The following is a 144,179-nucleotide window of genomic DNA, read 5'->3' as shown; positions in this document are numbered from 1 at the left end:
AAACCGGAGTACCCGGAGGAAACCCCTGAGGCACGGGAGAACATGCAAACTCCGCACACACACGGCGGAGGCGGGAAGGTTAGGCGAACGTGGCTTTGTAGAAGCCAACATTCTGATTTACGTTATAAGCTTATTATTATTATTATTATTATTATTATTATTATTATTATTATTATTATTATTATTATTATTATTATTGACGTCACGTGAAAATTAAAAATTTGCACAATATGGACATGTGACATATCAAAACACTCAGCACAATGAGGGGAACTGCTTCACGGGTATTCTGGTCACGTCACGTGAGGTCACGTGAGGTCACGTGACATCACATGAAAATTAAAAATTTGCACAACATGGACAAGTGACATATCAAAACACTCAGCACAATGTTGGATGTCAGAAGTCGGATGTCACGTGCTGATGTCCGCTCACCTCCAAAAGTATTGGAACCCTAGCGGTCCAGTAGCTTTCACATTCTTTCTGTCCACTCGCCTCCAAAAAGCACCAGCCTTTGCGAATACTTGCACCGTCAAAGCCAACATCAAAGTTTGTCGCGACTAACTTTACAAATCTAGTTATTATTAAGTTGGCTTTGTAGAAGCCATCATTCTGATTTCCATTATAAGCTTATTATTATTATTATTATTATTATTATTATTATTATTATTATTATTATTATTATTATTATTATTATTATTATTATTATTATTATTATTATGTTGTTGTTGTTGTTGTCTTTGTAGAAGCCAACATTCTGATTTCCGTTATAAGCTTATTATTGTTATTATTATTATTATTATTATTATTATTATTATTATTATTATTATTATTATTATTATTATTATTATTATTATTAATGTGCTTGCTAAAGCACATTCTTATTCTCTTGCATACTTCTTCTTCTTCTTCTTCTTCTTCTTCCTCCACTTTTTCGGCGCGTAACTTGTCCCGCAGCTTTTGTCCTAGACCCATAAATGAGGTGTCAAATCGACCGGCTCATTGAGGAGAGGTGTGCTATCTATTTTGTAAGCGATCAGAATTCCAGAATTCCCAGTATGGAAGTTCAAAGGGGTGTTTTTTTCCCCATAGACTTGAATGGGGAATCTCTCTGTAGATGTGCTAACATCCAAAAGAGGGCAGCAGACACCAGTGAATCTGTCAGATCACACAACGTTGGAACTAGGACGGAAGTACAGTTTTCGGTCAGAAACGCGTTTTGGATTAAAGCGTTTTGGATTAAAAGGTTTACATATTCCATTTCCTTAAGACTCTTGGGGATTTTTACAAGCATTTGTTTTGGAAAATAAAGTGAGAGCCGAAAACAAAGGACGGAAGTGGATTGTTGTTTACACATTTCGGCCAGAAACAGGTTTTGGATTAAAGCGTTTTGGATTAAAAGGCTTACATATTCCAGTTCCTTAGACTCTTGGGGATTTTTTACAAGCATTTGAAGAAAGGTAAGTGCCGCCAATTTCCGGTGACTATCAACTTGGATTAAATTAGTATGATGGCTATAAATCATATTATGCTTTGTGTGTGGGCTTAATAAAATCCCGGGAGTCTAAGCTTTCAAACACTATAACATTTAATCGTGTATTTAATGCTTAAACCTAGTACTGGGGTGCTTTGGACAGCACGGCGGTCACATATGTTGTTGTTTCTGCCATTTGTATATCGTTTTGTTGTTTTCAACTATCAGTGTAGTTTTTATAATTTTTTTTATTTCACTTTAAACTAATGTCCTTTTAAGAGCAGCAACGGCTCTTTTAAGAGCCACCCATTAATTAAAATTAAGCGCATTTTTTCTTTGTCTCCTCACATTACATTTTTTTTTTTTGACATGATATGACACGTATATCACAAAAAATGATAAGAATGACTTTAATATAATAAAGCTTGTGTACTATTAGACGCACCATTCTTCACATTAACTTCACAAGCTTTCTCGTGTTCCTAGATGGTGTAGTGGATAGTGAATCCGTTTAGCATGCAGAGATTCGGTGTTCGAATCCACTGTTGGACAGTTTTTTTTTTCTAAAACTTTATAATAAAGGTTCATTAGTTGACATTAGTTACCACATTACTTAACATGAACTAATAATGAACTGCACTTCTACAGCATTTATTCATTTTGTTCATGTTAATTTCAACATTTACTAATACATTATTAACACCGTGTTAACATTACTTAATATACTGTGAACTAACATGAACAAAGAATAAACTTTATTTGAACAAAGATTACTAAATACAATAATTTATTACTCATGGTCAGTAAATGTTAGTTAATACATTACATTTGAACTAATGATCCTTATTGTAATGTGATTATATTTTTTCCCAGTAAAATCACTGATTGATGCTTTAGTTCAAGATCTTCATGGCGCTTGTTTCAGGAAAAGATAAATGGATTTTCAGGTGTGCTCTTTTGTTGCAGGTGAGAAACTAGTCTGCAAATATAACCATAGTAACTGTGCAGCCATACCCTAGCAACCATGTAGTGCACCTTACGAACCATATTGCAATATAAAGAAGCCATATCTCAGTTACACAACATAAAACACTCAGCACGATGAGGGGAACTGACGTCACGTGCAATAATTCTAGTTATTATTATTATTATTCTTAGACAAAAATTTATTTTAAAAAATGCGGCCTAGGGCGTTCGAGCCACATGCACCAAATTCGGATATGTCATAGACCCTGGTCTGAAGTTTGTTGCATGTATTTTTCTAAGCGATCGGAATTCCGGCATTCCCGGTACAGAAGCTCAAAGTGGCCTTTTTTCCCATAGACTTCCATTATAAACTTTTGAGGTTTGTAACTCGGCAAGTTGTCGAGCGATTTACACGGAACTCGGACAGGTTCTTTAGGACCTTACTCCGGACGAAGTTTTTATTTCGGCGTTCCGACGTAATTTTCGGTTTTCCCGTAGTCGACGATCGAACATCCCATAGACTTGAATAGGGAATTCCGAAAAGTCCTCTAAGCTCTCACACACACAATACATCCAACATTAAGAATTGCATGTACTGTTCTATGCAGTATAATAAGTAGAATCCCATAATGACTGCAGTATTGACATGAAATGTCCAACCCTCAGTAGCCACTTTTTGCCAAAAGTATTGGCACCCCACCGGGTATTCTGGTGATGTCACTCGACATTTGACATATCAAAACACTCAGCACAATGAGAGGAACTGCCCCATGGGTATTATAGTCACGTCACGTGACGTCACATGTAGCCCCGCCCCCAAAACCAGCGAAATCAGAAATTTGCACAACATGGACATGTGACATATCAAAACACTCAGCACATTGAGGGGAACTGCCCCACGGGTTTTCTGGTCACTTCACGTGATGGCCCGTGACGGCACGTGACGTCACGTGAAAATTAAAAATTTGCACAACATGCACATGTGACATATCAAAACACTCAGCACATTGAGGGGAACTGCCCCACGGGTATTATGGTCACGTCACGTGATGTCACGTGAGGTCACGTGATGTCATGTGAGGTCACGTGAAAATTAAAAATTTGCACAACAGGGATATGTGACATATTCTGGTCACGTCACATGACATCACGTGTAGCCCCGCCCCAAAAAACAACATGGACATGTGACATATCAAAACACTCAGCACAATGAGGGGAACTGCCCCACCGGTATTATGGTCACGTCACGTGAATTCACGTGATGTCACATGTAGCCCCGCCCCAAAACCAAGCAAAATTAAAAATTTCCACAACATGGACATGTGACATATCAAAACACTCAGCACAATGAGGGGAACTTCCCCACGGGTATTCGGATCATGTCACATGCTCATGGCCGATCACCTCCAAAAGTTTTGGCACCCTAGCGGTCTATTAGCTTTCACAATCTTTCTGTCCACTCGCCTCCAAAATGCACCGGCCTTTGCAAATACTTGCACCGTCAAAGCCAACATCAAAGTTTGTCGCGACAAACTTTACAAATCTAGTTATTATTATTATTCTTAGACAAAAATTTATTAAAAACATTGCGGCCTAGGGCGTTCGAGCCACATGCACCAAATTCGGATATGTTGTAGACCCTGGTCTGAAGTTTGTTGCTTCTATTTTTCTAAGCGATCGGAATTCCGGCATTCCTGGTACAGAAGCTCAAATTGGCCTTTTTTCCCATAGACTTCCATTATAAACTTTTGAAGTTTATAACTCGGCAAGTTTTTGTTTTTTACATTGAACTCGGACAGGTTCTTTAGGACCTTACTCCAGACGAAATTTTTATTCCGGACTTCCAACGGAATTTTCGGTTTTCCCGTAGTCGACGATCGAACATCCCATAGACTTGAATAGGGAATTCCGAAAAAATCCTCAAAGCTCTCACACACACAATAGATCCAACATTAAGAATAGCATGTACTGTTCTATGCAGTATAATAAGTAGAATCCCATAATGACTGCAGTATTGACATGAAATGTCCAAACCCTCAGTAGCCACTTTTTGCCAAAAGTATTGGCACTCCACCGGGTATTCTGGTGACGTCACTCGACACCACATGACGTCACGGGTAGCCCCGCCCCCAAAACAAGCGAAATCAAAAATTTGCACAACATGGACATGTGACATATCAAAACACTCAGCACAATTAGGGGAACTGCCCCACGGCTATTGTGGTCACGTCACGTGACGTCACGTGTAGCCCCGCCCCCAAAACAAGCGAAATCAAAAATTTACACAACATGGACATGTGACATATCAAAACACTCAGCCCAATGAGGGGAACTGCCCCATGGGTATTCTGGTCACGTCACGTGACGTCACGTGTAGCCCGCCCCCAAAACAAGCGAAATCTATCAAAACACAGCACAATGAGGGGAACTGCCCCACGGGTATTATGGTCACGTCATGTGACGTCACGTGATGTCACATGTAGCCCCGCCCCAAAAACAAGCAAAGTTAATTTGCACAACATGGACATGTGACATATCAAAACACTCAGCACAAAGAGGGGAACTGCCCCACGGGTATTATGGTCATGTCACGTGACGTCACGTGATGTCACATGTAGCCCCGCCCCAAAATCAAGCAAAATTAAAAATTTGCACAACATGGACATGTGACATATCAAAACACTCAGCACAATGAGGGGAACTGCCCCACGGTATTCTAGCCTCGTCACGTGACGTCACTTGAGGTCATTGAGGAGAGGTGTGCTATGACTTTTATAAGCGATCGGAATTCCGGAATTCACGGTACAGAAGCTCAAAAGGACTTTTTTTCCCCCATAGACTTGAATGGGGAATTCTTAAAACTTGTTTGTTCTCTGTGTAGATGTAAAGGACATTCTCAATACATTTAACTATCAACTCCACACTATCAATCCAATGATTCCACATGTATTGTCCCCAGTAAGTACACTTTTGTCCAAAAGTATTGGCACCCCACTGGGTATTCACGTGACGTCATGTGTAGCCCTGCCCCAAAAAACTGTTCTATGCAGTATAATAATGAGTAGAATTCCATAATGACTGCAGTTTTGACATGAAATGTCAAAACACTTAGTAGTCACTTTTGTGCAAAAGTATTTTTATCCAAAAGCACCCCACCAGGTATTCACGTGACGTCACGTGTAGCCCCGCCACCAAAATAAGCGAAATCATAAATTTTGCACAACATGGACATGTCATATATCAAAACACTCAGTCCAATGAGGGGAAGTGCCTCACACGTGTTTTGGTCACGTCACGTGACGTCCCGTGTAGCCCCGCCCCCAAAATAAGCAAAATCAAAAAGTTAGCAAAACATGGACATGTCATATATCAAAACACTCATCACGGTGAGGGGAACATGCCACGTGCAAGCACCATTCACATTTTCTTCAGGAAATGTACCGTTCTAGTTATTATTATTATTATTATCATTATATTTTCTTCTTAGCCAAAGATTTATCAAGAGTAACTCCTCCTAGGGCTTTCGAGCCACATGCACCAAATTCGGATATGTCGTAGACCCTGGTCTGAAGTTTGTTGCGTCTACTTTTCTAAGCGATCAGAATTCCGGCATTCCGTCATGTGAAGTCACGTGACGTCATGTGAAAATTAAAAATTTGCACAACACGGACATGTGACATATCAAAACACTCAGCACAATGAGGGGAACTGCCCCACGGGTATTCTGGTCACGTCATATCATTAACTCCTTGTTATCTTTAGGTTACGTACCGAAGTCTTTTAAGTTGGCAGTCATTAGGCCACTCATCAAAAAACCTAACTTAGACCCAAATGAACTATCAAATTACAGGCCTATCTCACACCTTCCATTTATGTCTAAAATACTTGAAAAGGTTGTGTCTGTCCAACTGAGCTCCTTCTTACAGGAGAACAATATCTTTGAAGAGTTTCAGTCAGGTTTCAGGCCCCATCATAGCACAGAAACTGCACTTGTTAAAGTTACAAATGACTTGTTCTTAGCTTCGGACCAAGACTGTATGTCCTTATTAGTTCTACTTAACCTTAGTGCTGCATTTGACACTATAGACCACAACATTCTTTTAGACCACTTACAAAAGTACACATGTATTCATGGACAGGCTTTAAGTTGGTTTAGATCCTACTTGTCAGACCGATAGATACCATTTTGTAGAATTAAATGGTGAATCCTCCAGTTTATTACCAGTTAACTATGGGGTCCCTCAAGGATCAGTTCTAGGACCTCTGCTTTTCTCGATATACATGCTTCCATTAGGGAACATTATTAGAAGACATGGGATTAGTTTCCATTGTTATGCTGACGACACACAGTTATATATCTCATCAAAACCAGATGAAATAGCCACAGTGTCCAAATTAACTCAATGCCTTAGAGAGATAAAAGTCTGGATGAGCTGCAATTTTCTGTTGTTAAACTCTGATAAGACAGAAATACTACTTATAGGTCCAAAAACCAGTGCACAGAAACTCTCACAACTTAACTTCCATTTAGAGGGATGTACTATTACTAATAGCTCGACAGTGAAAGACCTTGGTGTTATATTAGACAGCAACTTGTCTTTTACAAACATATCGCCCATACTACCAAAACAGCCTTCTTCCACCTTAGAAATATTGCCAAGCTGAGAAACATCCTGTCTGTATCTGATGCTGAGAAGCTAGTTCATGCATTCATGACCTCTAGACTGGACTATTGTAATGCATTACTAGGTGGTTGTCCTGCATCTTTAATAAATAGGTTACAGTTAGTCCAAAATGCAGCTGCCAGAGTTCTCACTAGGACAAGAAAGTATGACCATATAACCCCAATTTTATCTCTACACTGGCTACCTGTTGCGTTTAGAATTGATTACAAACTGCTGCTACTTATGTACAAGGCTCTTAATGGTTTTGCTCCCATGTATCTAACTAGTCTTCTAACATGTTACAATCCTTCCACACTCTCTGAGATCACAAAACTCAGGACTTCTGGTAGTTCCCAGAATATCTAAGTCTACTAAAGGTGGTAGAGCGTTTTCTTATCTAGCTCCCAAACTTTGGAATAGTCTTCCTGATAGTGTTCGGGGCTCAGACACACTTTCCCAGATTAAATGTAGATTAAAAACTCATCTCTTTAGTCAGGCATACACAAAATACATCCTATAGTATCACTAGTGCACTAGTACATCAGATCTGCACAGTTTTTTGAACAGCAGATATGTTAATCCCTTTCCACTGCTTCTCTATTTGTACCCATCCTGAGGCATCCAGACATTGTACTAGCTCCCAACGTCCTCTGTGGGACGAAGCCTTTGGACGTCCACTGAGCCGAGGCCGACTCTAAGAATCCTGAGACATCTCCAGTTAGACTCTGTGATACTAAGGAGATCCAAAGTCCATGATCCTTACACCAATACAACATTTATCTGACTGTATATTACAATCACATCCCCAGTGTCATATGAGGATGGGTCCCCCTTGAGTCCGGTTCCTCTCAAGGTTTCTTCCTTTACCAATTTAAGGGAGTTTTTCCTTGCCACTGCTGCCTGAGTCACCTCAGACTTGCTCATAGGGGGATAAATACATACAGATTGTGAACTATTTATATCTAATAATAATCTAGAATTTTTTATTCTGTCAATTCTTTTACTTTTATTATTCGTTATTTCCTTTATCATTAATTATGTTTACCTTCTGCTCTATGTTTATGCTCTACAGAGCTGCTTTGAGACAATGTCTATTGTAAAAAGCACTATACAAATAAACTTGAATTGAATTGAATTGAACGTCACGTGACGTCACGTGCAAATTAAAAATTTGAACAACATGGACATGTGACATATCAAAACACTCAGCACAATGAGGGGAATTACCTACCAGGTATTCGGATCACGTCACATGCTTATGTCCGCTTGCCTCCAAAAGTATTGGCACCCTAGCCGTCCAGTAGCTTTCACAATTTTTCTGTCCACTTCCCTCCAAAAGTAACACTGACTCTTATGTTCACTCACCTCCAAAAAGCACCGGCCTTTGCGAATACTTGCACCGTCAAAGCCAACATCAAAGTTTGTCGTGACGAACTTTACAAATCTAGTTATTATATTTTTTTCTTAGCCGGCTTTCTATGAAAAACAATGCGGCCTAGGGCGTTTGAGCCACATGCACCAAATTCGGATATGTCATAGACCCTGGTCTGTAGCATTCCCGGTACGGAAGCTCAAAGTGGCCTTTTTTCTGTGTTCCATGCAGTATAATAATAAGTAGAATCCCATAATGACTGCAGTATTGACATGAAATGTCCAAACCCTCAGTAGCCACTTTCGCCAAAAGTATTGGCACCCAACCGGGTTGCCCCGCCCCCAAAATAAGCAAAATCAAATATTAGCACAACATGGACATGTCATATATCAAAACACTCAGCCCAATGAGGGGAAGTGTCTCACATGTATTCTGGTCACGTCAAGTGACATCATGTGACGTCACTTGAAAATTAAACATCTGCACAACATGGACATGTGACATCAGACATCAGAACACTCAGCACAATGAGGAGAACTGTCTCACGTTTATTTTGGTCACGTCACGTGACGTCACGTGATGTCACGTGATATCACGTGATATCACGTGAAAATTACAAATTTGCACAACATGGACATGTGACATATCAAAACACTCAGCACAATGAGGGGAACTGCCTCACGGATATTCGGATCACGTCACATGCTCATGTGTGCTCGCCTCCAAAAGTATTAGCACCCTAGCGGTCCAGTGGCTTTCACAATCTTTCTGTCCACTCGCTTCCAAAAAGCACCGGCCTTTGCGAATACTTGCACCGTCAAAGCCAACTTCAAAGTTTGTCATGACGAAGTTTACAAATCTAGTTATATTTATTTTCATTAATGCAATTTAATATATGTATTTTTCTTATACGTTTAAGCAATAGTCTATGATGTTTGCTGTTCGGAAGCAAATAAAAAGTGGGCATGTCCTGTCCCACCCATATATAATATAATCCCACCCAATATAATGCTTCCGACACCCATGGATGTCAGGAAGCAGGAGCATGGTCAATGCTGTAGGTAAAACACGGAATGGAGATTAATTTATTCCTCAAGCAGTGAATAGAGACGTGGTTGGGTGCAATAATATTGGTCTTAAAAAGTGAGTGGGTCCTGACCACGAGTATCGGATTTGGATCGGGCAAGCACCACCGATACCTGATCCACTCAAAATGCTTGGATCGGCGTATATACCGATCCAAAATATCGGACCCGTACATCCCTACTCAGGACAAGGTCTGTTTTACTGAAATGACATCAAGCCCTTCATCTGATTATAACCAAATATCAGTTTATTTCTACAATGAAAAATAATTATGTAATTCCTAATCTTCTTATTGTACTTGTCACTAGTAAAATCTTTCAGTAACCTGTTTTGACCTGGTCTAGGTCAGACCGTAACATACAGGTAAAAATAAAAACACAACACAGTTTAGCTTCTTGTTTTAATTCTGTTTTAGGTGGTGACGGCTTCAGAAGTTGGCAAGGCCAAAATAACAAATAAAACTCCCTCTAACTCAACTTTAAGGGAGGGTGTGTTACGCCTTAGTATGCTTAGATTTTTACTTACTATTTTATGTCTTTGTATTTGACTGGACGATCCTCATATTACACGACATGCCCCGCCTCTTCCCCATGCTATTGGCTGGATGGGAATTTCTTGTGGACATTTAAACTTTGTCAGCCGGGTTTGAAAGGTTGTGTGCTGTAATTTGCGTGCCGTGTTACCTCATTGTATGAACTGCCGTTTGTTAAAGAGCTTGTGGTTACCTAGCCATTTTGTGTTTCCTGCTCTGTTGTATGTGCTTCCATGTAGATATTGTAAATACACCCTGTTTGGTGGTTTGTAGGAAGTCCGTGTCAGTTTTGATTATTCTGTTTATTATTGTTTTTGGCTATAAAGGGAGTGAGGGAAGGACATGTATTTTCCTTTCTATTCTTTGTGTCAGGTTAACTGAGTTGTACTTGTTGAGTTAGAGGGAGTTTTGTTTGTTATTTTGGCCTTGCCGACTTCTGAAGCCATCACCACCTAAAACAGAATAAAACCAAGAAGCTAAACTGTGTCATGCCACGTTTCGTTTGTTTTCTCTTCCTATTTTTATAGCTATTTTTATACTTACCTGTATGTTACAGTCTGACATAGACCAGGGCGTAACAAACATATAAACTTTGAGAGAGAGGAGAGATAAAGAATACAGCTTGATAGGTTTCTAATCATGAACACTGTAAAAATGTTTTATCAAGTAAATAAAAATATTGTTGTCTATCTATAGTTTTAATTTATAATAGTTTATTTCCAGATTTAAACTGATATGTTCTGTCAAATAAATTTGATTAAAGCAAATTTTCTAGATATTTGATCTAATATCTTCTGCAATTTGAGCAAGTGTAATCTTCCCATTAAAAACATGCTCCATAATGTTATATTTGTTTTAGTATAATTTATCATTAGAAATATTAGGTACATTTGACTGTGATAAGATGAAAAATGTATTAATTTGCAGTGTAACAGAATTTTACACAAAACAAAGACAGTTCAATTACAGTACATTCACCAGCTAATTTAATAACATTTGCTCATACATGCAATTATCAAAGAAGCACACAGTTTAACTGCTCATTTTCTGGGCCATTATATTCTTTGATTCAAGTTATTGAATGACAGGAATGAGATCTGATGAGGTCATGCATTCTGATATGCTTTTATGCTTACTGTGTTGACCAGCCAAAGACCAAGATTAGTTTACATTTACAGCATATGGCAGACACCTTTTTTAAACTATCTACAGTAATGGTATTGAAGTCTCTATCAGTTAAAACATAGATACTGGTTCACTAGGACTAAGACTATTATTTTATTATTAGTCTTAGCTCTGTTGGGAGGCAAAAGGCCTGCAAATCAGAAGCCAGCTTGGTGAAATGTTTTAAAGAAAGAAGGTGTTTTTGCTCGAACAGTAGCTTTGGAAGCCACCGCACATACAGGGAAGGCAGAAGTAAATCTCAGCAGAAGTCCACCAAAAGTGACAAGTTAGATCGGGAGTCACTCAGCAGATCGGCTCAGGCTGTTATTACATGATAATAAAAGCCTTATTCCTCTGGCAACAAAACCCAAGTCTTCGTGTGATTCCTCAATACTGCGTGTTCTGTATTTTTTGTTAAGAGGGCCTTGATGGATAGCAGTACATAAAAGGAAGATGATCACTGTATTGTTCTGTATTTGTTGGCCTTGATGGATATCATCAAAACTAAAGGAGACCAATACAGCAAGTGTGCATAATTAGCATCCTGCTTTTGTGTAAGAGACCGCAGCGGTTAATATAGATATCGTTTTATGTGAGTATACCACTAGGATTCAGGGCAATGTGTTGCTGCTGGTGGTATGAAGAAAAGGTTTATTGTAACTGAATACTTTGACAATAGATATAATTTTATGAGAGAATACCACTGGCATTCAGGGCAATGTGTTGCTGCTGGTGGTATGAAGAAAAAGTTTATTGTAACTGAATACATGACATTAGATATTGTTTTTTTATGAGAAATTATCACCTGCATTTCAGGGCATGTGAAATTGCTGCAGGTGGTATTTAATAAAAGGTTTTATGTGTGTACCTTTGTACGTGTAGGTTGCTGTGTTGAGGAAGTGCACAAGCTGTGAGTGTTCGTGTAAACATTTGAGAATGTGAGTGCATGAAAGCTCTATGACTGTGTGTGTGAGTGTATATGAACCCTGTACATAATGAAACAGTGTAGTGTTGTACCTTAATAGATATAATCGTTAAAACCCTGTATTTTTATGGTAGTAGAAATTTGGTTGTTACATGTTTGAGAAAGGATTATCTATTATATAATTAATTTGGGTTGTTGGCGAGTAATATAAGAAGGTATGAGATATTAAGAAAGTGGCTAACATTGTTGGCAGTGGATAAAGGTGGAGTTATATGATAGCATAAGACTATAAGTTGCATTAAATAGGCATAATAATAATTAGCTAAATAAGTATAAACAAATAAAATAAGTTAAGGTTGTGGTTTTAGAGATTACAGGTCATAATAGCAGCCTCCCCTGTGGACACATTAGTGTTGAAACATCTGTTTTGTAAAGACCTTTTAAGTAAGATCTCAAGCAAATGGCAGAAAAGAACTAAAAGTATGAGTATGAAATGGCCAAAGGAAGGGACATTTGATGTAGCTGTCAGCGTATTCCTCCAGAGTTCCAGTTTGGGCCGCTTATTGGTGACGTCACCTCCGGGTCGCCAGACTTTTCATCTCGGCAGCGCTATTTAAGCACGTCTTTCGTGCATGATTTTTGCCAGATGATCTCTCTCCAGCTACGTCGTGATCTGTTAGTCATCCCGCCATCCTCCTGTTCTAGTTATTTCTTGTAGTCTCGCTGCTGTTGGCCCGAGTGGACTTCTTGCCAGGATGGAATTACTTTTTCCCTTTTGTGTCGCCCCTTTTTTGTGGTCTTCAGTTGTGTTCTTTGCTAGCCTGCGCCCTTTTTTGTTTGTTTCATTTTGTTTTTGGGATTTTGTTGCTATTTGTGCTCTCCCATTTTTCCCCATGGATTATTGCACGTGTGTGGATTATTTCCCGTGAGTGGATTATTTCCTGTTTATGGATTGTAACCTTCATGGATTTAAAACCAGCACCTGTGGATTATTATACTCGTACTTTGGCTACCTGTTTCTACTATGCTTCTGTTATGAGGTTTGTGCTGTGACTTTGCCCTGCTTATGCCTCTGACTCTTCATTTCTTTTGCATCCTGTGTTGATTCACACCTGAACTGTGTACTATGGTTGGATCATTATTGTTATTATTATTATTATTATTATTATTATTATTATTATTATTATTAAACTCTCTTCATTGGATTTTGTCTTGCGTCTGGGTTCCTCCCTAGCACCTTCACACTGCTTACTGATAGTAGCAGTGTGTGAGAAAATGGAAACTCTGAAAAAAAACTTCAAGACTACAGCTAGCAACAAGAAGAGTATGCAGAGAGAAGTAAAAAAGGGGTTGGCTACAACACCCACATATGTGCCCCTTGAAGGTCAATTCAGTACTCAAGGGAAAGGTGGAGGTTTTAGGAGAGATGCAGATGGAAGGGCACTTTGATTTAGATGATTATAGGCAGCTGTTTAATCAATTATATAGTAGAGGAGTCATCATTCACTGTAGGAATTTGGAAACGAGGGGTTGAAGTTTCGGCAGCCATTTCAGGGTCCAGCCCAAGGCCCAGTGAACCCATGGGGAAGTCCAAACCATGATTATTAAGGATGCCCAGAGAATCCTATAGGGGAGAGTCAGTTACCAATTTTAACAACTAATGATGAATAAGAACCCATTCTCTCTCAACACTGAATACAGCCATGCTCTGCTCAGTTGGCAGAACTAAAAGCACTCACAGTTGCATTCCAATTAGCAATAGGACAGATAGCAAATATATTCACTGACTCAGCCTATGCTCAAGGTGTATGTCATTTGTTTAGAGCAGTATGGAAACAGAGAGGGTTTAAAAAGAGCAATGGAACCCCCATCCAACATGCCAAACAGATAGGTCAATTAATGTCTGCTATGATGTTAATAAACCGACTAGCGGTCGTTAAATGTCAGGCACATAAAAGGTGGAATGACTATGTCATTAAAGGAAACAACATAGCAGATTCAAAAGCAAAAAAGGCTTCAGGATGTCAAACAGCAGTGTTAGCTCCAGTGGTTCTTATAGAGCCACAGCCTCAGTTTGTTGGATATCAACATACATACACTCTATGTGGCACCAGAGAGGAGGTCAGAAAGATCAGAAGGGACAGTTATCAAATTCCTCACAAGTAAAGTGATACCTAGATTTGGCATTCCATCAGAGATTAGTTCAGATAATGGTTTGGCATTCATTCAGAAAACTGTAAAGCAAGTATTGCAACATCTGAGAATGAAGCAAAGTTGTGTCTACAATCCACATCAGAAGGTATGGTAGAAAGAATAAGTGGACCCTCAAGGCCAAACTTAACAAAATCTGTAAAAGTACTAAACTTAACTGGATTAATGCTTTACCCCTTGCACTAATGAGCTATGGCATGCAAACTAACAGAAGCACGCACCTAACCCTGCATGAAATGCTTACGGGTCGACCCATGCTTGTGCCATATTGCAGAGATCCCTATAAAGGACCTCCACTAGAGCAATTGCAATTGGAACTTAGGTCTTATATGAAAAAACTAACTGCAATACATAAAGCTATCTATGTGCAGGAGAAAAGCAAGGATGCACTCATCATGTGAGCGATATAAATGTAAAGGATAACGATTCAGATCCTTTATGGGAAACAGCAGAAAATAATGAATGATACAATGGGCAGCATTCACAGCAAGAGAGGCAGATATGGATAACTGCCTTTTATTCTCCAAATCACCCTTATACAAAGTAACAATAGTTCCAGCTCCACATGATTATAAAAATGTTCTGCATTTCATAGGATCTTCTGTCATGTAGACAAGTCATTAACCTAATTGTTTTGCTGAATTCTTAGTGTTTTAAAAACTTTGATAGACCCCATTTGGGGGATTGGTGCCCACACTGGGATATGTATAAAAACATATACAAGTACAAAAGGGAAGCGTGGACATTCCAAAATGGTATAGCATAGATTATGCCGAGGAATACGAGTGATTTACCAAACCAGAAGGAACTTATGATGTGGCAGACCACAGGAAACTGTGCCACTACTTGGTATCTAGATAAAACTACTGCCTATCAAGCAGATACGTCCAAGGGTTAAAGAAAGGAATGAACATTACCGTAGAAAACTGTGTGAACCAAACTATGACACCACCTTCAATAGAAATATACAAGGATCAGATAATAGTAGTAGCAGATTTTATTTTTGGGTTTGTGGAAAATAACGCCTTCTAGCCTCTTTACCATTGGGATGGAAAACTAATATGCACAAGGATAAGATTAATTCAGGAGGTTAATATTATACATTAATTAATTAATTCATTCATTCATTCATTTTCTACCGCTTATCCGAACTTCTCGGGTCACGGGAGCCTGTGCCTATCTCAGGCATCGTCGGGCATAGAGGCAGGATACACCATGGACGGAGTGCCAACCCATCACAGGGCACACACACAATCATTCACTCACACACTCACACACTATGGACAATTTTCCAGAGATGCCAATCAACCTACCATGCATGTCTTTGGACCAGGGGAGGAAACCGGCGTACCCAGAGGAAACCACTCTCTCACTCACTCACTCAGTTTCTACCGCTTATCCGAACTACCACAGGTCACGGGGAGCCTGTGCCTATCCCAGGCAACATCGGGCATCAAGGCAGGATACACCCTGGACGGAGTGCCAACCCATCGCAGGGCACACACACACTCTCATTCACTCACGCAATCACACACTACAGACAATTTTCCAGAGATGCCAATCAACCTACCATGCATGTCTTTGGACCAGGGGAGGGAAACCGGCATACCCGGAGGAAACCAGTTGGATGAAAATAAAAAGCAAGATAAAAGAGCCTACCAACCTGATCCTAAGGTTTTTTTACTCAATTGGTCAACCCACGGGTATTCCATATGAATTTAAAGCAAGGGATGAAATTAAATCAGAATTTGAAGCAATATTGATCTGGATTACACCAAATAAAAATACTGAGTGGATCAATTATATTTACTATAAATCAACAAAGGTGTATTAATTATACGGATGATGCTTTAACTGCACTCGGTGAACAGCTAGATTCAACAAGTACAACAACATGACAAAATAGACAGGCACCTGAATGGTTATTGGCAGTTAAAGGAGGGGCATATGTATTGTTTGGTGATGTATTCATGGGGATCCCTGATGTCCTGCTGCCGCTCCCATATTTATAATTGAATCAAGTTTATACGTTTAGAGTCCTAACCGTACTACCTTATGATACTTAAACCTTTTTAGGAATGAGCTCTTTTAGATGTGTACCTTGGAGTGGAATTTGGGTGCAATTTCTGTAATTTCTTACGGTCCCCCCTTTGATGCTTTTGGCCCTGAAGCATCACATCACTTCCTTAATACAGATCACACCTCCCATTTTTGGGCCGGTGCCCAGTGTCGGTGAAGCCCTGTCTTAGGTTGTTCCCCTTCGGCCCTCAGAGAATCTTACCCGTCATCGGAACTTCACCTCACACACACTGGTTTTAGCTCCATTCCATAAGGCAAACTTATCACAGGTTTTCTTCTTAAAATTTGGTTCTATGTAAAATATTACTTGGGTTTGGAGCAGAGACATTCGGAAACCATCACAGCCAACAGGAACGTCCCACATTGATCATTGAATCATCTGCAATCTGCAGTTTCAATATGGTACACATACAGCATAACATAATGCATTGACAGAGAATGAGAAAGATGCATACAACAACAGCAGTTTTGAAAGTTACATCCCAAATCAGATCAGAATAGGCAATAACCAAATCACCACCATCCATTTGTTTCATCAAAACATTATCTTTTCCAACAAGACCTTGTTGAGCTTTGACAATATGGTCATCTTTTCTTTGCATTATGACATAATGACATTAACATATTATATAATAACATATCATTATATATTTTGGTAACTCAAAATCAAATTGTGGTACATCTTCCTCAAAGACGAATTGTCTGCTGGATTCAATGACATTGTCTGTAGAGTATGGAATTAACATATGGAAAGTAATATTTTCCTATGAACCAAGCTGTCTCTGGAATCATACAAAGTAAAGTAACCTTAATTGGACAAAGTGTTATCATGTGGTTATCATTAACAAAGATAGAAAAGTGATCATGAGTTGTGGTGACATGTTTTCCTGTTTGAAACTATTACTCTTGTAGAATTATTGTGGACATGTGTTAGATCGATTTCACAAGCCTCATAATTAGTGTGGGGTGCCCCACATAATGGTTGTTTTTCAAACTTGCAATGGTAACTGTGTGATAAACCTAAAAGTCCTTAAAGTCCATTCTTTAATACATTCTTCTGTAATATTTCCAAATTGTCCATGCTTAGAATCCTTTCAAACAATTTTTCAAATCCTTTCCAATCCTTGAGATTATTTACTTGAAGATGTTCTCTGAGGAGGTGATGAACTGGTTGCAACATCACTGTGATACCTCAGGAATGCTGTTGTCAAGAAGACCTTATACATTCCTGTTACACTGTTCATCTGGGTCTGGAGATCATGCTGTAAGGTTCACCAAGACTGGAACCTGGATCCATTGTAGATAAGCACTTTGGGACAGCGTTGGGCACTGCTGTCACGAGAGCTGCCTTCCTAGTCCATCCCCCACATCTATTTCTTTTTGACCTGAAAAACACTTGAAATCATGAATTTATACCCCCCCCCCTTTAAACACAGCACACAAAAAACATTACAAACACATACAACATAAAAACACTTGAAAAACATAATGAATTTATACCCCCCCCCCTTTTTTTAACACAGCACACACATAAAACATTACAAACACATACAACATAAACTTGCCTATTTACATGGCCCTGATGACTGCCATCAGCTTTTTATGATATTAATGGACCTATGTGGAATGATCTCTTACCAGGTTGATGGTTTTTAGTTTTGTGATGTGATTCTCTGCATGGTCTCTCCCGGTGAGCAGACCATGGGCCCTCATTTTGGTAATTCTTTACCACAAGGTCATCAAATTTGTGATGGTGCACATTCTGACCAGAATGCATTTTGTTTTTCTGACTTTGCCAAATTTGTTGAGTAGTTTGGTGAAAAATACCAGGCAAGGAGTTACACAGATTTTTGAGCTCCTTTCTCAGTCTGTTTACTGTAGCCTGTAACTGGTGTAAATCTGTTTTGGGGCTTGATCTCTTAAGGGAAAATTTGCATTCCCTTGAAATATGTCCCTCTTTGCCACATGAATAACACACCAGGGGGTTGTCAGGGTTACGAGAGGGTAGTCTTTCCTTTCTATCTGCAGTAGTGTAGTTTTTAATACTAATAATAATTTTTCCAGGAAACCTGGATTTTTAACACCTACTGTTGAAACAGGATGGGACCTCTTTGAGTTAGCATTGTTGTTGAAAAACTGTGTCATTTTAGTAATGATGTCGTTATAATCAGAAAGATGGGTTAGAAACATTGACACAGCAGAACGGGTGAGTGAGTCACATTTGTTAATCAAAGCAGATTTAAAACTGACATCATTCGGTGTGATGTCAGGATTGCCACTGAAAGTTTTAAATGTCTCCAATAATCGTTCTGAAAATGCCATGGGCTGCTCCCCTCTCCTCATGTGCACATCAGATATTTTATCCCAGTCAACTGACATTACACGTAGGACTTCAAGCAGTGCTTGTTTCCTCTCTAACTTATTGGCAGTTCTAGTTTTGACTTTCTCATTTAACGCTCCAGACAAAGTGTCAGGCAAACAAACAGTTAACAACACACACGCATCACCATCTGTGAAGTTGTAAATGTCAGCATATAGCTCGAAAACCTTTAGAAAGTCTAATGGATCTTGTTTGGCAGGATCAAATTTACCAATACTTTTCATCACAGCTTCTAGCTCATTGGGTTTAAACCCTCTGACCATAGTAGAGGTCACTGGTTCCTCCGCTCTTTCACTAGCATGCATAGTTGTAGTCAAGTGAACTGGAGCCATGGGGAACATAACTGTACAGTCAGAGTGTTGACTGCTGACTGACTGTGAATCTCTTTCTGAGTTCTCATCACTGTCTAACATTTCAGGAACCTGATCACTCCACATGCCACATACAGATGTCTTACTGCTGCTAGTTTCAGATGTGCCATTTTTTATCAGGAATTGACAAGCAGACTTTGCTTCCTCTAAATCTTTGAACAATGTTTCCACAGATGAACTAAGCATGCTGTTGTTAGTTTTAAGGCGTGCAATATCACTCTGCATCCTAATCTTTTCTTCTTTCCAGAGTATTTCACTCATCTGGTAATCTCTTTTAGAGATTATCCCATCATCTAGTCTAGATTGCAGTTGCTCATTTTCAGCCTTTAATTCATTTAAAGTCTTTCTAGTGACTTTGTACGATGCAAGAACTGCTTGCAGTGCATTGGCAATCTGCCCTTTTTTGTTCTTGGGCATTTTAGGGTCATTTTCAAACTTAAGCACTATTCGGACGGGACTAGTTTTACGTGGGGACGTGGGGGTAAAGTAATTATTACCAGAGCTTCTCGGTGATTTTAGTCCCGTCCGAATGTGCCATCTCGGTAATCATTACGGACAATGTCAGTAAAGATTACGGCGACTTTTACCTTCTGTAAAAAGGTCCGGAAAAATTACCTCAGGTAATACTAATCCCTTCCGAAAAGACCCGCTGTAAATATGTATGGTAAAATTCCGTCATTTCCTGTTTAAAAGTAGTTTTTGGCGCGTTTTGCAAGCATTGAGGCACTTGAAACATGAAGCAACGTCATATGCACATGACGACAAGGAGGTTACTGTGGTGCGTAAAGCGAGTTACCCCTCCCACTTCTGCTAGTTTTACTGAGATGTCTTGTCCCGTGCGAATTGGCCAATTAATATTACAGATGTCCTGAGGTAAAATTGCATTACTCCATGTCCCCATGTAAAAGTCCCGTCTGAATAGTGCTTTAGAAATAGCCCACTCATACGGTTTATCAACCATGTTCTCTATTCCATCAAACATTCCCTGAGAACCGTGTTTAGCAATGTACTTAACAATCAGCTGTTCCATTTTTACAAACTCACAGCTTTCCTTAAATCTTAGTCTTTAAATTTTACACAATTTCTGTGACTACAGGCTGTCTAGTTAACCGTTAGTCTATCTATTCACAGCTCCAGTACTTCGGACACAAAACAGCCACAATACGACGGGCTTTTAAACTCAAAAGTCTTACTGCTTCGGACACAGACACACTCCGTCTGGCCTCGAGGTCAACTACAGTAACACTTAACACTCACAACGCTCACAAACTCACAAACAGTTTGAAATGTAACACAGTCAAAGTACGTCGGACAAAACCACAATACGTCGGGTTTTTGTTATATTTTAAAACATTCTTCTTAGCCACAGCACTTTTGGACTTAAAACATTAGATTAACACTGTCACAGTACGTCGGACAAAACCACAGTACGTCGGGTTTCTTTGCATTAAGCCTAACCGTTTTCTTAACCACAGTACATGGACTTAAAACGTAAGTTTAAAACACTGTTACAGTCCGTCAGACAACACCACACTACCTCGGGTTATTGCTTCTACATCTACAGAGCTGCGGTGCGACAGTCTCTTTACACTATCACTGTTTCAGTTACTTTAGAAACACCTTTGGCTATAATTCAACTGCCACACTGCGTCGGGCTGATTCAGATACTTTAGAATCTTAACAGAATTATAACAAACACACAGTTTCAGTTACTTTACAAACTTATCAGCTTAAGCACTTTGCTTCAGTTACTTTAGCAACAACGATTCACATACAACTCTGTCACCACACTGCGTCGGGTTAATTCAGTTTCGTTAGAATCTTAAACAGAAATGTACAGAATAGGCTTAACAATAACTCCTCCTGCTTATGATCAGTAAACTATACTCTATGTTCTATTCTACACTCAAACATTTCTTTTCTAGGTTTTTTAAACGAAAGGGATTCCCTGAATAAAAAAACAGAGTAAAAGAAGAAAACACCACTTTTCTTACCTTTCCCCACTTTTTTTTTTTGGAATCCGTCGCTGGGTGGCTCGCCAATGTAAGGAAAAAATGCGTTGTGTAAAAATAAGACGATGATGTTGAAGATCTTAATAAAGAACAAGAAGTTTATTCCAGCATAGCAGTGACAAAATACATGGCGTACTTTGGGTTCGTCGGAGTCGGTAGGAACACGAACTCAGAGCAAATCCTGCTCACGCATTTTATACTGTTTTCCTCTTTGTGGTTTAAATGAGATTCTACTTTGAATGTGTATTGAGCGTTAGATCTGATTGTCTCCCAAATGGATGGGTCACACCTTGTTATTTAGCCAGATGTCTTTAAATGTTAATCACGGTCACGTACACCTTGTCTAGTTAATGTGCTTGCAAAGCACATTCTTATTCTCTTGCATACTTATTATTAATGTGCTTGCAAAGCACATTCTTATTCTCTTGCATATTTATTATTATTATTATTATTATTATTATTATTATTATTATTATTATTATTATTATTGTTATTAATGTACTTGCAAAGCACATTCTTATTCTCTTGCATACTTATTATTATTATTATTATTATTATTATTATTATTATTAATGTGCTTGCTAAAGCACATTCTTATTCTCTTGCATACTTATTAATGTGCTTGCTAAAGCACATTCTTATTCTCTTGCATACTTATTATTATTATTATTATTATTATTATTATTATTATTATTATTATGTTGGCTTTGTAGAAGCCAACATTCTGATTTCCGTTATAAGCTTATTATTATTATTATTATTATTATTATTATTATTATTATTATTATTATTAATGTGCTTGCAAAGCACATTCTTATTCTCTTGCATACTTATTATTATTATTATTAATGTGCTTGCTAAAGCACATTCTTATTCTCTTGCATTCTTCTTCTTCTTCTTCTTCTTCCTCTTCTTCTTCTTCCGGACACGTTTTCGGCGTGTAACTTGTCCCGCAGCTTTTGTCCTAGACCCATAAATGAGGTGTCAAATCGACCGGGTTTAATAAAATCGGGTGGGCTTAATAAAATCCCGAGAGTCTAAGCTTTCAAACAATATAACATTTAACCGTGTATTTAGAGGTTTAATGCTTAAAACGAGTCGTGGCATTCCTTGGACAGCACGGTGGTCACATATGTTGTTGTTTCTGCCATTTGTATAACTTTTTGTTGTTTTCAACTATCAGTGTAGTTTTTATAATTTTTTAGTTCACTTTAAACTAATATCCTTTTAAGAACAGCAACGGCTCTTTTAAGAGCCACCCATTAATTAAAATTAAGCGCTTTTTTTTTTTTGTCTCCTCACATTACATAATTTTTTTTTAAACATATGACACATATATCACAAAGAATGATAAGAATGACTGTAATATAATAAAGCTTGGGTACTGATGGACGCACCATTCTTCACATTAGTGAATTAATACATAAAACCGCAAAGGCTTCCTTGTGTTCCAGGATGGCTGAGTGGATAGCGAATCCGTTTAGCATGCAGAGATTCGGGTTCGAATCCACTGTTGGACAGTTTTTTTTTCCTAAAACTTTATAATAAAGGTTCACTAGTTGACATTAGTTACCACATTACTTAACATGAACTAATAATGAACTGCACTTCTACAGCATTTATTCATTTTGTTCATGTTAATTTCAACATTTACTAATACATTATTAACACCGTGTTAACATTACTTAATATACTGTGAACTAACATGAACAAAGAATAAACTTTATTTTAACAAAGATTACTAAATACAATAATTTATTGCTCATGGTTAGTAAATGTTAGTTAATACATTACATTTGAACTAATGATCCTTATTGTAACGTGATTATATTTTTTCCCAGTAAAATCACTGATTGATGCTTTAGTTCAAGATCTTCATGGCGCTTGTTTCAGGAAAAGATAAATGGATTGATTTTCAGGTGTGCTCTTTTGTTGCAGGTGAGAAACTAGTCTGCAAATATAACCATAGTAACTGTGCAGCCATACCCTAGCAACCATGTAGTGCACCTTACGAACCATATTGCAATATAAAGAAGCCATATCTCAGTTACACAACATAAAACACTCAGCACGATGAGGGGAACTGACGTCACGTGTAGCCCTGGCCCCAAAATAAGCGAAATCAAAAATTTAGCACAACATGGACATGTCATATATCAAAACACTCAGCACGATGAGGGGAACTGACGTCACGTACAAGCACATTCACATTTTCTTTAGGAAATGTACCGTTCTAGCTCTTCTTCTTCTTCTTCCGTACACTTTTTCGGCGCATAACTTGTCCCGCAGCTTTTGTCCTAGACCCATGGATGAGGTGTCAAATCGACCGACTCATTGAGGAGAGGTGTGCTATGGTTTTTATAAGTGATCCGACCAACGATGTTCGCACAGCGGACGAAAAAGCGGCCAAAAAAAGTCCCATAGAAATGAATGGGAAATTCCTAAAATTCATGCTAAATCAAAAAAATTTTGCACAACATGGACATGTCATATATCAAAACACTCAGCAAGATGAGGGGAACTGACATCACGTGTAGCCTCGACCCCAAAATTAGCGAAATCAAAAATTTTGCACAACATGGACATGTGACATATCAAAACACTCAGCACAATGAGGGGAACTTGCCACATGCAAGCACATTCACATTTTCTTTAGGAAATGTACCGTTCTAGTTATTGTTACAATTGTTATCAGTCAAATGGTCACTTTAAATGGTAATCGTTGTCACGTAAACCCTTTGTTCGTGGTGATCCCTGATGTCTTGCTGCCGCTCCCATATTTATAATTGAATCAAGTTTATACGTTTAGAGTCCTAACCATATTACCTTATGATACTTAAACCTTTTTAGGAATGAGCTCTTTTAGATGTGTACCTTGGAGTGGAATTTGGGTGCAATTTCTATAATTTCTTACAGTAGTATGGTTTGCAGTTTGCATAGACCAGGACAGGACTGGGAGCCAGGGTGGTGCCACGGGTCGAGCAAAGGACCATAACGTTCCCCCGACTCAGTCATTTCGTTCGTTCCGGCCGGTTCCGTCGGTTCCGTCGACTTGGTCGGTTTGTCAGGTTCCGTCAACCTGGTCGGTGCGTCAGGTTCCGTCGACCCGGTCGGTTCGGCAGGTTCCGTCGACCTGGTCGGTTCGGCAGGTTCCGTCGACCCGGTCGGTTCGGCAGGTTCCGTCGGTTCGGCAGGTTCCGTCGACCCGGTCGGTTCGGCAGGTTCCGTCGACCCCGTCGGTTCGGCAGGTTCCGTCGACCCGGTCGCTTCGACAGGTTCCGTCGACCCGGTCAGTCCGGCTCGTTCCTCGTCTCGGTTGGTTCCGGCGACCCAGCCGGTTCGGCTGGTGGGGTCTACGGCTTAGGGTTGCCGGCCGCCCCAGCTGACCTCATCGGGGTATCCGCCAGCTTGGAGACCAGCCAGTTCGCACGGGCCTCAGCCGAGCTTGCCGGTACGGTAGCCATGAGAACTGGCTCGGTCACAGGTGTGCACGGGACTGGGCTGGAGGGAGGCACTGTAGGGCATTCGGGCGTCCGTGGCTGGTTTCGCTCTGTAGCCCACGGACCCCGATGCTTGCTCCCCCCCCAAAATATTTACGGCCGGCTTCCATCTCTGCACTGCTCAAGGTTAATGCTGATCCACCCAGGAGCAACGCCAAGAATGACTCTATCTCTCGGCTAGACGGCATTAAATCTCGCAGAATGTCCTTTAGTCCGTACTTAAAAATGTCCTTGAGAGCCTTCTCCCCAAAGTTGACCTGGTTGCACAGGTCCATGAATACCTCCGCATATTCCTTGACTGGGGAATCCTCCTGACGTAGACAAAACAGGATTTCTGCTGGATCCATTTGGTGAGTCGTTCTGTCACGATGAGTCACAGGCGATTGCAGATCCAAATGCAGTTAAATCCTTTTAATAGACAAAAACAGGAAACAGAAAACAAGAAACAAACAAGCAGGCAAAAACAGGGAAATGAAAAAACAGAGTGGATATAGGAAACAAGAACCAATCACAAGACTTTTAGACTCAGACTAAGACAAAACACCTGGGGAAGAGAATGAGTGCAGTTAATGTAACAAATAGGTGGGCGGGGTCAACAATTAACAGCATGGAGTGACAGCAGACAGAAACGAGGGAAAACACAGACAGACTCGTTACAACCACCCTTTGCCTTCAAAACAACACCAATTCTGCTAGGTACACTTGCACACAGTTTTTGAAGGAACTCGGCTGGTAGGTTGTTGCAAACATCTTGGAGAACTAACCACAGATCTTCTGTGGATGTAAGTTTTCTCACATCCTTTTCTCTTCATGTAATCCCAAACACACTCAATGATGTTTACAGCATTTTTTTCACACCTGCCTAAAACTTTTGCACAGTACTGTATATTTGACGCTGCTCGGATATATTGAATTTAATTTGGTTCTTTTCCTCAAACTCCACCGCAAAGTCTGCTCCAACCCCTTAAGCCCAATCAAGTTATGCAAAGAAAGTGTAATGCTGAAGATGTGACAGATACATAAGATAAGTCTGCTATGAACATTCTGAATCCATCAAGTTACATATTGGGAAATGCAAACATGAACCTTTAAAATGTGGTGCAGAGGTAAAATTATATTGCGGAACTCTTTACTTCCCTCCAGAGAAATTCCATTGTTTGATGGAGATCTGCTGAACTTTTGTTCCTTTATACAAAGCCATGGCATAGAAAAAACACTAATAATAATATAGCTGCAAGCAGTGATGGCGGGCCCTCGCACGTTTTTTTTATCGCTATACGGTGCCTCCGCGAAAACAATGCACGGTGGGCAAGTGCATCATGTGGGTAAATATCAGTGGACTATTTGACGTTGTTACTGAACCATTTGGGGACTGTGGGTAAATGAAACCCCACATTTTAGACACACGGGGGCGCTACTGAGCCACTTAAGAGACACACCTTTGTCTGACCTTTTTGTCCACACATAACCGCCGACAAATGTGATGTATGTGTAAAATTTCAAGTTAATCGAAGCACGCCAAAATCCTTAAATATGCCTGAAATAAAAGTAAAATTTGACACGATGCCATGGCAACGGTGCTTGAGATATCAAAAATCCGTTCGCAATTTCACATCTCTAATATCTCTGCGTCATGGTGGCAAAGTCTGGTATCAATTGCATGAATTCCCTAGGAGGAGCATTTAAAAGTTTACCGCATGCAGCTGTCAAAAAATCCACCTTTGTGACTGACACACTTCCTGGGACCTGTTGGTGGCGCTATACCCGGGACTCACGATAAGTACATCGATGCAATCGGAATCCTTGGCCGAACATACACACCGCTTGTCATCACAATAAGACATTTTTTGCCTTTTATAGAAGACACTTCCTGTTTCTCTGAATGCGCCATAAATTAGTCGCCTCGCCATGGCAGCACCGTTCGAGAAATCAAAAATCCCTTCGCAATTTATCATCTCCAATGTCTCGGCATCATGTTGACCACTTTTTTTGTCAATCGCATGAATGTCCTAGGAGGAGTATTTAAAAGTTCACCACATGCAACTGTTGTGACTGACACACTTCCTGGCGCCTGTTGGTGGCGCTATGTCCGAGATTCACAATAGGCACATCGATGCGATCGGAATCCTTGGCCGAACATACACACCGCATGTCATCACAATAAGACATTTTTTGCTTTAGATATTAGACATTTCCTGTTTCTCTGAATTCACCATAACTTAGTCGCCTCGCCATGGCAGCATCGTCGAGATATCAAAAATCCCTTCGCAATTTAGCAAGTGCAATGTCTCTGCATCATGTTCACCACGTTTGATGTCAATCGCATGAATTCCCTAAGAAGAGCATTTAAAAGTTTACCGCATGCAGCTGTCAAAAAATCCACCTTTGTGACTGATACACTTCCTGGGGCCTGTTGGTGGCGCTATGTCCGAGATTCACAAAAAGCACATCGCTGCGATCGGAATCCTTGGCCGAACATACACACCGTGTGTCATCCCAATAAAACATTTTTTGCCTTAGATAGAAGACATTTCCTGTTTCTCTGAATTCGCCATAATTTAGTCACTTCGCCATGGCAGCACTGTTCGAGATATCAAAAATCCCTTAGCAACTTAGCAAGTGCAATGTCTCGGCATCATGTTCACCGTATCATACAACTCTTACGTGTGTGCCAAATTTCAAGAGTTTTCAAGCATGTTAAGGGACCCCAATTGGCCAATATGTGCAAAAATAAATAAATAAAAAATTTAAAAATAATAATAATAATAAACCCGAGCAAAAACAATAGGGCTTCGCACCATCGGTACTCGGGCCCATGCACACAAGGAGGCTTCTGTGGTGCGTAAAGCGAGTTACCCCTCCCACTTCTGCTAGTTTTACTGAGATGTCTTGTCTCATGCGAATTGGCCAATTAATATTACACACGTCCTGAGGTAAAATTGCATTAATCTACGTCCCCACGTAAAACCCGTCCGAATAGGGCTTAAGGGACCCCAATTGGCCAATGTGTGCAAAAAATAAATAAATGAATAAATAAAAAAATAATAATAATAAACCTGAGCAAAAACAATAGGGCTTTGCACCATCGGTGCTCGAGCCCTAATAATAATAATAATAAACCCGAGCAAAAACAATAGGGCTTCGCACCATCGGTGCTCGGGCCCTAATAATAAACCCGAACAAAAACAATAGGGCTTCGCACCAGTCGGTGCTCAGGCCCTAATTATGGCTAGGCTTCACTATCTGGAACAATATACATCATGCCAGTCAAAAAAGCTGGTTTGAAGCTGTCACATATGGATGCTATAAGGTGTAAGCCAAGAAGCTCCTGAAACTTCATTTTGTGCCTATATTGAGAGAGCTTTGAGTTGTAATAATATCAAATCTGATGACGGAAAAGGTCTTAATGCTTATGCCCTTTCCATGAGAAGCTGCTTCAATGCTGCTGAAAACCTCCCTAAAATCTCTGATCTTGATTTACTTTCAAATATTAAGTTGAAAACACAGAAGCAGCAGACATTTTCCAAAATTAAAAAAACAACTTCAAGAGGGGGCTCAAACCAAAACAATAAACATAACCCATGTAACTAATTTAGGAAGAAACTTAAGCTACACACAAACAAAAATAAATCAAAGTTACAACAAAATACACTAACTCCCATACAAAAACAAACAGGAGAAAACAAGATCAAAAAGAAATGGCACCCCCTCTCTACCAACCCCTTTCCAACTTACCAATAAATCTCAAACACAATGAATGAAAAATAGGTGTTACAAATATTAACTTACAATCAGAAGGGAAAAAAACCTTGTGTTCGATGGGTAAATTCCAACAACAAAAAAGTCTAACAATGCTCCATCAACAAAGTACAATCAGTAAATAATAAAACACTTCTGAGCTAGATTTGAAAAACACACACATAACCTATGTACGTGCAAGGAGAGGGAGAGGGAGCAATAAACCAAACAGTGTCATTCTCAAAAAATAGGCATATGTGAAGAAATAGAATAGGTTTAAAGCAAGAATTATTTAAAAAATATATAAAAATGTTAATTTAAAAAAATTACAAATAAATTATCAATATACCAAATGCAAAATAAGCAAAAAGAAGAGAATCTAAATTAAGCAGTTTCAATATGTGCTGTTTACGGTATTCTGAAGAAGCACAAAGAAACAAGGACCGTAGTTGGTGGTTGGCTAAGAAATATTAATGCAGCAAATGAATGACACATTCTTATTTTTCTGTAACATCACAAGATTTACAGCAATGCATATAATACATTATCTACAACCATGTATTTGTAAGATTATTCTATGCAACTGTAATGTGTGGATGACCGGACGTCATATCCCCATGGTAGTCTGTATCACCCACGAGCAGGAATCAAACCCAGATATATGGGTGTAGGGAAACATGGCTTTAATAAACACACTAGACTATAACAGAACTTAAACCAAACAAGCGACACATACAGCATGTTTAACCTGACATAACAAAACATGGAAAAGTGAAAACCTGAGATCCAACCATGACACATGAACGTGAAACAATAACTGACAATCAAGGACACAACAGGGCTATATATAGGGAAGAACATTAGGACTAAATGAGGAACATGTGACATGACGGGAACGTGGAACAATAGGGAAAGGCAATACACGAGTCACATGGGGAGTACAAAGGAAAAAAAAATCAACTGCGATGAACTGCCTGCCAGCACCCCCCAGTGGTCTGGCCAGAAACTGTCCCAGTAGCTCCTAACAGCAACTCTCTTCTATAATTTAATAAATATTTCAAAAACGATTAATCTTTTATTCATTCATCCAATCATTCAGAGATGGTTTACTGATTGATTCCCACAGTCATGCAAGTCTCATGGAGCTCATCAGTCCCCTGTTACAATTTTTCATGCATTTCAAGCCCATATAATTCAACAAAACTTCAAAAAAAAAAAAAAGACAGTAATAACTAAAGCATACTTTATCACAGTTTGCTGTGGTTATTTGAATTCCATATGTTATATTGCTGGTTTCTGCACTCTTTTTCAACAGGAACAACCAAGTTGATGCTGGAGCACCAGGTTATGTCCAGTTCTGTATCATTCTCCCTTGTCTGTCTTGTATAGGAGATAAAAGTTGCATGTACAGGAATAAAGTTGTCTACTTTGTTTCAGTGCAATTTATTCACTAGGTTGTCTTGAAGGACTAGTTTTATATGGGGGTTTTTACACCTGGTCACTTCATGCGTTTTCTGTGATCGGATAGCTATCCGATCGTAAAAAGACCAGGTGTAAATGCCCCCCGAAACGGTTTCGAGACGGATATAAATCCGATCGCTCAAACCACTTCAGGAGGTGGTCTGGGACGCATTTCAGATTAAACTGAACAGGTGTAAATGAATGTGGTTGTTCAAGCCACATACGTCAGCGCTATACTCCTCCCAAACAGAAGTACGTCACTCGCAGGTGACTCGTGAGTCGTGCATCGCGCCAGAAACAAATATGTTTTCCCACCAGCACTGGCTCTGATCTTTCACCCAGGTGTCTCGTTGGGTCTTAAAATGCACTGCTGCCGCCAGCGAAAATGCAGCAAACAGTAAATGCTGTTTTTTGTAGCAACCGCATACACCAAAGCGTGTTCCATTTCAATTACCCCGGAAATGAGGTAAAATATATTTGCATATTGGGCGGGAGTAGAAAGATCAGATTGATATCCGATTCGCCAAGACGGATTTATGTGGCCTAATGTAAATGGAACAGTTTTAACAAATCAGATAGCTATCGGATCAGACAAAAACACATGAAGTGACCAGGTGTAAAAAGGCCCTAAATTGTTAACAAATCACAGGATCTGATTTTTTTTCACATACCATTCTATTTTGATTTTTATTAATTTTATTTGTAAGGGCATGTTTTCTGTACATTGTGAGGACTAAGACAAGTCATATCTACTTACCTTTGTCATAAGGAGTTTTATTGGCACTCTACTAAAAAAAAATATTGAATCTTATTTACTGAAGTTATTTTTGTATGTTTGATCATAAATTTATACACCTCTTCTAAAATTGCAAGCTTTTGTGGCATCATGATGTTATGGTACTGCATTTCTTCAGCTGGTACTGGGGCACTAATCAATTTTGCCAAGGTAAATCCTTACCTAAAAAGACATTATATAACAAAGATGCCTTAACAAAGTATTACTTAAGTTGTGTGCACAATTATTCAAAATTTAGATTTTTTTTTTACTTTTATTGCATATTACTAATTACTATATCACATTAAAGATTAAATTAAAGAATTACATTTATTTTGGTTTAATTTTTTATCAACAATACATTTCAATACCAACAAGAGCTTAAATGCATAAAGAGAATAGCTAAAATGTAACTTTTCCTGGTAACACTGTAGAAAGCTGTCTCTCCTGATTACAGTTATAAACCTCAGTGTTCATTGAGCAATAACCAGTGGTGTGGGATTATTACATTTTTACATTACAACTACAATTACACATTAGCATATTAGCAAATCTTTTCTGTTATCATTAGTTTTGGAACATGCTGTGAAATCGTGCAAACGTAAACAAATAAACCAACATGGATGTTTTAGGACCTTAAAGGTCTTTGGTATGGTGCCACAGTTTTTTCCATTTGAATGTTGTTTGAAATGTTGAACCTGAGAAATGTAGGAATCTCCTACCTAAGTAGCACTTTGAGTAAGCCTAATGCCAATAAAACATTCTTCATGCCATTACACCATCTAAATTTGCATGGATAACTGCATAACTATTATGTTTTGTTTATGTATTATTTGTCATTATCTTTACAGTATTAAGCAGATACCAGAAAAAACACATTACCATTGAGATCATTTTGTGAAAAACAGTAGTTTAGTATTGTCATTAATTAATTAATATAAAACATTTTTATATTTGACATTATTTTCAATGGTAATGTATTTTTTTGTATTCTCAATAAAGTAAAATCAAATGTGAGGTTCTTTCAAGGTTCAACATGGGCATTCTAAAACCACAATTGTTCCTGATTTACCATAGCTGTTCCTGTCAGCTCAAACAAGCCATTCTCTTGCTCATCATCGTGGCACTTCTGTCCATATTCTGATGTTTTACATATACTGATAACTGATGTGAAAATTACCCATATATTACCAAAGTACCCTGTATTAACAAAATTGTCTATAAACATAAATGCATAAATAAGGTACAGCTGTTCCTAATGTGTATGTATGTATGATTCTTAAAAATGAATACAAATCAAACTGGATAAATGTGACAAATGTGTTTTAATATGCAATTTTTAAAGTGACACCAACTGATAACCTAGATAGCATTGCATGAGAATGAATAATGATTGTAGAAACCAGTAGATGCAATTTATAGTGCAGTTAATTCTAGTATAGCTTTAAGTGACCTGTTACTCTGTCCACAAGATCTGCAGGCCCTGGTCCAACACCGAGAACCGTTCTTGAGCCTGGAGCGATTTGTGTTCTTCCGGCATCTTGAATAAGACTGACTGGCAGGCCAAATTCCTTAGCGTTGCACAAAAGTTCCAGCAGTGTGTCCTCATTTGGAACCTTCACAACCACTTTGGGTTGCCCATAGTATTCCCATTGTTTTAAAAGATCAGGGTTTCTACGCTGCACCTGCTTGTAGGCAGACACTGCTGCGTGAGAACACTGCGCCGCTACTTTGCCTTTCCCCATTTTCAGGTCTGTGCGAACAATTAGGATCATCTTGAATTCACCGCTCTCTCCCATAACGCTCGTTTGAGTGCCATTTTCAGCCTCTCCACAGGTTGACATGACTCCCTGGAGAGGTTTTATGAGTCGCCCTCGTAGATGCCACCCGAAGCAGAAACCGCAGCCCACGCCGGCTAGAACACCCAACACCATCGGGCCACAATTCAAATCCATCCTGAAATGCAGCAGCATGCAAAGAAATCACGAAGATATACAATTCAGAAAATTTATGGACCGCGTGTATACATACCTTGTAAACTAAAAATATGTACATTTTCAAATGCTTTATACTTCTTGTTGTCGTTAGTTAGCCAGGCACTTATCAAGTGGTTTAATATTGATTAACTGCTGGCACGCGCCCTCGTAAAGCTGAACAGTAATTTCGTTATTGTTATTTATGGTTTGGTTTAAGAATCGACACTTGTTTCGTAAATGAAATGGAATGATGATTCAAGATCTTTCTCACCAAGCCATGATTTTTCCAACACGCACTGGCGTTTAAGAACATGTTTGGGTTTCCCCCTACTGGACTGGAGTACGGAAATAATTGGAACACACTTTGAATGCGGAAATGACGCTTTTCGCGGGGCAACCGGCAGTTCCAGCACTGAGCCCCATTCGTTACTTACATATTCTTAAAAAAATTAATATCCCAGTTTCTACACAAGAATATAGCATTGTATTTGATGCAATTCCTGTAGGTTTTCTGAGATTATTGCAGAGTAATATGGAATCTGATAAGAAACTAACATTTAAAAAAGAAATCTTTCTGAATGGTATCAATATTAAAGACAATATGTAATAATACACTTTTTAGGGAGTTACTTCAATGTCCTGCAGTATTGCGAAGTAAACAATACTGGGACAGACTCTTTGAGAATATTAATTGGAAATTGGTTTGGACTTATAATAACAAATATTGCATTAACAATAAATTAGTGAAGTAAACTTTAAAATTATACACCTAAATTATCCATCCGACCAATTGTTACAAAAAATTTTAAAATGATATACCTATATTAATAGTATACCTAATTTCTATGAATAGTAGCTAGTGGATATAGCTAACACATATACCTTGTATCTACAAATCTGGCACGGGCAATAAGATCAGCAACATAAATGCATGTGTATTATTACCTTCGTGGTGGTAAGATTTATTGCAGGACTGGTACTGTTATGACTCAGCCTGGACTTTGGCCACGTGCAGTTGTTTTGTTTACGTTTCTCATCACGTGTCTGCCCCGCCTTCGTCTGCTCCTCAGATGAAACTGGACAGGTGTAAATGCATGTGGTTGTTCAAGCCACATATGTCGGCGCTAAACTCCTCCTAAATGTAAGTACGTCACTTGCAGGTGACTCACAAGTCGTGCATTGTGCCAGAAATAAATTACATGGACAACACGCATGGACGTTTCCAACAAAAGCTTTGTAAAACACGTAGAAACAAAAATATATTTAAGTATATGCGCCAAAGTATGTTCCATTTTAATTACCCCGGAAATGAGGTAAAATATATTTGCATTTTGGGCGGGAGTAGAAAGATCGGATTGATACTCGATTCGCCAAGACGCATTTATGTGGCCTAATGCAAATGGAACAGTTTTAACAAATCAGATAGCTATCGGATCAGAGAAAACACATGAAGTGACCAGGTGTAAAAAGCCCTATGTTTTGTGTTCCTGTTTTAGTTAATAAATCCTGTCTAATTTAGCTGTCCTGCATTTGGGTCCGTTTTTATCCCCCCGCTCGTGACAGTTTTGAATTTCTCTTGTGTTGGTTTTACATACCAAACATAAAACTTTGGAACTTTTTCAGTTTAAAGTTTGTCATTGGTTTAGTCTTAACATCAGTAACCATTATTTCAGTTGAACAACACTAAGTTGTCACTTTACCATCACTGAGTGCTGATCAAATGAAATGATACCTTACATCAACATGTTTATATCTTTGTTGACACACCCTACATCTTTTTTTTATATAGCAATAGCACCTTGATTATCCTCAAAGGTCATTTTCCATGGTGTTCAACAACTGTACAAGATACATGCTTTCCTGAGCAGTTGCAGTCATATACTTTACTTCGCATGTGGTTCCATATACTCTACTTCACATGTAGACAGAGCAACTGTATGTTGTTTCTTTGACTTCCAGGAAATCAGAGGATCATTTTTAGTAAAACTAAAAAAGTATTCTGTTGTATTCTGCCGGTCGTTTGAATCAGAAGCCCAATCAGTATCACTATATGCGACAAGTCTAAGCTTTTCCTCTTTTCCTGTAACATAGTTCATGATCAATTGTCCCTTTCAAATACCTCATTACATGTTTAACTGTAGACCAATGTTTTTCTTTTGGATCAGACTGTACTTTTTGGAAGTACTGAAATAGCTTACTGACAATCCAACTTCAGGTCTAGTACATGCTGTCTGATAGATCAAACTACCTACTGCTTCACTGGCAGCAATAATCAGATCATCTAATCAAATTATTACTATTTCACACTCTTTTTCAGTTTGCTTAATGTACACACAATTGTCAGCTGAATTTCCATCTGGTGGACATCAAGATCATATTGAACTGCCATTTGCATCAAGGCTCTTATTGAAGTGAGATTTGTCATTGGGGAGAAAGACTCTTTGCAATCTGTACCAGGGCTCTCAAGTTTTGAAGACAGGCAAGCGTGAAATCCCCCAATTACTGACCACAATTTCTGACCACAATTTAACATAATAGGAAATTAAAAAATACTTTGTATTATGTTAAATTGTGGTCAGAAATTGTTTGTGTTAAAGAGAGAGGGGGGGGGAGATTATGACTGGTGGTGTTTATTGTAAGTGTTTGTTGCCTTTTTGAACACCTTTACCATTTGTAATGTTGCTCCCATTTAAGACAGTTCAGCTCAAGCCCAGACATTTTTAGGGTCATGATTGAGGACATTGTCCCGTCCAGGGACAAGCTGTTTCGTGTTGAGGTTTTGTTCAAACCGACCATCGAATATACCGACCATCCAAAATGTTTTTTTCATTGGTTGTTGCATTAAATTTTAGATAGTGCTATTTTCTGATTGGCTATTGTGTAGCCGTTTTTTTTGATTGGCTGATAAGTGTCAGGCTCGACTAAGAACTCCAGGGGAGACGCGCTTGATTACTGTCCGGTTCCATAGAGACAGCGGTGCGGACTGATACATTTTGGGCGCTGCGGCATATTAAATATATGATAAATAGTCAAAAAGTTTGCGTGAGAAATACGATGTGTGGCGGGAGAGAGTGAGAAAAGACTGAAATGCGTGACTGTCACTCTCAATGCGTGACACTTGACAGCCCTGCTGTACCCTTTATTTGACTATAACCTTTAGCAACATATCTGGTCTTGTATGTCTCGATTTCATCTGCATTATTTTTGATTACATAGACCCATCTACCCCATTGCATGTTTACCCTCTAGTAATGTAGAGTAAATGTGTCATTCTCCTTAAGGGAGTCCATTTCCTCTTCCATGGACTTAGTCCTCTTCTGTGACTCGGTTGAACTCAATGCTTCCTTTCAGATAGCTACAACGGTAGTCAATATTAGTTAGAATATGGTCTTCACACTTAACATCAGAGACATAATCTGTTAAGAACTGGGGAGCTCTCCTATTTCTTTAAGGGGAATGTGTACACAGATTTCTTCCCACTGTCTGAAGACGACTCTCATTTTTAATCTGTTTGAGGTCCATGGGACTCTTCTAATGTCTGGTCAGACACATCTGCCTTTGGCTGCATGGGAGCATACGTCTCGGTAAAATCATCACTTGACAATGAAATGTCAGGCTGTGTTTGGTGTTCAGTATTAAACTTTGTTACAAATTTCAGAAGTCTGTGCTTAAGAACCTTCTCTTGGTCTGGGTAATAGACTAGGTATGCAGGGCTGTTTTTATCGTATCCCACAACGATTCATTTTTCACATCGTGCATCCAAATTGTTTTTGTCTTGTTTGTACACATAACATTCTTAAACATGTCCATGTTTAAATTTTGAAGCTACATTTGTTTGGTGCTGCTTTAACAGAAATATGTTCGTGGGTGTGACCACCGTCACATGACTTCAACGTCACTATCGCTAAGACTCTGACAACTATTTCAATCTTTGTTTATATCGCACGTTTACCGATGGTGTAAACAAACGTTATAGCTGTGTTTTAGGTCTTATTCCTGCAACAGGTATAAGATCGAAACAGGTTTGAGATAAGGACTTTTTTAAGTACCCTTTTCACTTTGTCAATAGCAAGCAACGCAAAAAAATTGAATGGGAATTTGTCTATAATGTTTTGTCTGACGCTGCGATTCAGAGTTCTGGAAGGTGGCGATAATGCGCTCGAATTCATGGTAGCCAGTCTAACGAAGAAGAGACCTCGAGGTCTTTGTGGATCTCTTTCTTAGATAACTTCGTCAGTTATTGTTAAATTTCAGGTAAGGTCAAGTTGCATCAGACAAGTGAAACACTTCAGAAAGAAACGCATTATTTTGTTATGCTAGTAATCAGGCTAGTAGATAGCTGCAGAGCTAAGGGCGCTGCTCGTTTTCTAGCTAGATAGCTAACGGTAGCGCGTTAGCACCCCGTTGCAGCTATCTGAAAATTGTTCTAATATTGTTTTAGGTAGTTCTGCCCTTACTGGCCAAGTTAAGAAGTTTACGTACCAGTACTGTGAACAATTTGTAAGCCAGAAAGTACCATAGGCAGCTAAATATTACCGAATGCTTTTTACCTTTAGCTAGGTTCGCAAGTTTGTACATTTTGCACAAAAACAGCGCCAATTTTATTTGCATATCGCTTTTAATAACGGACTATGTTAGAAAGCAGCTTTACAGAAACACATAAATTTAGGATGTACAACTCAAATGTATTAAAGTATCCCTACATTTATTTTTAAGCAAACTTTACATATATTACCAGGTAATGCGTTATGATGTAACATTAAACACGATATAAACAGCAATGTATACATTATAAACTAAATGCATTAAGTTAAATCTGACTTTCTACACAACAGAATGACAGACAGTGCAGGGCTGCACTTTGTGAGCTCTTATGCATTTGAGGCCATTCAAAAGGTGGATGTGATGCGGCTGGCAGCGCTAAGTGATCATGAACTGAGGCTTTTGCTGCCGTGCTTGGTGAGGATGGCGCTCTGTGCTCCTGCTGATCAAAGCAATGCTTGGGCCCAGGACAAGAAGCAAATCTTGCGCCTGCTCTCTGGTGTGGAGGCAGTGAACTCTATAGTGGCACTGCTTTCCGTGGACTTCCATGCTCTGGAACAAGATGCTAGGAAAGAGCAACAACTTCGGTACAACGGAGGGGGCTCATAATTGTTTCAACATTTCAATCAACATTTGTTTACAATCAACATTTGTTTACAGATGTATAGTGATAATTGAATGTCAGCATCAACCTGTTACTGGATTTGATTCATTTCTAAATCTGTTTAACAATATAATAATGTTCATATGTTCCATATTACCAGATTGGTTGTGTCATGAAGTAGCTGAATTTTTAAATATTGCTGTCATAGCCCAAATGACTTGTTTTTCATTGTCTAAAGGCATAAGGCAGGTGGCTCAAACAATGAGAGTATCCTGGTCTCTCAGTTACAACATGGTCTAGCCCTGGAGTTTGAACACAGTGACCCTCTTAGAAGACTTAGACTGGTCCTTAGTGAGCTTCTAGCCATCATGAACAAGGTGGCTATATTTCTTTGTGTCTCTTTCTTCTTTTTATTTATATATGTCTTTCAAGTGTGTGTGTGTTTGTTTTTTTTTTGTTTTTTTTTTTAGTATTAAGCCTGTTATACTTTTTTTGTACAGGTAGCTGACCCCAACAAGGAATTTTTCCTGAAGTCCTCTGAGCTATTTGAAAGTCAAGTCTACTTGGAAGAGGTTGCAGATGTTCTTTGCATCCTTCAAGCAGGTGATTGCAGCTACATGTCTGAAACAACATGTCTGATCTAAAGTGATTACAAAAAGGGTTGCTACCAAATGTTTAATATGTCTGGGCATTTTGTACAGGTAAAATGCCTTTTTTTTTTTTTTTTTTTTACAAAAATACACTGATAGCAAACAAAGCAGATTATATATATATATATATATATATATACACACACACACACACACACGAAATATATTTAGTAACTGAATATTCAAATCTGCTTTTTTTGCCATCTTTTCTAAAAAGTATATAAAAATGACATTTAATCTGTACTATATATATATATATATATATATATATATATATATATATATATATATATATATATATATATATATAATTTAAACAACAGCACAGCATTAAAGATTGCAATCAGCAGGCCCTGCAATGTACAAGAGAACAAAAAATACATGTTTTCAGAAGTGTTCACATGCTTTTGCAAAGTGGTAGTTTATGACAAAGAAATCTCTTTCAGCAATTTCTTTCAGCATATTTCAGTAACTTTATTTTAAAGATACATACAACAAAGACACAATACATACCTTTTGGATTAAGGATATTAACTAAATTGACACTGAATTTCTGTTGAAGATTGTGCTCAGTTTTAAAACTGGTTAAAGGTTATTAATTCTCAAACTATTATCATAATATCAAAATTACACATTGTGATATCTACATTTACGGCATTTTAGCAGACACCCTTATGCAGAGTGACTTACATTTATCTCATTTATACAGCTGAGCAATTGAGGGTTAAGGGCTTTGCCCAGGAGTGGCAGCTTGGTAGCCCGGGGATTTGAACTGACAACCTTACAATCAGTAGTCCAACACCTTAAAGGTAGGGTCACCGATGTTTGAGAAATGCTCCAGAAAACTGCGTTGGGTCGACAAACTAAACAAAAATCAAAACAAACGTGTAGCCATTGAGCAGAAAGGGCCGTGTCTTGTCAATATGGGCGGAGAGAGTGTTCAGTGCACATGTGTGACATTAGCAGAAAGTGGTTTTAACATTGACACGGAGGATAAAAACAAAGAAAGAAAGCGAAGAAAGGCTGGAGAGAACTGAAGGAGCAGGAAGTTCGCCGCATATTCACAGATTCGAGTTTCCCAAGTCAATAACTCCTGAGATAAACGCTGTTACTACACAAATAACACCTCTTTTCTATCGTAGTAATGTAGAGGCAGCTACAACCGCATTTTGCTAGTAACAGCGTTTAGCTCAGGAGTTATTGACTTGGGAAACCCCAATCTGTGGATATGCGGCCAACTTTACTTAAGACGCAGAGGTCGCTTTTTTCCTTCTCGATAGGTGAGTAACGTTGGTTTTGCTTTGTTTCACAGAACTAATATATGCTGTCCTTTGCATGATTATGCTTGTGTGTCATTTTTGCTTGTTTGTTTATCTGCAATCAAATTGTTCTTATCTTCAGCTATGATAGACACAGTTCTTTCCATTAGTTGCCTGGGTTACGTATGTATGTGTGGGTGGATCTATCAATACAGGGGTGGGACCCATTTGGGTTAGGGGCGTGTTTGTTTTGGTGATTTTATGTCAACATTGGCTTTCAAACATCGGAGACCCTACCTTTAACCTCTATCAGTCTCTATTCGCTAGTAACATTTCCATTGAAAAAACTTATTTCTAAAAACTATTTTAAACTGCTTTTCCCTTGCAGAACTGCCATCTTTATTGCCTGTCATAGATGTTGCTGAGGCCTTACTGCATGTGCGAAATGGAGTGTGGTTTCTTTGCCTTCTTGTCGCCAATGTCCCAGACAGCTTCAACGAAGGTATTAATTAGAAAATTATTACTATTTGGATGCATTATCTGTTTGTATCCATTTCTGTCTCCATTATACAAAATGTGCCTTTGTGCATATATAGCTTTTAGTCACATGGAATGTCAATGAGAACTCAGTTTCTCACATTATCAAGTGAAAAAAAGAAATTGAGTGTGTGTGTGTGTGTGTGTGTGTGTGTGTAGTTATTGATATAGGCTTAAAAAGCAAACTTGAAATTCAGATGATAATGAAAAAATACTTATTCAAATGCATATTTGTTTGTTGTGTTTCCTGTATAATTTATAATACTTAAAATGTACATTTCTAAGTAATTTAAAATTGGAAAACACTGTGCATTGTTTGTTAAAATGCAAAGTCTGTCTGAATTTTCTTTTGCATATTTTAAAAGATATTAGTATGCCATTTTTTCAGCCAATTCTGCTTGCATTTGCTTTATTATTGTCAACATTGTGCATATAAGTCTGGAACAGGTGAAAAGCACTCAATCAAATTCTGATCCTGATGAGACTGTAATTATCAGTGGTTTAGAAGCAAAATGATTTGTGCTCTCTGGATAGATGGGGCACACTTACCAGTTGTGGATTTGCATGAACTCATGTGTGAGGAAGAGGGTATTTAACTTTTTATTTTGTTCCGTGTTCTAGCAGTTTTGCACAAAATTAAATTGTCTAACTTCACATGTTTTTAAGAAAGTCTGTTCAGAAGGTAACCTTCTGTTACCTTCAGTGTGTTAACCAGTCTCTGTAGTTGGTAGCTTGTAGTTGCAAAATTGGTTTAACCTTGTAACAGATGATGTGTCCAAATTTTGCCTCTCCTGACACATGTGAAAGAGAAAGCTGTGAAAACAGTGACTTGATCAAAATAAGAAAAGGAAATCTCTCATCTATCATGTGTTTTATCACATTTTTATAGTATTTATAGTTCCAGTGTGCTTGCAATTCTTTGCTTGCAGTAGTCTTTCACATATTCAGCAAGCAGTGTAGGGCTGAAATGATTCCTTGAATAACTTGAGTAATTCGAATACAAAAAATCATCAGAGCTTCTTTTAGTCCATTTACTGTCCATTTACTGAACTACACATGGAGCACTGCATTTCCATACGTACCATTGTTACTTGCGGACAAACCGCAAAACACTGGACATGTGATGTAAACACAGACGCTGCAAAATGAAAAACGGAGGAAAGTTCCCAATGTTTGTGATAATTTCAAACTATAATAAAATGAAAACTCTGTTTTCTGTAAAATTTAACTGGCATATAACAATTGTACAAGTTTGATGCTTATTATGAAATATGGTGGCTTATGATGTCCCCAAATTAGCCCCTCAAGTTTTGTGAAAGCCTAAGTGCCAGTTATGTTCATAGTCTATCTCTCACACACAGACTCAGCCTGACTATGCCCCTTGAAGATAGAGACACAGCTGCAAATATTTGTTTTTTAATGGTTATGATTTGAATTATTTGGTTTATGCGCATTCAAAATTGTGCATTACTTTTACATTTTTAAACGATACTATAAGTACACTCGGTTGTTCAGTTTATTCAGCTTATACTTGAACTAGCAGTGAAAATGATACTTTGAGTAAATTAGGAAATGTAGTGGTGCTTGAAAGTTTGGGTTTTTATGAATTGTTTGTGAAATCAGTTTTTATAGAACCCATTTAAACAAATGGAACTATTTTTTTTATTGAAGAAAATGATCCAATATTTCATCAGAGTGGCAAAAGTCACTGCGTTTCTTATGCTAGAATGCACTGCGGTTCTGTTTCGGGTTCATCTGCACACATTTTTCCAATAGCCCTCTGTCTTGGCCATGTGATCTTGCAATGTGATCTTAAGTGAAAGGCAAATAGACTGCAGTGTTCTTTTTGGAATGCAGTGTCTTTCCCCCTGCAACCCTGCCATGCACACCATTGTGGTTGTGGGTCTCCGGACAGTGGACTTGTGAACATTAACATTAACCACGGTGAAAGGAGCCTTTAGTTGCTTAGAAGGCATGCTGGGTTCCTGGTCTGTCAGAATATACATTGGTGGTCTCCAAACTATTGAGACATGTTTGTAACCTTTTCCAGCCTGATGAACATCAACACCACCTCTTCCTCCATTTTTTTATGCTATTGTGTATATATGTATTGTGGAGATTAGGAAATATATGTCCCTGCTCTCTCAATAAATAAGGCTACACAATCACACCTAATCATAATCCCATTGATTGAATACCTTGCATTAATTTCACCTCCAATTTAATTGTTAATCCTAGAGGTTTACATACTTTTTCCACTCACTGATAATTGTAGGTGCCTGAGGAGAAGACCACAATAACAATATGCATTTCTTTGCCAGGTACACCAAATTTAAAAACAGTTGCCTTGTGTGGAAGTCAAACACAGTCTCAATTCCACTATACAGCAGATACAATTCCAAAGAGAAACAAAATTTCAACTTAAGGAGCCTTGATGTACTTTAGTCCAAAAAGAAAAGATTTTGTCACAATACCAGAAGCAGTAAAGGAATGTTCCTTTGTGTTTCTTGCAATTAAAACAGAGATCGAAGGAGTCTTTGTAAATCTTTCTTAGACGTTAAGGTGTAAGGTAAACTCTGTTAAAAATCTGTAGTTGAGTTTGTGAATCCCCAAAGAAGTACATTTAGGGAACACATTGTTACATATGGTGGACCAGTCCATATCGGTAATTCCGTGGCCTAGGTCTTTTTCCCACACTTTTTTCAAGCTCTCTAAGGAGGAAGTACACGAATCAACCAAGGCATTATATATTTTAGATATTAACCCCTTAGAGAGATTGTTTTTTATTATAACTTGTTCTATGTCAGTAAGATCATCTCAGCTTACCATTATCAGACAGAGGTTTTATGAAATGATGCAGCTGAAGGTATTTGAAGAAATGGGACTGTGGTGTACTATATTGGTGCGATATTTCTTGGAAGGATTTTAAAGCCTCGCCTGAAAAGAGACAAGATAATTGCGAGATCCCTAACTTAGACCAGACTGAAAGGCTGATATTTTGCAGAGACATTAAAAGCAGTAGGTTAGAAAAGTGTGAGTTCAGCTGGAATCTTAAGATACAGTTTAACGTCTCTCCATATCCAAAGGGTGTTCGAAATGGTGAAACTTGTTGAGGCACATTTAAGCTTTTTGGTATTTGCAATAAAAGGCAGAAATTTTATTCGAAGAGGAGTACAAGCCCTTGCTTCCAGATTAAGCCATCTAGAGTCGGTCCTTTCAGTGTACCAACTAACCATATGCTTCACCTGTGCTGACCAGTAGTACAGACGGAAGTTCGGTAAGGCGACTCCTCCCTTATCCTTTGGTTTCATTAATTTGTTAAAACTAATTCGAGGCAATTTGTGGTTCCAGATGAATTTAGAAAAGTGCTTATTGATGTCTTTAAAGAAAACATTTGGTAAATGACAAGGTAGGGATTGAAATAAATATAGAAACTTGGGTAGAATATTCATTCTGATCACGTTAATCCTGCCCAGAAAGGAAATAGGGAGTGTCCGCCAGGTGTTAAGGTCTTTTTTAATGGAATCCAGAAGAAGGGCATAATTTGTTCTAAATAAATCTGTAAATAGTGGTGTGACGAATATGCTGAGATATTTAAAACCAACAGTAGTTATTTTGAAGGGTGAGAGATGCAAGATCATTTGTAGCAGAAACAGCAGACAGATTAATTTTATATCCAGATAAGGCACTATATTCTGAAATACACTTTAATATTGCTGGAACGGACTTCTCTGGATCAGAAATATACAGCAGTGCGTCATCTGCATATAAAGAAATCCGACGTTCCTCATCTCCCATCGTTATACCAGAAAGGTGTTGGCACTGCCTTATTGATTCAGCCAGTGGTTCGATTACGAGAGCGAAAAGCGGGGGAGAAAGAGGACACCTCTGCCTCATACCTCTTTCTATGACAAAGGGTTTTGAGATCAGACCATTCTTAGTGACTGTAGCTCGTGGATGAGTATAAAGCAATTTTATCAAATCGAAGAATTTAGGACCTAAATTCAATTTCTTGAGGGTGGCAAAAAGAAATTCCCATTCGACTCTATCGAAGGCTTTTTCTGCATCCAGGGAGATAATAATAAGGGCTGGGAGTTTACGTGCTTGTATTGAATCTATGATGTTCAAGAGTCAGTGAATATTATCTGTGCCAAAACGTGATTTTATGAATCCCGTCTGGTCCGGCTTAATGATATATGGCAATACTGTTTCGAGCCTGCGAACAAGGACCTTAGCAAGTATTTTATAATCGGTATTTAAGAGACTTGTTGGCCTGTAAGAGGCACATTCTTGAAGGTCTTTTCCTTTTTTTGGAATTAAACAAATTGATGCCGTTTTGCACGACTCAGGGGCCACTCCATGGTCTAGTAAATCTTGGACGGCGGTCATTAAGATAGGAGAGAGTTCTGGCCAAAACTTTTTGTAAAACTCACAGGGGAATCCGTCAGGGCCTATAGATTTGTTGGCAGGCATAGATTGGATTGCACTGAAGATTTCTTCCGATGACTGGGGTGAATCCAAAAATACTCTATCATCTTCAGAAAAAGTCATAAGAGGGATTCCGTCTAAAAATTTGGTAATATCAAATTGTTTAGCCGTGACTTGCGATTTATATAACGTTTTGTAGAAATCTCTAAATAAATCATTAATCGAAGTAGCATTGTATGTGATTGAGCCATCCGGGGACTTCATTGACTTAATTTTCACTTTGTGTTTTTTTATTTGGTGGGCCAGTAATCTGTTAGGTTTATTTGCATATTCATAATATTTTTGTTTAGAAAGGAATATAAGCTTTTTAATATGATTTGTGTGATCCAGATCAAGTTCAGCTCTGACTCGACATAGTTGGGCCCAATTTGTCTGAGTAGGGACTGTACTGTGTAGACACTCCAATCTTTTTACTTCTCTTTCAAGGTTCTGTCTTTTTTTGGTCTTTTTTTGTCTTTTTTTTTTGTCTGTGTGCCGAATTATAAGATATAATATGCCCTCTAATTGTAGCCTTCGCAGCATCCCAAATAGTTGCAGATGATACAGGTGAGTTCTCATTATCTGTCCAATAGTTTTTTAATCCATCCCTAACTAATTCACAAAATGCCAAATCGTTCAGTGTGGAGGAATTTAATCTCCAGACCTTTGTAGTCCTGTGTTCGCTTAGCATCATATCCAGCTGGACTGGAGCATGATCGGACAGAACATTTGGACCAATTTGTCAGGCAGACATTGCGTGAAGATATTGGGTATGAATCAGAATGTAGTCTAATCTTGAATAGGATCCGTGGGGGTTAGAGTAAAAAGTGTATTCTTTACTCCCCCTGTTAAATTCTCGCCAGACATCGATAATGCCAGACTCATTGCAAAGTTCTCTAAGGACCAGGGATGATCTAAGATTAGTGGCTGAGTTTAAGGTAGACTTATCCATTTTTTGGTCCATAACACAGTTAAAATCACTGGCGCAAACTCCCAAGCCCTTACAGTGCTGTTTAAACAAAAGTATGGTTTTAGACATGAATTCAGGTGAGTCTTCATTCGGAGCGTAAACATTCGGTATGACAATAGGTTGACCATACGCTGTACCTGTAATTAAAACGTATCTTCCGTCCGGGTCGTTAATATGTTGATCTAAAATAAAGGGGAAGTGTTTGCTAATTAAAATTATTGTGCCCCTCTTCCTGGAATTTGCCTTACAGGATGAAAAAAATATCTGTCCTACCCAATCTTGTTTTAGTTTAAAATGTTCTGAATCAGATAAATGTGTCTCTTGAAGCATAGCAATTGTAGTTTTCTGCTTTTTAAGATAGGTTAGTATCTTTCTCCTCTTAATCACATGTCCTAACCCTTTAACATTCCATGTGACAAACCTGGCTGTATTGTGCGTAGTCATATAATAACCAAAAGTAATAAAAACTGAACACTTAAGACTGTATTAAATCTGAAATGTGTAGAACCGACCAAGGAAGTTTTTGCATTTCAACACACAAAACAGAACATACAGAACCCAAAACCGCTCCCCCCCGCCCTCCAGCCTCGTCCCCAAACGACAAGGCACAGCTATAGAAATGAAACTGTACCCGACTGGTACCGAGCATAGGATAATAATACCCCATACCCAGTATTGATACAGAGTGGTGCCCATAGGGGGCGCACGGGCGCTAAAGACCAGTTCCCTTCTCCAAAGTTCAATGTCCGAGACGTGAGCATTTAACTAATAGTGCGTGACCTCACCAAAAGCGATTTTCTTGTAGTTATTATAAAATAAAGATGTCAGTAAGATAAAGAAATAAAGTCCTGATAACATAATAACTTATAAAATAACTTCAAAATAAGTGATCCTTGGGTTACTAAAAGTCAATACAATAAGATACTCGAGTGTGCTGAGAAACAAGTTTCAGCTTAAAAAACTTGTGCCTATGTTGCAGTATCCTCTAAAGTCTTCAGAAACTCAGTGACGTATGCTGGGGAGGAAAAAAGATGCATTTGTGTTCCGTGAAGGCAGCGAAGTTTAGCAGGATAAGCGAATCCTCTGAACATATCACGGGCGGACACGTTCTTCTAACATCGTCAAACTCCCGACGTTTCCTCAGCACCTCAGCAGATACATCCGCTGCTTGCAGTATCATCTCCTTATCCGCGTAATGTAAGAAGCGAACCGGAACACTTCGTGGAGCGCGGTTTACTCCCGAGGCAGAGCCGAGAGGTCTATGAGCTCTTTCGATCTCAAATTGTGGATCGGCTGTGAGGTCTAGCCACTTCGGCAACATCCTGGTAAGAAACTGCGCGATAGGTTCAGAGCCCTCAGCCTTCTCAGGGAGGCCGACGACTCTCAAGTTTTTGCGCCTGCCTCGGTTCTCCAGGTCGTCTACTTTAGCTCGGAGTAATGCTAATTCTTTGTCTTGAGATGTGATTTTTCTCTTATGTGTTAGCATACTCTCCTCAGCGGCGGAGATTCTCGATTCAGCCTCGGTTAAACGCGACTCGTTTGACGCCACCCTGCCGGATAAATTACAAAAGGCTTCCTGCATTGAGGTAACTGAGGTAGAAATATTGTCCAAACGGTTGTCAATTGTACTTAGTCTACCGTAAATATTGCCCAAACTGGTTCCCAGCGAGCGGATTTCGGCCAACATTTCATCCATTGGGTCTGACGAGGCCTCCTCCTGCTCAGCTGGTTTTTCTTAACACTTCTGGAGGGCCGGGAGGAAGTGAAAAGTGGAAAATCACGTGTTTCTTCGTTCCTTGACATTAATGTTCGATGTTGGTACAACACACTTCGAGCATAAAATGGATTAACCAAAGATAAATAAAAAAGAAAAGGGAACCAGCACAGAGCTACCGAAGCTACCGAAAAAGCGGCCATCTTCAGCGAGGTCCCAATAGCGCCCCATAATTTTATATTTTAATCAGGTTTTGTTTGATTAATTTTACCACTAAAATCTGAGAATAATGTTGGTCATTATTATCTGTATATATAATTTTAAATGGTTCACAAATTGTTACCACTGATTTAAAGAATACACACAGTTAGCTAACTAACTGTCTTAATTATACATGGGCAACTTTTCAGTAAGCACATGCTCTAGCATAGATAGCTAGTTTCTTGATATAGCTTTTAGAAGAGCCATGCTATATGAGCAATCATTAGTGGACACCTGACCATTGCACCCACATGTGGGCCTTCCCTGAACTTTTGCCAGACAGTTGCAATCACATAATTGTCTAGAATGAATTTGTATGCTGTAGCCCTACCATTTCTTTGACCATTTTCTTAGAACTAAGGGGTCTAGCTCAAATGTGTTCCAGTATGACCATATCCTTGTGCATAAAGGTCCATGAAGACATCGGTTGCCAAGTTTGCTGTGGAAGAGGCATGTGCACAGAAGTCACCAAAGAGCTGCAGAACTCCAAACTTTGTGTGGCCTTCAGATTTGCTCAAGAATGATGCGTAAAGAGCTTCATGGAATGGGTTTAGATTGGCTGAGCACACTGCCACTTGACTCTAGAAAAGTGGAGTCTTGTTTACCGGAGTGAGGAATCATGTTTCTCTGTCTGATAGACGAGTATGGGTTTGGCGGTTGCCAGGAGAATGATACTTGCCTGTCTGCATTGCCTTCCATGGGTAAACTCTGGCTAGAGCTTTCCCTCACATCAGCCGTGGTGAGACAGAGCACCTGGTCATAGGGGTGGTCATCCTCCCTGCCACATTTTTCAATTTTTAATAGTAATTAGAAACAAGCACAGAGTTCGAGCACCAATCCATGTTGATGTAAAAACCCAAGCCCACCACCACCAGCCTTAGCAAACAGAGTTGCATTTCTGTTGGTATAAAATGAAGTGTACCCATGTAGCTTAGTGGCCGCATCTGGATCAAACAAAAATTGGAAAGTAGGATGGAGGAGAGAGCCTCATGGCTAGGGTTTGTTTTTATCCTAGCAGGAACATCCATCCTTCTGCCACCTTCTCTTCTCCTCTACTTTCTCACACTTACACTGCTTTTGAGGACCCCTTTTCTAGCCACCGGCATCGGATGATGCTGAGGACTTAGATTGAGATTATCAGGCAGGTTGACTAAAGTTGTGGATTAAATGGTATTTAAATTTTTTGACACACATGAAGGAAAAAATCTAGCCACCGTAACTTGATAAATGCCTTCTCTATCCCGTGCTACTAAAGTTGTGGATTAAAGATAATGATGCTGTTTTTTAATTAAATTTGCACAATTACTTTTCCAAAGTTCATTCTAATAGATTAAACACGTTACAGTAGAAAACACGTTACAGTAGAAAAAAACCCTTGAAATTGTAATCAATGCAATTACTTTATAAAGAAATAAAATTTAGTTATTTTGGTCTACATTGCCCAGCTACGTATCTTGTATTTAAGAGTAAAATTTTGAGCTTTTTAAAGCTGTTTAAGAAACAAAATCTTGCATGTCTGATATACATTTATTTTTATTGTCATGTTTTCTGACTCTTCTATGAATTTCTATTGTTATGGTACTTTTTAGGTCTACTTGGTAAAATCAAGGAATTAATGCAAATCAATAAATACTTTTTTCTGTTTTATTTATTTTTTTTCACCTCCACTGTTGTTTGCTAATGGCTATTGTTTTCAAGGTTCCTACAAAACAGCAGTTTAAAAACTTTCATGTACCCTTATGTATTATGTAAATATCATAATCACAGTGGCAATAAAAAACAGCCACCATGTATTTTCAGCAGATAATAAAAAATGAATGTAATTGAGCACTAAAATGTATGTCCAATCTCTTAGTATGTCGGGGTCTTATAAAGAGTGGTGAACGCCAAGATGAGGAGAATGTCGCCGGGAGACACAGGACTGAGGCATTAAGGCAGCTGTGCCAAATGAACCCATCTCAAGCCTTTAACATCAGAGCCATGGTGGTGAGAATTATATTTTAAATTATATATTAAATGCAGCTTATATTTAGGACTCCCATAAATCAAGGTTTATAAACCCAGCTACACAAATCATTGTTATTGAATATTATTAATTATCCTGTCTCATTCTTCCCAGGTAGAGGAATGTCACCTACCAGGCTTAGGGGTTGCTCTGACTTTAGATTATAAGCCAAGCAGTGCAGACAAAGCTGTTAGTCCTTTAGTGTCTTATGTCAGTGGTCTGCTCCTGGGCACAAACAGCAAAGTGCGCACATGGTTTGGTATGTTCATTCGCAATGGGCAACAGGTGAGAGGTTGCATTCTTTTGTGTAAACATGGGCATCCACAAAATACTCAAAAAAAAAAAAGTGTGATTTCTGTGACTTGACCTTGTTTGAATTTTACACCATTTTGTATAAAAAACAATGGACTACTGTATGTGAAATTCATGCATGTGTATTTGTACATGCAAATGTAGAATATCTGCCAAATTCCAATAGCAAAGTAAAGTCCATTGTGGGTTCCATGATGTCATATACAGTGTTGTGAAAAAGTGTTTGCCCCCTTCCTGATTTTTTTATTTCTTGCACATTTGTTTCATACATCAAAAAATTTTAATATTAGTCAAAGATAATGCAAGTAATACAACATGCACTTTCTATTATTAAGGGGAAACCCCCCCCCCCACCCCACCCAAAAAAAAAAAAAAAAAAAAAACCTAACTTATTTATCACAACGGAGTTAAATTTCTCTAGCCACACTCAGGCCTGATTACTGCCACACCAGTTTGCAATCAAGAAATCACTTAAATAAGACCTGACTGACAAAGTGAAGTAGACCTAAAGATCCCCAAAAGCTACACATCATGCCGAGATCCAAAGAAATTCAGAAACAAATGAGAGAAAGTAATTGAGATCTATCAGCCTGGAAAAGGTTATAAAGCCATTTCTAAACCTTTGGGACTCCAGCGAACCACAGTGAGAGCCATTATCCACAAATGGAACCGTGGCGAACCTTTTCAGGAGTGGCCGGCTGACCAAAATTAACCCAAGAGCGCAGCGACGACTCATCGAAGATGTCACAAAAGACACCACAACAACATCCAAAGAACTGCAGACCTCACTTGCCTCAGTTAAGGTCAGTGTTCATGACTCTACTATTAAAAAGAGACTAGGCAAAAATGGACTTCATGGGAGAGTTCCAAGAAGAAAACCACTGCTGAGCAAAAAGAACATAAAGGCTCGGAAACAGAAAACATATCGATGATCCCCGAGACTTTATTTTCCCCAAGGGAAAATATTCTGTGGACTGACACACCAGCAAGTCCACCTCTGAATAGCTGAAGAAAAACAAAATGAAGACTATGGAGTGGCCTAGTCAAAGTCTCAAGTCTGACCTGAATCCTATTCATGTTGGCATGACCTTAAAAAAGTGGTTCATGCTTGAAAACCCTCCAGTGTGGCTGAATTACAACAATTCTGCAAAGATGAGTGGACCAAAATTCATCCACACCGTCTACAGACTCACTGCAAGTTAACACCAACGCTTGATTACAGTTCCTGCTGCTAAGGGTGGTCCAACCAGTTGTTAGGTTTAGGGTCAAGCACATTTTTACACAGTGCCATGTAGGTTTGGATTTTGTTTTCCCTTAATAATAAAAACTGCATGTTGTGTTTACTTATTATCTTTGACTAATATTCAACATTTTTTATGATCTGAAGCATTAAAATGTGACAAAAGTGCAAAAAATACAAAATCAGGAAGGGGCAAACACTTTTACACACCACTGTATACCCGGCCATATCATTTACGTTGTTAGACTTCCTCTGGGTCGTGTATGGAAACTGACAGAATTTAAGTGGAATTACAATTGCCAGTCCATTTGCATGTACCTGTACACGATGTGTGTTTGTATTTGGAAGTGATATTAGTTACAGTTGATGACGAGAAATATTTAGCAAAATTGAATTGCAATTTTATATATAATATAAATATATATACAAACACGATTCCAAAAAAGTTGGGACACTGTACAAATTGTGAATAAATACAGAATGCAATAATGTGGAAGTTTCAAATTTCAATATTTTATTCAGAATAGATGACACATCAAATGTTTAAACTGAGAAAATGTATAATTTTAAGGGAAAAATAAGTTGATTTTAAATTTCATGGCATCAACACATCTCAAAAAATTTGGGACAAGGCCATGCTTACCACTGTGTGGCATCCCCTCTTCTTTTTATAACAGTCTGCAAACGTCTGGGAACTGAGGAGACAAGTTGCTCAAGTTTCAGAATAGGCTTCTAGTTGTCTTAGGTCTTCTTTGTCGCATCTTCCTCTTTATGATGCGCCAAATGTTTTCTATGAGTGAAAGATCTGGACTGCAGGCTGCCCATTTCAGTACCCGGATCCTCCTTCTACACAGCCATGATGTTGTAATTGATGCTGTATCTGGTCTACATGGTCCATGTTGGAAAATGCAAGGTCTTCCCTGAAAGAGACGACATCTGAATAGGAGCATATGTTGTTCTAGAACTTAGATATACCTTTCAGTATTGATGGTGCCATTCCAGGTGTGTAATCTGCCCATGCCACACGCACTCATGCAACCCCATACCATCAGAGATGCAAGCTTCTGAACTGAGCGCTGATAACAACTTGGGTTGTCCTTGTCCTCTTTAGTATAGATTACATGGCATCCATATTGTATTTTTATTACAGTACCATTCCTGTATGTGATGCAGTGCCGTCTAAGGGCCCGAAGATTACGGGCATCCAGTATGGTTTTCTTGCCTTGACCCTTACGCACAGAGATTGTTCCAGATTTGGATGATCTTATTCACTGTAGATGATGATAACTTCAAACTCTGCAATTTTTCTCTGAGAAACTCCTTTCTGATATTGCTCCATTATTTTTTGCCACAGCATTGGGGGAATTGGTGATCCTCTGCCATTTGACCTAATAATTTGCAAATTGGTCCTCCAGCTGTTCATTATACAGTATGTACATTTAACTTTTCCAGCCTCTTATTGCTACCTGTCCCCTTTTTTGGAATGTGTACCTCTCATGAAATCCAAAATGAATAAAATCCAATATTTGGCATGACATGTTATCTATATTCTATTGTGAATAAAATATAAGTTTGAGATTTGTAAATTATTGCATTCCTTTTTTTTTTCACAATTTGAACCGTGTCCCAACTTTTTTGGAATCGGGTTTGTATAATAGTTATATTTACAGTGTATGTGTTTTGTTGTCTAAAATTATGATGGCTCTTTTTGTTGCCCCCTTCTACATCTGTTTTTCTCTGTTTTTCTTCCTTTTCGATTTGGCATTAGAGAAAGAGTCACAGTAGTTCAGTTTTATGGCAAATGCGGAGACAGCTGCTGTTGGAACTGGTAGCCATCTTGCCTTGCTCACACATTAGACGTTTGCCTAACGACGCACTGCTCAGTCCTGAAACAGAGGGCTGCTCAGCGTACTCAAGCCTGAGAGAGGAGCATGTGGTCAAAGCCAGTTCATTACTCAGGCTTTACTGTGCTCTCATGGGCATTGCTGGCCTCAGGTATTACCGATTACAGCCAGTCAGTATGGCTATTTTGTTTAAATATCAGGCAACAATATAACACATGTATTTATACATACAGTACATTGAAAAGTATTTGTCCCCTCCTCATTTCCTTATGCAAACTTATAAAAGAAGGCAAACATAAGGAAACACAAAATCTTTGCTTGTGAACAAAAAATTGCTTGTGAAAAAAGTTTAGCAGCAGTAACTGAATCCCTAAACTTCCAATGCTTTTAGCAAATATACAAAAAGCTTTATGATCCTTTTGAGTGGCAGTGGTTTTTGCTTTTCCTCATTATTATTTTTGCACTCCTTTTTATGCTTCTGCTCACCATTCTCAAAATTAAAGATCTCAATGTAAATTGTATATATACAGTGGCATGTGAAAGTTTTGCACCCTATGTGAAAATTCCTGTTTATGTGAACAGTTAAGCAAGTGGAAGATGAAATGATCTCCAAAAGTCATAAAGTTAAACATGTAACAGACTTTTCTGTTTTTTTAGCAATATCAGTGTATTGTTTGTTTTCTACAATTTTAGAGTGAAAAAGGGAAAGCGGCACCCAGCAAAAAATGGGAAGTCCAGGAGACATAAGCTTTCAGATAACTTTGATCAAGGCATCAGACCTTAATTAGCCTGTTAGGGTCATGGCTTGTTCAGTCATTGTTAGGAAAGGCCAGGGGATGCAAATTTCAAAGCTTTATAAATACCCAGACTCCTATAACATTTTACAAATAATCGGCAGCCGTGGGTTCTTCTAAGCTGTTGCCTAGCACTCTGAAAATGATTCGTGCCCACAAAGCAGGAGATGGCTATAAGAAGATGGCAAAGTGTTTTCAGGTACTAATTTCCTCAGTTTGGAAAGTAATTGAGAAATTGCAGTTAAGAAAAACAGTGGAGGTCATGATAAGGTCTGGAAGACCAAAAAAAATATCAGAGAGAAATGCTCGTAGGATTGCAAGAAAAGCAAGTCAGAACCCCCGTTTGACTGCAAAAGACCTCCTGGAAGACTGAAACACCTGCATAAATACACCTACGACAGCGCTTTCCAGTTCCTGCCAATTGAAGAGGAGTGAACCAGTATTCCACAGGCCACAATCAATAACCTGATCAACTCTATACTGACTGGTTTTCGAATCCACCGTACCCCCAGTACAATAAAACAGCATTTTAGAGTGGCCTTTTATTGTGGCTATGTATACATAAGATCAAGTAGCAAAGACTTTTCATGGCACTGTATAAATTCAGTTTTAAAACATTTGTTAGTTTGTAATGCAGACCCTGCATCTTATTGTAAAAGGCTGCTGATTGAAGCTGTGAATGTTCATCGCATAAGGCATTTTATAGTGCTGTATTTGGGTCCTCTCTTCTAGACCCACAGATGAGGAGGCTGAGCAGCTGCTCCAGCTGATGACCAGCCGCCCTCCTGCTACACCTTCTGGGGTCCGTTTTGTCTCCCTGTCATTTTGCAAGTTACTTGCCTTCCCCACACTTGTCAGGTACTCCTCATGTTCTGTCTGCTATTTAAGTGAATTACTTTTATTTTTGTTTTATAATTTTTATGGTTTTTGTAGATAAGCCATGTTTGTGTATTTCTCTCCACCAATGTTTACCTTCTTTGCTTTTGCTTGACTCTGTACTTTGCTTTGGTGGAAGAATACAGACATAGTAACAGTGGTATGATGGTTAAAAACCGCTGTTATTATTTTAAGGACTTTTTCTTAAGGAGTCATTTTATTGGCATAGGACACCTTTATGAAAGAATCCACTATATTAGTCATAATACATAGTGTTATTACACAAAAAAATATTCTGTGTGTCTTCTCTTTGTGGTTTCTCATTGCATGTGACAATGAACACACAACATGAGGATGCTAAGTACATTTCACTCATCAAATACCAAACTGTAATCTTTTTTAATCAGGTAAATGACAAAAAATGACAAAATATATTTGAAACATATTGAATGTAGTTTGGGACTCGACTGCACTGAATCAACACTTAACTATAAATGCTACTTCCAGATCACTTAAATACTCACTTAGGGTCAATTAGTTGTATACTAATATTCACAAAGCACAAACATTTGTATTTTTGAAAAGCCCAGAGTTCAAGTAGCCAAGTCAAAGGAGTTTAAATTGACATTTTTCTGTATAGCTTGTATACTTTGGAATATCATTTCTAGAAGAGTGAATGTGAAAAGTAAGAGGGGTCATCCACAATGCTGGTGGCCTTTATAAATTCAGTGGTTGTTAAAAGAGCTGTTGATGGTGGGTAGAGCGGTTCTGATAATCCTTGCAGCGGTAGGGCCTTAGAGCTCCAATACAAAGGTTTTTTCCTGTTTATTGTTGTTCCCAATTGAAGGTGATGAGGATCTGAATGGCAAGCTTCGTGTTGGGCATAGCACTTATTACTTCTTACTACTTATAAAACAACGGTCGCATTTTCTTTCCATCTCCTCCCCCTTACTTTCCCTGCTTTGCTCCTCTCGTCTCGTCTCATTATTGTCTTATACTTTGAGAGACTCTCTCCGCACTGCTCTCCAAACTAAAAAATCTGAATATCATGGATTTGATCAACGCAATTGACACCATCTTCTCGACGAGAAGCTTGGGTTTGTGCGCAGCTGGCTATACAATGGATGCGTGGGAGAGGTGGCAGGTCGTGTGTCTGGCGGCTCTTTCCGTGGAGCACATTGAAGATATCTACCTATTCGGAACTATAACAGGTTTCCTGCTGATCGGATACTGTTCATAACCTCACAAGGCTGCCCGTCATGATTGATGCAGTGGGCAGAGCGGTCAGCACTGAAACTGGGACTATTAACCGCAATATGGATAACATCACGGAGAAGCTCACGGCTTTGGAAAGGCAAATGGATCAATTCGGAGACCAGAATGGACTCGGAGTAGTCGTATATATTGGAATGCATCTATCACCCCAAGACCAAACAATCCCAATCTAATCTGCTTTTGGCTCCCCTCAACCAGCACTGGCCTCAGTGTTCCTCCCCCCCACGTCCACAGACACCTGCTGATTGTTGACTCTGTCTGGGACCTGATCAAGGCTGTCTCCATTGCAAATTTCTATGTATTGCTATGACAATCTTGCGGACTGAGGCACCTAGATTTGATGCCGGGAGCAGCGACTCTCCAGGCATTTACACGCACATATATAAAGATATCCATTCAACACACCCCTCCCCTGTTGCAAGTCGTGTGTTTTTCATGGTGTACTAATTATGTGCTTATGTTCCTGTTTTTTTTTTCTTCTCCCCTCCCTCATGTTATGCTGTATTTCTTCTTCAATTACCTGTCTCCCTGTCCTGTCCCCCCTTGTCATATTGTATGTATTGTATGTATGGACAGGTTGATGGCTAATTTCGCTGGTACCTGTGACCAGTGACAATAGAGACAACTACTACTAATTTAATATGGATCTGGATGCAAGATTTTTATTACAGATTATCGTGTACATCATTCATTTGCCTGTTTTATGCATTGTATGTTTATATGAGGTTCACTGCAGTTGTAAAATTAGTGAGAAGAATAATTTTTATTAGAGTAAATGCATTGTGTATTGCACTTTTCCATTAATCCTGTAAACATCACAAAAGAGATACAACTACTCCAACCTGTCTAATGTATGTCTCTCTTTTCTTAACCAACTTTTTCTCTAGTACACCAGAACAGGAGCAGCTGATGGTGATGTGGCTTAGCTGGATGATTAAGGAGGAAGAGTACTTTGAAAGGTAAATTTAAATCACTTTCAGCAATATGAATTACTTGTTCTAACAAACTTTATTTTGTGTTCTGCTTAGGGTATTATTGTTGTTGTTGTTATTATTATTGTACAGTTTATTTAAAATGCATTTCCATCTTTTTTCCACATACCATGACAATTCTTTTTCCTCCAGTCATTTTGGATTAAAATGGAGGTGTGGTAATGAAATTATTAAAAAACTAATTTATTTTTTAGTTTTGTTTTGAAATTTTGATGTACATGCACACATCTGGAAAGAGTTAGCTGTATTTTCTCAGTGTAAAATGTATATACCCATTTGATGATATTCACAACATACAGTATAACACTTGAGTAAAATGCAAATGTAATCATTAGGCTTTATATGTAATCACATATAATGCAAATGTAATCACAGTCTTTATATGTTACCATCCATACCAATTGAATTGCAAATTTTAGGCAATTGTTGCAGGGGCCATCTTGAGAAGAGAAGCACACAGAGAATCAGGATAGACAAGGCAGGACCAGAAGGCAGGCATCTCATTAGGGAGTAGGTGTATAACTTTACAGAGAGAGGGAGCTAGAGAGAACACAATATTGAGTTTTTAATTTAATATTTAATCCTATTTTAAGTCTTACTTTTCTATTCCTCCAAAACTTGGTTGGAAAGTAGGCATCCCAACCAATTTAGTTTTATGATGAGCGATGAAGAAAAACCCTAGTACATCATGTGACCTACAGGCCAATGTTTTGACAAATGTGGGTTAAAGCACAATCAGCAAAAGACTGTATAAGTATGGCTATATTGGACCGGTGACTAGGATTAAACTCTTTCCCTCTAAATAGACAAAATCAGGCGAATTGGATGTGAACAAAACTCAAAAGTTCTCAAAAGCACACAAGCAAATCAACATCTGAATGGCTAAAGAAGAAACTGCCAAGTGCACTTGCTGTTTAATTATAGAGTGTATTTATTTTTTTTACTAACCTGCTTTCTGATTGTTGATATTTTTGTTGAAAACATTTTGAAATTTGCCTCTTGGGATTGTTAGTCTATCTGTTGAATCACTGTATTGTCAGAATAAAAACAAAAAATCGTGGACCTCCAGATGCCTTCATAAAGGGCTAAGTAAAGGGACTGAATGAATAATAAATATATATTTAATTTTAAACCTTGTATTTTTTTCTATATTTTTATATTTCTATGAATCTGCTTTGCAACAGTGTCCATTGAGTACTATACAAATAAATATTAATTAGATACTTATTTATTTTAGCTTTAAAATGTATATTCATTACAAATCTTTGTGAGACATGTTTGTGTGTTTGAGTATTTTTGCATATGTAAAGTAATGGGATCTGTATACTAAATAAAATTGTGATCTTTTTCTTGGTTGTACAATGTGTCAGGAATAAACAAAGCCTTGCTTCAGTCTGTCCCTCTCCCTCTTCTCATACAGTGCTGCTGGTGTTTCTGCTTCTTTTGGAGAGATGTTATTGCTTGTTGCTATGTATTTCCATACAAACCAGCTCAGTGCCATTATTGAGCTAGTCTGCTCCACATTAGGAATGAAGGTGAGACTTTAAAATCAGTGTCATTGAGTTTAGGCTAGCTAAAAACTCTACAAACACATATTAACTGCAGGATGTTAAGGTATGTTTTACTGTAAATGCATTTTATAACCTTGCATTCTTCATTTGGTCTCCTGACTTTTTTTACCCTTGAGTCTTTGATCACTCATGTACTGTAGTTTTGAAAGATCTTCTGAAAGATTGATTTTTTTTTCATCAGAACTCTTGATTAAGTTTATGTAAATCTAATAGTGAGATAATTTTATTCTAATTTGCTGCTTTAAGTTGTAAGGAAAAGGACTATCCAATACCTGAATGAATTGCTGATTGACTTGATCAAAATAGAACAATGACTGTACATGTATTACTGATTTTCTTTAGAGTGTTTGTCTAGGATGTAGATGTGAATGTATTTATTTACATTGTACAATCCGTTTATCAGTTTTGACAATGACACAAATAGTAATTTTATGTTTAGTTATGAAAAGTATTGTCATTAATTGCAAAGTCCTTCTTTGCTATAAAAAAAATTTACTACATTTCAGCCCTGTTACAAAAGGACCAGTTGACATCAAGTCAGTGATTCTCTTGTTGTGAGAGTGTTGATGAGGACAAGTCTAGAGATCACTCTGTAATGCTGATTAGGTTAGAATAACAGACTGGAAGGGATTCACAGGCAAAGATATTGCTGCTAGAAAGTTTGCACCTAAATTAACCATTTATCGGATCATCAAGAACTTCAAAGAGAGAGCTTTAATTGTTGTGAAGGAGGCAACAATTGCAAGTGCCAAAACCACCATCTAAAGTTGATGCATCATTAGGAACGGAGCACAAACAGTGCAGAGCTTGCTCAGGAATGACAGCAGGCAGGTGTGAGTGTATCTGCACACAGTGAGTTGAAGAGATTGGAGAATAGCCTTGAGCCAAGATGGGCAGGAAAATAGCCACTTCTCTCCAGGAAAAACTTCAGGGACAGACTGATATTATGCAAAAGGTAAAGGGATTGGATTGTTGAGGTTTGGGGTAAAGTAATTTTCTCTGATGAATCCCCTTTCCTGATTATTTGGGGCATCTGGAAAAAACCTTGTCGGGAGAAGAAAAGGTGAGCACTACCATCAGTCCTGTGTCACGCCAACAGTAAAGTATCCTGAGACCATTCATGTGTGGGGTTGCTTCTCAGCCTAGGGAGTGTGCTCACTCATAATTTTGCCTATGAAAAATAATAAGAAAAAAACATCCTCAGAGTTCTCCCAACGACCCAGGAACACTTTGGTGACAGTGCCTTCTTCAGCTTGATGGAGAACCTTGCCAAAAGTGAAAAAAAGAATGTTTCATTAGGCAGAAGTCATAACTATGTGGCTCTGGTAACAAAACATAGACATTTTTGGTCCATGGACCAGGAACTCTGCAGACCTTAATCCCATTGAGAACTTGTGGTCAATCCCCAAAAGGCAGGTTGACAAATTCTGAAAAACTCCAAGCCTTGATTATGCAAGAATAGGCTACCATCAGTCAGGATGTTGATTGACAGCACGTCAGGCTGAATATCAGAGGTCTTGAAAAAGAAGGGATGCAAATATTGAGTCTTTGCATAAACTTAATGTATTGTCTGACCATTCTGAAATGCTTGTAATTATACTTCAGTATATTATAGTAAGATCTGTCAAAAAGATCTAAAAACACTAAAACAGCAGACTTTGTGAAAATTAATTTGTCATTTTCAAAACCTTTGGCCACGGCTATACTGAACAGTTAGCCTACACAGGTGTTCTATTCATGTTCAGCACCTTCTTATTTGTAATTTTAGTATCTTGTGTTTTCAACAGTGATTTTTATATTTACTGAGACTGAGTTGAAATATTTTTTTATTTATTATATTGCTGCACAGATTGCCATTAAGCCCAGTTCTCTAAACAAAATGAAGACCATATTTACCCATGAGATCTTCACTGAGCAGGTACAGTACAAACTATGAAATTAGTTTTTTTTTTCTTAATAATGTATGTACTTTGTTGTAAATGTGATTAAGATTGACTGTCAGCACATCATGACTCTTACGTATTACCTTTGTAAGATTTGATTTAATATGAATCCAGTAACAGTTTTATGGATTATTAAATCACAATTAAATGACAGAATTTGTGAACTCTTATTTTGTAGGTGGTTACTGCGCATGCGGTGAGAGTGGCTGTTACCAATAACCTGAGTGCCAATATTACTGGCTTCTTACCCATCCACTGTATCCACCAGCTTCTTAAAAGCAGGGCCTTCACCAAGCACAAAGTCTCTATCAAGGTAAAGAGGGGTATTTTTTTTTCTAACTTGCAGCACAGCTATACTTAATTCTGTTACACATTCCACTCTCATCCTTTTGATTCATACCCACTGAACTTTTTCACATTTTGACACGTTACAACCACAAAGAAAAATGTATTTTATTGGGATTTTATGAAATATACCGAAAGTGGCACATAATTGTGAAGTGGAATGAAAATTATAAATGGTGTCCAAATTTTTTTTTTACAAATAAATATCTGAAAAGTGTGGTGTGCATTTGTGTTCAGCCCCACTGAGTCAATACTTTGTTGAACCACCTTTCACTGCAATTACAGTGAAATTCTTCTTTGCAAAATAGCTCAAGCTCTGTCAGATTGGATGGCGAGCGTCTGTGAACAGCATAAAATACTAATACAATACATTTTTTTGTGTTTGTAACTTGTCAAAATGTGGAAAAAGTTCAGTGGGTATGAATACAGTACCTTTGTGAGTCACTGTACCACCCCAGGGTACAATCTCTTTGGCTCTCAATGAAGGCAGTCGCATTTTCTCTCCCTCTCCTCCCTCTTACTTTCCCTGCTTTGCTCCTCTCGTCTCATCTCGTCTATTGTCTTATACTTTGATAGACTCTCTGTGCACTGCTCTCCAAACTAAAAAAATCTGAATAACATGAATTTGATAAACTGGTGTCTCTGCTTACTGCAAGACTCCCTGCTTGCAGTAACTGCATTAAGCCTGCTACTCATTGACCTCACCACGCCCAATGGCAATGCCTCTAATTGATGCTCTTTCCCCAAATTAAAATTTGCTTGCAATTTCTCTCATAGATAGTTCTCTGATGTTAATGCAGTTTATACAGGTGAAACTGAAGGCTAAATCCAAGAGCTGCTGTACTAGAGTTCAGGTTTTTATTGTTTTAATCAAAGCATCATGTATTTGCTAAAAATGGGTTGTCTAATACAAAATATGCTATCACCTATATGTAAAATCAGAGAGAAAAGCTGAAATTCTGAACTTTCTTTTCATATTAATCCTTTTATCTAAAACCCAAATGTCTTTAGTCTGAAACAGAAGCAAATTAATATTTGGCCTTACTGAACCAACTGTTTCAGAGGGGACTTAATTTTGCCCTGTTCACTGCATGTGGTGTTGGTAGGCTATATGGAGTGGCAGCTCTATTAATAAATCACAGATGTGTGTTTGCATAATTATGTTGTACATGTAAAGGACACTGTCAATACATGTAACTATCAACTCCACACTATCAATCCAATGATTCCACAAGTATTGGCACCCCACCGGGTATTCACGTGAATTCCATAATGACTGCAGTTTTGACTTGAAATGTCAAAACACTTAGTAGTCACTTTTGTCCAAAAGTATTGGCACTCCACCGGGTATTCACGTGTAGCCCCGTCCCCCAAATAAGCGAAAACATAAATTTTGCACAACATGGAGGTGTCATATATCAAACCACTCAGCCCAATGAGGGGAAGGGCCTCACGTGTGTTTTGGTGGCACGTGTAGCCCCGCCCCCAAAATAAGCGAAATCAGAAATTTTGCACAACATGGACGTGTCATATATCAAACCACTCAGCCCGATGAGGGAAACTGCCTCATACGTGTTTTTGTCACGTCACGTGTAGCCCCGTCTCCAAAGTAAGCGGAATCAAAAGGTTAGCACAACATGGACATGTCATATATCAAAACACTCAGCACGATGAGGGGAACTTGCCACGTGCAAGCACCATTCACATTTTCTTCAGGAAATGGTGCTTGCAAAGCATCATTAATGTGCTTGCAAAGCACATTCTTATTCTCTTGAATACTTATTATTATTAATGTGCTTGCAAAGCACATTCTTATTCTCTTGCATACTTATTATTAATGTGCTTGCAAAGCACATTCTTATTCTCTTGCATACTTATTATTATTATTATTCTGCTTCTTCTTCCGGACACCTTTTCGGCGCGTAACTTGTCCCGCAGCTTTTGTCTAGACCCATAAATGAGGTGTCAAATCGACCGGCTCATTGAGGAGATGTGTGCTATGGATTTTATAAGCGATCAGAATTCCAGAATTCCCAGTATGGAAGCTCAAAGGGGTGTTTTTTCCCCATAGACTTGAATGGGGAATTCTTAAAATCTCTCTGTAGATGTGCTAACATCCAAAAGAGGGCAGCAGACACCAGTGAATCTGTCAGATCATACAACGTTGGAAGAAAAAGATCAAGGAGGAAGTAGAGTTTTCGGTCAAAAACGCGTTTTGGATTAAAAGGCTTACATATTCCAGTTCCTTAGACTCTTGGGGATTTTTTACAAGCATTTGTTTTGGAAAATATTACCCCAGTGAAGAAAGGTAAGCGCCGCCTATTTCCGGTGACTATCACCTTGGATTAAATTAGTATGATGGCTATAAATCATATTATGCTTTGTGTGTGGGCTTAATAAAATCCAGAGAGTCTAAGCTTTCAAACAATATAACATTTAACCGTGTATTTAATGCTTAAAACTAGTGGTCGCGTGCCTTGGACAGCATGGCGGTCACATATGTTGTTGTTTCTGCTATTTGTATAACTTTTTGTTGTTTTCAACTATCAGTGTAGTTTTTATAATTTTTTATTTCACTTTAAATTAATGTCCTTTTAAGAACAGCAACGGCTCTTTTAAGAGCCACCCATTAATTAAGATTAAGCGCATTTTTTCTTTGTCTCCTCACATTACATAATTATTTTTTAAACATATGACACGTATATCACAAAGAATGATAAGATTGACTTTAATATAATAAAGCTTGGGTATTGTTAGACGTGCCATTCTTCACATTATTGAATTAATACATAAAACTGCAAAGGCTTTCTCGTGTTCCTGGATGGCCTAGTGGATAGCGAATCCATTTAGCATGCAGAGATTCGGGGTTCGAATCCACCCTTGGACAGTTTTTTTTTCTAAAACTTTATAATAAAGGTTCATTAGTTGACATTAGTTACCTGTTTACCATTAGTTGCTGCACTTCTACAGCATTTATTCATTTTGTTCATGTTAATTTCAACATTTACTAATACATTATTAACACCGTGTTAACATTACTTAATATACTGTGAACTAACATGAACAAAGAATAAACTTTATTTGAACAAAGATTACTAAATACAATAATTTATTGCTCATGGTTAGTAAATGTTAGTTAATACATTACATTTGAACTAATGATCCTTATTGTAACGTGATTATATTTTTTCCCAGTAAAATCACTGATTGATGCTTTAGTTCAAGATCTTCATGGCGCTTGTTTCAGGAAAAGATAAATGGATTTTCAGGTGTGCTCTTTTGTTGCAGGTGAGAAACTAGTCTGCAAATATAACCATAGTAACTGTGCAGCCATACCCTAGCAACCATGTAGTGCACCTTACGAACCATATTGCAATATAAAGTAGCCATATCTCAGTTACACAACATAAAACACTCAGCACGATGAGGGGAACTGACGTCACGTGTAGCCCCGCCCCCAAAATAAGCGAAATCAAAAATTTAGCACAACATGGATATGTGACATATCAAAACACTCAGCACGATGAGGGGAACTGACGTCACGTGCAAGCACATTCACATTTTCTTTAGGAAATGTACCGTTCTAGTTATTCTTTTTCTTCTTCTGGACACTTTTTCGGCGCGTAACTTGTCCCGCAGCTTTTGTCCTAGACCCATAAATGAGGTGTCAAATTGACCGGCTCATTGAGGAGAGGTGATTTCCCATAGAAATGAATGGGCAATACCTCAAATTCTAGCGAAATCTAAAAATTTAGCTCAACATGGACATGTCATATATCAAAACACTCAGCACGATGAGGGGAACTGACATCACGTGTAGCCCCGCCCCCAAAATTAGCGAAATAAAAAATTTTGCACAACCTGGAAATGTGACATATCAAAACACTCAGCACGATGGAGGGAACTTGCCACGTGCAAGCACATTCACATTTTCTTTAGGAAATGTACCATTCTAGTTATGTTGGCTTTGTAGAAGCCAACATTCTGATCTCTGTTATAAGCTTATTATTGTTGTTGTTGTTGTTATTATTATTATTATTGTTATTATTATTATTATTATGTTGGCTTTGTAGAAGCCAACATTCTGATTTCCGTTATAAGCTTATTATTATTATTATTATTATTATTATTTAAAAAATTTATTTAAAAAAATGCGGCCTAGGGCGTTCAAGCCACATGCACCAAATTCGGATATGTTGTTGACCCTGGTCTGTAGTTTGTTGCTTCTATTTTTCCAAGCGATCGGAATTCCGGCATTCCCGGTACGGAAGCTCAAAATGGCCTTTTTTCCCCATAGACTTCCATTATAAACTTTTGAGGTTTATAACTCGGCAAGTTTTCGAGCGATTTACACCGAACTCGGACAGGTTCTTTATTACCTTACTCCGGACCAAATTTTTATTCCAGCGTACCGATGGAATTTTCGGTTTTCCCATAGTCAACGATCGAACATCCCATAGACTTGAATAGGGAATTCCGAAAAGTCCTCTAAGCTCTCACACACACAATACATCCAACATTAAGAATTGCATGTACTGTTCTATGCAGTATAATAAGTAGAATCCCATAATGACTGCAGTATTGACATGAAATGTCCAACCCTCAGTAGCCACTTTTTGCCAAAAGTATTGGCACCCCACCGGGTATTCTGGTGACGTCACTCGACACCACATGACATCACGTGTAGCCCCACCCCCAAAACAAGCGAAATCAAAAATTTGCACAACATGGACATGTGACATATCAAAACACTCAGCACATTGAGGGGAACTGCCCTAAGGGTATTCTGGTCATGTCTCGTGACATCACGTGAGGTCACGTGAAAATTCAAAATGTGCACAACATGGACATGTGATATATCAAAACACTCAGCACATTGAGGGGAACTACTTGCACCGTCAAAGCCAACATCAAAGTTTGTCGCGACAAACTTTACAAATCTAGTTATGTTGGCTTTGTAGAAGCCAACATTCTGATTTCCATTATAAGCTTATTATTATTATTATTATTATTATTATTAGACAAACATTTATTTAAAAAAATGCGGCCTAGGGCTTTCGAGCCACATGCACCAAATTCGGATATGTCGTTGACCCTGGTCTCAATTCAATTCAAGTTTATTTGTATAGCGCTTTTTACAGTAGACATTGTCTCAAAGCAGATTTACAGAACATAAACATAGAGCAGAAGGTAGACATAATTAATGATAAAGGAAATAACGATTAATAAAAGAAATAAGAATTAACAGAATAAAAATTCTAGGTTATTATTAAATGTATATAGTTCACAATGTGTATGTATTTATTCCCCTATGAGCAAGTCTGAGGTGAAATTGGTAAAGGAAGAAACCTTGAGAGGAACCGGACTCAAGGGGGAACCCATCCTCATATGGGTGACACTGGGGGTGTGATTGTAATATACAGTCATTTAAATATTGGTGTAAGGATCATGGACTTCAGATCTCCTTAGTATCACAGAGTCTAAATGGAGATGTCTCTGTGAAAAAAAGTCGTTTGTAACTTTAACAAGTGCAGTTTCTGTGTTATGATGGGGCCTGAAACCTGACTGAAACTCTTCAAGGATGTTGCTCTCCTGTAAGAAGGAGCTCAGTTGAACAGACACGACCTTTTCAAGTATTTTAGACATAAACGGAAGGTGTGAGATAGGTCTGTAATTTGATAGTTCATTAGGGTCTAAGTTAGGTTTTTTGATGAGTGGCCTAATAACTGCCAACTTAAAAGACTTCAGGACGTAACCTAAAGATAACGAGGAGTTAATGATATTAAGAAGAGGCTCACCAGCTTTATGTAACACTTCTTTCAATAGTTTAGTTGGGATGGGATCTAGTGAACATGTTGTTGATTTAGCTGTAGTAATAAGTTTATCTAACTCTTCCTGTCCTGTATTTGTAAAGCTGTGTAAAGCCTTAGGTGAGATTGTGTCACTGGTTTCTCTCATATGTTGAGCATCACCTATTTTATTCCTTATACTTTCGATTTTATCAGTGAAGAATCTCATAAAGTCCTCACTATTGAAATGTGATGGAATAGTGTGTTCAGGTTTCTGTTTTTTTGTTAAACTAGCCACTGTGCTAAATAAAAACCTGGGATTGTTCTGGTTATTTTCTATGAGTTTGCTCAGGTGCTCAGCCCTAGCAGCTTTTAGAGCCTGTCTATAGCTGGACATACTGTCCTTATACGCAATTCTAAACACCTCTAATTTAGTTTTTCTCCATTTCCGTTCGAGGTTACGGGTCTCCCTCTTGAGGGTGAGAGTATGACTATTATACCATGGTGCAAGTGTTTTATCTCTAAACTTCTGTAATCTGACTGGGGCAACAGTGTCTAATGTGCTAGTGAATATAGCGTCTATGCTGTTAGTCATTGCATCTAGGTCGTTTGAGTTTGAGGGTACAGTAAGAAGTCCAGACAGATCAGGCAGGTTATTTGTGAATCTGTCTTTGGTGGTCGGAGTAATGGTTCTACCGAGTCGATAACATGGTGAGACACAGTTAGTCTGTTCTACGGGTAGTGTGTACATTATGAGGTAATGATCTGTGATGTCATCACTTTGAGGTATGATATCTATATCAGTGACTTCTATTCTGTGTGATATTATTAAATCTAATGTGTGGTTACGTCGATGAGTTGCACTAGTGATGTTTTGTTTGAGCCCAAGTGAGTTTAGTAAGTCCATAAATGTGAGTCCTAAAGCGTCGTTTGTGTCGTCAACATGAATGTTAAAGTCTCCTACAATTAATGCTTTGTCAAAGTTAACTAATAGGTCTGAGAGAAAATCTGTGAAATCTCTAAGAAAAACTGTGTAGGGCCCTGGGGGTCTGTACACGGTCGCTAGAGCAAGAGACATCAGGGATTTCTTCGTGTGCATGTGCGATAGTGTAACATTAAGGACGAGCACTTCAAAAGAACTAAATCTATGCTGTGTTTTCTGGGTAACAGTGAAGTAATCACTAAGGATAGTGGCGACACCACCTCCACGACCAGTCAGACGAGGCTTGTGCTTATAGATATATCCTGATGGTGAAGACTCCCATCAGGATATAGAATCCCATAATGACTGCAGTATTGACATGAAATGTCCAAACCCTCAGTAGCCCACCGGGTATTCTGGTGACGTCACTCGACACCACGTGATGTCACATGTAGCCCCGCCCCCAAAACAAGCAAAATCAAAAATTTGCATAACATAGACATGTGACACATCAAAACACTCAGCACAATGAGGGGAACTGCCCCACGGGTATTCGGATCACGTCACATGCTCATCACGTGACGTCACGTGACGTCATGAAAATTAAATTAAATTAAAATTTATTAAAAAAATTAAAAATTTGCACAACATGGACATGTGACATATCAAAACACTCAGCACAATGAGGGGAAATACCTTACGGGTATTCGGATCATGTCACATGCTCATGTCCGCTCGCCTCCAAAAGTATTGGCACCCTATCGATCCAGTAGCTTTCACAATCTTTCTGTCCACTCGCCTCAAAAAAGCACCGGCATTTGCGAATACTTGCACCGCCAAAGCCAACATCAAAGTTTGTCGCGATGAACTTTACAAATCTAGTTGTTAATTTGTTTTCTGCAAAAAGAAAAATTAGTTTTCTTAATGGACATCTGTCTTTCTTTTTTTCCTCTCTCCAGGATTGGATCTTTAGGCAACTGTGTGAGACTACCACACCTCTACACACACAGCTCCTTCCTCTCATTGATGTTTACATTACTTCCATTCTTACACCTGCATCTAAGGCCCACCCAGAGGCTACCAACCAACCAATTACAGAGCAGGAGATACTTAATGTTTTTGAGGGCCAGACATGGGTGCGTAGAACATATTTTTTCTTAATATTGTGTAACTTGTGTATCAATAGTGACTTTTTCTATGTCCTAATATAGTAGTCTTGCTGATGTATCACTTACATCATGTGGTAGATTCTTTAAGACAAAAAATCTTAGCTGTGAGTATATTCTGTACTGATGTCCCATTTTTTCCGTTTTCTCAATTTTCTCTTTCCCCTCTCTCTCACTCACAGGGAACCTCAGGGAAAGGACATTTTCAATATAGCATTACCACTCAGCTGCTGATTCTCTATTATATTCTGTCTTATGAAGAGGCTCTACTGGCCAACAGCAAAGCACTTGGTCTGTATATTTGCTTGTTCATTTTTTGTTTTTTTTTAATAATCTGTTAACTGTACTTTTGTTGAAGGGCTCCAGACTTTTTTTTTTAATCGTCTCAAAACTTCAGCTGTCCCAAACTAAAAACTGACCACTCCAAACATTATATTTTGTTCATAATACTCTTTGTTTATTAAGTTTTGTTATTACTAGAAATCAGCTGTTTTGTTGCTCCATCAGCCACAGCAAAGAGGTCCAACCATATTTATTGCAGTCTATCATTAATTCACCTTACTGAAATTACTTACTGAGTTAAATTATATGGTTTATAGGCATGGTTTAAGTAAACTTGCACAACATTATCAACCATGAAAGTTTCCTAAAACAGAGACTTTGTCCCATATCCCATTTGTTTCTGGCATGATGGGATGGCATTTGTCTGGAGCCTTGTTGTGTTACTATTATTATAGTAGGAATGATTTGAAGAAGATTTAAGATTTGAAGGAAATATTAAAGAATTGATATACTGAGAAATGCAAAACAAAATTGACTTCAACATGCTTTCATTTGCAGTTAGATTAAGCTTCATGTTTTTAGCTACCTGAAAATATTTGATATGTGAAGCAACAGAAATCAAAGGCACCATCATTTTTGCTTTCTGTTTAATACTAAAATGGAGGAACTGCTGGGAATTTACACACAATGCATCCACTAGGACAATGTTTGTAAAAATAAAATTTTTAAAGAATTACTGTTTTCTCATAATTTTTTCACTTATTTTTACAAAAATTATTCTAGTGGCTGTTCATGACTAACTGTTCAGGTGGTAGTTGAGGTTCTGTAGGTCAGCAGTTCCCAAAGTGGGGGTTGAGTGGGGGTCAGGGGGTTGTGAGATGATTTCCAGAGACTTCATTTATTTATTATTTATATGTTAAAAACGGTTGTAATGATGTCCCTTTTGGATCACTTTCATAAGTATTTCCCTGAAGGAGACGCTACCGACCAATATAAGGTCACCATTCAATTTAAGATGGCAAATCCTCTGGCGTCAGATACGGAAGATGCGCTGATAGAACTTTCAACCGATTGAACCCTGAGGATGGCATGTGTTCCTTTTTGTTTTAACTCTGTCAGTCTGTAACCAAATCGCAAGTCCCTTTAAATGGTAATCGCGGCCACGTAGACCTTGGCTTGGTATTGTTATCAACCAAGTGGTCACTTCAAATGGTAATCGCGGTCACGTAGACCCTTTGTTTGTGGTGATCCCTAATGTCCTGCCGCCGTCCCCATATTTATAATTGAATCACATTTATACGTTTAGAGTCCTAAACGTATTACCTTATGATACTTCTTAGGAATGAGCTCTTTTTAGATGTGTACCTTGGAGTGGAATTTGGGTGCAATTTCTGTAATTTCTTACAGCATCACTAAGGACACATACAGTGCATCATGTGCAACCTGGTGCAAAAAGACAACACAAAACAAGACAGGACAAGTATACAAAATAGTAGTTGATCAGTGTACATTCTCTATATTATACAGTACAATGCAAAAATGGAGGAGTTCTGAACAAAGAAGGTTCTTTTAAACATATATACACTTGTTTAATAGTAGCAGTTGGATAAGGTATTGAAATGTGATGTGCAAAACTGCAATTGAGTGATTGTACCAGACAAGACAGCATGTGCAAAAACAGAATGTAAACAGTTTAATTTGAGTGGTGCTTTAGACATGGATGTATATTGCATATGTTTTTGAGTTTGGTACTGTTCAGGTCAGTTAAGACCGTTAAGTATGTGTGTGTGCACATTTGTGTTCGTGTACATGTGAGCATGTTTTTGGTGCAGTTCGGTTCTGGTTGTTGAGGGGTCTGACACCTTGAGGGAAGAAAGGTTCCGAATGCTTTGATGCCTCTTTCCAAATGGCAGTAGGGTGAAGAGTGTATGTGTGGGGTCATCCACAATATTGTTGGCTTCGTGGATGCAGCTTGTGGTGAAAATGTCCGTGATAGTGGAAGGATAGACTCCAATTATGATCTCAGCTGTCCTCGCTTTCTGCTGCAGCGTTTAGCAATTTGAGACTTAACGTGCCAGACACCAGACAGTGATGCAGCTGCTCAGGATGCTCTTCATGGCCCCTCTGTAAATGTGGTAAGGATGTGTGAAGGGAGATGTGCTTTCCTCAGCCTACAGAGGAAGTAGAGGCCCTGATGGGCTTTCTTGTTGATGGAGCTGGTTTTGAGTGGCCAGGTAAAGTTCTCTGCAGGATGAACACAAAGGAATTTGGTGCTTTTGATAATCTCCACAGAGGATCTGTCAGTGTTCATTGGAGCACGGTTGCTCTATCTTCTCCTGAAGTCAACAATAATCTAGTTTTGTCACTGTTCAGAGACAGGTTGTTGTGGTCACACCAGGCTGTTAGCTGTAGCACCTCCTCTGTGTATGCTGACCTGTCGTTCTTGTCGAGTTGCAGTCATGAATCAGCAGAGTGAACAGCAGAGGATTGAGCACACAGCCCTGAGGGACCCCATTGCATATGGTGGTGCTGGAGATGCTGTTTCCATTCCAGAATGACTGAGGACTCCCGTTCAAGATGTCCAGGATCCAGTTGCAGAGGGAAGTGTTCAGGCCTAGCAGGCTCAGCTTCTCAGTCAGGTGCTGAGGGATGATTGCTTTGAATTTTCAACTGAAGTGTATGAACAGCATTCGTATGTACGCATCTTTTTTGTCTAGGGGGGTGAGGGCCAATTGGAGGGTTGTGGCAATGCGGTTCCAACTGCAGGGGGTCCAGTGAAGGTGGTAGCTGGGTTTTGATGTGCCTCATGATGAGATTTTTGAAGCATTTATCATGATTGCTGTGAGTGCGATGGGATGGTAATCATTTCGGCAGGACGCTGTAGACTTCTTTGCTGTGGGGATGATGGAGGTTGTTTTGAGGCACATAGGAACAACGGCACTGCTTAGGACAATGTTGATGTCAGTGAACACATCCACTAGCTGTTCTCCACATTCCCTGAGCACTCTGCCAGTAATGTTGTTTGGTTCAAATTTTAGAGTAGAATGCCAGCCAGCCAGCTAGGGTTTGTTTTTAACCTAGCACAGACACCCGCTCGCTTGCCATGCTTCTGAATCTTTGAGAACCATTTCCGCATCCCTTCTCCCTGTCAATGGCATCAGGCGATGCTGAGGACTGAATTCGTGGTCTTCACAGCGAGCCAAGATTGACGAAGCCAAGATCATCACATCATCATGCCGGTTGGTTGTTGCACGATTACTGTTCTGTAACGGTGTATGGTGGTTGTATACATGAACACAGCTGTATCCGGTGGCCATGTACTCTGATTGTTCTTGGAGACTGGCCTCAAGCAAGTGCTTAAGCATTTGGTGCATGCTGGTTCAGTGATTGGGTGTTTGTGTTCATGCCCACAATCTCCCAACACTATAGTGACTCTTACTGAAGAATACAGACACGGGAATCAGTTTTTTCCAATAAAACTGAACAGTTTATTGATAGAGTGAATTGTGGTTATTAAGAGTGTTTACTGCAGCAAAGATGAGGAAAAGGTACAGATTACTTGGTATCTTATATCTTGGTCGATGGGTGCTCTGGGTGAATGCAGTGTTTGGTGGTGAGGCAACATGATATGGTGGAACCCAGTGCGCACATAGTTTCTGTCTGTTTCTGCTGCCAGTTCCACAAAGAAGAAGCATGCACATATATTAGAAGGTGAACTGACCAACAGCTTACCTCCTTTGTTGTGTTGCACTCCATCCGCTTCTCCCTCTGCTTCCAACAGGGTGCAGAGCTTAAGCAGCCGCTCTGTTTACTTCCACCCCAAAGCCTTACAATTGTGTCTTTGATGATGATATTGGACTTTGTTTGCAGTTGCCTAGCCAACCCAATTATTTCTCAGTACAGATAGCATAGCCCACTGTGATACCATGCATTAGTATGGTGTTTATGGTACTGTTATTGTAATTGTGGGGGGAAAAATGTTTGGCCTGTTCGAGTTTCTGCAGGAAGAACAGCCTTTGTTGTGTTTTCTTCATCAGGAAAGAAAGAGTTGTAAATGGACCATTTAAGATCGCTTGTCATGAAAACTCCAAGGAACCTGATGTCTTTTACACGTCCGCTATCTTCCATTTATTACTGCTATTCTCCCTCTACACTAATGACTGCACTTCAAGTGACCCAACTGTTAAACTGCTGAAGTTTGCAGATGATACTACGCTCATCGGTCTCATCCAAGATGGCGATGAATCTGCATACAGACAGGTGGTAAAGTGGCTGGTGCTCTAGTGCAGTCAGAACAGTCTGGAGCTAAACACCCTCAAAACTGTGGAGATGATAGTGGACTTTAGGAAAGACCCCTCAACACTACTCCCCCTCACAATATCCAACAGCCCGGTGTCATCTGTGGAGGCCTTCAAGTTTCTGGGCACTACCATTTCCCAGGACCTGAAATGGGAGTGCAGCATAAACTCTATCATCAAAAAGGCCCAGCAGAGGATGTACTTTCTATGTCAATTAAGGAAGTATGGTCTGTCACAGGAGCTGTTGATGCTGTTCTACACTGCAGTCATAGAATCTGTCCTGTGCACATCCATCACCATCTGGTTTGGTGCAGCAACAAAACAGGACAAAAACAGACTGCAACGCATGGTTAGAACAGCAGAAAAAAATAATTGGCGCCCCCTGCCCACTCTCCAGGACTTGTACGACACAAGAACCAGAAACCGGGCAGGGAAAATCACTACTGATCCTTTGCACCCTGGACATAACCTCTCTCATAACAGAACTTTGCTTACTAAAACTGCCAGACACAGGAACAGTTTCTTTCCCTAGGCAATCACCTCACCATAATTACATTCACTGCTTCTTATCATAAGTACTGCATTATCAGGACTGGCAGTCACCAAATCATCTGTATATTACACACTACTGCTGCTGCTGTATATTGCACAAAAGCATAATATTGCACAATATTGTTATTTGCACTCCCACACTTTATTATGTACATTAAGTTCGTATTGTTTGGTTGTTATAGATGTGTTAGGGCTATATGAAGGTCTTTCATAGATCTGTTTGCTTGTTAATCAAATTGATGACTGTCCAGGTCCTTGGGATGATTGTTTTAATGCGTAACAGCATGTTTTTTGTTTTGTTTTTTTAAAACATTTCATAATATTTGTGGCTAAGGCAACTGGGTGATAGTCGTCATTATAATCCACCACAGCAAAACCACTTTTAGGCACCAGAACACTAGTTTACACTTACAGCATTGAGATTTCCTCATTTTATACAACTGAGTAATAGAGGGTTATGGGAAATTCTCAAGTGAACATTGGTGGCAGCTTGGTGGACCTGGGATTCAAACTCACAACTTTCCGATTGGTTGATCAACACCTCAACCACTAGGCTACTGCATCCTCTTGATAGTTAGACCTGAGACATGTGGGGACTGTGGAAAGCTGTATCAATAAATTGAAGATATTTGTGAACAACCCCACTGGCTGATCAGCTCAAGTTCTTACTGTGTGGCCTAAAACCCTGTCAAGGTCCTGCATCTCTGTGGCTCTTGGACTTCCTCAGACTTGACACTTTATGGAGAGTTATTTCTTGTGCTTTCTTTGTAAGGGGAGGGCTCTAACTCTTTGGTCATTAAAGCAAGCAAAACAATTGTTCAGGGAATCAGGGAGAGAGGGGTCATTACTGGGTTGTAAGGTTCTACCCTTATAGCCAATGATGGCTAAATTCCATTCCACATTCTGTGGGTATTGTTTTCTCAAAATGTCCTCAAATTCACTGTTTGTATGTATGTTTGTGTGTTTTCCCTCTATGATGCTCTTCTTCAGTTACCTCCTTGCATTACTGTAGGCTTGCTAGGCACCTTATAAGCTGCATCCTGTTCTTTAAGTAGAGTATCTACTTTAGTGTCCAGCCATAGCTCTTGGTTAGGAAATATTTTGATGGTTTTGCTTATTATAGCAGACTCTGTGCAGAAGTCAATATAGGCCAGGGATGATGAACTGTATTCCTCTCAATCAGCACCTTCTGAAAATACACCCCAGACTTTGAGTTCAAAACAGTCTTGCTCTGTCAAAACAACTGTTTTTTTTTCTCCATCAGGGAAACATCTGATGAGCCCAGATGTGGCGATGAGATGCCATTGTATGCTCCTGAAACATTTGTGTAGAACTGGTCCAGGATATCTCTTTCTATGGTTGAAATGTTAACATTTTTGTGAAATTTTGGAAGTATAGTCCTTTCAACATTATTAATGTACTTCACTGCTTCTGTCACTGCATCATCTGGGTGAATAGTTAGCTGGTTGCTAATAGACGACTGAAGTTATTCCAGTGCTGCTTTAGCGCTAGCTTGTAGGGGTATGTATATAGTCATGAGTATAACAGCAGTAAACTCCCTGTGTATGAAAATCTTCCTTCTGCTTCCTGTGTTGCTTTCCAGGTGGGATGGTTTTAACTCCAGTGGGTTGTGCAGAGCACGGAATCTTAAAAAAATATATAAATTTTTCAATGTGAATTCCATATACGAGTAATATATGTACAGTATAGGTACATTTTAAGTGGCAAACAGCTTTCTAAGAAGCTTTTACTGAAGAGTTCAAGCAGTACCAGCGGTTAGCAAAAAATCACTGCTAATCACTGTACCACATAGCAAGTAAAAATCTGCACTGATTTTTCAGTTGCTGTGAGGAATAATTAACAAACCATGTTTTTTTTTCAGTCCTGATGCAGAAGAAGCCAAAGTCCTACTCTGCTACCCTAATGGACCAGATACCTATTAAATACCTCATTTGCCAGGCTCAGGGCTTGCATCAGGAATTAGGGGGTGAGATGATCATTTACAATTGAAATTACAATCTAAAATTAGTTTTTGGTTATGTGACAATATTACTTTTCTTAAATATGAAAACATTTTTTAATTCATTTATGGGATAATTATCATTGATAAATTTTTTCTTTTCTCAGGACTGCATTCTGCTCTGCTGCGTCTCCTGGCTACTAACTACCCTCACCTGTGCATGGTTGAAGACTGGATATGTGAGGAGGAGGTGACTGGCACAGTTCCCCTCATGCGCAAGATGTTGCTCAGTAGCCCAGCATGCAAGTACTCACCTGCTCAGTTGCACATGGGTGAGCCATGCTTTTTAGCTTAATCCTAAGAAATCTTTTGCAATATGTTTGAAAACAAAAGTGTCAAAGAAAGCATCTGTCAATGAAAATCAATCATTTTCTTATTTTTATCGTGTGGATCCATACAATTTTTTTGTTTATCATATATCTGATAAACAAAGTTGTGACCTAATGGTTAGAGAGTCTGACTCCTAAACCTAAGGTTGTGGGTTCGAGTCTTGGGCCGGCCACGACTGAGGTGCCCTTTAGCAAGGCACCGAACCCCCCCAACTGCTCCCTGGGCGCTGCAGAATAAATGGCTGCCCACTGCTACGGGTGTGTGTTCACTGCTGTGTGTGTGCACTTTGGATGGGTTAAATGCAGAGAAAATATTGAGTATGGGTCACCATACTTAGCTGTATGTCATGTCACGTCACTGTATATAAAGCCTTACATTTGCAGACATCAGAACGTTACACTCATAAGTGGGCATTTCCCAAAGCTGAATGTCTTTCTTTTTCTTTTTTTCTTTTCAATTCGAACTGAGTGGCCCAAATCTGTTCCAGCGTGGATATGTCGCTGTGAGGTTCAAAAAGAAATGATTTGCCATCAATAGCTGGGGAAAAAAAAACAAAAAAAAACGTTATGCATGTTCATGCAGTTCGTCCATTTATTTTCGAATACGTCATGTTGACAGCCCTAATACACACACAGCTACTTTTCACATTTATCCACACAAGCTTTATTGAGGTTACAATCTGAAAGCCTTTTCTAAAGAGTATAGAGTGTTATAGCAGCAAACAGTGGATCAATTTATATTAATTCTCATGGTATTAGAATGGGATAAAAACACAGCTGTGATGGCCAGGTGTCTGCATAGTTTTGGCAATATAGTGTATACACTCACAGGTTATGACCTACAGTTTATACTCACATCAGTGATCAGGATTAAGGAGGAGGTGAGATTTTAATAATTTTATTGTGCCATGGTGGTGGTTGTCAGATGACCTGTTTTGGGTATTTCAGGATACTAAAGTATTTTCACAACCAACAGTCTATACAGTTGATCAGAATTATGTGGAAAAAACAAGCAACTGACACTTCTGTGGTGGAGATGCCTTGTTGTTAAAGAGATGTTGTAATAAAATAAAATACATGGTATATCCCAATTAATATTTTTTAATTTAATACATTTTATCTTGTTTTTTTTGCAAATGTACTTTTAAACTTTGAGTATTATACAATCCAAATTCAATATTATACCAAAACATGTTAATCCTCAATGTGCTGTAAAAAAAAAAGAAATCCTGTAAAAACTGGTTATAATATGGCTGTTAAATTCCTACTCAGTAGTATTTATAAAATGCAAATTAAGCCTGCATAGTTCATTGAAACATAATCTCAATTCTGATCCTGTGCAATTGAAAAAGGCTATGATTTAATCAAATTTATATCTATAGGTATGCTACACAGTATTTTTCTGCTTTGTGAGTATTCTACTAATATTCCACACACATGTACTGTAAGGCTCTAATAAAATGTCAATCAGAATTCATTATGTTCTGTGCATAATCCACAGCTGACGTGGTGGCAATGGAACAAGCAATAATAACATTTGTGCTAAAAATTAGTTGTTTTGGTGATGGTTATTGTAAACTTTTTTATTTGTTTTTCCTGTGTCTTAGCCTTCCAGAATATAAGACTGAGTGGGCACATACTGTTGCAGATCCTGGAATATTTGACATTACTGAGTGCAGGTGATCTGATCCCCTATGCAGAGGCTCTGACTACAAATATGGGATTGCTTCTAGAGGATATTGTGTCTCGCAGAGTTCAGCAGACTGTTAACAAGCTCTGGATGGTACTCAATACAGTCATGCCTCGAAGGTGATTTAAGGGAATGAAGGTTTTTGTATGTGTTTGATTATTAATACATTAACATATTTATATAATATTCTGGATTTTAACACCTGAATTGCTTAATGTAGATGTAACTATGTAATAACTTGGTGACCATATGACAATATTTTGCACAGCAATGAAAACGGCTGTCTTTCCCTTTATTCTCACTTTGTACACTTTTCAGGTTTTTTCAAAATATATTTTATGGCTACGAAAGAATACCAGTAAACCTATCTTCAATGCTGGTTACAGAATCCTATTAACTTCTGACATTTTTCAGTTTTGATGACTGTTTTTTTATTACTTCCTGTGGTCCTCTCCTCTGTTGTTCCATGTTGTTTGTCTAGGAGGTACAGTTTATGAACCTGCTATCAAAAATTGAGTGGATTGCTCTTGTAACAGCACTCACTGAGCTTATGATGTTAATTCCATAAATTAATGTGTGTATTCCAGCCAGACAGGGAAAACCACTCTTCATAGCATAACAATGTTAACAAGATTTAACAGGTCATTGTCAAAGGGATTCGACAACTATTGGGACATTCCAACCAAAGATTTAGTACAACTGCTCTGTAGGAAGACATTGTTGTTGAAATACTGGCTTTCTTTTTTGTAAAACTCGACTCAGATCTTTGAGGGTGTTCTTGGTCTGGCAAACTCTTGTGAATGGATTTTTCTTCACTAGCCTTTCGGTATTTAAATGCATTTCCGGTTATGGTTGAGTAAACACTGTTGTGTTTGCTGCTGCTAACTTATATTTTTAGATGGTTTTGCTTAATGGCTTTTTGTCTAATTAACCTTAGAAAATGTAGATTCATGTTTTTTTTAATGGATAATATGGACATTCTCTTTGTTTTTGTGACCACATCTTTATTTAATTTGGTGTAAATAAATACTGATGTCTTTGCCAAGATTATGTATAGTATTCAATGGGTGGCTGACTTCCTGCACTGTGTTTGGCTATTGGAGCTGGAGCTGGAGGACTTTAAAGTTCAGGTCATGTTGAGGATGCTCTGTATTCAATTGTCCATTTTGGCCTGATAGGGAGTTGAATAGTGTATATATATGCATATTTAGCAGGTATTGCATCAGTGATAAAAATGTATAATTTAGTTATAAATAAGTTATAATTTAGTAAGACATTCTTGAATTTGGTACTTCTCTACTGACAATTGAATATTTTTATTGTAAATTGCATGGAAAGCAGAAATAAAAATCTAGTCAAGTATGTCTATTGTCTAACTGTAAATATATTTTCTCTCACTTTTCTCATTTCTTTCCATTCTTCTCTGAGGCTGTGGGTGATGACAGTAAATGCATTGCAGCCATCTGTTAAGTACTTCAGGAAGCAAATCTATACTCAAAATGACCTGTTAGTGGACCCTCTAATTGTGTTGCGATGTGACCCCAGAGTGTTAAGGTATCTACTATTCAGATACTCTCTGATAGCATAATAATATTTACACACTAAATGCAATTTTTATGTCATTTAGCTGTGACTCATTTATAAATTCATTTTTAAATAAAGTATGCATGGCATGTTTGTTCTTTGCAGGTCCCCCCCCCTCATGGATATCATGTTACACATATTGAATGGATACTTGAAGGCATCCAAGGCCTACTTGAATGCGCATCTGAAGGAGACTGCTGAATTCGAGAGGCAAAATCTAACCATCTCAAACCTGGGGCTTACTGGTCAGCCAGATACACCAGAGGTCACAAGGGAGGAGCTAAAGAATGCTCTTTTGGCTGCACAGGTACCTTTCATGACATGACTGTTAATATTGCATTTGTTCTAAATTCTCACTCTCTTGTTTATTCTGGTAATACTTAGTTAGTAAAAGTTAGTAAAAATGAAAGTATTTTATCTGAATTTGTACCGTGAATTGTTTTTAACACTGTAGGACAGTGCAGCAGTGCAGATCTTATTGGAGGTGTGTCTGCCCTCCTCTCAGGAGGAGCAACAACTGGAAAGAAGAGGTGATTAGACAGCTGTCATAAACACAGAAATACGATTAATGATTTTTTTTTTGTTGTTATAATCTGGATGTTAACAATTTTATTATAATCTGGATGTTGGGACTAGCAAAATAACTCAAACACTCAAACACAATAGGTCATAATGAATTTGAAACAGAAATCTGTTGTATATCTTGCATTAACAGATAATTTTTCAAAAACTAATTGTAATTTAAACTAGATTTTTAAAGTTCATCGTGACAAACTTTGAGGTTGGCTTGTAGGAGCAAGTATTCCCAAAATCCGGTATGCTAGGGTGCCAATACTTTTGGAGGGGAGTGGATACGAGCATGTGACGTTAAATTTCCTTGAATTTAGGTCAGGGAATGATGTCTGTACCATTAGATTTCCTCCTTTACGCTGGTGTTTTTTTGCAGCATGGGATAGTGTGTTGTCCTGCAGGAAAATATATTTATTTCATGGCAGGAAATGGTCTGTTAGAAACTCTGTTGTATTGGATATTGCCTACTCTCTCTTTTTTTTTTTTTTTGGTCTCTTTCTCCAGTTTCTTCTTTTGGCATTTTGAAGCAGTGCTTACCGCCTGATTACAATCAACCAGCACAAATGCGAATACTTGTAATGTTTCCTCCGGTTTTAAGATTTTGTTCAGAAGTGCATAGCTGATGCAGTACACAGTCAAATAAAACATTTCTCCAAAACCATTATTCTACATAAAATGCCATATAACAACACAGAGGTAAAGACTTGTCACAGCCAAATAAAGTGCAACAGTGCAAGAAAAAAGACAGTGCAAACCCACAATACAAAACAAGATACACAACACAAAATAGTGCTAACCAGTGTGCAAACTGTATATTTTAAAGTACATTGTGCAATAGCAATTGTAAACATATATAAACTTATGTAGTAGCAACAGTTCGATGAGGTATTGAAATTGCAAAACCAGAAATTGAGTGACTGATTTGTACAGTCCAGTGTAGTCCACACAGTTGGGTGTGTATTAGCTGTAGTTCAGTTCTGTTTGCTGATGATTCTGGTGGCTTGAGGGCAGAAACTATTGCACAGTCTAGTTGTGAAGGCCCGAATGCTACTGTACCCTTTTCCCGGATGGCAAGAGGGTGAAGAGTGTGTGGGGGGTCATCCACAATACTGTTATCTTTGCGGATGTAGCATGTGTTATGAATGTCCGTGATGGAGGAAAGAGAGATGCCAATGAAAGTTGATTCTCAGCTGTCCTCACTATCCATTGCAGGGTCTTCCGATCCGAGGTGGTGCAGTTCCCAATTAAGGCATTGATGATGCTGCTCAGGATGCTCTTGGTGGTCAGAACAGGGAGTGGGAGATGGGCTTACCTCAGACTTTGTTACTGATGGAGGTGGTGTTGAGTGACCAGGTTAAGTTCTGCCATATGAATGGCAAGGAATTTGGTGCTCTTGACGATCTTCACGGAAGATCCATTTCTTGAATTCAATAACTATCTCTTTAATTTTGTTAACATTCAGATACAAGTTGTTGGCTCTACACCAGAACTTGATGATATGGTTTGAGCTGTGCATTGCCACAAGTGTCATGAGTCAGCAGAGAGAACAGCAGTGGACTGAGCACACAGCCCTGAGGGGCCCCAGTGCTCAGTGTGGTGGTTGTTTTAATCTACATGCAAAAAAAAATGCACAAAGACACAGGTGGTGGTACAAAGAAGTAAAGATAGAATTTTATTTTGCTGCAGCAAAAGGCATCTTCCATACAGTGTAGAGTGTCTGCACAAAGTCTACACTGTGAAGAGGCAAAGCCTAATGATTCAGCACTCCCTTTTGTACCCTTGGTGTGTGCTTGTGTGGCCTAGTATGTGTGTGTGTTGGTATGTGTGTGCATTTGTGTTTAGTTGACCTCTCAGTCACCTCAGCGAGATCAGATCTTATCAAGCACATGCAAACACACTCCTCTAAAGTTCCCAAACTTTTAGCACATGGAATGTTTATGGCAGGAGCATGGGCCTTCTGTTCTCTCTCCCTAGTCTAGGGCCACGTTCACACTGCAAGTCTTAATGAATTAATGAAACCTTTTATAATGTAGCCTATATCAGATACCCGTGTGAACTGTTTGCTGTTTTGAACTGACCCGCATGCGCAAACGAACAATAACAATGACGTCACACACAGCATTCCGTTGCGCTAAAGTTGGCGAGGTTATGGAGGAAGTAAGCATTTTCGCTTTTCTTTCTAAATGTTTGTGTAATGGCAGCACAGAGACGCAGTGTTTTTAAAATTTTCAGATGTCGAGGGATGTTTGATTATTTGATCCATTTTGTAGGCATAGTCACGTTTGTGTGCGTACTCGCCGGCGCATAATTGTGACGAATGTCGATGTAGATTGACGTAAAAGTTGCATCAAATCCGCCTTGGGTGTCCACACTGTGGCCACATTGGAAAAAATCAGATTTGGGTCTGATTCAGGACCACATGTGAAAAAATCAGATCTGGGCTAGATTTGAGTGTTCACACTACTCCTGAAGAAGTCTGACCTGGTCAGATTTGGGCCACTTTTACCTGCAGTGTGAACGGGGCATAACACACAGAATATTCTATGAAAGGATATATAAACAGTTGTGATATTTAAAATTTCTACTACATAATCATATTAAATAAAAAAAATTAACATTGCATAACCCAGTATCACTTACTTTACTATGTTTTTAGGTGTTGATGGCTTTAGAAGTCGGCAAGGGCAAAATAATAATTAAAAATCCCTCAACATAATACAACTCAGCTGACACAAAGAAAAGAAAAGAAAAATACATGTCCTTCACTCGCTACCCATCTAACCAAAAACAACAACAAACCGATTAATCAAAACTGCCACCAAATTCCTACAGACCCCCGAACAGGGTGTATTTACAGGGAAGCATATTCCGGCGGGATTGCATGCCCACCGGAAATACCCATTCAACCAATAGAATGGGTCGGGGGGCTTTGGGCAGAAGCTGGTGCATGGCTTGTTGTAATAGGAGGATCATCAATAAAGTTGTAAGAGGGAACATGTCGTGGTCGGGGGTGGGCCTGGAAAATAAAAATAGACACAGACGCAAAGGACACCCAAACCACCAACAACAGAGACATGAAACACTAGGGTGTAACATTGACTGCTTGTTGGAGCATGCGGTGAGGGTCTTTGAGACGGTCACATTATCAGTGCACTTGCCAATGTAGCTGGTCACTGATGCTGTGTACTCTTTCAAGTTGATGGAATCATTGTTGAATGAAGCCTCATGCTGATGGAATTTAGAGCACTGATTTGAGATTCGAGATTGAAAGATTCATGATTGAAATCTCTATTAAAAAACAGTCCGTCGGGATGAGCATTCTGCAGATCGCTAAAGGCCCCATAGAGCTCACATACTGTAATGCCTCCTTATCATTAGAGCTGGGTGGAATGTACAGTTACGGGCAAAAGTTTTGGTAGTGATATAAATTGCGTGTTTTCCAAAGTTTGCTGCTTCAGTATTTGAAAATATGTTTCTATCATATAGTGGTGATAAGCATTGCATAAGTTTTAAAGGCTTTTATTAGCAAAAACATTTAATATATGCAAACAGTGTTGAACATTGTTCTTCATAACATTTGCAGTTCACTCTGGCATGCTGGATATTATACAGCCAAATACAGCCAGATCCATTTATGCCTTATTAGTGCTCGGAGTTGATCAGTATTTGTGGGCTCCTGCGTGTCCACTAGCCTTTTGAGGGTTGACCACGGGTTCTCTATGGGATTGTGATCCAGAGAGTTTGTGTGATAAATGTGTGATCCCACTCCCTTGGTAGAAAATAAACTACACACATGGATGCTTCACTGTTGGCACGACACAGGACTCATAGTAGCGGTCACTTTTTCTTCTCTGGTCAGTCGAATTTCCAGGTCCCAAACAGTCAGAAGGGAGCTTCATCGGAGAAAATAACTTGCATTGCATAATAACTTGTGTGCAGATGCACTCACACCCCCAACTACTGCTATTCCCGAGCAAGCTCTGCACTGGTGGTGACACGATTCTGTAGCTGACTCCTTAAGTGTAGATGGTCCTGGCACTTGCTGAACATTTTTATCAGCATAATACTAATAATTTCTCTGACAGAAACTTTAATTAAAAACCTTTTATAATAGTTGACAAGAAATAATCCCTGAGATAATGTGAGGAAAGCCAGGCTCACACTGTGCGATTTCTCATAATCTGATTGTTGCTAGTCAGACTGTATGATCATGATCCCATGTCACACTGTAGGATCTCAGTTGCATCATTTTTGAGAGTATGAAGGTAAAGATTCATCAAAACCGGGCACAAGAAGCCCAGTCTGTCTTGTCTGGGGTATTACTTCATCAATCCATGACACGTTCAGACCTGCATCCTCTTGCTAAAATGGCAGGTAGCAGCAAATGAAAAAAACAGTCTGTAGCAATTGGTTTTTTGTCCTGCTGTTCTGTCTATCTGACTCGTTTCGACATCTTCCCTGAGGTGGATTGAAGTTGTCGCACTACTTGCGTCATCGGGTTCGATGCTCCTACTGGTTCTTGGTTTGACGCTTGTCATTGTAGAGGTCACACTGCAGGTAAAGGTCACACTGCAGGTAAATGTCTGTATTTTTATGACACTGATGGAACTTGAATGAAAAAAATATACATACTGGGGAGGTGTGTGTAGATGAGTACCCCACATCAGCCTCTGTCAAAAGTAAACTTATGCAATGGGAACTTCACATAGGAATTCAATAAGGATATGTGAAGTTTTGTTGTATTGGATATTGTACATGTTATTTTTAGTTTGATGCTATATTATTCCATGAAGAAAGATTGGATTGCAGCCCTATTTCAGTAAAATTGTTTTCTGACAGTTTTTTTGTTGAAAGAACTGGATTTGAATCTTTAATTGAATCTGTAGTTATGCTTGGAACTCAGGTCTGCTGCCCTGCCTGAGTCATAAACTATTTTTGGCTTGGATGTTCTTTGGGTAGTGGTTTATTCTCAACACAACATTGACACCAACATGCATGATATACTTGCATGTTGAATCAAGTGCATTAACCTTAGCAGGGTTTAATGTTGGTAATTTGTTTGCTTTGTATGTATACAGTTGTATATATTTTTCTTTGTGCAATAAAATTGTTACAACACACTACCGTTCCTTAACCTGATAAATTGATTAATTATGGGTAGGTATGTGTAATAAATTGTGAGATCAGAGAGAGCATGTGTGTGTGTGTACAGTAAATGTGCAAAATATAAAGTGTTAATGAACATTATTGATGTCATTTTGTCTACTCTTTAGGTTCATTTTTGCTTAGGACTGTTCAGTCAGTTTCAGTTCTTCCTGAAAAAGGAAAAGGAGGAGCTCTGTGGTCACCCTACTCATCACAGCAGGCCAAGGATCAACCAGTAGGGGTTAAAGAGCAGACTGAGGGGGGATTGCTCAGTGACATCAGGGAAGTACAGTGTCTCATTTGCTCTCTGCTGCACCAGATGTTTATTGCAGATCCCAACATCGCCAAACTAGTACACTTCCAGGTAATGTGTCCAGTTATCACAAATTATAAGAAGGTTGTTGCACACAAAACATTATTGGAAATTTTTCAGATTCATTGTATTCTTCATTTATTTAGGCAAGATCTACAAATAAAGAATAAACGGTCTGAATATTTATCTAGGTGAGACTTTAGATTCATAGATGTAGATTTGTTTTTTCAACCATTATAATGATTTCTATTAGTATGGTACCAGGTGATAGAATGTAGTGAACACTAAGGAAATAAGAAATGGCAGCATCCAGGCTGCAGTTCATGGTGAAAACAACAAAGCAAAACAGACTATAAAATGTCAAGTTTAACCAACACTCACCTTGACAACAAAGGAATCTGATTCAAAACTTGATACCATTATAAAGAAGTCGTCAAGTAATACAAAGTCATTCTGATTATACCCCAAGGTTTAATGCTGTAATTAGTTAGTGTACAGCTTTAATCTGAGCAGAGATATATGCTGTAATTCCTAGAACATTTAATAATGTAATTCCTAGAACCCAATTTGGATGTAAATACTCTCAAATAGAAGAAAATGCATAGCTGGTAGTGTGGAAGGTGCTTAAATAATAAAAATAATAATCGCTTTAGGTCAAAATATTGATGGACAAGACTGTAGAAGATGTACATTTCTGGCAGTATTTGCTTCTATATTTTTTCAAATTTAAGTAAAAAAATGTAAGTTTTTTAATCGCAATTGATTAGTAGACAAGAGGGATACACAATTTTAAGGGGAGGGGTATTTTAAAAATTAGGCCTACTTTCTTATGCCTAATTGTATCTCTTTGCAGGGTTATCCTCAGGCTCTGCTTCCTCTGACTGTAGCTGGCATTCCTTCCATGCACATCTGTTTGGACTTTATTCCTGAGCTCTTGGCACAGCCTCAGCTTGAGAAACAGGTAGACTCTTACCTCTATCCATTCCTGTCTCCATTTCAGCCCTTCTGCTGTGTGGCTTGACATATTTAAAAAGCATGGGTATTGTAAGTACTAGATGAAGAGATTACATTATTTAATCTTATCATTACATTCCTGTCTGCTGATGATTGTTGTGTGTACATTTTCCTTCAGATATTTGCAATCCAGCTTCTGTCTTGCCTTTGCACACAGTATGCTCTGCCTAAATCCCTTACTGTAGCACGCCTAGCTATCAGTGTGATGGGTACTCTGCTCACAAGTAAGGAGATATTTGCTGTCTTTTCCTTAGTTTCTCACCTTATTGCTGTCAAAGGACTTATTGGTCTTTGCTAAACAATGCAAGTCAAACTATATAGCTCTGAAAAGCTATTTTTCCTGTACCCAGTCTTAACACGGGCCAAGCGCTTTGCTTTCTTCATGCCAACCCTACCATGTTTGGTGTCCATTTGTTGGGCTTTTCCTCCACTCTATGATGATGTGGCATCCCTGCTGGTGCAATTGGGCCAGGTGTGTGCAGCTGATGTTGCTGCTAAAGCCCGGGACATTGACCCATTCATTTCCAGTAAGTTAACTGCTTGTTTTTGTGTTTGTTTTAAACATTAGCATTACATTTATATAGATTTATATGTGTAGTAATAGTAATGGCTTGTAAAATTGGAGCCTGGGATCGCAGTTACCTAATTTATTAGATACATTGCAATATCACCAGGGGTGATTGTTTTAACAACTCTTGATTCATCAGACACATAAAAAATACATTAATGCTGTCACATTATAAAATGAAATTTATATAGATACCCTATCCAGATGTCATTCTTGTCAAGTCAAGAAGCTTTTATTGTCATTTCAACCATATATAGCTGGCACGTTACATAGTGACATATTACAACAGCATTTTTACAGGACCATAGTTACATAAAACAACACAGAGCTAAATAGAACAACACAGATAAATAGAACAAAGAGCTAAGGACCAAAAGTAAGTTGCTAACAGTGTGAGACAAAAGACAGTGTGGACAGGTAATACAAACATTCTGTGTGTTGTACATTGTGCAAAAGTATAGGATCGTACAAATTGTGCAAAATAGGATTGTAAATACAGAGGGTTCTTGCAAACATGTATACAATTCTGTTATAGCAGCAGTTGGATGAGGTATTGAAATATGTGCAAAACAGCGACTGAATGAATGTGCATAACAGTGATTGTGTGTGTGTGTTCGGTAACAGTTCAGTTCCGAGTGAAGCCTGATGGCTTGAGGTAAGAAACCGTTGCACAATCTGGTTGTGAGAGTTTGAATGCTACGGTAAATTTTTCCAGTTGGCAGGAGGGTGAAGAGTAGTGTGAGGTCATCCAAAAGGCTGTTGGCTTGTGGTGTAATTGTTAATGATGGAGGGGAGAGAGACTCCAATGATGTCTCAGTTGTCTGCTACTGGGCTTTTTTTTTTTTTTTTTTGGTGATGGAGCTGGTGTTAAGTTCTGGAGTTCTAAGTGCTCTTCTAAAGTCAACAACCATCTCTTTAGTTTTATCAACAGACAGGTTGTTGGCTCTACACCAGGCAGTTAGCTACCTCCTGCCTGTATGCTAACTAGGGGTGTAATGATTTTAAAAACTGAAACGAAAAATACTCTCAGGGTACTCTCATGCCCTCTGCTGCCCATTGTTTAGGACAGTGTTTCTCAAACTTTTTCAGCCCAAGGACCACTTTATCTTCCAATTTTTTTCTGAGGACCACCTACAGAATCCCACTCTAACACGCCCCCAAAAACCAACAAAATAGGAAGGATAAGCTAAATTTAAGTTTAATATGCAACTGTTTCAAGTCAAAAACTAATTATTCAAACACAAATGCAATGATATGATCAGAAATTATTATATAAATTTATTTATATAATAATTTTTATTTTTTTTTTTCAAATTAAATTTTATTTAATTTGAAAAAGTAAATGTGAAATGAGTTGCAGCTTAATATGAACAACAAACTGCACATGTGGGGGAAAAAAATGCAATTAAACATACTGTAACAGCCTAGGTCCCACTTAATGCCATTCCAGAGAGCCATTAGTTTAAAACTGAGGTGGTGGGTATAGGAAGTCTATGGTTGTAACTATGGTAACAATAAAATGCTGAAAAGAATGTTCCCCTTAATGTCCAATATCACTGAAATTACTGGGATTTCACACATGAAACAAAAACTAATAGATCTGTGGATTTTAGATTTTGAGATTTCCATCTAAAACTTAACGTGAATATCAATGAGATGGGTGGTGCTGCTTATCACACATCAGTTTCTGAATGTCTGGCTCCAAAGAGTAGAGTTTCAGTCTCATACTAGACTCCACGTTTAGTCTGTTGCGCTGTTTTGTTTTCAAACCAACCAGTGTTGAAAACCCAACTTCACAGTTGTATGTAGTTGGGAAGGGCATGAGCACTTTGAGGGCAGATTCTGCAAGCTTTGGATGTTCAGGAAGGAGTTTTGCTGCATTCAGTGGACGCTTGATCGTTTCTTTTGACTCCTCTTTGGTTTAGCCACCGATCCATTTTTACGTTATTAAAACAGAATGGCAAGAACTGTTTCGCAAGTACATTAAAAATCTACTTAAATAAGTGACGATTTTATAAACACTTGCCTAGTTTAGGTCATCTTTTCGCGGACCACTAGGGGTCGATGGCGGACCACTAGTGGTCCGCGGACCACACTTTAAGAATTGCTGGTTTAGGTATACGTCACTTTACCTTATCTCACAAAAAAGTAATTTGTAACAACTACTAAGAACTGTCCTTTGTTCTAAAGTTGTAATATTCTAATTATATTCTAAATTTGTTTTCTGTGCATGTCACATGACTGGGAGTGTGCAAACACACTGGGCTGTTTAAATAGGCAGGATGGCTGCTCTGCATAGTATTGAGTTGCAGAAACCCTGGACACATTATGTTTCCTGTGTGGGAACATTTTGGTTTTCCAGTGGAGTACAGGAATGGAAATTGTGTCGTTGACAAAGCACACACTACCTGTCATAACTGTTTCACAAAACTTAATTATCGATGTGCATCATACCTGAGAGCCATGGAACATGCCCATTATACCTTCTGGCACTCCGTTTTAGTCATATAGATAAAAAATAAAATATTGAAATAGTGTTTGATTGTTTAAACTGTTTCAAATGAAGTATAGTAAATATAAGGTGGCATCCTACAGCATGCACAGAGCTTTGAAGGAGCCAAAGCAGCACTACAGGTGGAAACTAAAGTCACAGTTTCAACATGGTGACTCTACATGACTGTGACTGAGAACAATGAACTGACCAACTGGAACCGGTGTTCTGTAATCCCCATGTGCTTCAAACTGTCCACTATTGTTCCTGTCCCAAAGAAACCCCAGTCAAACTACCTCATTGAGTATTACTCGGTAGCTCTGATCTCAGTTGTCATGGAGTGCTTTGAAATACTGGCGAGAGACTTCATCACAAAATTACATGACACCATGGACCTACTACAATTTGCATACCATTCCAACCTTACTTTCTGTTGATGAACCCATTGTTGATTAACAGCAAGTGGTGATGGACAAAGGCCAAGAAGATAGTAAAGGACCTCAGCAACCCAATCAATGGACTTCTGCTCCTTATAGGCCAACATTGACAGAATGAGGAGAAACTGCGAGGAAACCCACAGGCCATCTGGGCCCTCAACCAGCAGAACACCTAGAGAGCTTGGATTCTGGACTCATTTGTGGACTTTTGCATAGCCCACATCATCAAAGATGCACCGCATTTAGTGTATTCAAGATCGTTTTAATCATATTGTATTATACTATTTGATGATCTCTTTTTTCTCATATTTTGTCTATTTTACCTGTTGTGGAAAATTTGAGCAAATAGCACACTAGTAGGCACAGGCAGGAGTAAAACAGTTCATAATTTATTTGCTACTGCATAACAGGACCTAAATCTCCTTGTGAAACATGAGAGAGGAAGAGTCTTGATAATTCAGTACATTGAAGTTTTATAAACATGATTCAAACAGAGTATGGAGAAGGAAAACCTTGTCAATCATTGGCTACATTACAACACTTATCTCCTTATCAAGGTCAGCATAAGCTGATTCTTTGCCTTGAGTCCTGCCATCTTGTCACCAGCTCACACTGACCCCTTATATTTTACCCAACAATTTGTAGTTACAAACAACTTCTAGACACATAAGCAGAAGGTCAGAACTTCAAAAATACTTCAAAAAAACTTCTTGCTTTTAAATTATTAAAATGAGAATTTACATGTCATACCCAAAATTCATGGCATAAAATCTTTATTGTGCAGTAATTAGCTAAATAATGCCTTGCTGTTTTTGTCACATATGTCCTTCAACTAGGAGATTTTGTAAAATAACCCTGTAATACATTTTATGTTTGTTAATAACTTGTCTTGTTTTCTTAGGGCTACGGTACTTGAAGGAGAATCTTCAGACTTCACTGGGGCCACATGTGAGAGTATTAACTGTTCCTAAGAGATCTGCCGAAGAGCTGTGTGGAGCTGACCAAGATGTCCAGCTGTGTTACTGTATAGAAGCTACTTTCATGGACATTATTAGCACTAGTACCCAGGGATTTTAAAGAAAAAATAAGACAAAGTTGACAGGGTATTATGTTGACATGACAAGCATGTCTTGAAGCTACTAACCATTAAATCATAATTAGTACAAATGATGTAATGCAATAAGTCAAAGCAAATATATTCATCAAAATGTATAGTAACATTGGATAAAAAATGACATTTATTATTACAATTGACAGTGACTAAAACTGAGCATAAACATGCACCGAACTGAAAAGTGGCTTTCTGAAAAAATAGCTAGTAGTCAGTGTTGGCCAGATGTTATTGACTTGTTTTCAAGACTACTATACAAATATTTTCTTTGCTCTGAGGCATTTTCTTCTGTCTTAGATTTGAAAAACAGAATTTCTTTGTCCTTTTAGTTTAAATTAAAGACCATGGAAAGACCATTTGATAGTTTGTTCGGTAATGGTGTTTAACTTTTTGGTGTTTAAATTTTGACACTTATTACACTGTAAACAAAAAATAAGTTAGCAAATTTCTTATGATGATGACTGATTTCTAATTTTTTTTTCAGAGATTTTTTTAGTGGTTTTGTTTTTGCCCACATATCTAAAATATATTTGCATGGGGGTCATGGGATCAAAGTTTAATGCAGTGGGGGGGCTGTCATGAATATATTTTTACAGCTGTTTTCATTTCGATGTTTTTTTTTTTTTAATATATTTTGAAATCGTAAAGATGTGTTAATCAAGCAAGTATTCCCTATGAATTCTGAGTCCTTCTAAAAATACAGAGCAAGTGCAAAACAGATTTTATCTAACCTCCCTGCTACTACCCACCATATTTGTCTAGCTAATGTCTTCTTTCAAAGAAATGTCAATATTTACATGGTTCCTCAGAAACCATCTGAGCATATAATTTTATCATATTTGTAATACAAACACCAACATATAGATAAAGCATAAAAATAATTCTACATAGCTGTCTAGGGAATCTTGGGTCCATGTTACCATGGAGACGTTTCAAGTTGTTTTGATTTTACTGCTATCCCTTTTTGAGTGTAAAAGGTACTTTCATGAGTCAGACTGCAAAGGCTGCTAGAGTTCTCTTAGCAGCATGTTAAATATTTCGTATTGGATTATTTTCTCATTTGACTGGATAATGTGCGTGTTTATTTTTGGGCCATTGAGACACAGTGGGAAACTGATAAATATGTGTGTCATGTAGTATCCAGGAAATAGTACACTCATATGAAAAGACAGCTATAATGTATTTCATGCCTTGATTTGAACAATTGACACGTTTACTACATTGCAACCTGAAGTTTATTTGGCATATTGATGCTGAATTAGATAGCTGGGCTGCCAACTCTTGTCAGGGGAAAATAGCAAAGCGATGGACTGTTGGTTGAACATACATGATCATTTGCATACAAGTGTTTTTTTAGAAGAAGGAATATTTTATATTTAAGAAAACTTTTCAGAATAAAAAAATTACATATTCTCAATTCTGATTAACACACCTAGCCCTGTGGTTAACATATCACAAGTATTATTCAGTTTATAACAAAGCAATTTGCCAATAGTTTCAATCCTATGACCGATTCACTGCCTGTCCTTTCAACCACTGCAAACCAGAAACACCCCACAAAACTTGCTGTTTCTAACATTTTATCTAGCCATTGTGTGGCACATCACATAAGTATTGCCTTTCATAAAACTTAAGAATAATAAATTGATTTTAAAGTTATCAATCACTGTAGATCATCTCATATACTTCTGTTGATGTGTTATGGATATGTCAGCAGCTTATGCTGAACTATCCATCCATTCTTTTTAAGAACCGGATTTCAATAGCCTTTTAACCAATTTCCAATGTTTCGTACATATGTGCAATATAAACTCATTATGGAGAGATTGATGCCATTTGTGTATGTGGACATTGGTGTTTGTGAGTACACACTTTCACATTGGAGAGTAAGAGCAGACCTTGATGTGAAAGAATCCCAAGTGATGGTTAAACAATCTCTGCAACCATTATCTTAACTGTTCACCTGTCTTTGTGTGCACACTCATCTTGATGGTTGGTCTTCTGAATGTTTATTTCATCCAACCAAACTTGCTATGATCTCACATGCTGACAGCCATGTTTTATTTGCTGGTTTATCACACCTCAAATCTATCTGTAGCTGATGCTTCACCATGCCCCTGCTGCCACAGTGTAAATTAATTGATATTTTTTCCCCCTTAACACTATACAAAATAAAACATTTAAAAATTCACAGTGTAATCAATTTTAATATTTTATTCAAAATCTAATTCTTGGAAATACAAACATTTGAATATTATTTTAACAATAAGAAAATAATTGCATATTATTAAAACTAAGTTTATTGCAAGGCAGTGAGTCAAACCTTTAGAACCTTTGCAAAAAGTAACTTACTTGTATATAAAGATGAGACACATGAAGACATAACTCAAAACACAAACAAAAGAACTGTTGCTGTACTGCTGCTGATCGTCATAACCCTGTACAAATAATCTCAGTTATGATAGTTTGACTTATGAATTTGCATTAGCCAAATTTATTGTAATTAGTTAAGTTAACAAATTACAGTATAATACCCCATACTGATCACCATTCTTAGAAGACTGGGTAGGCTAGGTCATGGGTCAATTTGCAATATTTCCTAGTTATGATGGGGTCATCAGATTACATCTTCATAACTCAGGGAGTAGATGTATATTACTTAGAAATATTTCAGATTTAATTAAGTAACTCAAATATAAAAAAGACAAGTTCCAGTTTTTTTTTTGCAACCATATTTGCAAATTCAGCCAAATATTCCATGAAAAAGGAATCAATGGAATAAAATCATTCTCACATTAAAGTGGTACTGATCATAGTGGAGCTTCTGTATAGTACTTGTTATTACCCAACTTCCAAAACCAGCAAGCCACCTGAATAGTTTAAAAAGGCTGTTAATAAGTAACTATTGAGGGGAGCACTCCAGCATGTTACAATGATGCTTTAAGATCTTCACAAATATTTCTTATAATAAATGTCTGTTCTTCAAACATCAGTTTGTGTAAGCCAATTTGAGCTAAACATTTATGCTAGAGTTCCCAGCCAGATTGGTGGGGTGGGGGCTAAACTGAAACAAAGCTGTGTAAAATTGACAAGATGCTGTTGCTTAAAAGCAAGCAGTTTTTTTTTTGTGTAGTGTGAGTATACAGTAATAAGTGATTTAGGAGCAAGAGTTCAAGATGGCATGACAGATGCTCATACAATTAATTCAGGCATAGATGTTCCTACATAGCTTGACAAAATGAGGCCCACATAAACGAGGAAAGACCTGGTTAAGGCACATTACCCTTTGTTATGAATGTACATTTATTCTTTCATGGTATATCAATTTTTTGACTCATCTCCCCAGTGTATTTTTTTGGTAGAGTTATCTTCATTAGATATTTAGGTATGACATATTTTAGTATATTTGTAAATAAGCTGAGGTTGCACCACCTTTCCATTTGTGTACCCTATCTGTGATGATGGTACGGCAGAGGGGGCAGGTCTTTTCCTGATTGAACCACAGCACCATGCATTCCTCGCAGAAGATATGCTGTAAAAAAACAATATGGTATTTGTAACGTACTTCTAAATAAATACAGGTCATCTCAATAAATTAGAATGTCATGGAAAAGTTCATTTATTTCAGTAATTCAACTCAAATAGTGAAACTTGTGTATTATATAAATTCAGTAAACACAGACTGAAGTAGTTTTTGGTACTTTCAATTGTGATGATTTTGGCTCTCATTTTACAAAAACCCACCAATACATTATCTCAAAAAAATTTGAATACTTCATAAGACATTTAGTGAATTGTTGGCCTTCTGAAAAGTATGTTCAATTACTATATATGTACTCAATAGGGGTAGGGGCTCCTTTTGCTTCACAGTAATTACTGCCTCAATTCAGCATGGCATGGAGATGATCAGTCTCTTGCACTGCTGAGGTGGAATGGAAGCCCAGGTTTCTTTGACAGTGGTTCATCTCTTGTTTCTCATTTTCCTCTTGACAATACAGGTCTGGTGAGTTTGCAGTCCAGTCAAGCACATCAACACCATGGTCATTTAACCAACTGTTGGTGCTTTTGGCAGTGTGGAGAGGTGCCACATCCTGCTGGAAAATGAAATCAGCATCTTTAAGAAAGGCCGGTCAGCAGACGGGACTTTGAACCACTGGGCAACAGTCCAGTTCTTCTTCTCCTTAACCCAGCTAAGGCACCTCTGATGTCTGTGGTTAGGAAGTGGCTTAACAAGAGGAACAACTGTAGCCAAATTCTTTGACACTTCTGTGTGTGGTGGCTCTTGATGCCTTGACCACAGCATCAGTCCATTCCTTGTGAAGTTCAACCAAATTTTTCAATAAATTTTGCTTGACAAGTCTCTCAAAGCTGTGGCTGGTTGTGCATCTTTTTCTTTCTGTTAACATGCTTGGATACAGCACTCTGAACAGCCAGCTTCTTTGACAGTGAATGTTTGTGGCTTGTGAAGGGGGTCAATGATTGTCTTCTTGACAACTGTCAGATCAGCTGTCTTCCCTTTGATTGTGCCTAGTGAACCAAAGTGAGAGACCATTTTTATTGCTCAGGAAACCTTTGCAGGTGTTTTGAGTTGATTGGCTGACTGACATGTCACCTTATTCAAATTTTTTGAGATACCAGGCTTAAACTACTTCTGTACTGAATTTATATAATACATATATAAATTAATATATAATTTGAGGAAGGCCCAAATACTGGTGTGATAGCCTATATAGCCTATATAAGAATTGGTGGACACTTGACCATGTTTATATAAATGATTCAGCTCTGCAAGTACTGCTGTTCTACCCTGACAGTGGGGCGAAACCTCTGCCTTAGTTGACTACAGATAATGTAATAATTATTTGACTAATGTTTAAAATACACTTGCACATTTATTGCACTACCAAATTCCAAGGATATATTTTGAATGCAAAAACACATTAAATTTACTTTGCAAAGCTTGATGCATAAGATGCATAAATTTGGGCCCTACACCAAGCACAATCCAAAAACACCACAGTAAAAGAGAAAATTATTTCCTGTTCTTAACCATGTTATATAACTGCAACAAACAGTCATTGTTTATTTGGTGTTGTTGTTTATGGTTGATTGTGGCATGTATCAAATTAGAATAAAATATTTTATCCCATAAAGCAGTGGTGTCCAATCTTTTCTGTAAAAAGCCGGTGTGGGTGCAGGTTTTCATTATAACATAGCAGAAGCCACAACAGAGTCTACTAAAAGCCAAGAACACCTGATTAAACAGGTGGAATCAGGTGTGGCTTCTGCTTGGTTGGAATGAAAACCTGCACCTACACCAGCCCTTTGTGGATAAGATTGGACACCGCTACCATAAAGCATCCTGTATTAAACTATTGGGTTCTACTATTAGACTACAGTTCATTTTGAGGTTATAACCAATTCAATGCAGATTTGTTCAGACTTCATTCCATGAGTTCACGTCACATAACAAATCAATATTGAACATTAGTCCATTACTTTCTTTCAGAAAGACAAACAGTAAAATTGCAAATGACCTTGTAACAGTGAGCATATCTTTATGTGCATTAGACACAATAACTTGCCTTGGTCCACCTATTTTGCAAGCTGGATACAGAAAGTTTAAAAGACATGAAGTTCCTTGACTTACCTGACACAACAGAACTCGAGGTTGCTTAAAATTGGACTGACAGATAAGACAAAGATCCCCAGCACTACAGCACTGGGACTGAGATGCAGGAGTCCCATTCACCTATACACAAGTGGAAAATTAAGAGTTCATACTACAAAAGTTAGAGCAGAAACCAAACACCAGAATCGAAAAATTGTAAGTATAAATACAAACATTAAAAGTAGAAAATTACCTCTAAAGTGAGAAAGTTCTGTACTGCATTCTGCAGGGATCCCCACCGACTGTAAATTTCCAGAAGCTGAACAGAATTGAAACAATAAAACTTTTGACAGCAGGAGATATAAAACAGTAGCCTAATACTAATACAAATCACAGTGTTATTTGCAATGGAAATTAAATAAAATCTTTTTTTTTAATTACAATTTGTGGGGAAACAAATGGCATTTCAACAAAAATTCACAATTGATTCATTTTTTTTCCAAAGAAAGATTCCTTTTCTTTAAATCACAGATTTAACTACTTCTGTTTTTAAGGTCCATATAGACAGCCTAATATCCATATAGACACCTTAATTCAATTCTTACCTTCAGAATGATGTAAAGCAAGGCTAAAAGAATATCCATGGTAACTTCCAGAGAGTCATCAACCATTTTGGATGTAAGCAAGTAATGGAACCAGGGAGGCACAGGAGTGATTACTTGATAAAACTGCCCAAGTTCTTCTATGAACATGTAACACTGACCCTGCCAAGGGCAGAGAGAGTACACTGAAAACACCACCCAAATCAAATTAAATTATGCTATGGCAAACCAAAGTCATACCCGTCTCCTGTACACCATGACACAGGAAGGGAGAAGAAGTATAAGGCACTTTAATCCCATAAAGACGAACTTCACTATGAAACTGGTTACTCCCACAGTCCAGAAAACTTTCCAGATATCCATAGGCTCAACACGAGGATTCATGAGGATGAGGCTAAGAGAGGGAAAAGAAAACAAGACGTCACACAAAGCCTAGCCTAGTTTATTTACGAGACAGATATAACAAATATTATTCTATTTTAATATTACAGGGAATATTACAAACCAGTAATAAAGTGAATCCATCTCAAATGTGTAATATAAAAGTAAGGAGGAAGCCATTAGGAAGGACAAAACACAGAAACATTGAAGCTTTGACCGACGATCCTGCAAGGTACAAGAGAGCTCACATTAAAGCTTTAATATTATGTATAAACAAAGCGCCTTTAAAGACCATTTCAACATTTATTCATGGATTTATGAAATTGAGGTCTTTGGTCCTTGTTTCTTTTTACTTGCTGCACACATTCAAAAGATTGACGGGAGGCTATTTATACACACTGATATTATGATCATTCATTCAATCATGCAATAAAAATTTTTAATAATCAAATTAGGTCTAGTGGTTGTATGCTCTCTAAGACCAGGAACTAAATTATAGTGTTTAGATTTCAATAAAACACAACCTGATGCCTGAATTGCAGTAGCGACATTAGAAGGCTGGATACCAACTAGCACTGCATGAATGCATTTAAAGTGCAAAACTGCAATTATAAAATGTTGGGGGAAAAATGGGTTATGGCTATATCTATGTATGCGACTATCCACAGATGCCACATAGTTTCATGAATGCCACATAAGAATATACTTAATGTAGTATTGTCATTCATGAGCAAATATTTTCCTTACCTTCAAAAGGACCTAAAAAGTAGAGGCAACAGGCTCCCTACTCTGAACTGCTCTTTTTCTGCCTGGCTTGGAGAAGTCAATGTCTGCCTCTGGTTTTGGCTCAGTCTAAAACAAATTTGCATTATACATGTACTAATCTACTTGTACTTTTATTAACAAGTATATATTTTTTTAAATCTACAACACAAGCATTAAAATAAACACTACAGCAAGCACTGATTGCATGCAACTTCTTGTTTATTCATGACCACATGCAAGTCTCAAATGTCACGGATTAAGCATTTACACTCTGTCTCTTGCACAATGTTCCACAGAAACAAGGATTGCAGCAACATGGCAACAAATTTCACCTATTTATTTCACACATGATTATTTAACTGGAATGTAGTAATGTAATTTATTATTTTAAGAGATATACAGACTGACCCGGCCAAGTGCAATGTCCACTAAGAACCCTCTCAGTCACCTGTATGTTTCTGACACCATTTGACTTTCTACGTCTTCACCAAAGACAACACAAATGCTTCAGGACCAGACATGCATAGTAGCATTGGACTGCATTTGTTATTGTTTACATTCTTAAAACAGTTTATAGGCAAATATGTGAAGTTTCTTACCTGGAGAACAACTTGTGCTTGGATATTTTTATTTACATGCAGAAAGGTTATAAACAGACCCACTCCAACCGCCAATCCTGCAACAGGGTAAGTTGATTCAGACTGAGACGGAGACTTCCTATGAATGATCCTATTATGCTAATACTCTAATGTGCTTACCCAGGGCATGCTGTAAAATTAGTTTTGAACAAATGATAATGATGAAAGGGAGACTTTTCTGCACCCAGCAAATGAGGTAACGCAAATCTGAGATTGAAGCACTGTGTTCCCCGGCTTCAAGATCTGTGTGTGAGCAGGAAGCCTCAGCATGTATGTGAGAGCGGCTGCGGCTGTGAGAGTGAGAGTGGCTGATGCCTGCAGGTCTCAGCCTGCGGGAAGCTGAACGAGTGCCGTGTTCTTCTCCTGTTAATGAGCTGTCAATGGAGACTCGGTCATCGGTGTTCTCCACAGTGTTGGCTGTTCTTGAACTCGTCACGAGCTCAGGCTGTAAAGTGAATGACAAGCCAGTGCCATCCTGAGAGCTCAATTCAGTCGGCATTCCAGTAGATTCCCTCGAAGTCAGTTCACATCTAAACTCATGTGATGCTCTCCTGCAATATTTATTTGCCGTTTTCAAGATTTCACTGGGATGTTTTATACGCTTAGAAAATAAAAACCTGTCGTTATACCTATGACAGCTATTTGTCGAGTCCATTAAAAAGAACTATACAAACTATATAAAAATCACATTCTGTACTAGACTATGAATAATATGCTGCATCTAGGAAGTGCCTATTAGGTAGTACTTAACAAGCACACTAGTATTAGCTAGCTAGCAGTAGCATGAATTTGCATAGTTTCCAGTGCTTTAAACAGAAAATCAGAAAAAAATAGGAAACGTTACCTGCCATACTGCAGCCTTGGCTTCATAACAACCCACTGACTTCCATTTAAGAAGCGAAATAAGTGTTGAATGATAAAACGAAATAAAAAAAAATTAGAAAACAAAAGAAATTCGCGACATGATTCTCTAAATGCCCAACATCCCTCAACTGCAGAACGAAAATGAGAATCGTTTCTAACATGGCCGACAATCTGACACCCTTTCAGAAAAAAAGTCCATTTGAACTTATAACTTGTATAACTTATAACTTGGTAATTTGAACAATAACCAACAGTTGGCGAAATCCATATGCCATAAAACCCGTACAAAGGTTGTAGTAAGTAATATATTCCAAACATTCCTTGGTACTCGAGATTTCCCATGGTTTGTCATTGTATTAGTTTTTCTTTGATTGTGTCGTTAAAAGAGTGGAATGCGTTTGTATGCGTGTACTAAAATGTGTAAACACAAACTGAAGTCTGTGAGTTAGTAAAAAAAGGAAAAAAGTGCTTGCACATTCCACTACCAGTTTTTAGAAAATCATAACTTGGCCATTCCTACAATTCGGTGCCTTTTGCCTTCCCAGTACAGATCATGATATTTGCTATGTAAAGCGTACAAACAACCTAGTTTTCTAAATTAAATTAAGTATGTCTAAAATAAATACGTCTCAAATCTAAAAAAAATATATATATATACAATATACTATATACCACATCAAATAATTTTATAAATTTTGCACTGTATAAGACACTAGAGATTTTCTTATGTCCCTGGGATTGTATATTCTATTATTATCGTGTAAACATGGTGATATATAGTCCAGGTGACATAACTTAACTTCCATATAACTGCACTTGCATGACTGAGAATCTTCACAGAGATATTTAATCATAAATGTTTCGGTTTGTTCATTTTGTTTAAAAACTGTAGTGCACTTTTTAGATTTTTTTCCTCAGTGGGATCCATTTTATTAATGTTTACCTCAAGGTTTATATATTTTTATGTGCCTCTCTAATGTCCAGCGTGCTATGTACAGTATGACTACTGTCTCTTTAAATAAAGAGCCATCTTGTGTATTGAAAATGTCTGATTTCACTGTTAGCCTGGTTTTGCTCACACACTGGGTAATGGCTAGCTTTGTCAGAAAGTCCGCACTGTCACCCTACTAGCAGAAAAACAAAACACATTTTGATGGACAATTTGGTGATTGTGGATTATTTTACCAAGTCGGTCGATATGTTCCATCTGCGAAACAGCAAAACCAAGAATATACTTAGGGAGTAGATCGTAGAGCCTACTACTATTATATTCTCCTTAAGTGTATTATTGTATGCTTAAATTTGATCTTCTCTTTAATTTCGGGAAACAGTTACATTTCTAAGAATTTGAATTGAATTAGAATGTTACAGTATTAGAAATACATCTATAGGAGAAACTCTTTGTATTAATAAAATACGGGCCCAGGTTACCAAATGGGAGAGACGCAATGTATTATATGGCAGTATAGACACTTAGATTTACCCTAAGTATGTTGTTTCATATCCTGATAATATGTCTGTGAAACAATGGCAACACAAGTTATTCGTAGACCAGATTGTCCCTTTGTGTGTGGTCTTGGAAGTACAATCATGTATTGTAAATTATAAAAGCGATATAAAATGCTCATTTGTAAACTTGTATGATACATTTGTATGAAATTTTAACATTATTTAAAGTAGGGCTGGGCGATAAAACGACGACGATATGTATCGCGATAGATACGTGAGCGATAACGATAAAAATGTGCTCAATAAAACGTTCAATATTTTTTATCCTTCGTCGGAAGAAAACAGGTTGCAAAGCAAGTTTGGTTGCATTAACAAAGGCAGTCTCTCTCTGGTAACCTAGCAATGTAGGGAGTGACACGCTAACAGTCAATCATGTAAGAGTATTAACTATGGTTGCGCCATATTGTTGTCTCGTGCTGGTCTGCTAGATTCGGCTTCAGTAACCGGCGACTTTTTGTTTAGCTAACACAGTTTTGTTAGTTATAAAGACGTGTATTGTTTTTCCAATATGACTCAATAAACTATGTTCTGTGAAATCTTTTCTGTGAGTTTTACTGACAAAGATATTTTGTTCCAGTTAGTATTTACACAATGTTATAAAATAAAACAAGTTTAGTATCTTGAATGTAGAAAGAATTACATTGTGTTACAGTCAATCAAATATAAAGAAAGAAATCCTGTAAAAAAATGTCAAATAAATAATCAATAAAAAAAATCTTTGAGAAAACTGAAGATGCATAAATAAAGATTGACTTTAACCTTTTAACATGTAAAGGCTTTGACTCTATTCCTTAGAATGTTTAAAACATTAAAACACCAATAAATATGTAAAATAAACTGCCCACCTTTCAACAATGTAACATTGTGAACAATGTCAGCATGTTCCTTACAAAATAAACTCAAATAACCATTAAAAATTTCAAACAACCAATAAATAATAAAATAGAACAAATAAAAAAACAAAATAAAGGCACAACCAATAAAAAAAATCTAAAGATGAAAAGAAAAAATAATAAATGGCACATTCAATAAAGATTTTGATTAAGATAAAAAATCAAGTGAAAAAATAAGTGAAAGCACTATCCTCTTTTATAACAAGAATTTATAAATGTAAATTAGCTTTATTAGTAAATTAGCTTTATTAAATTAGCTTTTACCCCGTCTTGCTCGTACCCTGTAACTTCAGATGTTGTGGCGTATGTTGTAACGATGATCTGAATTTATCGAGGAGGTCCACATTGATAAAGCTTTTCTTTTACCTCACTAAGAAGAAACAGGGCAGGCCATCATTCCACCTCAGACACCATTGGCAGCACTTCCACATCAATGGATGTCAATCAGTGTTCCACATCTCTTTTTGGCAAAGTGAAAATGTCAGGCACATTTTCTGACTGATGAGGATCTCATGTTTTGTCCTCTTCTTTAGTTCCTTGACCAATATGAGTATTTCCTTCTCCAGAGTATCATCAGACTGGCTTGCACTATGATCTGGTAAGTGATTAACATCTCCTCCTTTGCCCTCCTTTGAATATTTTTCTTGTCTTTACTATCTCCCCCTCATATTTTCCTGTTGATACCAACTTCATGGCAAACAGCTGATCGCAGTTTAAACCTGTAATTGCTAGGTTTGTATTTTATGCTCATTTTCCACACATCAAATAATTGGCCATACCTGGCTCTGGAGGGGAAAGGATGCATCAAAACAAGTGCAGAAGCAATTTCAATTTCCTTTGGGTGAGGGTATCTTACCAGCAAATATTGCCTCAGCAATTTTCTCCAAAGTGTGTGACTTTTTTCTCTTGGTACACTTAAAGCCTTGTTTGTTTGTTCATAAACCTAATTTGCTTTGCAAAGCCTAAACCTCTTAGGGATCTCGCCCCCTATTGCAGGTTTTTCGCCTACATGACCTACCCAACAAAAAGTGGTACAGCTCCCACATACTTTGACACACAGGGGTGAGCCTGTGAGCCTCATTGGAAAGAAGAGATTCTCTAGTTTCATATACAAGTGTCAGGTTGATTCTTCACGAGGATTGCGCAATAATTCTTTTGCGCACCTTTTTCACGCAGCCTCAGGCTTCGGAGATGTGGCATGTTGCATACCGTTGGAATCGTCTTCTTATTGGCTAAAGAGCTGTAGAGGTCCCAGCCCATTTCATTGCTAATGGAAGGAGTAATTGTCAGTCAAAAGCGGGTTCCCAAAAATGATGTCATGACATCATTGGCTTCTCAGCCGTCTATCTGCAATACAAGCACCGATTGGCTCAAGTGAGGGCTTGTTTGATTCGTTAGGCCCTGGGCTATAAATATGACGTAAATTTAGAATGAAACCCCCAATGAGAAGTTAGAGCCGAAAAACAAGGTGGTAGCGAACTACTGGTTCCAGTTTTCGGAACACAAACGGAATATTTGCTAGGCGACCAAAGCGTTTTGGATTAAAAGGCTTACAGATTCCAGTTCCTTGGACCTGTGGGGATTTTTGTGGAATATTTGTTTTGGGAAAAAACCCAGTGAAGAAAGGGAAGCATCTAAAGATAAGGGAAAAACTGGTCTAGCGCCACCTAGGTCAGTTTACTCCAAAAAAATTTTCAAATAGTATGATGGCTATGAATCATATTATGCTTTGTGTGTGGGCTTAAGAAAATCTTGAGAGTATAAACTTTACTAGGTAAATAGTTTTTTTCGTGTTTTTAGAGGATTTAATGCTTTAAAGCAGCAATGAAGCTTGTTTCTGGCTCATCCCCTAGTGGTCACTTTGTCTTCGGCACGGCGATCCGTAAGAGATTTTAACATCATATGAGAAAGTAAGAATTGGAAATGGTGCAATGTACTTCTCATGATGGTTGAAGGGCTCTGAGATGAAGACATTGACACACTTGCAATATCAGAAGAGGAAACAGACTGTTCAAGCACAGTTAAAACTTTGTCCCACACAATTTAACACATATATCTGAAATTTCTGTTAAATTGCACAGTTCATTTACAAATTCATGGTCCTCTTATTGTAGCAGTATTTGTAGCAGTCTTATTGTAAGTTTTGATTTTAGTCTGCTTTTAAACTATCCACTGAGTTGTGGAAGTTGTATGTTGTATGTGGAATGTTTTGTGGCGAGATGAAGACCCAAAGCCACATTATCTGAGAGGACAAGTTGTTCCTATGTGTGCATGGCAAAATTATAACTTTACATGCCAACCTGTCGTCAAAAACCTTTGCAAGCTTTGTCAAAACAAACAATAATTACCACATCAATGTGGTATCTTTTAATGTAGAAGAAAGACTTTCATACTGTATATACAAGGAGATTTCCTGCTACTTTATATGCTTTCAGAGGACTGAGATCCTTCAAAGACTCCAGAATCTCTATCTCTGTATGTACAGTATGTTTTCAACAAGTTTGAAGGACCTGTAATGTTCCAAATACCAAGATGAAAGTTTGTCAGAGATAAATGATACACTGTTGTCAACAACCTTAATGCTGACCATTATATAAAATTCTGGCAAACCACTGCACTGCCCCGCAGAAATGATCATGTCTTTAACATATCGGACACCTTGCAGGCGTATATCAGAGTTGTTTTCTGTTGAGGATACTTTTTTGTGACTGCAGCAGTGTTGTATCTGATGAACCTGTCTGACCCACTTTAAAGGTCTTGAAGAGAGAGTGTCTATCTAAAAAATATGCAAACATTTGCTGATGCTTTGTTGCCTAGTGAGAAAAGTACATTCTTGAAATTGTGGGTATTTTGCACAACTTTTTAAAAGAAACTGTACTTTGCTTTGAACCTAATCATCCATCAACGGCCCAAAGCAGCAGATCAGGTGTGGATAATGATCGACAAAGTGTTGTTTATGTTGTATGCTGAAATTAGGAAAAGGCTCTGTAATTGGATGAAAATAGAAATGGCTGTAGTTAACACTTATATCTAGAAGAGAGAATAACAGAGTTACATATTCAGTAAGAGTGGAGTAGGAGTATGCAGGTAGATTACATTCTATGTACTGTAGACGAGGCAATCTGAGAAAGATTAGTGACTGTAAAGTGGTGTAGCTGCAAAGTACAAAGTAGCCAGGCAGCATCAGATGGTGATGTGTAAGATGTCTGGTGGTCAGGAAGAAGAGGAGAGGAAAAATAGAAAAGAAGTCCATGTGAAAGTTGAAAAAGGAAGAATTTTGTGAGAAATTCAGACAGAACCTGAGACAGGCTTTGGTTTTTCAGGAAGAGCTTCCAGATGAAACTACAGCAGAAGTGATCAGGGATACAGGTAGGAGGGTGTTAGGACAGCATTCAGAGGCAGAGGCTAGCTAAAAAGAAGTGGCATATACTGTAGAAAGGACCAAAGAAAATAGACAGGAACACAAGAAATCACAGCACAGAGTGAAGAGGGACATGGCAAAAGCCAAACAGACAATGAGTTGTATGCCAGGTTAGACACAAGGGATGGCGAGAAGAACTTGTACAGATTAGTGAGACAGAGATAGAGATGGGAAGGATGTGCAACAGATACAGTATGGGTGATTAAAGAGATATGTCTGATTAAAAATTAAAGATGGAAAGGTGCTAACAGGTGAAGAGAGCATGCAGAGAATATGAAAGGAATATTTTGAGGAGCTTATGAATGAGGAAAATGAGAGGGAAAGAGGTGAATATTGTAGAGCAGGAAATAGAAAACATTAGAAAGGATGAGGTGAGAATGGCTCTAAGGCAAATCAAGAGTGGAAAGGCTGTTGGTCCTGTAAGAAAATAAAAGGATGAAGGGCAAAGATCTTAATGAAGAAGAAGAAGATTATTCCAGCATAGCAGTGACGAAATAAATGAAGTACTTTGGGTTCATCAGAGTCAGTAAGAACACAGGACAAATCCTGCTCAAGCATTTTATGCTGTTTTTCCTCTATGTATTTTAAATGGTGTTTTACTTTAAATGTTTATTAAGTATAAGAACTGAGTGTCTCCCAAATGGCTGTGTCACACATTGTCATCTGGCCTGATGTCTTTGAATGTTAATCATGGTCCCTTTGTTTAGTGTTCAGCCATTGATGTCCTGCTGCCACTCCCATTATTTATTTAGAGTTTCTATCTAGATTCTTCAACAGGATTTTAGAGAGTGAGAAGATGCATGAGGAATGGAGGAGAAGTGTTCTTGTACCAATCTTAATGAACAAGGGTGATGTGCAGAGTTGTAGCAACTACAGAGGTATAAAGTTGATGAACCAAACATGAAGCTATGGAAAAGAGTAGTGGAAGCTTGGCTAAAAAAGGAAGTGGATATTTGAGAGCAGCAGTATGGCTTCATGCCCAGATGCAAGTTTTGCGCTGAGAATGTTAGAAGAGATGGTCAAACGGGGCTGCACCGCGTCTTTGTGGATTAAGAGAAAGCGTATGAGAAGGTGCCGAGAGAGAAGCTATGGTACTGTATGAGGATGTTAGGAGTGGCATAGTAGTTCAGGATATGTATGAAAGGAGTATGACAGCAGTGAGGTGTGCTGTAGGTCAGACAGACAAGTTCATGGTGGAGGTGAGGCTACATCAAGGATTGCCTTTGAGTCTCGTTTTGTTTGCTGTGGTGATGGACAGGTTGACAGATGAAGTCAGACAGGACAATGATGTCTGTGTATGACATTAGATAGTAGATAGCAGGTGGAGGAACACCTGGAAAGGTGGAGGTCTGCTTTGGAAAGAAGAGAAATGAAAGTCAGTCATAGTAAGACAGAATACATGTGTATGAACGAGAGGGAGGGAAGTAGAACAGTGAGGTTACAGGGGGCTGAGGTCAATAAGGTGCAGGAGTTTAAGTATTTGTGGTCAACCATCCAGTGTGACAGGGAGTGTGGAAAAGAGGTGTAGAGCAGTGTAAGGAGTAATAAGAGCTTTCAGGTAAGAAAGTACTGGTCCATTTTTGGCTTTGTAGGCAAGCATTAGTGTTTTTAGTTAGGACTCTAACTGCTGCATTCTGGACTAACTGGATCTTGTTTATGCTCCTTCTAAAACAATCAGACAGTAAAGCATTACAATAATTCAATCTAGAGGTAACAAAACATGAACCAGTGTTTCTACATAATGAAGTGGTATCATATTTCTTATCTAAAGAAGGCTTCCCTTAGCGATAGTGTATACATGAGCTTCAAATGAGTGACCAGAGTCATTTACATTTACATTTACATCATTTGGCAGATGCCCTTATCCAGAGTGGTGTACATAAGTATGTAACCTAGTGAGCCAGCATTAACGTATCAAATGTTTTAAGCACTTAAGATACCATGAGTTTAAAACATTGTTCAAGTTACAATGAAAAAGGTGTCAAAGGTTGTGGGGGTTTTTTTGTTTGTTTTTTATTATTTATAAATGCAAAAGATAGGGAAAGAAGTGCTAGCTTATGATAATAGCCAGTGACTCAGCTGTCCGGATCTCTAGGGGAAGTTCATTCCACCACCTTGGAGCCAGAACAGAAAAGAGTCTTGTAGTATACTTGCCTCTTACCCTGAAAGATGGTGGAACCAGTCGAGCAGTGCTGGTTGATCGGAGGTTGCGGGGTGCAGTGCGAGGAGTGATGAGGGCTTTGAGGTAAGAGGGAGCTGGTCCATTTTTGGCTTTGTAGGCCAGCATCAGTGTTTTGAATCTGATGCGTGCAGCTACTGGAAGCCAGTGGAGGGATCGCAGCAGCGGGGTGGAATGCAAGAACTTTGGCAGGTTGAAAACAAGCCGTGCAGCTGCATTTTGGATCATTTGGACGGATTGTGTTCAGAAGTAGACCTGCCAGCAGTGCATTGCAGTAATCCAGTCTTGAAAGGACAATAGTCAATAATCACACCCAGGTCTTTTACTGCTGCCTATTATGAAACAGAAAGAGCATCCAGAGTTACTTTGTAATTAAAAAACCTTACTTTTTTCTGCATTTGGTCCTGGCTGCATGTGGCCCACTTCTGTCTTATCAGAGTTAGGCAGGAGGAAGTTAGTAATTATTCACTGTCTAATGTTCTTTACAGAATAATCATCTACACAATCTTCAATCTTATTAAGCTGGCGTGTCTCTTTTGACTTAGCTGAAACACATAGCTGTGTGTCATCAGCATATCAGTAGAAGCTAATACCATATTTCCAAATAATTGCACCAAAGTGTAGCATATATAAGGAGAAAAGTAGAGGGCCTAAACAGAAGATTGTGGAACTCCAAACATAACCTTAGTTTATAAGAGGTCGCCATTTAGATCTACAAACTTATAACAATCAGCCAAATGATCACTTTAACACCAATAGCATGGCCTATTTTGTCAAAAGATGCACGGAGAACACCGAGAACACCAGCAAGGAGACTCGTGATCAGAGGCCTGTAATGGGTCCTTTACCACTTTTACCAGTGCTGTCTCTGTGCTATGATGAGACCTATTTCTGAACGATACATTTCATAAATGTTATTCCTATATAGGTACAGTAGGAGCATAACTGCTATGCAACAACCTTTACTAGGATCTTGAAGATAACAGTGAGGTTTGATGTTGGCCTAAAATTGGACAACTGACAGGGGTCAAGATCATTTTTTTTTAATTTAGGGAAGAATTTATTATTTTTATAAGGGGTTCTGTAGCTACTGATATTATATGTTTCAAAAAACATTGGGTTGTCCAGTATGCAGGTTGATAATTTTAGGAAAGAAGTCGTCTCTCAGAGGGGAGTAAAACAGTGCTGATCAGAAACACTAATATTATCTACAGCTTTATCTATCCTTTTCTTTTTGGTTTTAAATTAGTAATATGAATCTTCTGCCAAATATTTTCAATTTCTCAATTTAAATAATTAATGCAGTCAATGCTGCTGCATATTGATGGTGTACTTTTCTGATATACTGTATTACCACTACAGGCTACAAATTTTTTAGTGGTTATACGCCACTTAATATTGCTGCAGTATTAAAAAGATTTTTGATTATTTTTGCTATTATCAGTTAGCTTTGAGAGATTCACTGATCTAGCAGTACAAAAAATTTTTTTTTTAGCTTAAAAGGCTTTGCTTCCATGCTAATTGAAATACTGATAACTTAGTTTAATATTTTAAAGTTTGTGTGTGGTTTAACATAGTGATGTGGCAAATTGGTGTTTAATGTTTAATCCAAAGCTCTGAATGAGACCAAGAGTTATAAGTGCTATTACATTCTGATTAACCAATACTAATCTTATATAGACACAACTGCTTTTCTCAGCGGATCTTCTAACTTATCAAAATTAATATTAATTCTTCCACGATTAATGTTTTGTCTAAAGAAACAACAAGGGATCGGGAGAGAGGAGCAGCAGTGGTGAGGAAGAGTTTTTTTTAACTGCCATTTGTTTCAATGTTGTGATATGGAGACTCTGAGCAAGCTCCTAGGTTATTGCCTGCTGCTAAAGGCTCACCTCTAACAAATGTTTAAGCATTGGGTCAGCTTCGGGGGTTGTGGGTTGTGTCTTCACCATTATAGCGAACTGCAATTACGGACGACTGAACACAGACACACCAGTGGCAAGGGTGGTGGAAAAAAGTGATCTTGTTTTTAAAAATAGTGGAAAAAGTGTTCCAGTGTCCCTGGTTCAAACCTGTTCTGTATGGGATTTCAGTTTCTCCCTGTGTTTATACAGTATGGGTTACCTTGAAGATTTGTACACCTTGTCCTTCTTTTGAACCATTTCAATAAGACAGGATAAATTTCATTTCTATTCATTTCAATAATAACAGGATTTTTAATGGAATCCATTAGGTTCCTATTCAGGTATACCTGGGAATTCAATGTGATTTTTTAAAGAATTGTAAAGACTGGGCTGCAATGTCATGAGGTGTGAAAATTACAGATGTGAAGAAATGATTTTGGGAATTTCCTGTTACTAAATACACATTTCAATCATTTTTCTAGGATTTAAAGATTTAAATGTGTACTCAGCTTCACTGGCTCTTATTGATTACACAACTTTATTCTGATTTATTCCAGTGCTCACAGTCAATTTTCCTATTTAATATTATAATAACATCTATATATGTAAGGTTTATGTATCATACTATATCTGTGTATTCTGATTCTTCCTGATTGTATTGCATGATGGCTGTATTTCTCAGCATTGAGGACTCCTCTATATAGTATAGATGACATACTTTAGACATACTCATTATTCAATTAATTGCATTCCATTATTAGGAAACTTTTTTGATATTTCATAACAGTCATTTCACAGGTGGCAGATTATACCAGAGTGTACATGAAGCAAAGTTACACAAAGTTACACAAATGTCTCGAATAACATTATGAAGAAATGATTAAGACTCATTGGGTACATCTCATTATACTATCATATATTTATGTATATGTGTATATTGCATTGACAATAAAAATATCTTGATTAAATTAACAACCTGGTGAAAGTAAACATTTCTAATTGCAGTCTATACAAATAAAGATGTCTTTTCAACCACATCTAAATGAAAAAAAAAGATATTACTTTACTCGTCTGTCTGACCTAATTATATTAACACTCAAATATCGTCTGTGAAATATAATTATATATTTTACATAGTTTTTATAGAATCTCTTACACATTTGAAAATGATTGCTCTATCAGGCCACAACAAGAAACAAATTCTGACAAAGTATTAAAACAAGCTTATTTATTCTTCTTAATTCACACACAAAATTATACATATAGTCATACACCAAAGCATGCGGGTTAAAACATAGTGTTCAGAGCAAAGTTTTGCAATGCTAATAAGGGCTCTTCTTTAGGATTAATTTTTTTGGTTTTTAGTCCCCTAAAAGGGTTCCCCAAAGAGGAACAACACTGTATGCTTGTAAAGATTGAAGAAATTAAGGCAGATGCAGGATCAAAGAAAAATTCATATTCATAAAAGCAATAAACGGAGAGGTAAAGCAAAAGCATAAATGTAAGACAAGAAATAACATTGAAAAGAACTAAGATTACAAATAACGTATTTTTTTTGGATGAAAAATCCCAAAATGTCAGACAGCCTACAGACTGTTGTCGCCATGCAATGAAACAGCCAACACCAGTCTGATAAGCTATCTGACACACTTGGGAGATATACATGGAAATGCATTATTCACACATGAAGAAAAAAAGGAAAAAAATACTTACCAAAGATATTGAAGAATAGAGGTGGCTGTCAAAATCCATATTCTGTTATTTGGTAACAGAATATGCCCTGTTATAGCAGATCAAAATGTGTTTCTCATTCACTGACATTCACTGCCTGCTAGCTAAACACGTCCAAGCCTCTTGCCTGTTTCTCCCCTTCTTTCTCTTCTTCATATCCTTCCTGCCAGCAATACAGTGCATTGAGTTCAGCCCAGGGTTCAGCTAAGGTAACAGAAAAGAAACCCCACACTGTTCCATTTTTTTTTATATGCCTGAAGCTTCCAGGCTAGCATACCAGAGCAGTGTTACAAAAGAGCACAGATGAGGGAGAAAACATTTTACAAACATTGATTAAAGAAAGAAAGAAAGAAAGAAAGAAAGAAAGAAAGAAAGAAAGAAAGAAAGAAAGAAAGAAAGAAAGAAAGAAAGAAAAAGAAGGAAGCCTCTGGAAAATCAAGGACCATAATTTAATTTATGATTTAATATTGCATTAATTGTAAGCCATATTATACATACCAAGACTAGGCATAAAAGAAATCTTTAAAATTCTGTTTTAATAATTCTAACAGTAACAACTGAAAAACAGATCATCACAATGTCAGTCATACTGTTAGCCAATCTCATTATCCTAAGCAGTAACAGCTCATCAATAATCAGTATTCTGCTTCCAATACAAAGACAGTTATCAAATCAATTCAATATAAAACATACACATAAAGTTGAACTCATCAAGAAAGGTTAGAATCCATCCAATTTATATTTGGCAAAATATCTGATTGCATATATTATTGGATTAGTTTGTGAAGCCTTAGTTTAACCAACATGCTACTTGTCAGTCTCCAGAAACTAAACTAAACTACAGTATGATTCATTGTTCCTCATTACAGATTCAGAGTTCAAGACCAACCTTATTTTAGAACCTAAATATAAAGCAAAACAAAACTTTAAAACCTCAAACAAATGTGTAATCAGATATCACTTGATTCATTCTTTATTCAATATTCATTCTAATTTAGATAGTTCTTATATACAGTAATTCATCCATTTGTATCTAGATGATGTAATCTGAATAATTATCTTTCTAAGTTCCTGAATTTGTGTGTAAACTAAAAATTGTCATGTTTTGTCAAAACACACGACAATGCTGTTTGACTAAAGCAATTGTACACCTCTCGAGCCCCATCTAGTATACTCTGTAAGAAGTCAAATAACTTTAAAGCAGGCTCAAAAAAATAGAAAATTTCAGGTAGTATGTGAGTGAAACATAAAGTAACATATCTCTCACTTTTTATGAGCACAAAACACCTACACAAAGTTTTTATTTAGCCCCTGAATACTTCTGACATCTCTCTCTCTCACACACACACACAAGATATCAGATTAAAAAACAGTTGAAAGCAGACCAACTTATAATAGCAGTTTGGTAAAAGTACTGTAGTAGTGTCTTTGTTTTCAACAGAGTTGTGAGAGATTGTTAGTGGCAGGAATTAAGAGTAGAATTCCCCCACCCTCTCACCCTCTGGGGGCCCCTCCTGTCTAGGTCAGCCTGCATCGAGTTCAACAGGGTTCGCTGAGGGGATGGGGGATGGATGGTGGGGGTTGTGAGTGAAGTGGGGGAGTGTACACTTCAGTCATAGCAGCTCCACCTGCTGAGCATGACTCAGCATCCCTCAGGAGTCAAACCCTGAACAGGCCATAATCAGCACTCCGTTTTAACCCTAGACACACAATAAACTCTGCCACACTGCATTTTCCCAGCAAAAAAGACAGCAGCAACCACCACAACACTACAAATATCAAATTACTTATGAATGTACAGTGATTATGAATTAGCAGTCAGTGATGGAGAAAGAGCAGTAAAACAAATGAAATGAAAAAAGTAGTGATACTCACTGCTGGTGTGGCACCCACACCTAGAGATATGCTTTCTGGAGGTTAAGAAGACAAGAAAGGCTTCACACCCAAACTAATGGTTACCTTCTTCTATATCTTCTTTTCCAGTATGTGAGCTTTTCCTTTTCCCAGATAGGATATTTTACCAAAAAAAAAGTATCAAGAAAAATAATAGCAAAAAAGAACCACAAAATACATATAAAATATCTAAAAAATTGAGGGAGTCCTTAAGAAATGCCCTGGAGTGTCGCTTAGCTGTGAAGAAGGAAGAAATGAATGATTTCTGAGAACTCTCACATTTATCACCGACAGTTCCTGTAAGAACTGGTTTCAGCCAATTAATGGGGAAGTGAGTCGTAGCTGTGTCATCACTGGCTGAATAAGAGTATAGAGTCCTGCCCAGTTATAGGGAAGAGGAGGAGTCTCAGGAGAGACAGCCCATATTAGGAAAACCCTTTTCCATGATTTAGCCACCAACTACCACCCTTCTTTTCTCCCCTCACCCCAAAAGACACGTGCATTCAAATGCATGCACACGCAAGAGGAAAGAAGGAAGATTGCCATGGTATGACATGGCCCCTTGCTAGTAAGTCAAGAGTAAGCAATCAATCAAATCTTTTATATTTATATTAAAACCTTCAGCAATATTCTGTTTACTATGACACTAAAGCATATATACCATGCCCACATGGTCACAATTATGTAAAATAAATATTTATACTGGACTAGCATGTCTTTGTTTTACTTATTCAGGTCATGTAAAACATAAATATTCCTTTACACCTAAACCCCTTTTTGTTCATAAGTAATTTTTGTTTATGTTGTATTTTATTTTAAAATGTGTATATATGCCACACACACATAATTATATAAAACATCATCTATTGTTCATTTAAGCTTAAAAATTTTAATTTGTTTATTACTGACTAGATCATTTCAAATAACTGTTGACTATCACCTTTACTACTACACACAATCAAAAATCAAACATCAATCAAAAGAATTCAAAGCTTTGAAAATGCTGTTTTTTCAGTGACTGTGACATTTAAGCATTTTACACACACAACACAATTATTTCTCTTAGATTAAGTGTAAATGAGACTTCATATAAATGAGTGACACAGCAATGAAGTACTTCCAGTAATCATCTGTTTTATATGTTCTTTGTCTCTTCTAAGAGGGAGGAGATTATGGAAGACAAACAAATTAATTAAGGAGAAAGAGTTAAAATGTATACTCTACAAAATTGTTGTCACCCAATTCAAGGTAAAAGTGAGTATTTGAAAAAAATATATACTATGGGTCCTGGTATAATGTAACACATATTATACATGGTCTAAACTTATAGGCCTATGCTTAGACAATTACAAAATGAAAGCCTTATCATTTAAAAAATCTTTAAATCTTTACAATTGAGGTTTTATCAGTATGGGGCATTTTGTTATTCTTACTACGCCAAAGGCTAATACTTTTATTTACATCATCATAATTTCCCTTTCAAGCATATTAACTAACAATACTTCAGTGTGTGTATTAAACAATTTACTTTGGATCAAATTTTCCCATCTGTATCATATATTTAGATTTATATTTTAGCACATTCAGATTTAAATGCATATTTTAATAATTATGTTTCATATTGGATTCATTAAATGCAAAACTTAAAGTTTAAATCTAAAAATAGTGAATAAAAAGTTTTTTACTTTCTGTACATTATGTTAAATTTACATATAGTTTACATATTGACTGAATAACTGTAAAACTAAGATTTCATTTAATAACTTATGTCTGGGATTATAAAAATGTAATGTGCAAAAAATATATATATTTATAATTTGTCATAACAGATTTATCTGGCAAATCTATGGATTGCTGTAGCCTGAACTGATACAGCAACTCATGACGTCTGAGCAAAGGCAGACCTAGAAGCTGACAATGTCAAAGGAGAGGAACTACAACTGCAAGAAATATCAAAACAAAAAAGTATTTTATGCTACATAAAAAGGTATAATTGCAGTTGTTTTCATTTTATGCATATATTGAATCACATGCATCTTGAATAAGGCTTGTGAAGCCGTTAGGACCCACAAGCTGGCTAGATGATAAAATATTGGTGATAATGGTAACTATGTAAAATACAAACCTACCAGTTAAAAATCAAATAATTTAGTTAGTTTTGCAATGCAAGACCAAGACATTAGCATGTCAACATTTTCAAAAAAGAATATTCTAGTCAAAGGTGAGCTTAATTGTGTATATAACTGATTTGCAGAACCTTATCAAGCATTAATGTTAGGTACTCCTCTGGTTGTTAAGCTTTTTTCCTCTTAAAACATTCAATGTCAATTAATAACATGCTAATAATCCAATGTTATGAGTAAATAAATAATATAATATATAAATAATAGAGTAAACTTTAGACCTATAAACTACAGGTAATATTAGGATTTTCTACCACACTGTTCACTTCCTTGTTATCAGATTTCACAGATTGAGACAGAGAAGGTTGTTAACAATGGACATTGTCCCAGCAGCTTTACGTACATCAATACCTAAAATAATTGTGATACACACATAAGGTAAAAATAATTGTGTAAAATTGATAAAATGAAGATTAAACAAAGGAATATGTAAAATATTAAATATGAAATATTTAAAAACAACATAGACAAATACTGTAAGTAAGATCTTTATTTGCCTAGGGTAAGTCAGCAGTTTTACAGAAGCTGCTGCATATGTGTGTGCATATATATATATACAGTACTGTGCAAAAGTTTTAGTCAGGTGTGAAAAAATGCTGTAAACAAAGATTTTATATATATATATATATATATATATATATATATATATATATATATATATATATATATATATATATATATATAAGCATACATTTTGTGTGTTTGTACAAAGAGAAAAAAATAATTTGGCTTTACAAACACCATGAGCTACGTAGCAGTACGTTAAATATCGATAAAATCAGTGTTGATTCTCTTTGATTAAAAATTTTGTAAATATAGACTGTATATAAATATAGAATCTTGATTCTCTTTGATTAAAAATGTATTAAATATAGACTGGTAAATACTGGTACCAAACCAGGCCAAATACATCAAAATGATATAAAGCATACAAGTATTTCCAAATGCATCTCACACTTTGCAGCATATACAGACTTCTACTTGTAATACTGAAAAAAACAGCATTATGATATAGTCTACTATAATAAATTACATAAATAAAATTCTCCTTTTGATAGCCAATTTCACAAGGTACAATATAAGTGTGATAATCATGATGCTCATATAGTTGCTTTGGTGTAGGCAGACTTATCACAAAAGTGCATCGTCTCTCTCTCTCTCTCTGAAATTGCCTCAGCCAAAAGGAGTTGAAAAAAACATTGCAACAGTTCCCACTGAAAACGGACTGCCAGTCATCAGGAGGTATCTTTCCTGTCTTCTGTTCTTCTTAGGCATACACCCCACCCCCCATCCTTTCTTTTCAAAGAATAACTTCTGTGGAAGCTAGAGAGGGTGACCTGCACTTGCTTTGTCTTAGTTTTGTTATAATAACTGCATATGAGTAAATGCTGTAAAATGCCTTTAAAAATAATAAAATTAAAGAATTTTCACATAAAAAAAATCAAATATAGAGCAGCAAACTGCAATAAAATAAACAAAGTCAATATTTAGCCCAATGTTTGGTATGACCTTGCATCAGTACTCCCAGATGTACATCATACATTTTTGGGAGAATACTAACTGAACTTATTTTATATTGGAGAATCTGCCATAGTCCATATGGAGATTTCAGATGTCACACATGATTTTGCTGGAAATCCTGGCATTAATATTTGTTATATCATGAATGTATTTTTTGTAGTGATACACAAATATCAAAGCAAAATATCAAATATAAAATTAAAGAAAAATAAACATCTTTGCACAGCACTGTTGCTTCAGGCTGCCATCTTAATCCAAGCAATGGCACTATCAATTACTGCCATCTCAGTCATTGCAGTCCGAATATTTGGTACTCTCTTGGCAAACTTGTTACCAAAAAAGTCAAATAGCTTTGGCATTGAAAACCCTTCAGTAGTACATTAAAACTTTATATAATTAAATGTATACAAATATATATATATATTTGTATACATTTAATTATATAAAGTTTTAATGTATATATATATATAAAATAAAAACCTATAACTTTATATAAACTACTGATATATAACTGAAATTGATATATATGTTCATCTATTGTTTATCTAAGCTTGAAAATTGAAATTTGTTTAATTACTGACAAGATCATTTCAAATAATTGTTGACTATCATAACTAGCTCTTTATTTCTTTCCTTTACTACTACCCATACAAAACCCATCAAAATAATTCAAAGCTCTGAAAATGTTGTTTTTTAGGTGACTGTGACGACAATTGATACTTTTTGGTCCTCAAAAACAGCTACTGTATGTAAATGTACACACACACAACACTATTATTTCCTTAGATAGGTACAGTATAAATGAGAAGAAAAAGAGCCAGCATCATATCAAGATTATTCTCAGTGACACATCATCTGTTTTATACGGTGGCCAAGAAGTGCAAAACACATTAACAAATCCGCAAACACATTAACAAATCCGAAAACACATTAACAAATCAAATGATTGGTAAGTTTCCATTCACAAATTATACCTACCTTTTCCGGGTTGTCTGACTTGTCGTTGTGTTTTCGAATTTGTTCATTTGTTTTCGGATTTGTTAATGTTTTGCACTTCTCGGCCACCGTAGTTTTATATGTTCTTTGCCTTCTCAAGAAGAAGGTGGTTATGAAGGATGAACAAATGAATTAAGGAGAAAAAAGGAAGAGTTTTACTAATCCATATCATGAAATATTAAATGTACTCTTTCTCTGAGTTCACTGGTGTTGGAACTTCCAATCGTTACTGTTTCTTTGCTAGGCTATTATCTCAATTATTTAATATATTTTCTCATTTTTGCTCCACGTGGATTCTTAGGTCCTAATTTTCCAAACCAAGCAGTCATAGCTGTGTCAAACAAGATTTTCCTCTATTAATATTCTTTGTGGGTTTGCCAAAAAAAGGAATGAAACATATTTCATTGGTGAATAATTCTGTGTTACTAATATGGATTATTTATTTATTTATTTATTTATTTTGCATCAACATGCATTGTGTCATTTCTATATTTTTCAGATACTGCTGGCAGGCTTCCTAATTATATTTGCACTCAACAGGTCATAGATGGAATCAACAAATCATTCCATTATTGTGTTATATATTCAGTTAATCTTTTTTTGTTTTTTTAACTTTGAATTGTGTGACTTCTACTTTTAAATTGTATGTATGCTAAACTTGATCTGTGCTTTTTGGGTTACTGATTCGGTTCATCACTTGTTCAGCAAATCACTTTCAACTTTAGTCATTGTCTTAAAGTGATCATTAAGGATCATTTGTCTTAAGCTTTCTGGTGTTCCAGTGCATGCAGTTGTTTCCTGTTTGGTTTACTGTGAAAGTAAGTGCTTTTATACCCTGTTTGACATAAAAGTATGTTATTGCACAAGCTGATTTGCTCAGTGACAAAAAAAAAACAGTGATAGAAAACAGTGACATAATCAATCTTCACAACCAATGTAACTGAATGAAACTAAATGAATCATGTAATTGGAATAACTCAAATGACTTTCACTAAATGGAATCTTGTCTGTGAGTAGGTGCACTTTAAATTATGGAGAAATTAATGTGGTTAGATTCAGACACAAGTTTCTTTTTTGCCACTAAATATAAATACTTGAGAGGGAGAGTCTGCAAAAATTGTAAAAATTGTAACTTTGTATTTGAATATTTGTATAGCGCTTTTAACATTGTCTCCAAGCAGCTTTACAGAACAAACATAAAAGAAAAGGTTAATATAAAGATTAATATAATACAAAAATTCAAGATTAATATTTGGGGATAAATACAAATACATTTAAATATATCTATATTTAAATGTATTTGTATTTATCCCCAATGAGCAAGTCTGAGGTGACTCAGGTGACTGTGGCAAGCAAAAACTCCCTTGGATGGTAAAGGAAGAAACCTTGAGAGGAACTAGACTCAAAGGGGATCCAACTATCTGGTAATTAGATCCTAATGATTCTCTTAATGGATTTCCTGCCTTATATTATTTTAAATTAAACAGAAATAAATTAATATTTAAATATTTAAAGTTATTCGAGTTTTATTAGATAAATATAACTCTTTGCAGTACAGTAATCATGCTGATAATATTTTTAATGAGTCAAATATATTTATAACAGCATATAACATTTGATTGTGTTACATTTTTAACAAGATTTTTTGGTTGTTTGTTTCAATTCTGGTTTGTAAATCACAAAATTAAATGGATATATTCTGTAAAACACTTGCCTAGTATTCATGAGTCCATTTTTCATGATAATTAAACTGTGATGGTCTGTGAAATGATAGACCACTATATTTTTTGCCTACAGTATCAAATGTCTTATCTAACCTGATTGTGAGGTAAACAAGGCATTAGAAAACACCTAATCTTCAGGAAGATGGGCCACAACAATGGAAGGCCTCATGTATGGATTCAAGAAATGGATTCTGAGGCTACTGAGTGGACAGATGAAGTCCACTAAAATGTGGGTCACTTATCTAATAAATACAGATATACAATATACAGACTTTGAAATCAGTAGCATGAATCCATGTACCCAACCTGCTTTAGGTCAACAGTTCAGGCTACTGCTGATGGTGATTTCTTGGCATTATAGACCATCTTATGAATGTTACAAAGCACATTTATGTACAATTTATTATGCAAGACATGAATCTTAATTGGAATTGCGGTCATGAAGTTATTGAGATTATCTGAAGAATAATATTTTGGACATTCAGAAAAAACATTAAATACAAAAGTGTTTCTATGTTATTATTAGAGGCAGCCATTTTGTGTTTTATTGCCTTCCATTTTGTGAATCTTGCAGCTACTGTACCTTACCTCACATGAGAGATGTTTGGCCTTAGACTGCAAAACAGGTTTAATGACATAGGTTCAAGTCTGAAAATAAATATTGCTTATTTCAGTTTCAGTAACGGAATGTTTTTTTTTTTAATTATTTATTTTTTTCAGCCACCATAATGGATTTAATTTAGATATTTAACAACAAAAGTCTCTGACACATATTCTGTAGACAAACGTAACAGATATGGGAAACATATTTTTATGCCATTATGACATTTATGATATTTAAAATATATTTTATTTATGAAAGAATAATATTTTAGTTTGAGGTGTAATACGCTAGGTACAATTATAATTATGAGGGTTTTAAACAAAACTAACATAACTAAAATTAAGTGATAATTAAACTTCTATGTAACATGCAATTACATTTTGTGACATTATTAATGACATGAATTTAAAAAGAAGAAATTACAGAGACACAGGGACAAGAAATTAAAAAATTCTATTGTGGAAATTAAACTGTTGCAGCCAAGTTCAAAAGTAAAAAAAAAAGAAACAAACAAAAGAAAAAATACGTTTTTATGTTTATTTTTTCATGTGGGCAGAAGAAATTTTAACATTTTTTGTTAATATATAAATGAGCTGAATAGGGATAATACAAGAATGCCCAAAACAAATAATTTCTAAATAAAATTAATAATATAATATAATATAATATAATAATATAATAAATTATTAATATGTTAAATAAAGTAATGGTATTTATAGAAACTCTTTATTTATATATTTTCTATGGTAAACAATAACACAATATGTACCTCGTTTTACTTATTTACTATAAAATTACAGTTTTGTGAAGAACCACTTTTAAAAATATAATTTAATAATATAATTATTTGTGTTACAATAAATTAAAAATTAAAAAATCCTCATGAAAGCACATTCATGATTATTCAAAACAAGATAAATGTGGAAGATGGAAAACTACAAACTACTACGGTGTCTAAAACTACAGATGTATAGATATTCACCAGAACACAAATGGATCAAATGAGACTTACTGACTTTTTTATAGAGATCCAAATAATATTATGTCTCATCATTTATTCCTCTTATTATTAATTTCTGTCTGTTAAAGAAGAGCCAGTTTATCAAAATCTGTTCTTATTTTGGGAACTACATAATTATTTCAAGATAATATTAGATAGTAGTCTTTATAATAATAGTATTTATTTCAAGCTTATTGTCCAGATTTAGTTTTCACAAAAAATAACTGACTAATATTTATAAATAACAATATTATATCTGCATATTTAGATGATCCAGCTAGACAGATAGATAGGTAGATATAAATATTTATAGATGATCACACAAAATGTGATTAATTATGAAAAGGTTATTTTGATCCTATGCTTTTGTGATTTCAAGGTTCTAAAGAGCATTGAAATTTGAGGGGTCCTTTGCTTTGGTGGGAGGGGATAAGGGGATAATCAAACCTAATATTAGGCGCATCCATTCTATTTTTTTATTTGTATAAACCAATCAGTGCAAAAACACACACTGCAAAAGCCCCATAAAAGAACTACATTAAGCACCCACTCTCACGGCAAATGCCAAATAAGTAAGCAACCATAAGATATTTTTGTATAAAACTGAGACTTAAAACTTTCAAGTCTAGTCGCTAGTCTCACATTATCTGCCTTTGAGTTCTTGCTTAATTCTTTATCTTCCAGCAATTTTTTTTTTAAACTTTATAAACATTTTATTATTTTGGTAATTAAATTATTTTTCAATGGCTTATGAAAAAAAAAATTATTTCAAAATATTAACGTCAATACTTTTATAAGAATTTTATTTGCCATTTCTTAATTTGTGCTCATCATGGAAAGTTTGGCTTTTGCAGCTAACCACTACCCATCCTGCCATCCCATTGGGTAGCAATTATGTCTGAATATCTTGTCAAAAGCAGAGTATTATTTAACACTATGGGATTATTTTCCTTTGTTTTAATCTCTCTTTGAGATATTCATTTATGTATTTTTTTTTAGTGTTTATTGTTACAACACCTTATTGAATTAAGAAAACTTTCTGATCTTTAATTTTTATCTAATATGCTATCAAGAACTTGCTTGAACAAAAGTTGTTGCACCCAGCAGTGCAGAAGGTTAAATAGTTAAATAGTGAGTTTGCAACAGGCATAACCAGACAGATGCCAAATCTGACACATATAGACAAAATACAGAATTGACTAAACACTGGATCAATGTGTTTAATTATAAATTAGCCAGATGCATGCTCTAGTGTCCCCCACAACACACACACACACACACACACTTATTTTTTTTTATTTCTCGCATTACCCTCCCCTCTCGCTATGCTTCTTGCCTACCCTTTTTACAGTGTGTCACCAGAAGTTGAGTGATTATGGGTACCTGACGTAATCCGATCCAAAGACAAGTCCAAAGAAAGGAGCAAAACATTCAAATCTTTGCAAGGAGGAAAGGGGAGGGGTCATGTGTGCCCTGGAGTCCACGTTGACAAATTCTTTAACAAGCTGTGGTTAAAGGGAAGCTGGTCTGACTCACCCCCTCCTTTCAAGCAATTTACTGGAAACATGGGGGAAGGCAGCAGGAGGGGGCCTTTCAGAGAAGTCATGTGATTAACAGGGGCAGGGCTAACCACAGAATTGGGAGGAGGAGTGGAGCAGGGGCCAGGGGGAGGTGTAAGCACACACAAAAACACGCACACACACACTATCCAGCACAGACGCCATTCAGTCCAGTTCCAGATATACTTGCCTGGGAGTTGGCTACCGAAAATTCACAGACCCACTAATCCTTTTTGTGTCTAGGTCATGGGCAGTTTAACCCTTTAATTGCTGGATTCACAAGATATAAGCTTTTTTATGTTGAAAAAATGTGAAAAACAATGATGTAGCATAAAAATTTACGAGTTATACAATACAAAATACAATAAAACATCTCCATTTAAAAAGGAAAAACAGTTAAACAGAGAGCTTATGTAATATGTTAACTGTTGTATACAACTGAGTGGAGTCAGTGAATTTGCCCGGTTTGACTGCTGAGCACCGATAGCAAAGTGACTTGTGTCACTAATGTCTTAAGACCATGAACTTAATTGGGTGTGAACAGGACTGTTTCCTTTAACCCTACTGAAGGAAAGTAGTGAAATTTTAAAACTTGGTTTAACTTACCAACTACTGTAGCTATACTGTTTTCAATGGGATATGAAGTTGACAGCTAAGAAAGTACTGGAGGTCTACTGCTGAGGGATGAACAAAGAATAGATCATAATGCAAAATAATAAGTCAGAATCCTCTATTACTAACATTATTTACATTTCAATAATTTCTGTCATTACTTAATTTACCCAATGGTCTAATTGGTCTTTATCCAACGAAAACAAACAACTTTCTATTCACCTATTATCTACCATTCACTTCCACATAGAACTTAGGAGCCTTCAACAGACACAAAGTCCCCAAAGCAGACACTGTCTGATGATAATGCATGTAATTCTTATCAGTATATCCTAATGGCCAACAAACAGCTGTTTTAAGGAATATAATTTCATAGCTGCATTTTAAGTAGTTTCATAAGGTAAATGCAAGTCAACTATAAATAATATATGACTACAACTTTATTTCTCATGCTATGCATCTTAGTTTTAATATACAGTCAGCTGCCAAATAACGGCAAGGACAGTTCTTTTGTTTTTGCTATACACTGAAGCTATGCATTAAGGCATTGTTGGAATTCATCCATTTTTTAAGTGATCGAAATATTTGAAAAAGTGTCTTGTTGCCCAGGTGTGTCCTGTTAGACTAAATGTTTGATTTATAGATCCAAATTTCTACTCTTTGTTTGAGCCCTGTTTTTCACCTGTGAAGACTACATTTTTTTGCTAGAAAGAAAAAAACAACATAAATACCAGAGAGTGATATGGGAGATCATTGGACATAGTCAGTACAACAATTTGGAAAGTCCAAAATAGAAAGGTGTACTAATAACCAGAGCTCAAACAGCCAATGAAAACAGCAACAAATATTGTGGCCATTGTGATGAAAAAAGAAAACAAAAACAATAATATCCAACATCAGAAACAACCTTCACCAGATAGCATAAAAGTGAGGTTTGGATTATTATTATCTGTAGTTTTTCTATGTGAATGGAAGCCTGCTATTATAAGCACTGTACCCAAATAAGCTAATTTGTGTGTGTAATGATTAGAGATATTGTGAAATGGCACAATCAAACAAAAACAGCATCTGCTCAAATTCCTCATAACCTTTATCCTCCTACACTGCATCATCTGATCAACACAAGCAACAAAGTTTGATCTCTGCAGTTCCAGCTGTACCCTGCAAACTCTCTCTCTCTCTCTCACACACACACACACACACACACACACACACACACACACACACCAACCTGTCCATTATGACATGTGCTTTTTTTGCTTTTTGATCCTCAAAGCATTTAGGATGCAGGATATAATGATTGTAAAAATCAGAAAATAATTATATGTATCTTAAATTCAAAACGAAAGGAAAAAATGTTAATGACCTGGGTGCACAAGCCACTTAACTTATACTTGATTAAAAAACCTTTGGTTATAATATAGCACTATGTTTTTTGGGAGGTAACAACCTTCAGCAGTGTAAGAAAGTATAACAAACTCATAAAACTGAAGTGCTACACTCTCTGAAATGTAAAAACATTTGCGGTGACATTCTGCAATACTAAGTATTTTAAAAAAATTTAATGACCTGGGTGCACAAGGCACTTAACTTATGCTTTGTTAAAATACTTTGGTTATAATATAGCATTATGGTTTTTTTGGGAGGTAACCACTCTGTCACATCTTGATTCTGCAAATGTATTCTACCTTGCAAAAAAGATCTAAAACTATCAAATTGTGAGGGGCTCTTAGTATAACAAACAAATAAAACTGTGCTACACTGTATGGTACGAGGTCTGGACTGCCTCCTGTTGAATGACTCTGCAATGCATAGTGAATGCAGCCAGCAAGATCATCTGTGTCTCTCTGCCCTCCCTTATGGACATCTTCCACACTCGCCTCACTAGCAGAGCCATCAGCATCGCTGCTGATAGCAAGTGTTACACTTTCTGAAATGTAAAAACATTTGAGGTGACATTCTGCAACCCTTTTTAGGCTATTTCCCCTTTCTAAAGATATTTTAAATAGCAATGATCATGTAAAAGAGAGATTAGAAAATGCTAATTTAAAATTCTTGATATCTGCAATGTTATTAATAATTTAATAATATTGAATTATTAGTATTAAAATTGATAAATTTGCACTTCAGCAAGCAGGAAGAAGCATCTTTAACCAATCATAATGTTAAAAGTAGTGTTAATGCTGCTGGTTATCTGTGTCTCCATTAGCTTTGAACATTAACAGAACGAAGCATACTGTACAGAGTAATTCACAGAAAAGTATATATATATATATATGCAAAACCAAAATGTAAAAGTAAACTGTAAAAAAAAGTTACATTTACTTAAATATATATAAAAAATAACAAAAAGAAGAAAAAAAGAATCTCTTATATTTACATGTTTAGACTGTTTGGGCAGTGAGAAGGAAGCCCCTGTTGTTTCAAGTTAAGTCAAGTCAAGAGGTTTTTTGCAGTATATCGTGAAATAAATAAGCATTTCTCCAGGACCATGGTGCTACATTAAAAAACAGAGTGGTACAAAAGACAACACAGAGCTACGTGAAGAAAACCAACACTAAGGACTAAAAAGTGCATAGTATGCAAACAGTCTGCAGTAGCACAACTTTTCACACATGCAAAAAATAAAATCCAAGCCTACCTCAATTTTGCCACATAGTACAGGTAAGTGATGGACATGCATCAGGCCATCCACGTGATTTAAAAGAACATCACACCAGGTCACTTTCTTTCTTCTTCTCCATGGTCCAGATCTAGTGCTCACTTGCCAATTGTAGATGGTTTTTGCAGTGGACAGGCATCACCATGGGTCTTTCTGGCTTCCTGGTGGCTAAACAGACCCATAGACAGCCTGCATTAACTTTTTCACCAATTTGTGTACAGTAGCTTTTCTGTGGAATTGGACACTCCTCACAAACATCAGTGAGCCTTGGGTGCCCAGGACCTGCTTGGGAGGGGTGTCATATGATAGGTGCCACTGTAACAAGACAACCAATGTTATTCAATTCATATGCCAGTGATTTTAATGTTATGGCGTTTTTTTTTTGTTTTTGTTTTTTTTGTATGTTTAGCAAAAAAAAAAACAAGACAGCATATTACCCAAAGAACACCACAGCCTTTGGTAATATTGTAGTGACAGAATCAAGAATCAGACAGATAAAGGAAATTGTAAAGCACTGCAAATAACACTATTTTTTCAGAAGACCTGTAGACCTCTGTTAAACAGCTGAAGATGAAAGGGAATTTGACAATAATAACCCAAAGCACAAATCCATATCAAAAAAATATTGCCATTAGAAGAAAAAAAGATAATCTATTTTCCTTAAAAGTCATTTATTATTGAATTACATACTTGAATTTGCCCAGGTGCTATATTATGTTAAATGTCTGCCTTTGACTACACATCTGAGAATCTAGCATGGCACAACCATCAGACTACTGATTTCACACACCTTGACTCCCCGTCACCTACCTTGACAGCACACTTTCACGGTTTATAAAGACTCTGAATATGCACATGCATTTGCAAGTATATGCTCTATGTCTATTTGTCTCAGTTACTACCAAGCCTTTTGTAACCCTTTTAGTCTTTCTGGTTTGACCTTATTTTGCATTCACATGTTTGATATTGCCTGCCCTATTTCATGTACTCTGTTCATCACCTGACCCTTGCCTGTTTTCTACAGTATATTTTCTATATTTTCTATATTACTATATTTTTTGACCATGAATTTTCCAGTTTGCCTCAACAATAGATAATTGTGTACTTCTGTTCTCAATATATTCCTGACAATCTGTTATCAAGTATCTTAGTTTAATTTTTTTTTTTTTTTTACATCATAAAATTACTATTTTATTGGGGGGTGTGCAAAGTATATTTGAAAGTAAACCGTAAAAGTCAATAAAGCACTGAGGCAGAATAGAGCACAAAGAAAGGAAAAAGGTATCTTGGGCTAGAAATGATAGTTACTGAATATGTAATTTACAACTTTGTCAAATACTCTGTTACACAATGACAATCACACTCAGGTACTCTCTTCTCACAAAAAAAAAAAAAAAAAATTCTCTCTCTACTACTTTCATATCACAAGTACAAGATTGGTGTCATTTGACAACTGGGGCTCCACAAAGAGCTTCTGAGAAAGAGGAAGGTTCATGAATGAGGTCAAGCACTTTTACTTACAAATGCAAATAACAACTTAATTTCTATGTATTAAAATTCTCGATTTGTTCATAGCCACCTTATATCAGGTTCTATAACTAAAAAAAACATTTCTAAGTTAATCAAAATCAAGGTTTTGTGTGTGGCACCACAAAAGCACACAAACACTTGCACATACTGTACACAACGATCAAAAACACCTGCAAAACAATGAAATCTCCTCACACTGAAGTGACTGCTTGAAGGGTGTGTAATGAGTGCTCAATGATGCATCTTCTATACACAAGACAAAAAAGCATTATGCAATTCTGTATAAAAGAAAAAAACTTGTGCAATAGGGCGCTGTCCCAACTTCCACTTTCACTGGAATGTAAGAAACCCATGTTTGTTTTATCATCAAATAAGTGAACACAAACACGTTTTAAATCCTAGACTCAACAAAGACATTAAAATACATACTGATTGTATATTCGTTTTTATGCACTAATATGGTTGATTACGGGTCTTATGCAATTCAGATGAAGTTTCCTCTATATTAAATGCGTTTACTGTACACACAAATTTCAAAGCTAACCACAGTAAGTGCTAATTAGCTACAACAGCTATGTTTACCAACACTATTCAATGTCGGGCAACTAAATGTTAGCAATATGCTAAAGGTGATGGTTTCCCTGTTTAGTTTATTGTGGTATATTAACTTTAAATTATTGTCACTGGTATTATAATAATGGCTAGTTATCTAAATTCAGATACAGTGATACCTCGAGATACGGGTGCATTGACATACGAATTTTTTGAGATACAAGCTGTGATTCGACCAAATTTTTGCCTTGAGATACGAGCAAATTTTTGAGATACGTGCATCCGAGCCGCCGCCGCCGAAACAAAGATCCCCAACAACCACGTGTGCTCTGTTTCCCCCGCCTCAGCTTCCCGCGTCTCACTCGGTTAAAGCCGCCTTTCCACTGCACACGACAAACGACAGCCGATAAACAGGAAGTCATTCATTATCTATGGAGAGTCGCAAAGGGAGTGCGTGAGGTGCCGACCATCTGCTGATCCGTAATTTTCGGATCCGTTTTGAGCGTTAGATCAAAAAATTTAACTTGTGTGAATACACTACATCTGATATGCTGACCGGACAGGTTTTTATTAAAACGACCTTCAGATGTTAGTGAGGAAAGAGTGACAAAAAAAGCAAAAACAAGTGAAGAGAAAAGCGATGAAGAAAATTAAGCAAAATTAATGTAAAGAAAACAGAAATTGTAGCAATTAAGTGTACGTATGAGACAAAATTCCACCTGTTTAATCCTCCCTCAAACTCCGTGCGCATCTTCCGTTAGCTCAAGTTGTCTGATCTACAAGGTAAATAATAGACTTTATAGTAAAACCAATTTCTTAACATTCTCTTTTATACCTGTATGTTTTCATACAATATTTGTCATTTATAAATACAGGTACTGTACATTTTTCATATTCAAAACACAAACAAAACAACTGGAGTGGAATTTTGCGAGCTGGAATGGATTAATGGGATTTCAGCTTTAAGAAACATATATTTTACATGAATAGCACTGAGCAGATTTAATAAGTGCCAGTGACACTAATATGGTAATGTGTGTGCCTCATTATGGTCATGATGGTGTATGGAGAAGAAGGGCAAACTGTGCATGTCAGTAATTGTATATCCCATTATTAAAATGTTCAGGATTTCCAATTTCATATAAAAAGATGTTTGAAAATCAGCCCCATACTACTATCCCTTCTCCACCAAACATTAATGGCACTTTGTAGGTACTGTGTTTCTGGTATTCATAAAACCCATCAGACTACCAGATAGTCAAGCATGATTCATCACTCCACAGACTACATTTTCATTACTGGCAGTGTGCGTTACACAAGTTAGTAAGTTTATATTAAAGGTAGGGTCTCAGATTTTTGAAAGCCAATGTTGACATATACTAATCACCAAAAAAACATGCCCCTAACCCAAATGGGTCCCACCCCTGTATTGATAGCTCCGCCCAAACATACATACATAACCCAGGCAACTAATGGAAAGAAATGTGTCTTTATCATAGCTGAAGGGAAGAACAATATGATTGCAGATAAAAAAAAACAAGCAAAAATGACACGCAAGCATAATCATGCAAAGGGCGGCATATATTAGTTCTGTGAAACAAGGCAAAAACAACGTTACTCACCTATCGAGAAGGAAAAAAGCAACCTCGGCGTCTTAAGTAAAGTTGGCCGCATATTCACAGATTCGAGTTTCCCAAGTCAATAACTCCTGAGCTAAACGCTGTTACTAGCAAAAGGCAGCTGTAGCTGCCTCTCTACATTACTACGATAGAAAAGAGGTGTTATTTGTGTAGTAACAGCGTTTAGCTCAGGAGTTATTGACTCAGGAAACTCGAATCTGTGAATATGCAGCCAACTTCCCGTTCCTTCAGTTCCCTCCAGTGCTGGAAATCTGATCCCATATTAACTTATTATTAAGCCTATTATTATTAATGGACAGCAGCAAGAGTAGAGGCTAGCAAATCAAATGGTGCAATCCCAAATATATTACAACAACTCTATAACAGTCCTGTTTGCCTCACTTGGAATATATGACTATTATGTACTGTCCATTATATCTGCCCAGTGAGTTTACACCACACCTGTTGTGTATATTCACAATGTACCTTCATCATGGTTGGGACTCTTCAGGCATCCGCAGGCAAGTCGTTCTGAACTTTTAGCAATAGTTTCTTGTCCAACTAGAGGGACAAACACACTGAACAACTGTTGATTCTCAGTTTAAGATTGACTACACGGCTAACTTGCTTCCAGCTATGGGCTTTCCTCATACTGAAATATACATAAAGACTAGGACAGGAAGATCTGGTGCTGCTCTGCCCAATCAGAAGCTATACTTCACGATGAGCTCAGAAACATTGGGAATCCACTGCAATGTTGAGAGGCGACTTTTCTCTAGCAGATAAACTGAATACTTTTCATACACTCTTTGAGCCTAACTGCAGAAGGAAGCATCTGTATTAAAAATAAGCATGAAATCAAAACTCTGTACTGGTGATCTAAAAAGTTTACTAACTCGGTGCATCTCTGTATGCTACTGAAACTGCTTGTACCTTGCTAAGTGTGTAGCAGGTGTGTTAATGTAAACAATTTATATTTCACCCAAAATCCATCTTATATTCAAATTGTATTATATTTTATGTACATATTTATTCCTGTGTATTTCTTTTTGGGGAGGAGTTTTTATTTTGTTAATTTTATTTTGCCTGCATTCGTTCCACTCTCCATAGTCAGTGGGATTCCTCGCTGAGCAGAGGTGAGTGCTAATGAATGCTCCTGTTAAAAGGTTGTTATAGAATATGCTAAAATTGCTGGATGGGGGTTCAGATGTTATATCTATGTTAAATCTGTTTTAACATCTATCTTGGATTTTTTTGTGCGTTTGTTGTAGATTACAGCACGTTAGTTTAACATGCTAGTTTGCCAGTCTCACATTTAGCTTCTGGAGCATGTGGGTGGTTTCTCATGTGATTTGTTGTAATTTTTCGGTCTTCATCATTCTGTTTTCAAAGTAATTTTTAATTTTTTGTTTTGAACGTAAATTTGCCAAGGACACACAAGGACAACTTTCCAGCTGATTGTTTCAGCATTGCTGTTGGAATAGGGGAATTTATATTTGAGGTTTCCCTTACACCAGTTCAAGGTATGAATCATTTTAATTCTCTAAATAACTAATCCTTTAAATAATATGATATCCCATATTGCTCAGCAGGTTGGGCAGAATATAAGAGATTGGTTAAAGGGAGACTTTGGTAAAGAGGTGTGCCATACAAAAGCTCAGTGTCAGCCAGTTACAAAGTGATTGCACTTACCCTAACTTGACTGGTGCAAAGTTGGTTCTACAGTGAGAGAGCCCCAAACATTCACATTAGACAAGTCAGTTAAGAACACACTCTGTGAGTGGGATTTGGTAATGGAAATTTGCTTTTAGGAAATTTACTCATGAAAGTACCGTATTCCAATTCAGAAACAAGTTTGACCATTGTGGAGTATTGGGTTTGACTGAATAAGGCAGTTGATGCAGCAAATGAGGTTTTATAAGGCTAGGGTGGCATATAGAGGACTTGAGCCAAGAGGCAGCAATGATGTTTGTTACATACTGCCCAGTTCCCATGCTTTTTGCTGTTTTCAAGTCTGTCTGTGCTATATCATTATAGATAACACAGAGTCTCTTTGCTTCATTTGTTTGGGTGAGCACCATGCATGTGTGGCTTTCCAGGATGGAATTTCCCCTCCATAATCTGCTCTCTCGTGGCTGGTTTCTCCAGCCAAGCACCTGTGCCTAATGGCTTGGGTCCCATGTCTGCTGAGGCAGCACACTGGCTTCAGTCATGAGAATTGCAGGTTGAGCTGCCTGGTGTAAAGCCAACAGCCTGTCTCTGAAATGTTCATAAAACTAAAGAGATGGTTGTTGACTTCAGGAGAGCACAGAGTGACCACTCTTCAAGGTTCTTTATTGTCAATGCTATCATATGCGCAGACATACAGAGGAATCGAAATACCATTTCTCTTTCTCGAATCAAGTGTTTACATAAGCAATACAATGTAGAGAGTTTGTACAATAATATGCACAATAGAAACAGATTTGGCTATAACAGTAGTGTACTTGTAATAAATAAACATAAATAAACTGAGTGAATATATCTTGAAAATCTGAATGAATAAATGAGAAATGTAAACAATGAATCGTAAGGTGCAAATATTCATCCAAATGTATGTAAACATTCTGAGTACTGAGTATGAAGGCATTTATAAGGTGGAAAATATATAGCAGCAGTATGAAAGTAGTGCAAAAAGACTAATGTATAAAGTACAACAGTGTCAGATATATACAGAGAGTTAAAGTGTCTTGTGTGCCATGAAGAATTGTGTAGTGAGCTGTAGAATATATAAAGTTCAGGAGTAGATGGAAGAGGGGGAAGGTAATGGACAGAGTTTACTTTTTCCCTGAAGGCAGCAGGCTGAAGTGGAGGTTTGACGGGGGTGAGCTATCAGCAGCGATGCTGATGGCTCTGCTAGTGAGGCGGGTGTGGAAGATGTCCATAAGGGAGGGCAGAGAGACACAGATGATCTTCCTGGCTGCATTCACTATGCATTGCAGAGTCATTCAACAGGAGGCTGTCCAGCCCCCATAGCACACAGTGATGCAGTTGGTGAGGATGCTGTCAATGGTGCCCCGGTAGAAGGAGCTTATGATGGGAGGTGGGACTCTTGCCTTCCTCAGTTTGTGGAGGAAGTAGTAGCATGAACCCTCTGCTGAACATTCTTTGAAGAGACTGTCAAGAGCATCAAATTATTTGGTGTTTATCTGGCGAACTTCACCTGATCACGTAACACCAGCTCCATCACCAAAAAAGCCCAGCAGTGACTCTACTTCCTACAAAGGCTGAGGAAAGCACATCTCCCTCCTCCATCCTGATTATGTTTTATAGTGGGACCATTGAGAGCATCCTAGCAGCTGCATCACTGTCTGGTTTGGGAATTGCTCCATCTTAGATCACAAGAAGATCACTGGCATCTCTTTTCCCTCTATCACAGACATTTACACCACACGCTGCATCCTTTCGGGCCAACAGCATTGTGGATGACCTCACACACCCCTCACATACACTAGTTATCCTGCCAACTGGAAAATTACTTAAGCATTCAGACCCTCACAACCAGACTGTGCAACAGTTTCTTTCGACAAGGTATCAGACTCCTCAACAACTGAACTGAGATGTAATGAGCACAAACACACAACTGTTTGGACTGCACTGATCTGCACCAAATGCACACTCATCCAATTTACATCCATGTCTACCACACCACCCATATCAAACTGTTTACATGCTGTTTTGCACACTGTTTTTGCTATCTTTGCACGTGCTGTCTTGAACATTCAATCAATTGCTGTTTAGCACAACTTATTACAATACCTCATATAACTGCTGTTATTATATTAAATGTTCATTCCTGTATTTTTGCACATGTACTGTAGGATACGCTGTATGTGCACTCGTCGGTGCTGCTTGTGTATTGTCGTGTAGTGTTTTTTTGAGTCTTTTGTCTCACACTGTTTGCACTAGGTTGCACACATGCACTTTATGTGGATAACACTCTTATTTTGAGTCCTTAGCTCTGTGTTGTTCTATATAGCTTTGTTTTGTCTTATGTAGCACTACGGTCCCGGAAAAACATTGTCTCATTTCACTATGTATGTGTGTCAGTTATATATGGTTGAAATGACAATAAGGCTTCTTGACTTGACTAGAGTCTGGGACCTGATCAAGGCTGTTTCCAACTTGCTGTGTATCGCTATGACAATCTTGCGGACTGAGGCACCAAGATTTGATGCCGGGAGCAAGACTCTCCAGACCTACACACTTATACATACACACACACGCACATATATAAAGATATGCACTCAGTATTTTGTGTTATGCAGTATTTCTTTTCAATTCCCTGTCTTCCTGTCCTGCCCCCCCCCCCTTGTCATATTGTATGTATTGTATGAATGGACAGGTCGATGGCTAATTTCACGGTACCTGTGACCAGTGACAATAAAAGACTACTACTACTTGGGTTGGTGGGAAATGGAACAAGAGACCGGTGAATCCCTTTTTCCTGACTGTGACGTCTCTGTTTTGGCTTCATGAGCTAGCTCTGAGATTTCTCCTGACCGAAGTGAGATGTTGTTTTTGTCTGCATTGGGATCTGAGGAGCTTGATGTGTATGATGACAAGTTGGCTGCCACTGAATCGCCTCCTAAGGAGGAGCAATCATTGGCGTTTAAAGAACTGCTGGAGGTGATTCACCAGCTGTTTACAAACTTAGTTTGGATTGGCCTGATGAGCAGGCTCTCTCTACCTGACATCAGGCCATGTACTGCCCAAAACTCCCTTTCTTTCCCTGAGGTGTTGAAGTAATTAAAAACCCATACTGTAACCTGCTCTGTGGCAAGGGCCTTAAACCCAAGGCAGTAGCTGAACTCCACTGAGCCACAGATCTTTCCCTACATGCCACAAAACAGATGGCCTGTGCCATTGGCCATTCCATGTCTGCCTCAGTTGTCACTAAGAGGCTAAATTTAACAAGGATAAATAGATAAAGATAAAGATTTCCTCCTGGATGCCCCAAGGCTTATTTAGTGACACTGCTAATACCAAAGTTAATTGGTTTCAGGATGCAAAATGCCAGCCAGCTGCATTCAGTGAGTTTATTCCCTCCTGCAAGCCTTTCTGTAGCCGTTGGCCTCAGATTAGTGCCACTAGGTAAGAGAGGATGGCTAGTGTTGCTAAACAGGCCCCCTTTTTAAAGATAGGGCAGTCGGTCAGCACACTCAGAGCCAGGACCATCAGGTGAGACAGCCAGGCAGGCCAAGAAGGACAAGATATGGAAACTTTGGGTCTGGACCTTAAGGGGACCAGTTAATAGATTCAGGTCTCTTAGTTAAGGTGCTAGAGACCATACTAAATGCTAGGGCTCCATCCACAAGAAAATTGTATAGTTTAAAATGGAGGTTATTTTGGTGTGATCAGCACCAACAGGAACCAGTCCACTGCTTGTACAGCTCAGTGCTAGAATGCCTGCAGTTCCACCTCTCTGAGGGCTAAATGTCCTCAAGTTTAAACTTGTACATGGCATCCACTGCTGCAAACCATACACCTGTTTTTTTACCCTCTGGACTCCTGTAGACCATGTCTTCCCACTTTGGACCTCTCTGTGATCCTAGAGAGGCTGCTAAAAGCCCCCTTTGAGCATATGGAGTCAGCCTCTGAGAAGATTCTGAAGCTAAAGATGGCTCCCTCTTAGTCTTGACATCTTTAAAAATAGTGGGGGACTTTCAGGCCCTGTCAGTTGCCCCCTTCGTCCCAGAGTGTGCTCTGGGTATGTTGAAGGCTATTTTGAATTCCAGGCATCCTTACATCCCCAAGGTGGCCACTGCAACAACTGCCCAGTCATATACCGGTGGCGGTCGCGAGCCTTCTGTCGTCTACTCAGAGCAGGAAAGACTGTACCTATTGTGCCCTGTTCACGCTCCAAGTACTTACACACACACAGTGTGTCTCGTAGTCTGCTTTGCTGTCCACAATAAAGGCAATCCAGTCTCCAAGCAGCACCAAGTGCACTAGGTAGTGGAGGCTATTTCCCAGGCCTTTGAGGTGCATGGCATGTCTTTGCCCCTAGACAATAGGGCTCATTCTATTAGAAATATTGCATTATCCAGTGCTTTGTTGAGAGGTGTTCCTCTTGCTGACATCTGTGTGGTGGCAGGCTGTCTCTCTCTGCACATTTTTATCAAATTTTATAGTTTGGCCTTGGTTCCGACTCCAGGATCCCATGTCCTATGGGGCTAGATGCCAACCTTTCAGGTGCTGATGAGAGCTTGGAGTTGGTGAGCATAATTTGTTTAACTTGCAAAAACTGTGCAATATGTTGCCATATCCTGCTGTCTAAATACAACCTTCTCACTGATGCTACTGGACTGGGCTACAAATTTTTGTTGACATTGTGGGCTAATTAATCACTGTCACAATAACCTGTGAAAGAAGCTTCTCGACATTGAAGCTTGTGAAGAACAGGTTAAGGGCCTCAATTAATCAGGAACACATTGAGGATTTCATGTTAATGTCCACTAAGAGGAAGATACTTATTGGATTTAACATTGACAACATCATTGATAAAGTTGCTGAGAGTCTTGCGCAATCTTCTAAACTTCTAAGCTGAAAGTTTGGTTTAACCACTCTTCAGCAGTTAGAGAACATTTATGTTTGATGCTGTAATATGTTTGATGCTGTAATGTGTTTGATGCTGTAATATGCTCTGTCGCCATGCTAATGTGGCATCGTGATGTAGATTACAGCAGGTTCTGGTTGCTGAACTGCTGGATGTCCAGGTAGTGCTGTAAAAACCATGTCGGCTTTATAGATAATTGGAGCAGTTTTGAGGGCAAGGCTGGCCTGTTAAGGAGGGGTACACTCACACTCAGAAAGGTGATGTTCTCATTTCTTCAAGTCTTAGAATGGGCCTAGATAATCGGTAAGAATATGGAGCCAATGCCTGCAATAACTCATCACCCAAGGTTCACAATATTAAGACTGTGTCTATTCCATGAAATAAACAAAAATGTAAAAAATCATAGTGAATGATCTGAAGCTAGGTTGGATCTCTTTCATCTAAAGCACTCATTATTGTGAAACTATTGCTAATTAATCAATGTCAATGATCAATGTTTAACAGAAACAAGGGTCAACAAAATAAATTTGTAGCATTAGCCACACAAAAAATCTAGTAGCCATGTAGGCAAGAAAAATCGTGATTATTCTCCTATTGGTTATTTACAGACTACCATGACTCTTCAAGTTATCTTTTTGCAGATTGAATTTGCAGATTTCGTTTCAAACCTTTCTCTCAAATTATTTATCAGTTTGATCCAAGAGCGATTTTTTTTTTAATTTGCTTTCACGCACCTATAGTCTTTCAAAAGTGTGTCATCAGCTGTCTGCTTTATTTGCTAACCCTAACCCTAACCCTAACCCTAACCCTAACCCTAAGCAGTGAAATTTCACTATTCTTATACCAGAGTTGATAGCACAAACAAAATATTAATTCAAACAATCCATTTAATACTAAATAAAAATAACATTTGATTGATTGCATTCATTGGACACACTGTTTGTAGAGAATGCACACATACATGCACAGATTTGATTCAAGACTGGCATCATTACATCATGCATAAAATTTTGGTGTCCACTTTTGCCATTTTAAATAATACCATAACTTTTGGCTTACTATGTAGTCATATAATATATAATATAAAACGCTTATTGTTTTAAAATTCTCACTGAGGGCTAAGCACCCCTAAAGATGAAATCCTTGAACCGCCCCTGACAGGAAGTAATCTAATATTTGAGCAAGGGTTACCTTTGGCAGCGGAAAGAAGGCACAGACGTTACAATGGGTCTCCATCATTGAACATTTGATTGCTTCGGCAGGAAAGAATACATTATTTATAATTACACTCTCCAGCGTCACCCAGATGAGGATGGGTTCCTTTCAAAGTTTCTTCCTTATATGATCTCAGGGTGTTTTAACTTGTCACATTGCCTTAGACTTTCTCCTTTATATTCCCTCTGATAATTTGCCTATTTTTTCAGTATGATCCCTATGCGCAGGATTGTAGGCGCCTAATATTGAATATTTTAAATAATGTTCCAAGATTGTGCCATTGAGGTCAACGTATCTACTGGTCGACTTGTATATCACAACTGCTCTTGCTTTTGACCATGCTTTGTTTGTTTTTGTTTATTTTCTGTACATGCTAACTCTTTAAAATAATTTTCTTTCCATCATGGACAATATAGCCCTATTCGGACGGGACTAGTTTTACAGGGGGTCGTTAGAGAAATTTCAGTTTCACAGACGCACTTTGTGATTTTAATCCCGTCCGAATCTGCCATGTCTGTCTTTTTCTCACACGAGCCTTGTAAAAATTCCAGAGCAAATTACCTACTGCTTTTCAGCAAAATTGCCGCTCCTCTGAGAAATCTAATTCCGTCTGAATTCCAAATATCTGTGATTGCCGAAAATGTTTTTTTCCAAAACGCTCTTTCTTGTCTGTTTTGGTCAACGTGAACTACCGTATTAACCCTAGCGCACCGGTATTCATGTTTCTGCTTTCTGCACACCAATAATGGATGTAAATGTGTTTGCTACCCTGCGAAGAAATAAAAAAATGAAATCAACGAGAAGAGCCAAATCACGTAAATTGTTAAGACTGGCTACTGTAATATCAGTTTCAGGTAAGAGTACTTTTATTTCTATAGTCAATTACATAACCAGTGGGTTTATAAGAAGTTCTATATAAAATCATATGATGTTAAACAATTTTTACATTTGTTTTTTTATTATTTGTAATATTATTATAACATGTATAACATTTTAAACACTTAACAAGTTAGAATGCTTACATTTTAAAGTGCTTGTAAATTTGCTTAATTTCAAAATAAATTTTATCAAATTTCATAAATTGCTTATGGCAGTTTTTCAATTATATTACTGAAATGCACTTTTATATAGTTCACAGCATGTCAACTGCACCAAGTGCTAGGAAGGAGCGCACCAGCACCTTTTGGGAGACAGATGTGCTGCAGAATTTTGGGGAAACTTCTTTATAAACTGCCTCCCAAACCTTGTGGTTGTGTACAGTATACAATTTTCAAACTGAAACTGAAACGTAGGTTCGCTCCAAACAGAAATTAAACCCAATGTTTCCTCCCGACTCGTGTCGTGCCGCTTTCTTTTTCGCCGCCATTTTACTATTGATCGGTCATATGACCATACGCAATCCACGCATCCTGGACATGTGGTCTTCTGCAACGCCCACATGTAAAACACAGACACTCCTACCTCCGTAATAAACACAGAGATGTTAGTCCTGTCCGAATCCATACATGAAATGACCGACGTCGGCTGAAAAGAAATTCTAACTCAAACGGTGTTTGGAAAACTTGTCCCGTCCGAATAGGGCTTATGACTTATCATGGACAGAAGATAAAGGAGAACAAGCTCCATGACCTTAGAGCCATGGTAAAATCAGGAGGGACATTCAGAACCTCAATCTTCTCTGCTACACCGAGACATGGCTAAAGCCGTTCAGGACCATGCCATCCAACTGGCCTAGTTCTTCTCTGGTGGAGTGTATCTGAACTACAGCTGGTGTGACATTGTGAGCATTGTACCTCTTTCATGCGCCCGCTCTTGACCATCCAATGTCTCCCTTTTATACCTTCCTTAGGAATTTAGCTAATATTAGCAAATATATTCCACCTCAGGTGGATACAGACACTGCTTTATGGGAGATGCATGAGGCTTTCTCTCCATATCAAACACAGCATCATCATGCTGCATTCATTGTGCCAGGTGACATTAACAGCACCAACCTTAAATGCACAATTGTCAGGAACAGCTTGGACTTTATTCCTGTCTGAACACTAGGGGGATGTTTTGTCCTGTCCCATGTACTTTTGTTGCACAACCACCTCTACCTTTTGGGAAATTGAACTATGCCACTGTCTTCCTTATGCTTACTTATAAACAAACACTGAAGCAGGATGCTCTGGATGACACAGACTGGGACATTTTCAGGCACAGGTTTGACGAGGGGTGTGGCAGCTTGATGTTGGACAACTGGTCTAAAGGTTATAAGTTTGAATCCCAGATCGATCAAGCCACTACTCTTGGGCAAGGCCTCTAAACAACCCTCAATTGCTTAGTTGAATAATGTAGGAAATTAGTCACAGTTCCAGAATGTTTTTTTCTAGAAGCCTGTGGCAGGGACAAAGATCACTGCATGGGGAGAGTGCTTGAGTGGAAAACACATTCAATAATACATCCCAGAGCTTGACATGAGGAAGGCATTCAGGAGAGTGAATACCAGAAATGTAGGACAAGATGGTATCCCAGGACAGGTACCATATTCAGATCTAATCACTGTATTTAGATACTACCTTCTATATTTTAGTATATTTTAATTTAAAATGTAATTAAGTAATGTTTTCTTTACTAACTAGTTGATTATGGCACAAGGTTAGTAAAGTTTATCCAATTTGTTTATATTTTGAATGGCTTTGTTATCTTGGAATCTTGCCAGTTTCCTCTTATCAGCAAGGTTTTTTTGTATCATTCTGTATATATATATAAACTTTTGTTGGGTTTGTACCAACATTCATGCCACATTCAAAGTCAGAGAGGTCAAACTTTTACTTCATTTCATGTTTGATGTGAGCATTATTTGAAGAATTTGACCTGAATATTCATGATTTTTATTGTGCTGTTACTGTACATGATTTGGCTGACTATAGATAACTTTATGAATGTGCAGTTTTAAAAGTGTTTTATTTCTATTCTGGTGTCTGGTGCCACCTAATGGGCTACAGGAAAAGGATGTTTCAGAGAAACTCAAAGTCAGAAAAAGACTTCAGCATAGTTCAAACATTTGGACTTGCAGAATACATATGACGCAGTTCTCCTTATTGTGCTAAGCATATTTATAGGTCAAGTGTGTATGGTGTGCTAATTTTTTAATTCTACGTATTTTGGTGGCTGGCGTTCTACTCATTGTGCCAAGTGTTTGGATGTCTTGTGTACATTGCAGTACAGATACTGTAAAGATACCACTTAATGAAGGATGGGAAGGATAGATCAATAAAAGGTGTTTGGAATTGTCACATGTGTATTGCAGTAATTTTGTGAATCCACTTAATAGTGAATAAACAGACAAACAAACAGGTAAGAAAATAAATAGGGTGCCACTAATTTCATTGATTGATGGGGTGGTGTGGAAATTAAATAAATTGAAATTTTCTACAGCTACTGATACTGTGAGTACTTTTTTGGAATTTACCAAGACATTTATTAATTGGGTATTTGACTTTTTTCTAAATTCTAAATTACTCGAATAGTTCACTTTATTTACCAACCATTTATAGAGTTTGTCATGGCAACTATATCATTTTGAAATAAATAATAATTATTTTATTAACATTAATTACTCCAAGAACAAACAAAGTACTCCAACTGAAGTATCTAGTATATACCAGAAGCGGTGTTCAGTTCATTTTTTTTTGTGATCTTTTCATTACGGGTGCTTTAAAATGCAATGTTACTTCCACGTACAATCCTGTTCTATATTATACTCCCATCCCCAACATTGCTTGACAGGTTTCTGTGCAAGGCTTTGGAAATGCAAATGCCAAATGATTTGCAATTCTGTTGGAATTTTAACAGGATCTATAAACAAAGCAGGGGATGTATAATAGCAAACAGGGTAACTGCTATTTCGATATGACGGGGAATAAGTCATAAGACATGGGAAATGGACCTTACATTTACATTTGAGATTTGACAGACATTGTAAATTTGTGTAAATGAAAATGTAGTATAATGTAAATTTAACATTCATTCATTCATTTTCTACCGCTTGTCCAAACTACTCAGGTCACAGGGAGCCTCAGGCGTCATCGGGCATCAAGACAGTTTACACCCTGGACGGAGTGTCAACCCATCGCAGGGCACACACACTCTCATTCACTCACACACTCCGGGCAATTTTCCAGAGATTGTAAATTTAACAGTGATAAGCAATTTGCATTTTCATTTGAATTATCTCATAATATATTAGTCCACAAATACAAAATGCCATTTTTAATACAATACACAATTTCTTTAGAAAATTGTCTGGAAAATATTAATGGCATTGGGATCCTAAATGATTACAGTTAATTTATATGATACATTATAAAACATTTGAAGATTAAGAAAGATTTAGAAACAAAGCTTCACCTGCTGTATTAAAATGTGTGTTTTTCACACAAATATTCAAGACAACAGATTAATTTAAGAGACAATTAGAGATAAAGAAAAGAAATAAGTTCACATACATAGATAAAATACTTTGAACAGTGATTTAGGCTCATGGTATCTTCAGTATGTAACCTAGTGAACCAGCGTTAATGCACCCTGGATAAGGGCATCTGCCAAATGTTGTAAATGACATAACATAGCTATCATGTTTTACAGTGTATAAAAGGACAGATCTATACTCTTTGCAGTCAGATCCAGCCTAAGAACGCTAAAATGTTTCTACATCTAACCAGCAGATGGTGCCAATAGAAAACGTTTTTTAAATTCGGTAAAGCAAAAGGAATTTAAACTAAAGGTCTTGCCAACTAATGCAAAAAGTGACTTACTGTGTCCACAACCTGAGTTCAATGCTATACATGTTTCATCTAAACAACAAAGCTCAGAGAGGGATAGCCTGGGTGAGAATTCTTGGGGCTGGTATAAAAACCATTAGAACAGGGAAAGGAAAAATAGTGGGAGAGAAAAAGTTGAGCATGTGTGAAAACAGAAAAACAGCCAGTGGTTGAGAGAAGGAGTAAAAGAGGGAGGGCTGTTAGAGGATGCATGTGAGCGTGAGGGAGTGTCCTAGGCTACAAAGAGGGTCAGTGAGTTTGTCAATTCCAATAGTTCTTGCTAAATGACAAGTAATCCCAAACACCCTCTACAATACCCCCACACGCAACACAGACTGAGAGAGAGAAGGAGGGAGAAACCAGTTCACCCTAAGTAAACACACATAAATATTCTATTATTCTATATTCTAAATATTTATTATTTATATCTCTACTGTAAAAGCAACTTAATCTAATGATAATTTTTTAACATATTAAATGCTTTTTTATGCACCATACTCACTGTGAAAACAACAGGTACGTTGTGCAAGTATTTACAGAATAATACATACATTCATTATCAGGAGTATGACTACATAAGCAGCACTGATCCATTTACCTGACGAAATATGAACTGAAATAATTTGTTGAAAATAATAAAAGTGATCTGAGCACATACCGAATGCAAGCAAGCAGCTTAGTTGGACTGATGCAAGATCACCCAAGAGAACCGAGGAGAAACAGAAGAGGCACAGGTCCAGAAGCTACACATACTGCCAAGAAAAAGCAGCACCTCAGAGATGTATACAGGCATACATGGTGAGAACAAGAGGTCTGGTGCAAAAAAAAAAGAACTGAGAGAATGAGGTGAAAGAGAAAGTGCGACATAAGTAAGGGAGGAAGGGAGGGAGTGAGGAAGGGAAGGAAGGTGGGAGGGAGGAAGGCAGTGAATAAGAGATCTGCGAGTTACCTATAGTTGCATAGGGAGGACAATTCAGGAAAGTCAAAGCAATAAATTGTTATTGTAGCCAAATGTTACACAAGCCAGGCACCCACTGTTGCTCCATTTCTCACTTTCTCTCCCGCCTAAAGTCACAAATACAAAATCTTACACACTCATACCCCTTTTACCTTTGTCTAATATTGCTATCCCATACTCTTGCAATCAGTCTCTTTGTGTGTTGTTTCACAGGTAAAGCAATGAACCCTTTTGGAAGAATTAGGAATTGTTGGTAGAATGTGGGGATTAAGCAAAAACAAATCTAGAACTATGTAAGCATGCTCAATGTAGTCAATAGACTTTAGTAACTCTGTCTGGCACTTATTATTTCAAATAAAATAATGTAAAAAAGTTTTTTCCGAGATTTCTGACATAAACACAATGTGATCTATCATGATTCATGGAAACAAGGTGAACAAGCCCTTTTCAAGCTTGTCAGATGTGTGCTTATATAAGAT

The 144,179-nt window shown here is 37.6% G+C and overlaps 3 protein-coding genes and 3 long non-coding RNA genes across 16 annotated transcripts; 2 read left to right on the top strand and 4 right to left on the bottom strand.

Annotated features, from left to right (window-relative positions):
* Positions 1 to 32,016: 32,016 nt before the first annotated feature.
* Positions 32,017 to 33,774, bottom strand: ptrh2 (peptidyl-tRNA hydrolase 2). 4 transcript variants are annotated; one of them, XM_027139391.2, is made up of 2 exons: positions 33,632 to 33,774; positions 32,017 to 32,666 (listed from the first exon to the last, which is right to left on the bottom strand). In XM_027139391.2, the coding sequence occupies exon 2, from the start codon at positions 32,663 to 32,665 to the stop codon at positions 32,144 to 32,146; it is 522 nt and encodes a 173-aa protein (XP_026995192.1). In that variant the 5' UTR covers position 32,666; positions 33,632 to 33,774; the 3' UTR covers positions 32,017 to 32,143. The 4 variants fall into 4 exon arrangements, with proteins under 4 accessions (XP_026995192.1, XP_026995188.1, XP_047660406.1 ...); XM_027139387.2 differs by lacking the exon at positions 33,632 to 33,774 and adding an exon at positions 32,958 to 33,102; XM_047804450.1 differs by lacking the exon at positions 33,632 to 33,774 and adding an exon at positions 32,742 to 32,951.
* A 2,816-nt stretch (positions 33,775 to 36,590) lies between these two features.
* On the top strand, positions 36,591 to 93,359 carry ints2 (integrator complex subunit 2). 2 transcript variants are annotated; one of them, XM_027139582.2, is made up of 26 exons: positions 36,591 to 36,940; positions 37,522 to 37,815; positions 38,071 to 38,209; positions 38,333 to 38,435; positions 40,130 to 40,243; positions 49,546 to 49,676; positions 49,810 to 49,980; positions 53,016 to 53,242; positions 54,618 to 54,743; positions 56,924 to 56,995; positions 58,449 to 58,563; positions 60,449 to 60,517; positions 60,721 to 60,855; positions 68,558 to 68,734; positions 68,947 to 69,055; positions 75,779 to 75,883; positions 76,024 to 76,188; positions 77,853 to 78,054; positions 79,364 to 79,489; positions 79,625 to 79,826; positions 79,974 to 80,049; positions 85,363 to 85,598; positions 86,401 to 86,508; positions 86,680 to 86,785; positions 86,912 to 87,088; positions 90,959 to 93,359. In XM_027139582.2, the coding sequence occupies exons 2-26, from the start codon at positions 37,523 to 37,525 to the stop codon at positions 91,132 to 91,134; spliced, it is 3,660 nt and encodes a 1,219-aa protein (XP_026995383.1). In that variant the 5' UTR covers positions 36,591 to 36,940; position 37,522; the 3' UTR covers positions 91,135 to 93,359. The 2 variants fall into 2 exon arrangements, with proteins under 2 accessions (XP_026995383.1, XP_026995384.1); XM_027139583.2 differs by lacking the exon at positions 36,591 to 36,940 and adding an exon at positions 37,403 to 37,424.
* An 8-nt stretch (positions 93,360 to 93,367) lies between these two features.
* Positions 93,368 to 100,649, bottom strand: rnft1 (ring finger protein, transmembrane 1). 4 transcript variants are annotated; one of them, XR_007138820.1, is made up of 9 exons: positions 100,010 to 100,646; positions 99,286 to 99,716; positions 99,127 to 99,203; positions 97,887 to 97,987; positions 97,622 to 97,775; positions 97,385 to 97,543; positions 97,033 to 97,098; positions 96,819 to 96,951; positions 93,368 to 94,700 (listed from the first exon to the last, which is right to left on the bottom strand). XR_007138820.1 is itself a non-coding variant. In XM_027139585.2 (9 exons), exons 1-9 carry the CDS (start codon positions 100,369 to 100,371, stop codon positions 94,566 to 94,568), a joined length of 1,587 nt encoding a protein of 528 aa, XP_026995386.1. In that variant the 5' UTR covers positions 100,372 to 100,633; the 3' UTR covers positions 93,368 to 94,565. The 4 variants fall into 4 exon arrangements, 2 of the variants coding, with proteins under 2 accessions (XP_026995386.1, XP_026995387.1); XM_027139585.2 differs by having other exon boundaries at positions 96,819 to 96,920; positions 100,010 to 100,633; XR_007138821.1 differs by lacking the exon at positions 93,368 to 94,700 and adding an exon at positions 94,707 to 95,695 and having other exon boundaries at positions 100,010 to 100,649.
* Positions 100,650 to 108,195: 7,546 nt separating this feature from the next.
* On the bottom strand, positions 108,196 to 143,601 carry LOC125139731. 2 transcript variants are annotated; one of them, XR_007138809.1, is made up of 3 exons: positions 143,401 to 143,601; positions 126,400 to 126,588; positions 108,196 to 108,363 (listed from the first exon to the last, which is right to left on the bottom strand). It is a non-coding gene; the product is annotated as an uncharacterized LOC125139731 (long non-coding RNA). The 2 variants fall into 2 exon arrangements; XR_007138808.1 differs by lacking the exon at positions 108,196 to 108,363 and adding an exon at positions 121,361 to 125,688.
* Positions 112,097 to 113,815, bottom strand: LOC113638451. The gene is made up of 2 exons (XR_003439585.2): positions 113,542 to 113,815; positions 112,097 to 113,366 (listed from the first exon to the last, which is right to left on the bottom strand). It is a non-coding gene; the product is annotated as an uncharacterized LOC113638451 (long non-coding RNA).
* LOC125139732 lies at positions 114,044 to 117,033 on the top strand. 3 transcript variants are annotated; one of them, XR_007138812.1, is made up of 4 exons: positions 114,044 to 114,138; positions 114,720 to 114,807; positions 115,389 to 115,546; positions 116,920 to 117,033. It is a non-coding gene; the product is annotated as an uncharacterized LOC125139732 (long non-coding RNA). The 3 variants fall into 3 exon arrangements; XR_007138810.1 differs by having other exon boundaries at positions 114,720 to 114,813; XR_007138811.1 differs by having other exon boundaries at positions 114,047 to 114,127.
* Positions 143,602 to 144,179: the final 578 nt, after the last annotated feature.

This window comes from Tachysurus fulvidraco, chromosome 20, assembly GCF_022655615.1.
Source record: "Tachysurus fulvidraco isolate hzauxx_2018 chromosome 20, HZAU_PFXX_2.0, whole genome shotgun sequence".
Classification (NCBI taxonomy): domain Eukaryota; kingdom Metazoa; phylum Chordata; class Actinopteri; order Siluriformes; family Bagridae; genus Tachysurus; species Tachysurus fulvidraco.
This window is presented reverse-complemented; position numbering and strand designations above follow the sequence as displayed.

Coding starts and splice junctions, on each gene's coding strand:
- rnft1 (XM_027139585.2), bottom strand. CDS start 100,371: ATGGGAAATCTCGAGTACCAAGGAATGTTTGGAATATATTACTTACTA. Junction 97,099..97,384: donor TGCTTTACATCATTCTGAAG/GTAAGAATTGAA, acceptor AATTCTGTTCAG/CTTCTGGAAATTTACAGTCG. Junction 96,921..97,032: donor AGAACTTTCTCACTTTAGAG/GTAATTTTCTAC, acceptor ACTTGTGTATAG/GTGAATGGGACTCCTGCATC.
- ints2 (XM_027139582.2), top strand. CDS start 37,523: ATGACAGACAGTGCAGGGCTGCACTTTGTGAGCTCTTATGCATTTGAG. Junction 37,816..38,070: donor AGGAAAGAGCAACAACTTCG/GTACAACGGAGG, acceptor CATTGTCTAAAG/GCATAAGGCAGGTGGCTCAA. Junction 85,599..86,400: donor CCAAACTAGTACACTTCCAG/GTAATGTGTCCA, acceptor ATCTCTTTGCAG/GGTTATCCTCAGGCTCTGCT.